Source organism: Taudactylus pleione, unplaced genomic scaffold (assembly GCF_031769625.1).
Source record: "Taudactylus pleione unplaced genomic scaffold, aTauple2 ptg000935l, whole genome shotgun sequence".
In the NCBI taxonomy this organism is placed as follows: Eukaryota; Metazoa; Chordata; class Amphibia; order Anura; family Myobatrachidae; genus Taudactylus; species Taudactylus pleione.
The window spans coordinates 902458-1046636 of NW_028285336.1; the positions used below are offsets into that span (position 1 = coordinate 902458).

Below are 144179 nucleotides of genomic sequence, written 5' to 3' on the forward strand. Positions count from 1 at the left end.
CTTTAGATGATACGTCCAGGAAAGCACTATGAGGCAGGTATGAATACCTAATGATCTATACACCCTAATTGTCACTATTTAGCATTGTAAGTCGCACAAGAAATAATTGCCAGACTTTGATTGTGGTTCCAAAGCACAAAAAGATATTATTCACCAAAAAGCATATAGTTACATGCTGTGATCTAAATACAATTAGCGCAAACAAATTATGCAATCACAAGGTACAGTCGATACATACGCATGCACTCTGGATCCAGATTTCCCGTCATCAACTATGAAACCTCCGTCAACAGAAAAGAAAGATGACTAACTACCAGATCCAAGGTGCTTGCTTATGTACCCTTGCAGAGATAGGCAATACAATAGAACGAGTTGGCATAATCCCATTGGTTCTTCCTCTTGCTTCTTCTGTAACGATGTAGTCCATAGGCCAGTTTGTACAGTATGGGTCCAGCCCTCCAATGGCTCTTTGTGTGTGTTTTCCCGCCGAAGAACAAGTCTAAACTGGCTAATAAACATTACATTACAGAGTACATTTCAATGCCTAACTCTCTATGATCCATAATTTGCAGACACATGTTGCGATCTCCCTGCCGATGGAACCAGAGATCTGCAAATAAACAGTGGTTTAGAATAGCGCCAAACACGGTTTGCTTATCATGTACTAAACCTTAGATCATAAATACAGTCGCTTCATTACATAATAATGAAGAAAACCTTGAATATTAACCTTAATGCTTTTCTATGTAAGTGTGCAATGTGTAACTATAAGGATATTAAGAAAAGATGCTAGGTAGTGTTGTACATATACGTGTTTGTGGAGTACACCGTGGTACGTGTTTTGCAGGGTTGTTCATATTATATGTTTTAGTAAATGTATGTATTTATATAATGAGGACTTTTAACATTGTTCCGTTGCATGGGAAACGCACGATGCTAAATCATAACATCGCTGTATGTACTGATATTGTGTGAGATTCGCTAAAATGGCATTCGGCGGCTATTCGCAAAATGGCGTCTTGTTGCCATTCTCAAAATGGCATCATGCAGATTTTAATTTTAACAGATTCTGTCTCAGCCAATTATCCAGCTTCAACAGTCCACCCTTTGATAGCAAACAACACGCTATCACACTCTGATTTTAAATTTAATTTAGGCTTACACTATGACATATTATTTAATGTTATATTATGGGATGGCACAAGGTGGTTCTTCATCAATAATGTGTCTCTAGGAGGGACATAAAACTACCCTTATTCGCACACCGCAGATCTTGGGAGATCATGGGAAAGATGCAGGGATGCATCTAACCTATAAAGAAGTCTTGAAGGGGATAGGGACTTACATTATTTAAGATGTTTAAAATAATATTTCATAATACATTTCATGTATGTCTAAATCTATACATCATCTGATGGTACATTCTAGTTCAGGGTTGTAATGCAGTCCTTCATTTACCTCAGTATTGATATCATATTGTTACTACTGACCACCATCATAATTTCATTCCTTCGATTTACCTTATCTTTACATTTTCCACATTTCAACACAGTAGGAACACATTTGACACATAAACCAATTACTATGTTGACAACCAATATGAGGATCAGGAGTTTATCTATGCTAGCAACTATTTCCTGGACCCACTCTCCTAGACCGGAGAACCATTTCACTGGGTTCAACCAAGAAACCCATTCCTCTACCTTCTCCTCTACTTCAGCCACTGAAGCATTATGGTTCTTCCAAAATTCCCATTTTAACTGCAGAATTTCGTCCATCTTCCGGTCTATCACCTCCTTGGGGTCACTAGTATTATTTGTGATGTATCTGCAACACTTTACACCAAATTGGGTGGCTAAAGTTACACAATACCCTCCAGTGACAGCTGTTAAATAATTTAACACTAGCCTAAGTTGCACCAGTTCTTTCTTGTAGGCCTGTAACTCCTTACCTGTGTACCTAAACATGTCATCATACATCTCGGTGATATTATCTATTCATTTAGCAAGATCTTGAATATTTCTGAAATTTAGACTACCCCGAGCGATCCTGGTGGGATCCAATGCGACTAAAACTTGAAAGCCAGTTGTTTCACTAATTAACTGTGTGGCTTTATGTACATCACCAGGTATCATATTTCTTTTGTCTCTATGTTCATACTGTGTGTGAAGATATGGTGATGGTGTGTTTTTATGAATACCAAGCATTTCACCATGTGTAAGGCTCATAACCTCTGGGAGTACTCTTCCCAGATAACACAAACCTTCGGAACTCGGAGAGAGAGCCACTTATACATTTTCCTTCCACATATAAAGTATACATCAATGGGGAGAACATAAGGAATAGAGAGCCTGATTCAGAGCCGCTCGCAAAAAGCATGCACTCGCTCTGAATCAGGCGTGTGCTTTTCTTTTTGTTGCGGCCTCTGGCCGCTCGCATCGCGACCATCGGGTTTGCGACGAGACCCTTGCGGTAGGGTCTCGTTGCCGCAAGCCCCAGTGGACTTCCTACACTATTAGAGCAGGAAGTCCACCTACTGACATCACTAGTGATGTCAGTAGGGCCGCCCACAAATGGCAGGCGTTCCTGCAGAAACGCTTCCGTTTGCTCAGCCAATCCCCTTCCCCACCTTCCAAACGGGGCAGCTGTCAATCAACATCAACAGCTGCCCCTATTGAATGTGAGTGCCGGAGTGAGTGCTTTTTGTGGTCACTCCGGGGCTCGCGCAAACGCAGTGTGCACACCGCACGTGCGCACTGGGCCACCATAGACCCGCTTGCGATCGCATAGCACTTGCGAGCGGGTCTGAATCAGGCCCAGAATGGATCATGATCATCCAACACATTTCCCTAACAAATGATCCTATCTCTGGCTAACACATCCTAATGATCCCTATCTGGCTAACACACGTTTCTGGTTGTATAACTTTGGCACAGTACCCTTCTGGTACTCTGCCAACCATTTCTTTGATGTTACTTATACCCCTTTTACACCGGAGCTAAAACCCGGGTTTTTGAAGGGTTAACCCGGGCAGCTCCCTGGTGTAAAAGGGGAGAGAGTTGGATCGCCGAGTCAAGTGACCCGGCAATCCAACCCAGGTAGCTAGCAGGGTTTAACATGGGCGTAGCCCGTGAAACCCTGCTGTGAGAACAGCGCACTCTGGGTCACGATGACCTGGAGTGTACTGCTAGCCGGCCGATTGGTCCGGCTTCAGTGGCGCTTGGAGATGACGTCATCTCCAAGCGACCACTTTCACTCCGCAAAAGCCGGGTCTATGCAGACCCGACTCCAGTGTGAGCGCGCGCTGACTCGGGAAATTCCGGGTCTGATCCGGATAGGAACTTTGTTCCAACTCCGGGTCAGACCCGGAATTTAGGTGGAAAAGCGGTATTAGTGTGTACCGATACCGGAAGTGTTTCCCACTTAACCTAATTGTGCGTAACAGTTCAAAATTTGTAGGCTCATAATCAGCTCTTAGTGAGAAGGTCATCGTCTGGTTATTCTAGGTCACCTCCCAACTTCCTGGTTTATTGAAGTTGGTGATGTTCAAACATAAAAGTGATTTATCCACTTGGTACTGGTGGAGTTTAAAATGAGGTGGTTTGGTGTTTAGAAATTTCCCATCCAGCGTCTTCCCTTGTTGTAATTCTAAGACCTCAGAGACATTTAATGGAAATGGCACTAACCCTACATTATGCTGTCCCTGAGGCACATGAGAACACACCCAACAGTCAGTGTGGTTTAAAACTTTGCCCACCATAGTACAGTATGATAATCCTCTAAAGGATACCCACCCCAATACTGGTTATAGTTAAGTTGGCACTGTTGGATGCAATTCTCATCAACTAAGGATCCACAAAAGTCACAAATACAATAATCCTCAGACGATAGACCTGCACACTGTCCCCGAGTTTCCAACATAGCAGATCTCTTAACAATTACTGTACTGGGTTTGGTCAGATACCACCCTTGTGACTGTATTGCTCCTTCTCCCAACTCCACTCCATTGATATCACCATCAGCTCCCCTCTCCGTCCTCTGTCCTCCGTCACAGAAACCAGAGATCCCGAAACAACCCAGGATAATGAGAACTCTGGGAGAAAACACAAAGATAACCACAGCAGACCACTCCATTGCTGAAAACAATGATCTACAAATTTCTTTAGCTCAGGTATCTCACTGTAACCTTTAACCCTCCCAGAACAAACTCGCAATTGACAGGTCTACATTATCTGCCTCGATTCCGCCTTGTCTCTCCACCGGTTGGTTGACCTTCTTACAGTGAGTGGAATGGATCCAGGTATCTCTCTCTGCCACTTTCAAGGAAGTTGTACTTGTCAGAAACACTTGATACGGACCTTCCCACCGATCTGTCAAACAACCTGAATGCAAGAAATTTCTGATCATAACAAATTCTCCAGGTTCAACATCATGACAGTTTGTTTCTGGCATTTCATGTGACAACAATTTCAGTTTCTGCTTTAACAGTTTACTCATTGTTATAAGATACCTTACAGTAACCTCATTGTTACTTTTCAAATCTTCCTGCGGACTTATAATCAAATAAGGTTGTCTACCAAACAGTATTTCAAAGGGGGACAGAGTTGCCCTGATACTGTGGAGGACAAGTGGTAGTGGTTCTGGCCACCCCAGTCCAGTTTCTGCCATGATCTTACTTAATTTATTTTTATAATAGTACCATTCATCCTCTCCACCTTGGCACTGCCTTGCGGTCGGTAGACCGTGTGAAGTCTACTATTAATACCCATCAACTTACACATGTTTTGGAAGACATCACCTGTGAAATGAGTACCCCTATCACTTTCAATAATTCTAGGGATACCGTATCTGCATACAAATTCTTGAACTATTTTCTTAGCAGTAAACGCAGCAGTATTAGGGGCAGCTGGGTATGCCTCAACCCAATTAGAAAACATCAGTGCACACTAATACATACTTGAGATTCCTGCAGGGTGGTAATTGGATTAAATCAATTTGTATTACCTGAAAAGGTCCGTCGGTCGGAGGAATGTGGGATGGCTCGCTAGGGATTGTTTTCCCAATGTTGTTCCTCATGCAGGTCAAACAGGACATTGCTCTCTTTTCCACTCTGGAAGAAAAACCTGGTGCATACCAGTATGCTCTCACCAATTTGCACATACCTTGCTTTCCCAAGTGAGTCAGAACATGCGCTGCCTCAGCCAGGCTTGGGTAGTATGCCTTCGGAGCCACTGGCTTACCTTGTCCATCTCTCCAGAGTCCAGAGGACTCTTGCCCACATCCCTTGGACCTCCAGACTGCCTTTTCCTGAATGGAACACAAATTTTGCATCTCAATTAATTTCTGCATATCAATCATTTGAAACATCATTTGGTTAATTGGCATGTTCACTTTTAACCCTGCTGCCCATTTGGCAGCTTCATCTGCCCTGTTGTTGCCCAGTGACACCGGATCGTCCTCACATGTATGGGCTTTACACTTAATTACGGCCACTGTCTTAGGCAATTGGATCGCTGTCAGTAGTCCTTTTATATGTTTTGAGTGTGTGACTGGTGTGCCTGCTGCTGTCATAAAATTTCTCAGACGCCATAGAGCACCAAAATCATGTACTACCCTGAAGGTGTACCTAGAGTCAGTGTAGATATTAGCAGGTTTTCCTTTTGCTAATTCACATGCTCTCCTTAGTGCCACCAGCTCCGCCACTTGGGCCCAGTGAGGTGGACCAAGAGCTTTGGCTTCTATGATGTCTTCGTCATTTACCACAGCATAACCTGTACATAACTCTCCAGTGTCAGTCTGTGTATGACAACTCCCATCCATGTAAAATGTCACATCTACATTTTGTAAAGGTGTATCCCTTATATCAGGTCTTGCAGTAAAGGTCTGATTCAGATATTCCATACAATCATGTGCATCAATATACCTGCAGAACTCACCTTCCGCCAGCGACTCACCTCTCTCCACCCTTTGTGCATCCTGAGGCATATATGGTAAATACGTTGCTGGATTTAACGTACTGCACTGCTTAATGGTTATATTTGCAGGTGCTATTAGGGTTAGTTCCCATTTCAAGAACTTAGCTGAGGAGACATGTCTGGTTTGAGCAGAATTTAGTAAAGCAGATACAGCATGGGGAGTATAAACAATCATATCATCGCCTATTACTACATCCTCACTCTTACTGACCAACAGAGCAGTTGCTGCTACACTTCTTAAATATGTTGGGAGTGATCTTGCCACAGTGTCCAATTGTGCACAGTAGTATGCTACGGGCCTACTGGCATCACCATGTTTTTGTGTGAGGATACCTGCTGTGCAACCATTAGCTTCCGTATAGTACAAATCAAAAGGTTTTTCATAATCAGGTATTCCCAATGAAGGTGCTCTTGTCAGACTATCCTTAAGGTTAAGGAATGCCTGCTCTGTTTCCTCTGTGTGTACGACACGATCAGGCTTTGAGGAAGAGACTAAGGACCTTATTCAGAGTCGGTTTCAAGCGCCGATGTGCTCGTAACCGACTCGATGTTTAGTCCTGTGTGCACTCAGTGGCTGCACTGCGCGTGCGCGAGCCCCGGAGCGACAGAGAAACTCTGTCACTCCGGAGCTTATTACCAAAGGGGCAGCTGTCAGTGTTGATCGACAGCTTGCCCGTTTGGACCATCAACCTGGTCACCATCGCGACCATCAACCTGGTTAGTTGTTAAGCTGTGGGTGGTAACCCACAGCTTAACGATCGACAAGGAGGTGGCCATTCAGGATGCAAGCATCCGCCCTGATTCAGTGCGACCGCTTGCATCTAATGACCGCCTCTGAATGAGGGCCAAAGTTTTGTAATGGTAAAGCCAAAATAGAAAAACCTGGGATCCACATTCTGCAGTATCCACACATTCCCAAGAAGGTACGGATTTGCTGTTGGTTCTGTGACATTGTCATGGTCTGTATGGCCTGGATTCTGTTAGTGGTCAGATGTCATAACCCCTGGATTAGGCAGTGTCCCAAGTATTTAACCCTGGACTGGCATGGCTGTAGTTTGTCCTTAGCAACCTTGTGTCCTGTTTGCGATTGATGAAGCAATAAAGTTTAGTATCAGTTAAACATGACATAAACGAATCAGAACACAAGAATAAATCATCCACATATTGTATTAGAATAGATCCATTGGCAGGTTGAAAAAATTGTAAACAGTCGTGTAAGGCCTGGGAGAAGATAATGGGGCTATCTATGAAGCCCTGGGGCAATTGTGTCCATGTGTATTGTACCCCCCTGTATGTAAATGCAAATAGGTACTGACAGTCAGGATGAAGAGGGACAGAGAAGAAAGCAGAACAGAGGTCAATGACAGTAAAATCGGTTGCATTTGGTGGGAACTGCATGAGGATGACAGCTGGATTCAGCACTACAGGGAATTGGCTTTCTACTACCTTATTAACTCCTCTAAGGTCTTGTACCAGCCTATAACCCCTCCCACCACTCTTCTTCACAGGAAAGATGGGACTGTTGGCTACACTCGCTGTATGGACTAAAACTCCCTGTTGCAATAACCACTCAATTATGGGATAAACCCCTATCTCTACCTCCTGTTTTAACAGGTACTGGGGAATTTTTGGAGTTTGCCTACCGCTTTTTAGATTTACCATTGCGGGAGCTATGTTTGCCATTAATCCAGTGTCCTGTCCATCTTTGGTCCAGAGGGACTCCGGTATCTGAGATAACATTTGTTCTACTTGAGATGGATTTTTATCTGAAACAGTAGAGTGAAACATTAACCTTTGGGGAGTGTCTAGTATATCCCTCACCTCGTGCGTAACTCTCTCTGGGATATCTAGAAATATACCATCAGGGGTACAATAAACGACACATCCCATTTTACATAACAAATCCCTTCCCAGTAGGTTAGTAGGGACCGCTGCTGCCAGGAGAAAGGCGTGTATGGTATGCAATGGACCGATAGTAACCTCTGCAGATTTGGTTAAAGGATAATGTTGCACTTTACCCGTTACACCCATTGCTGGTACTGTTTCGCTGGTCACCTGTAAATTAGGTGGAGATTTTATCACTGATCTGGTCGCCCCTGTGTTTACAAGAAAATAATGTTTAGTACCAGCTATATCAATTAACATTACAGGTTCTTCTCTAACATTCCCAGTTAACCTGACTGACTGTAGACTACAGGTGTGACCTGACCCCTAGAGCTGACTATCTTCTTCCAGCAAAGCATTCACTGCTGCGACGTGAGCAAGTGAAATCTGGAATTGTCCTTTCTGTTGTGGGTGCCCCTTCTGTAGGTATGTTGGTGTTCCTTGGTTTGGTGTTTCCCATTTTTTAGCCTTACAGAACTTACTTATATGGCCCTCCTGGTTACATCTATAACACCTTTGTGGTTGACGTGTTGTGAAAGGTTGTTGTTGTGTGGGTTGGGGAATGAGGAAAGATTGTGGTTGTGTATAGGGATAAGGGTTTGGAGGTTGTATGGGATGAGTATATTGTGGCTGAGTGTAGTAAGAATGCTGCGGTGTTATTTTTATTCCTTCCAGAGCTTGGATACTAACAGCCATTAGTTTCTTGCTCTGTATTTCTCTCTTCCTAAAGATGTTTTTATCTTGTTCAATTGTAGATTCCCTGAGTGTGTCTACTGTAACTCCCCTCCACCCAGGAAGTGAGGTCTGAACCCTGGCTCTTAGAGTGTCCTTAAGACCATCCATAAGCACTGTGATTGTCATTTCCCTGTGATGGGTATTGTCTTTTATAACCTGTGTATTCGGTAATAGTCTGCAGCGCTCTGGAAAAATAATCTGCTGCAGACTCACTCTCTTTCTGCTTAATCGTGAAGATTTTACTTCAGTTAACAATTAATGGGAAAAATTCAGCCAATTGGGTAACAATGTGGGTTATATTGTCCTGATTACCTGCATCAGTTATGGGACTATCTCCATCCAATACACAGGCCGTGATAAACTTTTTCACGTCGGTATTGTGTGGAAGACATGCCCGTAATACCACTCGCCAATCTTTATTGGTTGGCTCATGAGCATTACCTAAATCCTTTACAAATCTCTGGCACTTTGCTAGTTCTTTCCTTGGGTCAGGGAAATCTGTCAACGTAGTTCTGCTCTTGTCCATGGACAATGCATCGCTACATCCCTTGTGGCCACATACCATGTGTGTCTGGATTCCCATTGGGAACAGTTACTGTCCGGACGGGATGGATGCCTGCCACACTGCTACCTTTGGCCTGATTACCTAGTTGAGGGTTCAGCCTACTACTACTACGTATGGTATTAACAACCTCCGCTACAGTTAAAGCGGGTGTTAATACTTCCTGCACTGGTGGGGCTATCTCAATTTCTGGTACTAGCGGGGCAGCTACCTGTGCTTGCTGTGGTGGTATATTTAACATTTGTGTAACATGGGAAAGAGTGGACATCACAACAGGTTCATCATCTACATCATAAACATGTTCCTTATAGTTACTTAGAAGAGGGTACAAATTACTTGTTACATTTTTATGAGTTTTTAGATCGACTGTACCTTCACCCCCATCTGCATAGGGCGGTGGTGGTGCACGTGCAATGGTGGTGCAACGCTACCTTGCTGTGCGTGTGCGCTACTTTGTGGTGCACATGCAATGCTATTTGCGTGCGCGCTCCCTTGCATCGTGCACGAGACGCTAGTTTGCGTCGCGTGCACACCGCTAAGCCATAAATCCCCCTCGTGCTGCCACAACTTCAAGCAATCATTAAACTTTACCCTTTTCTTATTTGACTTCACTAAATATACACTGTCTCTGAGATTGTTCAGAACCTACGAATCAAAGCTATCAATCTTAGGAATAGGTGTCCTACATTTCTTGGTCATTTTGACCCATATGTCACAGTACGCTGTAGCATACGCACCATACTTTTTAAACATAACATACCTGGCCGATCCTAATGGCCCTTCCATCTGCAGCACATCATCGACCATTACTAGAGATTGCTTTGCACCCATCTGGGAATACGCTTAATAATTTCTAGAGAATTTCGATTGGTGAACGATTTTCAAAGAGCTACGTTCACGCACTACCTCCTGTTATAACCAGCTGACCTGCCTGGCGTTACAGTCAGCTTGCACAACGATGAGCAGACTAACCAACTATTGTAAATTATTCTACTTGCGGCCATATTAAACCAAGCTTCAGCCGCTCGCTCCTTCCCGCTATACCCCACTTCACCTCTACGTTATGATCTGTGTGTATACACGAGGAATAAAGTAACCGCCTAGCAAATTATTTTACTTGTGGTGAATTTAACCCAAGCTTCACCACTAGCTTCCTACTTTGAGTTTACTCCCACTTGTAGCATCTAGAAGTTCCAATAATCCCTAACCTTGCCAGCAGTTTCACTCCCACGACACCCACTTAACAATCACAATTTATATAAACATGTGGTCCGATCGCATTGCCCAAAGAACCTAACTGATCAATGGACTTTGCGATTAATGGACGCCGTACCAAGAAACCCCTTAGTTTCTCGATAACCTAAACCACAATGTACCTGCTTTGTACACTGGCCCAGTAGTTTGTGCTGCCCCATCGGGCACCTACCGAGTAGTAAGGTTTAACAGACAGTAACCTCCACTTACACTTAGGCTTAACAGACAGTAGCCTCCACTTTGCAATCACACGTTTCAATTATACACTCCTTTTCTGTACAGAAAATAAAAACCTTTTTCCCTTAATATAGCAGTATAATTTAGAGGTTTTAACAAGCAATCACGCTATACATACAATGACCGTTGAACACATGGCAGCAATACAGGAAATATGCGTACTCTATTGTGCGACTTCCCCTTTTTTTTAACATGAACCTTTATCAACGAAGAAAACAAACTTTTTCCTTCCTTGTCCCTTGATTCTAATCAGCGCTCCTTGAACTCACACAATAACGGATAGCGGTCTCTCAGCATCAAGAGGTAGCAGGTTACCGAAGGCACAATGTGTTCTTTCTTGCGTATGGCGCCTCCACCCTTTGATAAGGCACCGATAACTGTGTGTTACCGTGTAAATTAGCAGCGTGATATCACTCTACGAGCCCCCAACTATGAATACCTAATGATCTATACACCCTAATTGTCGCTATTTAGCATTGTAAGTCGCACAAGAAATAATTGCTTTCCAGACTTTGATTGTGGTTCCAAAGCACAAAAAGATATTATTCACCAAAGAGCATATAGTTACACGCTGTGATCTAAATACAATTAGCGCAAACAAATTATACAATCACAAGGTACAGTCGATACATACGCATGCGCTCTGTATCCAGATTTCCCGGCATCAACTATGAAACCTCCGTCAACAGAAAAGAAAGATGACTACCAGATCCAAGGTGCTTGCTTATGTACCCTTGCAGAGATAGGCAATACAATATAATGAGTTGGCATAATCCCATTGGTTCTTCCTCTTGCTTCTTCTGTAATGATGTAGTCCACAGGCCAGTTTGTACAGTCCAGCCCCCCAACGGCTCTTTGTGTGTGTTTTCCCGCCGAAGAACAAGTCTAATCTGGCTAATAAACATTACATTACAGAGTACATTTCAATGCCTAACTTTCTATGATCCATAATTTGCAGACACATGTTGCGATCTCCCTGCCGATGAAACCGGAGATCTGCAAGTACACAGTGGTTTAGAATAGCACCAAACACGGTTTGCTTAGCATGTACTAAACCTTAGATCATAAATACAGTCGCTTCATTACATAATTAATAATGAATAAAACCTTGAATATTAACCTTAATGCTAGGGAACCTTTTCTATGTAAGTGTGCAATGTGTAACTGTAAGGATATTAAGAAAAGACGCTAGTTAGCATTGTGCGTCTACGTGTTTGTGGAGTACACCGTGGTACGTGTTTTGCAGGGTTGTTCATATTATATGTTTTAGTAAATGTATGTATTTATATAATGAGGACTTTTAACATTGTTCTATTGTGTGGGAAACGCACGACACTAAATAATAACATCGCCGTATGTACTGATATTGTGTGAGATTCGCTAAAATGGCGTTGGGGGGCCATTCGCAAAATGGCATCTTGTTGCCATTCTCAAAATGGCGTTGTGCAGATTTGAATTTTAATTGATTCTGTCTCAGCCAATTATCCGGCTTTGACACAGGTATGCTGTATATCTGTGAGACCTAGGTGCAGCAGACAGCTGCTGAATTAGGCAAATATCCTAGGCTGCAGAATCACAAAAGGCCATGGGACTAAACAGGTTGGAGTATCTTGGACAAGCACCACATTGGAGAGCAGCACCACTGTGTAGGAGAGTGGTACTGCAATGGATCATAACAACAGTCTTGTGTATGTGTTCATTTCGCTAGGCTAGGAATAACCCCAGACATGTGTTTGACCTCATCCATATAACAAACTCCAGGAGATCTCCTACTGTCATGCTAACCCTAGTGCTAAAAAATTATTTGACAGGATTTCCTTGAGTTTCATGAGAGCGACCCTTAAAGCGTTTGGCTTCACTGGTGACTTCCTCAAAGGGGTCCTAGCATTTTTTCTGCTCCATTTGCTAAAGTTCTTCTCAGTGGTACCCCTCTTACCCATTCCTTATTAGCAATAGCACCCAGCAGGTATATAATTGCTTGCCTAATAGAGTCGATCCCACCCTGATATATGGAGAATGCAGATGGGGGTACTCACTCTTTTTGCAGATGATGTCTTGTTTTCCCAAACTCAACTGCTAACTTCCCTTCCTAACTTCTTTGATGTTCTGCAGTCCTACAACGGTGTCTCCAACTACACGATTTGTTGCTAGAAATTGGAGGCCATGCTGCTCCATGTTTCGCTAAGACCCTTAAAGCCAATGTCAATTTTAAATGGCAAACCAGATGACTTGGATACTTGGGGATCTATCTCACCTCCCGCTATGGTCTCCTCTTTCATGAGAACTTCCATCTCTTCCAAAATGTAAGCCGATCTGACCTCCTGGAGCTGTCTCATCATCTCTTGGATGGGCAGGATTATTTCGAAATGGCTCTACTCATTTCAGACCCTTCCAGTGGTTGTACCCACCACCTTCCTTCGTACTATCCAAAAAGCTCTGATTCCTTTTATCTGGAGACACAGACTCCCCTGCATTTCGGCTAATGTTCTGAAAAGACCTGTGACAGAGGGTGGTAGGGGTTTCCCAGACAGTAAACTTTATTACCTAGCCTCCCACTTCTCACAAATTGTTACCTCTTATTCTCCCTCAAGCTCTTCTTACTGGCTTGACTTAGAATTTGTCCTTATTAACGTTCCTGATCTGACCCTTTATGGGGCCTGCCCCTCTCAAAATGGCCTATCACCTCTAAACTGTTTCTTACGCTCCCTTTCCAATTTCCTACCTTCATCCCCCTTATAGCTGCCAGTATTTCAATTGTTGTTCTTATTTACACCAGAATTCAGTCACCTGTTCATGTCACATGATATTTATCTGTGTCCCCTTTACTTTCTGTTCTCACAGTGGACCGAATCACACTGTGATATTTGATCTATTAATCTATTAATCTATACTATCTACCTTCTGTCATGTTTGGGCTATGGAGATCCTCTACTGAGGGATTGAAAGTCAGGATTCCAGGTTGGGGAAGGGACCAGAGGTGAGAGGCCTGGATATATGCCTTTCTCATCCACAAGTGCCGGATGTTGGCTAGACCTGACCAAAGGCGTGGAGTCTAACTTACTGGGAGGTGTTCACCTGTGACTCCTCCAATTGGGATTTGATTTTAAGATGCACCCAGCAAGCAGGTTGTAGCCCTTTGGTCAGGTATCCGGCACAAGTAGGAAATGGAAGAACACAATCGCAGGGAAAGCACAGGAGAATGACACTGGGAGTTTGTACTTGGGTGAGGTACTGAGTACATGCACTGTATATCCAGATGCAGAGCTGGTACATGAGAATGGCACTTAGGAGATGGTACTCAGATGATGTACTGAGTACACACACTGTGGGTCCAGATGCAGAACTGGAACATGAGAATGACTCTTAGGAGATGGTACTTGGCTGACATACTGAGTGTCTGATTCTGTTAGGATCATAATTGCAAAACTGCACTCAGGCAGCTTTGCAATTGCGATCCTTTGAAGATATGGTAATGCACAGGAGGCATCACACCCCCTGTGCATTACTTAACCAAGCTGCATTGTTCAACGCAGCATCGGTTAATCTGCATACCGTTGGCCGGCTGCAGTGACCCATAGGGTCCCGCACCCGGTTGCTGCAGTTTACAGGAAGAGGCCAGGAAATCTCTGTCACCCGACGGAGATCCTGGCCTCTTCCCTCTCCCCCAACGGTGGCAACACGCCTCCGTTTCAGGTAACGGAGGATTCTGCCGCCCCCAAGAGGCAGCACGCTGTCAATCACTGCCAGTTTGCAAGCGTACTTGCAGACCCATTCTACACATGCACAGAATGGGTCTGGCGCCTGTGCAGATGCGTACACTGCTGAATCAGGCCCTGGATCCAGATGCTGAACTGACACCGGAGAATGACACTAGGAGATTGTACTTGGATGACATTCTGAACACACACACTGTGGTTCCAGACGCAGAACTGGCACTAGAGGATGATACTAGGAGTAAACACACCATGGATTAACACTAGGAATACATCACTAAGAGAAAGGAGCTTGGAACCTGGAACGGTGCAACAGCAAGTATACACTGGATGTAACAACGCTGTACAGGCAACTCCCTGTTGTCCAGAGCCTGGCTAAATACCCTAAGGTAGCAGTCCATTGGAGAATAGTGTCAGCTGACAGCAACCAATGCAACCAATGGGTAAAGGGCTAATCAAGTGATGTAGACTGTCATGGCTGCCTCCATGACCGTAACCACAGGAACCAAATCACGGAGCAGCACTTAGATATCCTAGCAGACCCCAGGCATAATCCTCAGCGCGTCACACGCAGCCGCACCTGGCATCTGACCACTCGAGAGGTCAGGGGAAGCCAGTGCTCAGATGAGTAACGGACGATCCTAGGCCACAACCTGACACCTTCCTCTGTAGGTACCAGGGTATAATTGTTTTTTTACTGTACTTTTGATTGACTGTTTAATTAAGCAATTATTTAAAAAAAAACACTTAAAAACCTACATGTATTCATAAACGGAACCAAGTAGAATAAATGGTGGTTATGTGAATAAAAATATATTTCATCAAAATATATATAAATATTTAGTATATTTATAGTGAGTGAAATAATAAATATGGCAATTGAAAATCAGTGGAATATACTGAATTTGGTACCACTTCAGATCTCAGATTGACTTATAGGGGTATATTTACTAAAATGCCGGCTTTTAGAAGAGGAGAAAATGCCCATAGCAACCAATCAGATTCTAGCTATTATCTTCTAGAGGGTGCTAAATAAATGTTAATTAGAATCTGATTGGTTGCTATGGGCAACATCTCCACTTAAGAGATCTCTTCTTTTTAAATGAATAAAGAATTAAAAGTTACATTTTGAATGTAGACATGACTATCTTGTTTCCTCTTTCAATCCTTTATCACCTATAGGGCTCTATTTACTACAATCCGCATATTGAATGCGGATTGTAGTGTGATATTACCGAGTGAATTCGCATTGCGAATTCAGGTAATATCACAGGGATTTACTATAAATCCCTTGCAGGGACAGAGCTTGCGATAAAGCTCTGTCCCTGCGGATCCCATCCGCACTCTAGTCGCTGTATTTTCGGAAAAAATACCGCGACTAAGAGCACGCGCATGCGCCGACCGACCACCGCTACTACCCCCCCACCGACGCTAAGCCCCGCCCCCCGGCGCTAAGCCCCGCCCCCCGCGATCGCGGACCCCCGCGACCCCCCCTCCCTTCATTACACTTACCTGCATCCTCCTGGCCTCCGGTGGTCTTCTCCGGGCTTCCCGATCAGGTGATCTCCCATACTGCACTGGGGCCCGATCACCTGATGACCGGGCCCCAGTGCACTGTGGGAGACCAGCTGACCGGAGAGGAGCCATCACCGGAGGCCCGATCACCGGTCCCTGGATTCAGGTAAGTGAAAAAAAAAATGTTTAATTTTTTTTTTCTTTTTTTTACAGCAATCAGCTTGCGGTCTCTTTAGACCACATAGCTGATTACTGGTACCGGCTCCCGCCTCTGCTCTCCCCGTTAGAGCAGAGTGGGAGCCCGGTAACCGGGGCAGACCCTGGATAACGCCACCTCCAGGTGGCGTTATTATCACAGGGCTTCCCCCGGTATTTTTTTACAATTTATTTTTAGTAACTTGCACACAGATCACATTTCCCATTACAATTATGGGAAATGCGATCTGCTTTACTAAAAATAAGTGATACTGGGGGTTGGAGTAGAATTTTACTAATTCTACTCCAATTGCCCTGTAATAAATACAGGTGAAACTAAAATAATGTGAAAAGGGTGTGAAAACACCCTTTTTCACTTTATTTTAGTAAAAATAATGTTAATAAATAGAGCCCATAGTGTGTGGCACCTCTTCAGTTACTATAACAATTATTCAAGTAATTAATAGAACAGTAAGAGATTGTCTATAACTGGTGCGGTTGATCTTATTCTGTATAACACTAAAGATGCCACAGTCTCAGGACAGTGCTGTTGTGTTTTGGATGTGATCCTCTCTTATAGAATCTATGTTTTTGCCATCTTCTGTTTACATGGTGGTTTCCTAGTGGTTGAAGGATCAGTTTCAATTGGAGGAGGACATCAAGCCGAGTGTGGTCATGATAATTACTATTTACATGGCATAAGAATGCAGCTTGTTTCAATCTTCATTTGTAATTTCCACCATCAGGTTGTGCCTTTGGCATAACATCCCTGACCCATGTCCATAATAACGGTCATTTGCAAATACGTGCCCACAGCACATATGCCATTTGTGATGTTACACAGCTATTACCAAATGTGTCTATTTTTACATTAAAATCTCACTTCATGGTTGCAGGAATTGTTGCATTTTTGGGGCCGGTGCAGAGTTTAGTACAAGTCAGTCCTCCTTAGTGTGCATGCTATGGACCAGAGCTTACGCAACTCAGCTGAAATGGAGTAGTAATGGGGAATAACACTTATGCAAAGTTTAGCGAGAATATTACAAGGTCAGGGCGATGGAATTGCTGGCTATGCAGATTTGCGCATACGCTTTATTAGGGGCTGGTGCAATTGCGCTCTGATAATGGTGATGTATACTGTATGAAACCCCGTCTGTTGGGAGGATCTGATTGGGGAGAGCCTAGTAATTTACAGACTTGGCACATGCCTTGAATTGCACCCACATGCAAAAATGATGTTTTGTATAATGAGATGTTACCTGCTCAGGAGGTGCCACCCTGTAATGTCACTTGTTATTCAAATGGATGTAATACAGCTACAGTAAGTGTACCAATAACCTCTAAATAAAAAAAATCTTTAAACTCAAAAGTGGCACATCATTAAAGACAGTCTTTATATTTAATAATATACAAATGGGAATTGGTATGTAATACCGCCGGCCGCATTCCGGCAGTTCGAATACCGGCAGCGTCAGGCCGACAGAGGAACAGAACCCGGCAGCGGCAGCCCGACAGCGCTGGAAATCCCGATCGGCCCCAGGTAAGTACTAACTAACCTTACCTACCGCCCTAACCCTAACCCTCCCTTAGGGGTGCCTAACCCTAACCTCCCCCCCCAAGTGCCTAATCCTCCTCTAAGTGCCTAAACCTAACCACCCCCTTCCCCGCTGCCTAAACCTAAGTCCCCTGGGGGGGTGCCTAACCCTAACCCCTCCCCGGGGGTGCCTAACCCTAACCTCCTGGGGGGTGCCTAACCCTAAGTCCCCCCCCCCCGGGAGCCCTAAACCTAACTCTCCCCCCCCGCGGCTGTCCGCTCGCAGCACCCGGCATCCCTTCGATCGGGATGCCGGCGCCGGTCTAACGGCGTCGGTGAAATGAGTGGCTTCTACATCTAGACGCCCGGCATTTCACCCTCGCCGGGATATGACAGTTGGGAAGCCGGCTGTCGGTATAATGTCAGCCGGCTTCCCGATTGCATCCCTACAAATGAGGTTGGAATGGGCTGTATTTTAGGCAGAAAAACAAAAAAAATTGGAATTAAATGAAGGGGGTGTTACTAAAATGGAAGAATACATTGAAGAGATGGTTTTTACTTTTGTAGTAGTTAGTATACGTGTCCTCATACACCTAGCGTCTTTTCACCATATGGCGTCTTGCTTGGTACAACTTGTCCACTCCACCATGTGTAGCAAAGTGTGCTATTCTCCAAATATTGCATCTTAGTCACATCATAGCCACATACAGAGCCTCTCACAGTGTACTAGAGACGGTAGGTTTTGTTGAAATAGAATTGGTGTAAAATAAGTATAAAGTCACAGATTAAGCATAATAAAATGTAGTGGGAGGAATGGCCAAGGCCACTTGTATTGAAAACTATTTTACACAGATTTGTGACTATGGGGGTCATTCAGACCCGTCCCCGACCAAAGGACGCTCGCAAACGGGTCGATGTTGCCCCACTGCGCATGTGCACGACGGAGGGAGCTCCGTCATGCGCATGTGCGAGACCCGGACTGGGACAGCCAAGCTGTCGCTCCGGGTCTCGCACCAAAGGGGGCGTGCTGTCGATGTTGATTGACAGCACGCCCCCTTTGGTGGGCGTGCCGGGGGCGTGGTGGCCAGACGTAGGCTTTCCCATGGGAACGCCTACCGTCTGAAGCCGGCCCCACTGACATCACTAGTGATGTCAGTGGGAGTGATTTTGGCTCTGATAGAGCCAAAATCACTCCAGGGCTTGCGGCAGCGAGACCCTACCGCAGGGTCTCCGGCGCAAGCCCGATGGTCACGATGGTCTTGACCATCGCGACCATCATCATGGACGCTCGCTATAGCTGTGGGTGGTCACCCACAGCTATACGAGCGTCCAGGAGGACGCTCCATTTTCATGGAGGAGGGCCCTGATTCAGGGCGAGCGCTCTGGTCAGAGCGTCCGGCTCTGAATCAGGCCCTTAGTCGCACACAAAAGTACAAGTACTGCCAGTCCCAGTGGTCAGGGGGCCTGATTCACCACGGATCGCAGCTGTGATTACGCACGCAGGCTCACTAGAATATGCTAATCCATTGTGATAGCTATGCCGTTGCAGCACAACATAAGAATGCCCACCTTACCTTACACACATCTGTAATACTTAGCAAGACTGCAAAACCATCGGTAACATTGAGTACAATCGGAGCCTCATGCACACTTGCACAAGATCAGACCTGAATAGAAAGTGCTAAACTTCCTGTAAACAGCTCTGGCTGCATATAGCATCGCAGTGGATAATTTATGCACGCCTCTGCAACGGCATTCAAATGCTCTGACACGTCTGCATTTCGCCGACCCACCCCCCGTCACACCACCCAAATGGTACTTCCTGTCAATCACTCTGCGATGGGTCTGCGTAGTCTCTGCAATCGCTGTCCCGATCACAGTGGCTGGTTCCTGCATGTGCTCTGCGATGCATGCGCAGAATGCAACAATCGGCCAACAGCGTGTGTAATCGCAGTTGCGGTCCAACCTGAATCAGGCCCATAGTACACTAACAATGTAGTTTTGTGGTGCAAATAAGATGAACATATTAAGTAAAAAGATGCTTGGAGCTAAGTCACAAAGTTTTTCACCAAACCAGGCTATTTGGCATGATTATAACAAAGGTGTATGAGGTCACATCTGTTGTTACCAATAGTGTAATGTAGACATGCAACTATGTATGCGCGAGACAGTTAGATAGGCCCGATTCTTCATCTAAATGTCAGTCTATTTTCCCACTTTTTATATTTTCTATTCGCCATTTAACGTTAATAATATAGATAGTCTCAGGAATAGCTGCCGGAAACTTGCTGAATGTGGGCTAAACTCTTGTGTGCATTGAATCGAAATCATGAAAGCACAATTCCTGACACAATTTTACCAAAGTAGTTAAACTTTTAAAAGTGTACCAATGACAAGTATTAATTATATAAATAACATAGTTTATGGTGTGTGTCAGGACCAAAAAAGGAAATATTATAATTAAGTGTGTGGTCCTCAAGTGCTTTAGTCACACTTAAAATCAATCTAAATCGATCTAACTTGATGTTGTGTTTCCGTGGCTAAATCACACATTTACTAACAGACAATTTTTGATTTGTTTTTTTAAGTGTCAGTAAATGTGATTTAGCTCCAGAAACACAACATCGATTTAGATTGATCTAAGATGTTTCTAAATCGATTAAAATTGACCTTTGGTAAATATACCTGTGATACCCAGCAACTGCGGTTGCTGCCAGGCTTAAGGACCCTGCGGACTCTGGCCCAGGGAAAAATGTGGGAGACAGATGGATCCAACAGAGACCCGGACAGCAGACCCCACCGGGCAGACTTGCAGGCTTTCACATTGTGTTGGTGGCGGAGCTACGAAGTGCCCCCGGAAGTGTATTCTGCCAGAAGGCTGAGAGGCAGGTGTGCTGTTGTCATGATAGCAGGCCAGGTGTGGAGACAGAGTGGCCCCTGAGAGCTGGGGACAGCTTAGTGGGCCAAGTGGAGCAGGACTGCTGAGAGAGAACAGTGTGTGTGGGTGCTACTGAGAGTAAGCTGGGATGCTGAGAGTCGGTGCTGTGGCTGCAGGGATACGGGGAGTCAGACGCTGTGAGAACAGAATTAAGCTGACTACAGTATCAAGTGACATGGAACAGGTCTGTCAAACATCTTCAGTGCTCATATGCTCCAAGCTGATGCATACAGTTGCCCACTGAGACTACACAAGTGCCTTGCCCTTGCACTAACTTTTTCCTTCTCACTAAGGGCTCTATTTATTAACATTATTTTTACTAAAATAAAGTGAAAAAGGGTGTTTTCACACCCTTTTCACATTATTTTAGTTTCACCTGTAGTTACTATAGGGCAATTGGAGTAGAATTAGTAAAATTCTACTCCAACCCCTAGTATCACTTATTTTTAGTAAAGCAGATCGCATTTCCCATAATTGTAAAGGAAAATGTGATCCGACCGAAGTTACTAAAAATAAATTGTACAAAAATATCGGGGAAAGCCCTGTGATAATAATGCCACCTGGAGGTGGCGTTATCCAGGGTCTCCCCCGGTTACTGGATTCCTGCCCTGCTCTAACAGGGAGAGCAGAGCCGGGAGTCAGCCCCAGTAATCAGCTGTGTGGTCTAAACAGACCGCAAGCTGATTACTGTAAAAAAAAGCAAAAAAAAATTGTCAAAAAAATGTTGTACTTACCTGACTCCAGGGACCGGTAATCGGGCCTCCGGTGATGTCTCCCCTCTGGTCAGCTGGTCTCCCATAGTGCACTGCGGCCCGGTCATCAGGTGATCGGGTCCCAGTGCAGTATGGGAGATCACCTGATCGGAGGCATGGAGAACATCACCGGAGGCCCGGAGCATGCAGGTAAGTGTAATTAAGGGAGAGGGGGGGTCACGGGGGGGTCAGCGATCATGGGGGGTGGGGCTTAGCACCGAGGGGGGGAGCAGCGACGGTCGATCGGCGCATGCGTGGGCACTTTGTCACGGTATTTTTTGCGAAAATACTGTGACTAGTGTGCGAGGGGATTCGCAGGGACAGAGCTTTATCGCAAGCTCTGTCCCTGCAAGGGATTTGTAGTAAATCCCTGTGATATTGCCTGAATTCGCAATCACACTACAATCTGCATTCAATATGCGGATTGTAGTAAATAGAGCCGTAAGGCAACCATATATCTACAAGAGGGATATTTTGCAACACTATAATATACAGTAGAGTATTTACAGTTTAGAGCCACCTTAATAACATGCTCATTTGATTGCTGATTGTGGACCAAGTACAAGCCATTTGCCCAGTTGTTTTATAGTGCCAAGTTCACCCTTGGTTGCAATGCTAAAAGCTCCAGCAGAAAGGGACAGTACTGTTACAACTATAGTTGATAAAGACTGTGCTTTCCCTAAAAGTGACTCACCCTGGTATTTAATGTAATTTCTACATTCTGTTGGGATAGTGCTTTCTGTGCTGAGGTGCACACAGAGCAAGTCAGTGAACTACTCCATTGTAACAGAGACTCTCAGTCAACTGTGCATCCTAAAATCCAATTGACTACTGTATCAGCTTTATGTGCACCAACAAAAGAGCTGGCCAGTGAAGACTAATAGTATCACCCATGGTAACGGACAAAATTTAGAGAATTTTAGTACTATGGTAATCGTGGCCTATACTGGTTATCACAATTGAAAGATTGTTTATGCTACATCTGTTGTTGACATCTTCATACTTGTATAGTTTACAGTGACGAAGCATGGCCGTCAAATAAATCTACACATCACCTAATTACCCTGGTGGCCACCAGGCAATTGTGATTTGCGGGTTCTCTGTTCCTCTGCTGTGCCATGATAAGAAGACAAAGAAGAGCTCTTCTGAGACCACACACCTACCATTAGGGGTGTAATATATCCCATGGAGTTTATGTAATATATTTGTTCTTTTAAAAGCAAGCTTCACCTATCAACCTCAGCACTTACTTTTTATTTTAGAGACAGTGACTAACTCACACTTTTCTTATGCAAGTCAGATTGGACAATCTTTAAGATTACTCTTTTAATGAATAAAAAAAAATCTAAAACATACTGAACTCACACTTGAGCATATAGTATATTGGATACACTTTAAAAGTCCCCCTGTGTAAGGGTACCGGATTACCATAACATCATGTGGTTTAGTAATGCAGCAGTAAAACAGTTTCCTTGATGGATGAAGGGTTTCATATGCTTCCAAGATGCTAAGATGCAATAAGCTGCTATTGGTCATTTTTCCCCACCAACTCCAGCTATGTGTCACGTCAGTGGCTTTCGCAAGGCATTTATTAAAATAAAAGTTATTCTGAAAGCACAACCCATTGGGAGTACTTGAGGACTGGAGTTGAAAATGCTATACACTATTATATATATTATACTTATTCACACAATGAAGTAATAATGAGATTTTTTTCACAGCAAAAAAAGATCATCTGGATCAGATTGACTGTGTTGTAAATTCTTATTTCCGTGTTTTTAGTTTTATGAAAGTGCCATTGTTTAATGTATTTTTCTTTAGTTCTGGACTGTGTGGGTGTGGTGAAACTTGTTCATGTAAAGGCAGTATTTTGATAAGCTCACATTAAGTTGTTTGAGCCAAGGCCTAGATGCTGGACAGGCACAACTGTTTAATGATTGTACTTAACACCAAGGGCCTATTCATCATGATAAAGATATCTGTGGGATAGTTTAATTTTGAACTCACCATGAGTTCTGTGTTTAGCCAAGTCCTATTCATCATCCTTGCAGGACTAAAGTATCACTTCCGAAAAGATGATATTTCTGCGAAGACATTTTTTCGGAAATGTGATACTTTTCCCTTTCATTTGCACTGTGTCCCTGCTCTGCCCAGTCCTCTCTGATGTGTTCCGTCCAGCCCCCCTCTGCCGGGTCCTCTATGCCGGCTCCCGGCCACCCGCTGCCGGGTCATATATGCTGCATCCAGCCACTCCCCCCTCCCACTGCCGTGTGCTCTATGCCGGTTCCCATCCACCCTCCGCTGCCGTGTCATACCTGCGCCATCCACCCCCCAGCTGTTGGGTCATACCTGCACTGTCCACCTCCCCCCAGTGCTGCCTCGGAGCTGGTTGTTCCATGCTCCAAGCTGCCGGGTCCTGTCTATCTCTACAGCTGATGGCTCCACTGTCACACTGCCTGCAGGAGCTGCGTTGGTAAGCAGTCCCTGACAGGCAGCCGAAGTTCCCTGCTGCTTCTCCCCTGGCTCTTCACTCCTTCCAGTCAGCAGGTGTGCCCTGGACTGACCGGAGGAGTCCATCCTTTCCGCCCCCTCCCCAACTCGCTCCGTCGCACCTCCTGTCCCCCAAACCCCGGACCCTCTTGCCACCTGCCGCCACATAGCTGCAGCCGTCATTGACTCCCCCTGAGACAGTGCAGCCCCACAGCACCAGTCCCCCGCCACCGCTGTTGTGTCCCCTCCCCGGCTCACTGGAGGAGAGCTCGGGGAGCCAGTAGGCAGTGTCAGAAGGTAAGAGGATACAGCAGGGAGGTCTGCTGTATCAGATGCTGTATGCAATCTCAGGCTGGCGTACAATTTCACTGTCAAGTTCTGAATTAAATGCTTTTTCGGAACTTGATGTATTTCATAATTTGTACATCCTCATATAGCGAGTGCTCAAGGGTTTATGCTTCAATGATAAATGGGGGCCTTCATTTCTACAAAAATAAGTGAAAATCTTAATTTCTGCAAAAGTAGGTGTGCGCATGTGAGGCGGTCCATCTGCGCATGTGAGGCGGTCCATCTGCGCATGTGAGGCGGTCCATCTGCGCATGTGAGGCGGTCCATCTGCGCATGTGCATGTGACGGGGACCCAGCAGTGCCTGGAAGGCTTTGCTGAAGCCGGAAATGGGGATCGCATTTCTCTCACCATCTAAACGATGGCAAGAGCGAAGCTTGACAAACAGAAAGGGTGGCATAACCAGAAAGGCTGGCATAAATCCAGAAAGGGTGGCATAACCAGAAAGGCTGGCATAAATCCAGAAAGGGTGGCATAATCCCTTTAGCGAGTGCTCAAGGGTTTATGCTTCAATGATAAATGGGGGCCTTCATTTCTGCAAAAATAGGTGAAAATCTTAATTTCTGCAAAAGTAGGTATAAAGTAAGTGATGATGAATAGACCCCCAAGAGAGCACTCACCTTGGGCCTGAATTTGAATTGTTTGTAACTCACAAAACACTGCTTTGTTTTACTGAGCAACACAGACATATTGTATTATTATTATTATTAGCAAAAAAAAAGATGACCATTACATTAAGGTTTTCTTCCTTGAACATTAAACTACGCTAGGGCTCGACAGAAGTTTCTGTTAATTGCATGTTTGTGTCCGTAGTTTGCAATAGCAAGTGTAATGCAAATTATATACTGTATACAGTACTCCAAAGGCTTAGGTGCATTTATACTGAGACAAAATAGCAATTAATCCATGTACACAAGCAGAGTCTTGTACAGTAGTCGAGATTCTGTTTTTTCAAGTTTCAAGTGGTATCTCCATCTCCACCTCTGTAAGACAGAAAATAAACTCAATTAGAGAAATACAGAAATATATAAGTTACATACATATTAAAAAGTATAGATCTATACATGTACAATACAAATTAAAAATTATTATTCATCATTACCAAATGAATAGTATTAACATATTTAGTAATTTTAATCTTGCTAAACCTTAATGTCAGGCACACAAGTCTGTATGCTTTGCTCTGCCATAATATACCGTACCCATGTGACTTAATAGTGTTAGATGGCAAAGTTCAGAGCCAGAAGTAGACACTTTGGTGCCCTGTGCCAGAAAGAGAATTGGTTGGTCCCCCCTTTCCCACGCTCAAAACAGGGACAGTACATGCCAAATGCGTGTGGCAAAAATATAGGGATGTGGCTTCATGGGGAAGGGGCGTGGTCACAGAATAATACCAATTCACATTACACCACACAATAGTGCCCCTTATACACGTTACACCCCACACTAGAGTCCCTTTTACACTTTACACCACACAATAGTGCCCCTTATACACGTAACACTACACAGTAGAGCCCTTTATACACATTACACCACACAATAGTGCACCTTATACACATTACACCACACAATAGTGCACCTTATACACGTTACACCACACAGTAGAGCCCCTTATACACGTTACACCACACAATAGTACCCCTTATACACGTTACACCACACAGTAGAGCCCTTTATACACGTTACACCACACAATAGTGCCCCTTATACACGTTACACCACACAGTAGAGCCCCTTATACACGTTACACCACACAGTAGAGCCCCTTATACACATTACACCACACAATAGTGCCCCTTATACACGTTACACCACACAGTAGAGCCCCTTATACACGTTACACCACACAGTAGAGCCCCTTATACACGTTACACCACACAGTAGAGCCCCTTATACACGTTACACCACACAATAGTGCCCCTTATACACGTTACACCACACAGTAGAGCCCCTTATACACGTTACACCACACAGTAGAGCCCCTTATACACTTTACACCACAGTAGAGCCCCTTCAACATGTTACACTACAGTACAGCTTCTTATACATGTTACGGCAAAGTAGAGCCCCTTATACACATTATGCCACAATAGAGCACCTTATAAAATTATGCCATGGTATAGCCCCTTATACACATATATCATGGTAGAGTGCCTCCACCCCATTCCTCCTTCTCATCACTCCTCCTCATTCCTTCATCTCATCATTTCTCCTCCTCATTATCATTCTTCCTTCTCCTTCTCATTTTTCCTTCTTCTCATTCCTCCTCATTGTTCCTTTCCCCTCCACCTCCCTCCTCCTGGGAGCAGCTATGCTGCTTGCCTTTGTTGTTGTGAGCCTGTGCCCAGCAGCAGCCATGGAAAGGATCCTAACTGTGTCCGACTGAAGTCCAGTCCCTGCAGACACTGGTAAAAAAACTGTATTTGCAGCCGCTGCAAACTTCTACATGCTGTTGCTGAATGATGAAAATGTCCAGCAATTGTTCTGGCCACAGACAGCATCTCCTGCACATCTGTCATTTAAAAAAAAAAAATGATGTTGTGTGCGCAAAACATGGGACATGTTATGAATTCACCCAGATGTAATGCTCTCACAATATTTGTAGCATTATCAAAAAAGACAAATCCTGAGGAGAGTCCCGGTGGGGTAAGCCAATTTGTTATGACATCCTTTAGCTTTTCTAACAGGTTGACACCGGTATGCCTCTTAGTGATGCAGATGATACAGACAGTAGCAGCCTGTGAATGAGCTGGCGTGTGTTACCTACTTCTGCTGCTAAAGGAGTTACAACCACCCACTGGACAGTTACAGTCATGTAATCATTAGTTTGACCACTACCACTTGTCCAGATATCTGTGGTTATGTGGATAGTGGGTACATCAGGATTTTGTAGGCCACTAATTAGTTGTTTTTTTAAAGTCCGGATAATTTATTTTTTGGCAAATGGAACCGAGATGGAATTTGGCAGCAGGGACACAGGACCTCAATTAACTGTCTAAAATCACATGCATTAATGGAAGATATTGGATGCAGATCTAATACTAGCATAGCCATCATGACTTCAGTAATCCGCTGTGCAACTAGGTGGCAGCTGTCATACTTGCTTCCTCTTGCAAAGGATTGTTTTACAGTCAATTGTTTTTAAAACTACTAGCAGTCTGCTTGATCCCATTCTGGAATGTAGCTTCACCCCCAGAAGCAGCAAGCCTAGTGCTTAAGGATTCTTCTGAGGAATCCTGGATAGGGGAGAAGTCAGTTAGCCTTAGCAAATTGGATGCTGGACTACCTCTAATCACTAATGAGGAGATTGATGATGAAGGTGTTGGTGTTGGAGATTGAAGGTGCTGGGATCTAGCTGAGAAAAGGATGCTAGCTGATACTGGACTAGTTGTTGTTATTACTTTAGCATATTTCTCAGATTTTGCCAAAAACTTTGCATGAACTTGCTACAAATGGAGTAACAGGCTGGATGTTCCTAGATGGTTAATGTCCCTACCTCTACTTACTTTGGCTTTACAAACACTACAGATGGCTTAACAATTTTAAGATTTGGGTAAAAATAATTCCACACAAAAAAGGTGGATTTTTTTGGTCTTATGTCCATGCATGACAATGGCCTTCTTCTTACCATGGGCAAGAACTGCTTCCACTAGTACCTGACTTACACAAACAACATCCTCATTATCAACATCCTCATTATATTGCTTGTGTTTGCCACACAAATATCTCCCTCATCCTGTTGCACTTCCTGAGTAGCATCCTCAATTTACATGTCACCATCTTTACTTGTGCTGTTCATCCCCACATTTGCAGAGGGTGTAGAAATAGTGGAAGGAGGCTTCTCTATGTGTCCTGTATCAGAAAGGTCAGGCTCACGGATAACACTCGTGGATGTCATGAATCGGGATCTTAGCATCAAATACTGGATTTAGTTACTTATTTATCTGTTTCCAAGACATCCCAGGGATGCCTCCCTGTGATTAACTAATGCAACTGTGTGTTCACATGGTCAGACAGACCAATGGATATTCACCACCTCCTATTTAAACCAGTTCCTGGGAGTAACCCATTGTCTGAACAATGTGTTCCTTCCCAGGATAGTTCTAGGTTCCAGGTTTACGCCTTGTATCCTGTGATCGTGTCCTCCATAACTATTTGCTACTTTGTGTAATTCTCGCTATTTATCATATGCCGCTGAGTATTGTCACCTGCCGGTGCTGCAGCTTCCACTCTGCATACAAACCTGCTTCTACCACTCCGGTCTGCCAGCGAGTTTACAGTTACCTGCCTTCCATCTGCCGCTGTGTATTGTCACCTATCAGCATGGGAGCTTCCATGCTGCATACAAACTTGCTACTCCTCAGTGCAGAGCCGGCAAGTGCAGCCATGGTCTTCATCCCATCATACCGCTGGAACAGTGCATGCTGTTTTACTCTGTGCTTGATGGTTGTCCAGGTTATACCATTATGCTGTCCTTTTATTGGTTTCCCTGCACTGTGTGCTATTGTCTTGGGCTGGTGCAGAGAATGGTGCTTGTTCCAGGGCTAGGGTTCAGTGTGTAGTATACGGTCTGTACACTGAGGTATCCAGTAAGCTGTATTAATTACAGATGAGCCCAGTTACATTGTTGCTGATCACAGCACAAATGTGCGTATGCATCGCCTGCATGCGCTATGGTACGGAGGCACGGGTGCAAATGCATTGTGCATATCCACTAGTGGGCGTGCATCTCATGCCAGTGGCAAGGATGTCACTGGGCATATCTGTATCTTGACTCTCAGTTTCTGAGTTCCTCACTGGGTCCAGTTCCAGGTCTTGCGTCAGAGCAGTATCAGAGTTACAGCTTCCTCAAGTTGTACTCTGACTACATAAGACTCCAATTCCTGGCTTGAGTTCTGAGTTCACCAGTACTATATTGTTCTGAGTTCCGGAGGTCATCCTGGTTCCTGGAGTATATCCCTGATCTTGCTGGCCTTCACAGGTCTCTAGGCATGGGGTTGACCAATGGATCTGGTCTGTTCACTCCATTTTCAGTTTAGTATCCATGCATTTCACAAGTCTGTGGTTCCTACACTGTCACTAGTGTACCTATACTCCTGTTCATAAGCCAAAGTATTATCAAGCCACTTCATACCTAAGGGTTCCATGCCAGAGCTACAGAATACTCATACCATGACAGTGGACACCTATAGACTCTCCTTAAGGATTTGTGACATTTCTGAACACAGTTTGTTCTTCTGCCATAGTGCTTTTTGCAGCACTGAATTTCCTGTTTAATTTTTTTGTGAGAAGGCCTTGCATTGTCATGTGAGTCAGAAGAAGATGCCTGACTGAAAGCAGTTGCAGAACCACCACTCACAAATAAAGACAAAGGCCTTTCCTCGCCACTGTGTGTGATGCATAGCTTGTTGGCAATTTAATATTTTTCAGCAGGAAACTTTGCCTTTATTATTGGAGGTGATGTTTTTTTCTGGAGGTGATGTTGAATGACTAGTATCATGAATGACAGCAGCTGCAGTGCTTGGTTGTTGCTCCTGTTCTTCTATCGACTGATCGTGTTCCATATTGGCTCAGTGCTGATATTAACGCAGTGGCATGACACCAACTGAGCGTTACTTTAACACAGTGCCACTGCCTGGCCGGAAACACACACAACTTTTATTAAAAAAAAAATATATATTATTTTTTACAACCACTTCACAATGCGAATCACACAGCGCTGATATTAATGGAGGACACCACCCACTATATGTTATCTTATAACGTTTACAACACACTGCCCAGTGAACACACAAGTTTTACAAAAAAATATTTTGTATGGTTTTTTAAAACTTTTGGAAGGAATTACAACCACTGTACACACCGCGCTGATACTAATGGTGGACTGCATATACTATACGTTATTTTATAACGTTTACAGCACAGCACACTGCCCAGTGAACACACACATTTTACAAAAAAATATTTTTTATTAACAGTGGACTGCATCCACTATATTTTATTTCGGTTGTAGTCAGCAACACGACAGTCAGGATGATGATGGTCACAATACCGACAGCAGCATTCTGATGATCAGAATCCCAGAAGATTGCAGAGGTAAGTTTTAGGTACAGGGGGAGACTTAGGGTTAGGGGTAGGGTTAGGCACTAGGGGGAGGGCTAGGGTTAGGCTGCAGGAGGGAAAGGTTAGGGTTAGGCTGTGGTACGGGAGGGTTACAGTTAGGCCGTGGGAGTGGTGGATTAGGATTATAATACTTATAGAAATCAGCTGGGATTCTGACTGACCATCTGCATCCTGACCGTCTGTATCTCGCACCCAACCCATTATTTTATAACCTTTACAGCGCATGGCTCAGTGAACACACACACATTTAACAAAAAAAAAATTTTTGTGGTGGTTTTTAAAAAACTTTTGGAAGAAATTACAGCTACGCACAGCGCTGATATTAACAGTGAACTGCACCTACTATACATTATTTTAGAACTTATACAGCGCACTGCCCAGAGAACACACACGTTTTTTCATTCTATTCTTTTAACAAATGACCACAAAACTGTGACTCGTAGTGCTGATATTAACGCGGTGGCACGGCACCTATTGACCGTTATTGTTGTTAAACACAGTAACGCTGCCTGAGCCTAGCCTGTCTAAAGGTGCCTACACACTAGGCGATGTGGTCCGATTTCCCCTTGAACTCCCCCCAGCAGCTCCCCGGCAGTCGTGGGCACGATTTGGTGTCAAAAACTGTCCAATGTGACAAATGATCTATCGTGCCTCCTAACTATTCCAGTGCAGACTGACTGGGATCAGCAAATCTGCCCTACAGCACGGCAGATTTGAAGATGCGATGTACGACCTGCGGAGACGCGCATCGGCATCGTGATCGTGAGTGTCTCACGATTTGGGCATATTTTACACGATTTGTCATCAGAATGGGTTGGAATCTGGCAAATCGTGTAAAATATCGCTAAGTGTGTAGGCACCTTAAAGTTCTGAACACACAAGTTTAAAAAAAAAAATAGTTTTTTAACACAATGCATGGCCCTGAACAAAGTCACAAAAACAAAAGTTTTTTTATTTAACAAATGATTAGTAGATCACTGCTCCTAAATGACAAAGAGTACACACAATGTACTCCTAATGGTGCTTTTTTTATTACACACAGACTCAGTGCCCACTGCCGCATGAACATAATAATCATAACATAAGTCCACAGAGTGACACAGTGCCCCTGCCTTTACATTTTTTTAGCTGCTTCTAAACACTTTATAACAGCCCTGCCTGCCTAGCTACAACCTATCCGTCGGATCTCCTGTGTGAAATTGATCCCGAACACGAGGGAGGGACTTTTATTTGCAATCCAAAACATGCAAAATCCGATGTCGGGAAGATGTTGTTTTGCCTCGTTTTGGGATCTGCCTGATGGAGATTCCGGATTCGGATCCCGTCGGATACCTGAAGTACGGATGGGTTCGGTTTCGAGGAAACCGAACCAGCTCAACTCTAGTTATAATAACACCCACAGCTCAAACTTTGACAATTTTTGTTCTTAAAAAAATTGGTTTATGCACCAATTGAAGCCCCCCTACACTTTTAGCTCCGTCCACAGCAACCACAGCTCCACCCACCTCTGCAGACAAACACACACCATTCTAGGACCATTTTGTTCAATCTTTTTATTAATTAACTTGTAGATGACCTAAAGTGAGATGTCCTTATCTATGTGTGACACGATGCAAGTTAAGTAACACAGAGCAGCAAGATAACTCACAACAGAAAGATTTAGACAATATGGCAAACTGGATAATGAAATGTTAGATATAATTAACATACACAAACACACACACATACAGTATATATTTATATACACAGTATATATATTAGCAGCTCCACCATTTTGTGAGTGACAGCAATCTCACTCTGTGAGAGTGCTCAATCAGCACTTATCCACAGGGTGTGATGGCATACCATATCTCTATTGCGCAAGGAACACATCCATTAAGGCGTCAGCCTTAATGATCAGAATTTTATTGCTTTTTTAAGTTTGAGTGTCACAAATTCGGTAGGTTTTGTGAAATTTCAGATCATGTCTAAAAAGCCTTAATGGAACTTGTGAAACCATGAGGTTTTTTGTCTATGGCATTTCATTGCTTTTTTAAAATGTATTAGCTATTAGGGATTGGAGGAGAAAACCGGTCCACCTGCAGAGGAGAAGGGCAACAAAATGGTACATTAGCACAGATGGGCTGTAGGAGTGAGGTGCAGCAGCAGCAGCTGGCATGTGGAGGAGTAGGGCAGTGCACAGGGGCATCAGTGGGTGACAGAGGGGCTCACTGGAGCAGGGCATGCATCTGAGAAAATAAAATCAATAAGACACAGATGCATGGCTGTACCAGTGAGATCTATCTATGCATCTATGTTAAAAATGTAATATGTGTAAAATCAAAAAATAAAAAAGGACATGGCCCCATCCCTCCAAAAGCACAACTAGCCCCAGGCTTTTTACTACCAGTCCTGGTTATGAAAATACAGGGGACAAAAAGCAAAGGGTCCCCTGCATTTAGCACAACCAACATCGGGCTGTTTAGAGCCAGTTCTAGTTGTCAAAATACAGGGTACAAAAGACATGGGGTCCCCTGTATTTAGCATAATCAGCACTGGGCTCAGCCAAGTCGTTCCTTGTTTTGGAAATACAGGGGACAAAAAGCATAGGGGATCTCCTGTATTATCCATAACCAGCCTGCCGAGGCATTAACCCTGACCGCTAGTCAGCCCAGGCCAGGGATCCCCAATAAATGGTTCCCCCATCTCCAGGGAACCCAGGCCTTGGCTGATAACCCGAGGCTATCCCTGGCACCCCTGGGCATTGGGTGCCAGGTTGATTGTATAAAGTGGCCTCCTCCCCCTAAAACACAACCAGTCCCGGGCTCTTCATTGCCGGTCCTGGTTGTGAAAATACAGGGGGAAAATGACATAGGGTCCCCTGTATTTAACACAACCAGCACCAGGCTAATCAGAACCAGTCCTGGTTTCCAAAATACAGGGGACAAACAACATAGGGGATTCTGCGCAACCAGCACTGGGCTCTGAGCTGATCCTGGTTCTGGAAATACAGGGGGGAAAATGCGCAGGGTCCCCCTGTATTGTCCAGAACCAGCACTGGACTTTTTCTAGCAGAGGGGCTAATGCCACAGCCAGGGGAGCCCTTTCACCGGGTCCCCTAGTCATAGAATTAACCATGAGCGCTAGTCAGCCCAGGTTGGGGATCCCTGGGGACCCCCCAATAAAGGGGTCCCCCTCTATAGGGCACCCCTGGCCTGCGCTGATAGCCCGGGGCTATCCCCGGCACTCCTGGGCAGTGGGTGCAGGGTTGATTGTGTAATGTGGCGCATTTTAAAGAATATTGTCTTTAGCAAGTAAACTATAGGTCCCAGCAAGCCTCCCTCACATGCTGGTACTTGTAGAACCACAAATACCAGCAAGCAGGGCATTTAGTGCCCACTGGTACCTGTAGTACACCTGTAAAAGAAATATTAAAATGAACAGACTACACCGATTTTTTTTTAAATCATTTATTTTGTCTGCACCTTCCCCTTGGGTGCGGTGGCCTGTAAGCTCTTTTTCGTGGCCACCGCCACCCCAGGACTTAATCATGTTCACCTGGTGGGCACCAACCCGCCAGGGCTCCTGTGTCTTCACCTGGTGGGCACCAGCCTGCCAGGGCTTCGGCATCTTCACCTAGTGGGCAGCAGCCTGTGTCAGCTCTTTTGCATGGCCTCTGCCCACTAGGACTTCCGGCGTCTTCGCCTGGCAGGCGCCAACCTGCCAGGGCTTCATTGTCTTCACCTGGTGGATGCCTACCCGCCAGGGCTTCGGCGTCTTCACCCAGTGGACGGCAGCCTGTGTCAGCTCTTTTGCCTAGCCACCACCCACTAGGACTTCCGGCGTCTTCATTCTTCGGGAGATCTTGACATCTCCCACTGCTTCGTTGGACTGCCATGCCGCTGCCTCATGCTGGTTTATATAAGTCAGCCAAGGGGTGGGGCGATGACGTCGCAAGCCGTGATTGGCTCACGGTGGCCATCTTTGAATTAAATTTTTGAAATGGGCTCGGCTCCCCTGCTGAACTCGGCAGAATGGCTGGCAGGGACTGGATCCTCTCAGATCTAGTCCCGCTGCCAACACCCTCACAGATGCCGGGTCCCGCAACACCATCACCGCCGCCGCTGTAGCCCACACCAATGCCGCCCGCTCCATCACCGTCGCTGATGCCTGCTCGACCGTTGCTGTGTCTCCGCTTCTGCCTGCTGCCATTGCCGGGTCACTCCACTGCTAACGCCTGCAAAGGCAGCCATCTTGGTGCACCCAACTGAAGCCACAGTGAGTACACCTGCTGGTGGCTCCTACTGAGGCTGCGCAATGAATTGAAGCTTCCTATCTCTATAATGGCACAATTGTGAGGTAATAGTTTAAAAACTGTAACTTTCTCAATTACCTGAACCTCAAAAGGCCCTACCCTGGAACAATAGCTGCCTAATTAAACAAACCCCAAGTCTAAATTTGCCCCCTACCCTGAGTTATGCCTTCCCCAAAATCCCTCATAGAGAACTGCAGAAAAGTGGACCTAACATAGTGTCAGAAAAAATTGACAGTTGGAACTTTAGATTACTCCCAAATCCTCAATTTTTATTTTTTTGCCCTGAAATTTGGCATGCAGCACTGACCGACAGTTCTACCCGTCCATGCCAATTTCAGCTCAGTACTCCCTATAGCTTTTGAGGTGTAGCCCCTTAAACACCATGCCCCCCCTCCCGGAATTCTCTATGGAGATTCAGCCTTAATATATATATATGTATACATATACACAGTATATATATATTAGAGATGTGCGCTGACCTTTGTGTTTTGATTTTGGTTTTGGATCTCCCCTGGTTTTGGATCTGAATCTGGTTTTGGATTTTTTTCCTTGGTGTTTTGTTTTCGTGTTTTGGTTTTGGATCTGGATTTTTTTCTTAAAAAATAAAAAAAAACAGCTAAAAATCACATAAAATGTGCCTTTTTTTGTTCCTACAGTATTAATAACCTCAATAACATTTATTTCCACTTGTTTCCAGTCAATTTTGGTTACCTCACAGCTGACAATATTGATTTTTTTTCATCTAGTTAAAGGGCCAAAAGGTTACATCCAGCTTGCTGGCTCAAAACTGATTGATATAATTATTAATATAGTTTTGTTGACTGTGCAAAGATGATGGTTGGGACATCCTTGAGGATTGAAGGCATGGGCCTTCATAGAGGACATGGAAGTTGACGGCCTTGCATCATCATGACGACCGCTGGCGGCAGCTACAACATGTGGCTCTTGGCCTTGCTCTCCTGTCATGTGGCAGCCCTCCATATTTTCTGCGGATTTGAAGCAGTGTCACAAGCACCAATAGTGTAGCCAAGGTGCGGTTACAAAATTCACATACGTGCAGTCGCACACACACAGAAAATAAATAGACAAAAGACACTATTTTTTGGGGGGGTTTCAGGTCCAGAACTTGAGCCCAGAGAACAGATTGATGATGACTGGAGTCGGGCAGCACTAGGTTGCGTTGCTGTATCTTGTGTGGCTAAGCCTACCACGCACACACACACAGAAAATAAATAGACAAAAGACACTATTTTTTGGGGGGTGGTTTGGGTCCAGAACTTGGGCCCAGAGCACAGATTGATGATGACTGGAGTTGGGCAGCACTAGGTTGCGTTGCCGACTTGCTAAATCTTGTGCAGCAAAGCCTAACACGCACAGACACACAGACAATAATTAGAAAATAAGACAATTGATTTTTTATTTTTTTTTCAGCTCCAGAACTTGGGCCCAGAGCACAGATTGATCATGACTGGAGTCGGGCAGCACTAGGTTGCAACTTGCATTGCTGGCTAGATCTTGTGCGGTACTGCGGTTAAGCCTAACATACACACACACATACACACACAAAAATATAAAAGACACTTTGATTGATTTTTTTTTTTTTACTATATATTTTTTTTTAGTCCAGAACTTGGGCCCAGATGGACACAGCACCAGCCCAGATGTATCTGCAGTTCTGCACCAGCCCAGATGGTCACAGCAGACATGAAAAACACCAGCCCAGAATGGATCAGCAGCACCAGCCCAGGACACAGCAGACACCACAGACAGCCCAGATGGATCAGCAACAGCCCAGATGGACACAGCAGACAGCACAGTGACACCACCAGCCCAGAATGGATCAGCAGTCACCAGCCCAGGACACAGCAGACAGCACCAGCACCTCTCCCAGCCCTACACTACCCACCCACCCTGTTCAGTCTCCACAGCCTGAGTGAAATGGCGTCCGTTGCATGGTTCCTTATATACTACATTGATCATAGAGACAAAAGCTCGCGAACCACGAGATTTCAGACTCTATCGTTTTGCCTCAGTTTCGATATACGAGTCAGGCGGGAAACTCCGAGCCTGCTTGGATCCAGCTTGGTTCTGCTAAATTCGGGTGGGTTCGGATCTCTGGAATCCGAACCCACTTATCTCTAATATATATGTGTATGTGTGTGTGTGGCCACAGTGCCCTCTGTAAATAAATTACAAAATCATCCTCTGTACAGTGACACTCCCTAATAAAAGACAGTCAGTGGAGTGCCATATATATATATAAGGGGTGTGCACCGGCCACTTTTCGTGTTTTGGTTTTGGATCTGGATCTTTCTTCGTGTTTTGGATCTGGATTGGTTTTGCCAAAACCACCCTTCCGTGTTTTGGGTTCTGGGTTTTGTGTTTTGGACCTGTAATTTTTTGGAAAAAAGCATAAAAACAACTAAAATCACAGAATTTGGGTTTTTTTTTGTTCCTACGCTATTATTAACCTCAATAACATTCATTTCCACTCATTCCAGTCTATTCTGAACAACTCACAATATTGTTTTTAGGCCAAAAGTTTGCACCGAGATAGCTGTTTGACTATACTAAGCGACACAAGAGGGCGGCACAAACTCGTGGCCCATCTAGGAGTGGCACTGCAGTGGCAGACAGGATGGCAGTTTGAAAAGCTAGGCCCCAAACAGTACATATTGCAAAGAAAAATAAGAGGTGCAAGATGGAATTGTCCTTGGGCCCTCCCACCTATCCTTATGTTGAATGCACACTTTAACAAACCAATCATTTCAGCGACAGGGTCAGCCACACGACTGTGGCTGAAATGATTGGTTCGTTTGGGCCCCCACAAAACAAGATGGTAATTAATCTGTCCCTGCACAAACTGGCTCTACAGAGGCAAGATGTTGTCCTCATCCTCCTCATCCTCTTCAGTGTTGTGTACATCCTCATCTTCACAGAGTATTAATTCGTCCCCGCTGGAATCCACCACCACACGTCCCTCTGTACGTTCTGGAGGCTGGTCTCCCTGGAAGAATTGATAATTCATTTTGATGAACATCATCTTCTCCACATTTTGTGGAAGTAACCTCCTACGCCTTTCGCTGACAAGGTTCCCGGCTGCACTAAACACTCTTTCGGAGTATACACTGGAGGGGGGGCAACTTAGGTAAAATAGAGCCAGTTTGTACAGGGGCCTCCAAATTGCCTCTTTTTCCTGCCAGTACAGGTATGGACTATCTGACCTACTTGGATGCTGTCACCGATATAATCCTCCACCATTCTGCACAAACTGGCGCTACAGAGGCAAGGTGTCATCCTCATCGAAGGTTGATGCACGTGCGGCTAACTCGCACACAAACACAGAAAAATAAACACTTTTTAAATGTTTTAATTGTTTTGGGCACTTTGGGGGTTACACCGCCCTTCAACAGACCAACCGGCCCTTCACTTATGACACAGGTGCACGCTTGGCGCTGCTACTTTGTTGATGCACGTGCGGCTAATGTGCACACAAACACAGAAAAATAAACACTTTTTAAATGTTTTAATTTTTTGGAGCACTTTGGGGGTTACACCACCCTTCAACAGACCAGCCGGCCATTGACTTATGACACAGGCGCACACTTGGCGCTGCTACATTGTTGATGCATGTGTGGCTAACGCGAACTCAAACACAGAAAAAAATATATAATTTTTTTTGCACTTGGTGGAGACCCCCCTGATGGACAGAGCACCCCATGGACAACACTACAGCACCCCTTTAGGACTACAGTGACACAGGAGCCACTGAAGCCCCACTCTTCTGTCTGCACACAGCTCCTTTGGACAACACAGCCTTTATGGGACAACAGCACTGCACAACACAGCCCAGCCAGCCCCTATGGACTTTGGACACAGCCCCTATGGACAACAGCAGCACCAGCACAGCAACCCCCACCCTCCCTCTTCACTGTACACAGCCGGAGCGAAAAATGGCGCCAATGCGGGGACCTTTTATAGAATCCAAAACCTGCGAGAATCCGACAGCACGACGTTTTGCCTTGTTCTGGGCACATCTGATCATAAGATCCGATTATAGGAGCTGCGGGAGCGTGCATCGGATCTTACTAAAGTTATACACGATTTTCACAAGATCCATCTTATGACTCATCGAAAATTGGACAATCGGCCCGAAATCGTGCAGGTGTATGGCCAGCATTAGGCAGTATTTTTTCTCTAATTTCTTTGGCAGTGAAAATTTTCCTTCCGGAAGGGAGCTGATTGTCGGCTAACAGCGGGGGGCGTGCCCGGCCATGACAGCACATTTGGGGGCGGAGCCAAATGATTGCATCATTGTGGCCCCGCCCCCTATTCACAATGCTGTTTTTTCAGCATTGTGAAGCAGGGGGCGGGACCACGATGACGCGATTCAGCAAATCACGTCACCGGGCCCCCCGCTGCGGGAGTTTTTTATTAACTCTTCGGGGGTAGGGAGGGATGCCGACTTCTGGGAGGCTTGCCTGCCTTTCCGGGGGCCGGGAGCGGCACCCGAAAATCGGGAGGCTCCCGGCCAAATCGGGAGGGTAGGCAAGCCTGATCTGGACTTGTTATATATGTAGCAAATACTAGAAGCCTAATATAGATTACCTCATATATACCATATGAGGTAATCTATATTAGGCTTCTGGTGAGACTGTTTGCTGTTTACAACTAACAAGTTTAGAAGGATCCTACTAACCAGCATGTTTATATGGTTATAAGAGTGACTGTTTGCTATTTACAACTTCAACAGGTCTTAAAAAAAAATTCTACTTACCGGCATGTTTATATGGCTTCAATATTCTTTATTTATCAAGTAACCTTGGAAGAGTGCTGCTATATGCTATACTAAAACTTTGAATTGATTGCTCATTTAAGCTGGACTTTGCAGTTCATTATTAACCTGCCTACCTGAATGGCCAACAGCTGCTATTAATGTATTTTTATGTGTTTCATAATAATTTTATGTGTTTTATTGAGCATATCATTTCAACATTTTGCATTAGTTAAGGCAAAATTGTGGTTTGTTGACTGCAGTTAACAATGCATAATGAGTTTTAAACAGCAGAAGGACTGAAAATTGTATTTGCTTTTCTGCAGAAAGCTTCAACTTTTGGCAGAATCTCTGAATTTGCAAAAGGTGAAATAACAACTGTGAGGCATATTTACAGATTCTAGAATAGATTTCGGTCTTTCACTGCAAGTACCTCCTTCCTGTTGTGAAATGAATGTTTGTGTTTTCATCATGTCAGCCTAATTATTATTTGAAGTACGAGTACAGTAGTAGGATCACTCTAGCTACAAACAAATATATGTTTTTAGCATTTAACTATTACAAATCAGCACAATAAAAAGTAAATAAAAAAAAATAATAACATTTGATAAAATATTCCATTAAGCAATTTATTTTATTATTTACATGAAACAGATCTCAGTTTTAAGTGGTTAAGTTAATGTTGAGATATATAGTATATTTTTATCCCCATAAACTGTTTAATATCCACAGTGACTCTAAGATTTGATGCAGAGAAATTTTTTATCCATTTTGAACATAAGTACAGATGTAGCCACGCTCATCTATGTCGCAATGCGAGTGCATCACGGCATGGATGGCGGAACTTGCATGTTCGCGTCTATGGTATGAACGCTCACGCCATAGACTTCAATGGGGAGAGCGCCGGTCGCGCCTAGTCACAGCCCAACGAGAGCTCCGCTATGCCGCAATGCGTAACTCTGTGCGTGCGTATTGCAACAACGATAATGTATATATACATGTGTGTTTGTCTTGTATAGTGTTGTGTTGTATACCGGTATTAGGTCACCTAGGGGGTCATTCAGACCCGCTCGCGAGCGGCAATACGCTCGCAAGCGGGTCGTTGTTCCCCACTGCGCATGCGCACGACAGAGGGAGCTCCGTCGTGCGCATGCGCGAGACCCGACGAGCGACGGGCTCACCATCGCTCTGGGTCTCGCACCAAAGGGGGCGTGCTGTCGATGTTGATTGACAGCACGCCCCCTTTGGTGGGCTTGCCTGCCAGACGGAGGCGTTCCCGTCTGAAGCCGGCCCCACTTTATACATACATATTTTACATACATATTTTTTTATTTATGTTTGTCATTGTGTCCAATACATCTGTTAATTTTTTGCTATTAAATATATTAATAAAACCTTGAAATTGACCAACCTTGCATGCTTATTTTTGCTTTTATCATACCTATATACTTTCTTGTCTGTCACAGTTTGGTGTATGCTGGTTTCTCTTTGTTTTGAAAAAAGAAAGAGTTAGGTAGGAAATAGCACAGAAAGACAAATCGTCCAGTTGCTAGCATGCTCAGCCGACACCCGCCTGAATCACCAGCTCTATTACTGGTGTTGCGGCCCGGCGGAGGTATAAGGAGTCGCAGTATATGCGTCTTAATTCAAATGCTCAGTACTGCCAACCCAAAAAACATAGAAAATAAAATAAAACATAAAAATGAAAGCTTAGGACTGCATGAGCAGTCCCCTGTTACAAAGGTGCGTCTGAATCTTGCTGCACCAAACGAACAACTGAAGGCCTGTGACTAGGGGTGGGGTATATATGGAGGGAGGAGGACCCGAGGCATCGTGGGAGCTGAAAGCTTTAACGGTTTGGTGCCTGGATCTCTCCAACCACATTATCCCCATGTATCCCTGTGGATCCCTATGGACCCTGAAGAAGAAAGAAAAAATTGGGTCAAGAGCCTGATTCAGCAAGGAACACAGGCCCTCATTCAGAGCCGTACGCTCTGAGCAGAGCGCACGCTCTGAATGAGGGCCGGCCTCCATAACTATGGAGCGTCCTCCTGGACGCTCGTATAGCTGTGGGTCACCACCCACAGCCTATACGAGCGTGCAGTTTGATGGCCGCGATGGTCTTGACCATCGAAACTGCGAGCCGGAGCCTGTGGTTGAGGTTTTCAACCGCAAGGCCCGGAGTGATTTTGGCTCTATCAGAGCCAAAATCACTCCCACTGACATCACTAGTGATGTCAGTGGGCCGGCTTCTGACGGGAGGCGTTCCCGTGGGAACGCCCCCGTCAGGGAGGCACGCCCACCAAAGGGGGTGTGCTGTCAATCAACATCGACAGCACGCCCCCTTTGATCAGACACAACGAGCGAAGGACTTTCCTTCGCTCGTCGTGTCTGGCGCATGCGCACGACGGAGCTCCCTCCGTCGTGCGCATGCTCAGTGCAGAACATCGACCCACTTGCGAGCGGACAGCCGCTCACGAGTGGGTCTGAATCAGGGCCACAGTTGCTTATCCGCACACAATCGGCTGATTGTTACGTACTGTGTGTGTGCGAACCAGTCATTGCGATCGGGACTGCGATCACAGCAGCGACACAGTCCCATTGCAGAGTGATTGACAGGAAGTGCCGTTTGTGAGTGGTGACGGGGGGTGGTCGGGCGAACTTAGGAGTGCCAGTGTGTTTCAACGGCGTTGCAGGGGCGTGCAGAAATTAGCCACTGCAATACCATATGCAGGCCTCATACCGTGCGCTGAAGTAAGCAATTCCTGAGTGAGGTCTGACCTGCCTTAACTGTGCGTATGGATGTGATGGCATCGATTGTAACGATGTTTTCACAGTCTTGCTAAACATTACGGATGTGCGTGTAGGTGAAGTGGGTGTCCTTATGAAGTGCTGCAGTCGCTATGGATTAGCATATATTCGTAGTGAAACTGTGTGCGTATGCTAAATTGGGATCCATAGTGAATCAGACCCCAAGACAGTTAAATAAATATATCAAAACATTTATTAACCCCATCTGTCCCTAACTAGAGGTTTTTGTGCTATCCGAACCTGTTATTTTTCTCTCCCTTTCTTCTTATATTCTCTTTCTCCCACCCTATCCTTGTGTTGATGCGCAGGTACAGTACTAGACTTTTGGGCCTGATTCAGCGTACGCTCTATGCAGCAGCTGACCTGGGTCATAGTGCAGGAGCCGGGAGACCAGCTGACCGAAGCCCCAGAGGACATCACCGCAGCTACTGTACAGTATACTGAGACTTCCAAGTGGGGGACTGTTTACAATATACACTACATGGGTGATAGATTAAGGTCTGAATTCACATACCCACGGTAAACACTGGGCTTACTGCTGCCAAATGTATTTGCGCTCTAGCTAGTTGCTCAGTTCAGTTCAGTTGCAAAAGGATTATCCCAGTGATCGTGTAGTAATTTTCTCTTTTAGATGCAGTAAGTATGGGAAAAGTTGGGAAATCAGCCTGTACCCAGCAAAAAAGTGCAAACTACCATTGGATGACAGTCTATTAGTGGCCAATAGCAAAGTATTTGGGGCTTTTAAAAGGTGTAAAATGGCTGATTTTTGCATTTACATTTTTTTTTTATAGAAAGTAAGTGTTTTTCAACAAATTAAATGCTCTAGATGAATGGGTCTGATTTGTTGTCTAGACTTCATTTGTCTATGGCTGAATTGGATACCCTAATAGTGTAGTAGTACTTCTGGAAGCACTGTTTTATGTCAGGGACATATTTGGAGTTGCATCACACACAGGACCTTATTCAGACCCGCTCGCAAGCGGGTTGATGTTTAGGCCCTGCACACGCGCAGCGGCCGCACTGCTCGTGCGCAAGCCCCCGGAGCAAGAGAGAAATTCTCTCGCTCCGGGGCTCGCTACCAACGTGGCGGCTGTCGATGTTGATCGACAGCTCGCCCCGTTTAGTAGGCTCGTAGGGGAGGTGGTTTCACAAACGGAGGCGTTCCTTAAGGAACGCATGCCGTCTTGTGGGCGGCCGCACTGACATCAGCAGTGATGTCAGTGGGGAGCTTCCTGCTCGATCAGAGCAGGAAGCTCCATGGGGCTTGCGGTTGCCGAGACCCAACCTTAGGGTCTCGTCGCAAGCCCTGATGGTCGCGATGGTCTTGACCATCGCGACCATCAACCTGGTCGATCGCTACAGCTATGGGTGGTAACCCACAGCTTAGCTAGCAACCAGGAGGCCGCACTTCAAAACACAAGTGGCCGCCCACATTCAGAGCGACCGCTCGCATTTTCTGAGCTCCTCTGAATGAGGGCCACAGTGCTTAAAGTTGTCCTAGAGAAGTAGTGAAACACCCCCCCCCCCCACTCGGCACTTCTTTAATAAAGAGGCACCAAAAAAGTGGCATGGTCTCTAAATAAATGGGCGTGGTCACACAATAGTATTCCCAGCTCAAATTACGCCAAACAGTAGCACAATCTTATTCACATGACACCGCACATATTGTCCCTGATTCACATTACACCACATAGTAGTGTCCCTTATTCATGTTATGACACACAGCAGTGCCCCTTATACACAATGCCCACAGTCGTAGTGCCCCTAATACACATACTGGCCACATTAGTAGTGTCCCTTATACAATGCCCACAGCAGTAGTGCCCCTTATGCAATGCACACTATAGTGGTGCCCCTATGCAGTGCCCCCAGTAGTGGTGCCCCTTATGCAGTGTCCATAGTGGTAGTGTCCCTTATGCAGTGCCCACAGTGATAGTGCCCCTTTGCATAGTGTCCCTTATGCAGAGCCAACAGTAGTGGTGCCCCTATGCAATGCCCCCAATAGAAAAGTCCCCTGCAGTAATGCTCCCTGTAGTAGTGCCCCTAGTAGTAATGTCCTCTGCAGTAATGCCAATAGTAATGCACCCTTTAGAAGTAATGCCCCCTGCAGTAATGCCTCCAATAGTAATGCCCCCTGTAGAAGTAATACCCCTGTAGTAATGCCCCCAATAGAAATTACCCATGCAGTAGTGCCCCCAGTGGCAATGCCCCAGTGGTAATTCTCCCTGCAGTAATGGCCTGTATAGAAGTAATGCCCCCTGTAGTAATACCCCCAATAGTAATGCCCCCTGTAAAAGTAATGCCCCTTTAGAAGTTATGCCCCCAATAGTAATGTCCCTGTAGTAATCTCCCCAAGTAGTAATGCCCCCTGTAGAAGTAATGTCCCTGTAGAAGTAATGCCCCCAATAGAAATGTCCCCTGCAGTAATGCTTCTTGTAGCATTGCCCCTAGTAGTAATGCCCCCTGCATTAATGCCCCAATAGTAATGCCTCCTTTAGAAGTAATGCCCCCTGTTGTAATGCCCCCTGTAGAAGTAATGCCCCCAATAGTAATTCTTTAGAATGTTAGCCTCTACCCTCTTGTGCTTCTCCTTACTTTATTTTCATCTACTTTTTACTCCCCACTAGGGCACCTAACAATTGGTTCCTTATGCTCTGTTGCTTATTTGGGTGTTATGGTCACATCATTCATGAGCCCTTAATTGACAGGAAAAAAATAATACTGCCACCTCTCCATATCAAATTGGGTTTAATGGAAAATTTGTAAAAGCATTGGACAAGTCAGGCGATTGTTTCACGTATATTTGTCAAACATTGCCATCTCTTAGTATTGAAAAATTAAAGGCAGGAATTTTTGACGGCCCACAGATATGGAAACTGGTGGAGGATCCAAATGTTACCACATCTATGACTGAAACCGAATCTGAAGCATGGATGAGTTATGTGTCTGTCATTCAAAAATTTTTAGGCAATCACAAGGCAGACAACTATCATGAATTAGTCCTCAACATGCTAAAATGTTTCGAGAAAGTAGTTGCCAACATGAGCATTAAAGTAAATTTTTTTGTACAGCCATTTAGATCACTTCCCGTCCAATCAAGGAGATTTAAGCGAAGAACAGGGTGAACGGTTCCAACCAAGATTTTCAGGCAACGGAAGAACGATATCAAGGAAGGTGGAATCGTCACATGATGGCCGATTACTGTTGGAGTCTGCAGAGGGACTGTCCGCAAAAAGAATACAAAAGAAAATCCTACAAAAACAAACGGTTCTCCCAGCTTCTTAACACTTATGTATGTAATTATCCTGTGTTTTTTTTATAACATTTTACAAATCAAATTTAATCAGAATAAAAAAAATATCTTTTTAACTATTTTTAACATTGTTTAATTAAATTTTTCAGAAATATTAAAGACATATGAATATCTTAAAAACTAGAGCCAATTGAAAAATAAGCATGGCATATTCATGATCAGCACAAAATTAATCGAAATCGACTCTTAAATCCCTGGCAATAGATTGACTGTTCCCCAGTGTAATAAAAAAAAAGATTAGGAGTAGTATTGCACAGGTGTTGTCTTCATGCTGAACCCTTGGAAGTAGAATATATGGTTTTATGATTTAACCATTGATGGTGGAATCCACCGTGGGAGGTATCTATAACCTATTAAAATATTAGCGGCATTGCTTAATAACTCCATAAGGTGGATTTAATATAGTAAGCCCATCAATGGAATATACACTTTTATTTAAATAGCTAGAGATAACAGCCTGATTCTGAGCCGGACACATTGCTTTTCATGGACACAAAGGGGTAAATTTACGAAGATTCATGTTGGTCCCGATTTGCATTCTCGGGTGAAAATATCACTTTTTTGCAAATCGGGAATTTACTATCATTAAACTCAGGTGATTTGCGTTAGTTTTGGTCTTGAAATCGGGTGGTTTAATGCCGAAAATTCGGCCGTCTTGAGCTTTAGAAATTATATCACCATTGGCTCAATTCAGAAGTACTTTTCACTTATTTCTGCCTAAATCAGGAATTTACCATTATTCGTTTTGCAAAAGTCGGGCGTTTTATACTCAAATTGAGGACTCAATAGAAGTTTTAAATGCACTACCAAGTGATTTGTGTATGTTTATTATTGGAAAGTGTGTTATAAGGGTTAATTTAAAAAAAAAATGACGTAGGGTCCCCACCCCAAAAGCATAACCAGCCCCGGACTTGTCAGCCTGTCCTGGTACTTAAAATTACAGGGAACAAAACGAGTAAGGTTCCACTATAATTTAGGTACCAGCACCTGGCTGCAGGGCCAGTCCTGGTTTTAATTATAGGGGGAAACATTTGCATAGGGGTCCCCCTATAATTAAAACCAGCACCAGACCATTTCTAGCGGGGGGCTGATGCCACAGCCAGGGGAGCCCTGGAGAGGGGGACTCCCCCCTGGATCTCCGGCCTGGGCTGACTTGCGATCAGGACTGATGCTGCGGCTGGGGGGCCCGGTGAAAGGGCTCCCTTGACTGTGGCATAAGCCCCCCGCTAGAAAGAGTCCTGTTCTAGTTTTAATTATAGGGGGACCCCTACACAATTTTTTGGCTTCTATAATTAAAACCAGGAGTGGCCCTGCAGCCAGGTGCTAGTTCTTAAATTACGGTGGAGCCCTACTCACTTTGTTCCCCGTAATTTAAAGAACCAAGACTGGCTGGCAAGTCCGGGGCTGGTTAGCCATTTGGCGGGGACCACGCATCAATTTTTCCAATAAAATTATCCCTTAAAATAAAGAAATAGAAACAGTCTGCACATATTTCACTGATATGTGCAGCCTGCTTGTTCGGGAGAGAAATTCGTCCGGTTAAATCGGCACTTCAAAATGGACAGGATCGACCAAATACACCATAAATCAAAATGATCCTGTCAAAACTGGGAGCATGGTAAACTCCACAATTTTTTAACTGAAAAAAATGGCCGTTTGTGATCGATCCTATCTGAGTTGAAAAACGGGACACATCGGGACCAAATCGAATCTTAGTAAATTAACCCTAAATAGTGAGTGTGCACATTTTTACGAGAGATTCAGACAGATATTTGCCGGATCTCGCTTTGCTTGAAATGGTGTGTCTATGCAAATGCTCTCAAGAAATCTTTTTTATATGGGTGTCGTGGGTGTATAGTTAGACTTCTGTGCCATTCTCAGTCCTGCATAGGGAGAAGGGAAGCCTGTTTCTGATGGTGCAAGTGTCAATTCTAATGATGACGATTGCAGCTGTGGATGGAAAAACAGTGGGCGGAGCGGCTTCCTGATTAAAGCCATAAGTAAAATTGCATTAGTATAAGGTAGTAAGGGGTCTATTTACTAAGCCTTGGATGGAGATAAAATGGACAGAGATAAAGTACCAGCCAACCAGCTCCTAACTGTAATTTTTCAAACACAGCCTGTGACATGGCAGTTAGGTGCTGATTGGCTGATCTGCGCCCACTTTATCTCTCCCCAAGGCTTAGTAAATAGAGCCCTAAATATGGCTACCACAGCACTTTGTATTAAATCCAAAAGGTTTACACCTGGTGTTCATTATTGTAGTCCTCTGTATCAAACTTTTAAATATGGAAGTAGAAAATGAGGGACGTGCAATAGTGTATCGTCCCTGAGAGATCGCTAGTGCAATAGAGGCTCATATGTAAGTACCTGGGAGACTCTAAATCAAGCTCAAGTCATGAGTTAACTGCACCACAAAGAAAGTTTGAGCTTTCAGTGGGCAAACAATGGCCGTTACAGAGTGGGTTAGGGCCATAACAGAGGGAAGCAGTCGGGAAGCCGATGGACGGAATCCCGACCATCGGCTTCCCGACAGTCTAATCCCGGGAAGGGGTTAAATGACAAGCGTCGATATCCCGATGCCTGTCATTTGACCTACCGATCGAAGGTAAGCCGGGCGCGGACAGCCGCGCGCGGGGGGGTTAGGTTTAGGATTCCCGGGGGGGACTAAGGGTTAGGTTTCGGCTAGGGGAAGGGGGGTTAGGCACCCCCAGGGGGACTTAGGTTTAGGCGGTGGGAAAGGGGGGGTTAGGTTTAGGAACAGAGGGGAGATTAGGGTTAGGCACCCCTATGGGAGGGTTAGGGTTAGGGGGTAGAATTAGGTTAGTTTATACTTACCTTTGACGATCGGAATTTTCCTCCTCTGCCGGGATGCCGCTGTCGGAATTAGAACCGCCGGCCGTAAGTAAATCGTATGTATTCCATAAATGACACTCATATACATATATACACGTTGCACATATAGTCATATAGATACACATATACAGGCTTACATAGACTCCTATACATAGATACACACACACGTCCACTCATATACATACATATTTCCTTTTATAGTGGAAATCATGCCGTTTCTTGTTTATTTATACTGTATAAGCTTTATATCATAGGAACACACATACTCTTATACATAGATAAACATACACAAACAGACCCTGATACATATTTCTACATATATCCATATATACCGATACATAGTTACATATACTCATAAACATAGAAATAGAAATACACACACACATACATGTGGCTGATAAGACCAGCAGCAGCCACCGATGTTGATGTAAAATTAGGATATCTATTTTATACACATTCTTCATTTTCTTGCTAATGGGACTATGCAGCACCATAAGCAGCTGCCTAATCGTAGTGACAGCCCTAGATGTGAGGTGATCATGTGACACCATATGGTTTGATGCCAGGGACTGCCAGAGGGTTTTCAACCCCTTAAAGACACCAAGGCATAAATTTGCAAAGTGACTGGTTTAGAAACCAATGGGCTTGACAGTGGGTTTTGTAGTTAAAAGTACAGGATTTACTACTGTAAGTATAGTTTTGCTGCGGTTTTGTAAATCACTGCAGATGCAGATGCCCATCAGGTTCTAAATTTCCATTCTGTTGCAAAGCTGCTGCAATCAAGCTGAAAACATGCTGCAAATCCAACAGGGTTAAGCGCTGCAGGAATTCATAGGCTTTCTTATGAATATGTGTAGATTTGCACACAAAGAAATGTTGCAAGGCCCCCCAAAAAATTGTTAACCAGCCGTACGCTTTTAAGCTTAAACTGCTCATCCCTATGAGGGAAGGGGGAGGGCGACATTAAGTTAGCAGACCCCATTCGCTAGGCTAAAAAATCTAAGGGTACATTTACTAAAGGTCAATTTTGATTTTTGAGTGATTTGGCATTCGATTTGCATTCGATTTAGCATTCGATTTAGCATTCGATTTAGCATTCGATTTTGCATTCGATTTTGCATTCGATTTTGCATTTGGGTATTTACTAAAGGCTAAATTCAATGTAAAATCGAATATAAAACCAAATTTTTCTCAAATCCCACTCAATATCGAACATCGGAAAAACATCTAGACTTTTACATAGACTAACACACAAATCCCTTATTTACTATGATTCGATTGAAATCGAACACAAAATCGAAATTCAAATCGAACTTTAATACCCCAAATGAATAGACCTGCTTCATGCTTTTGATTTCAGCATGAGCAGGTCGGATTGACACACATACATGCATACATCAATGAGATGCATGCATGTATCTTACTGTACCAAGCTTAGAAAGACTTAAATTAATACCAAAAAATTATGTGGGGTCCCCCCATAAAACAGAACAAGCCCCAGACTTTTCATAGCCAGTCCTGGTTGTCTAAGTAAAGGGGAAAAATTGCATAGGGTTCCCCCTGTACTTAGCACAACCAGGCTCTGATCCTGTCCTGGTTCTGAAATTACAGGGGAAAAAATGCATAGGTTTCCCCTGTAATCTCCAGAACCAGCACCGGAACCCTTTCTAACGGGGGGCTGATGCCACAGGCAAGGAAGCTCTTTCACAAGGCCCCACAGCCACAGCATCAGCCTTAACCGCTAGTCAGCCCAGGCCAGGGATCCCTGGGAAAGGGGTCCCCTCTCCAGGGCACCCCTGGCCTAGGCTGATAGCCCAGGGCTATCCTCGCCACACCTGGGCAGTGGGTGGCAGGTTGATAGTGTAGGTGTTGTGTAATAAAAGAAGAGTCTTTAAAAGAACATTGGACCTCATTCAGACCAGGTCGCAAGCGCTGAGCATTGACCATCGCGACCATCAACCTGGTTGGTCGCTAAAGCTGTGGATGGTAACCCACAGCTTAGCTAGTGACCAGGAGGCCGCAAAGTCAAGTGGCCGCCCTCATTCAGAGTGAGCACTCGCTTCTTGCGACCGCCTCTGAATGAGGGCCATTGCCTTTACAATAGAACTGCATGTCCCAGCAAGCCTCCCCCGCATGCTGGTACTTGGAGAACCACAAGTACCAGCATGCGGGGTATTAAGGGCCCGCTGGTACCTGTAATTCACCTGTAAAGAAATGTTTAAATAACCACAATACACACACACCGTCAAAGTAACGTTTTAATACATATATACATACTCACCTACATTACCTTCACTGGTCCGTTTCTCCCCGAAGGCATCCATGGTCTTGGTAAAACAACAAAATGAAGAAACACAAACCACGCACTAGGTAACAACCATGATGGTTGTTACCTCCCGAATGAAGAGCTCAGGCTCGACTCTAGCCTTTGTAGAGACGTACTGTATATGAGCATTCATTGGCTGAGAGAGGTCAGCCCCCACCTCTCTCAGCCATAAATGGCTCCCTCCATTGAATCAATGGAGAGACACAGGGTTATTAAAGTTTACTCTGCGGTTCCAACCATTGACTTCAATGAAGGGAGCCGTAAAATTGGCTGAGAGAGGTGGGAGCTGACCTCTCTGTAGAGCCGTATCTGAGCGTTCTTTGGCAGGTCAGCCCCTGCCTCTCTCAGCCAATGAACGGCTCCCTCCATTGAAGTCAATGGAGAGACGCAGTGTTATTAAAGTTTGCTCTGCGGTTCCCATCACTGACTTCAATGGAGGGAGCCGTTCATTGGCTGACCTCTCTCAGCCAATGAATGCTCAGATATGGCTCTACAAAGGCAGAAGCCTTGTCTGAGTGCTTCAGTCGGGAGATAACAACCATCGTGGTTGTTACATGTTGCGTGGATCGCGTTACTCGTTTTTTTATTTTGGCAAGTCCCGGGATTCCTACTTTGGACCAAAGAGGACCAATCTACGCATAGGAGAAGGTGAGTGTGTTTTTTTTTTCACAGGTACCGTATGGATATTCTACTTGAGAAGGGGACCAATGCTACAAGGATACATAGGTGAGTATGAGTACATGTGTGTGTACATGTGTGAGTGTATGTATGTTTAATAAACTTATACTGTGGATGGTGTGTAAGTCCTGTGTTTTTTTAATATTGCTTTTGCAGTGGAACTACAGGTACCAGCAGGCTTGTAATGCCCCAAATGCTGGTACTTGTGGTTCTCCAACTACCAGCATGCGGGGGAGGCTTGCCGGGATCTGCAGCTCCACAGCAAAAGGTAATATTTGAAACTATTTCAAATGCACTACACTTGCCCTATCAACCTGCCACCCACTGCCCAGGGGTGGTGGGAATAGCCCTGGGCTATCAGCCTAGGCCAGGGGTGTCCAGGAGAGGGGGACCCCTTTATTGGGGGGTCCCCAACTCCCCAGGTATCCGTGGTCAGGGCTGATGTTGTAGCGGGGGAGCCCGGCGAAAGGGCTCCCCATCTGTGGCATCAGCCCCCCACTAGAAAGGGTCCGGCGCTGGTTCTGGAGATTACAGGGGAACCCTATGCATTTTTCCCATGTAATTCCAGAACCAGGACAGGATCAGAGCCCAGTAAGAACAGAGGGTACCCTATGCAATTTTTCCCCTGTACTTAGACAACCAGGACTGGCTATGAAAAGTCTGGGGTTGGTTCTGTTTTATGGGGGGACCCCACATAATTTTTTGTTATTAATTTAACTCTTTCTAAGCTTGTTACAGTAAGATACATGCATGCATCTCACTGATGTATGCATGTGTCTGCGTGAAAACGAACTGCTCATGCTGAAAGTGAAAACATGAAGCAGTTCTATTCAGTCGGGGATTTGTATTTCATTTTGTACATGAACATGCAAAATCGAACAGCAAATCACTGTTCAAAACCGAACCGTAATCAAATTTGATTTACAAAATGCTTCTAAAATTGAATTTTAGTAAATGAGGGATTTGTACTTTCGATTTGATTCGGTTTGAGGTGAGCTAAATCGAACATCAAATCGAAAGTAAAAACGAACTTTGTTAAATATACCCCCTAGTGTTGGTTATCAAACTGCAATGTGGGGCACAGCATTTTTATTTAAAAAAAAAACATGCACAGGCCATTTTTGGGGGTGGGTTTGCTGGCAGTGTTACACTGGTTTCTAAAAGCGACACAAATTCTAAAAATCTAGATGGCGATGTGTACCAAGGCGATTTCTACTACTTGGTGGTTTCACAGCCGTTATAGCTTTAGTAAATAGCGTGACCGCTGAACTGCTGGGAAAACGCAGAAGGAGCAAAGCAGTCACTTAGTAAATGTACACCTAAAGGCATGATATACCATTAACATAAAATCCTTACCTGTTCTTGAGATTAAAAGACTCAGATTCTGGGAATTAAACAAATAAAATATTCTAGTTACAGGCAAATGGTGTATTGGAAAAGCTGATCGATATGTTGACAGTGGGCCTGATTCAGAGTTGTACACAATGTAGATGTTTATGGATTTGATTTATTAAAGCGTGCATGTAAACTGCGCATGCATGTAAGTCGCACTGCGTCACGGTATATTATCATATCTGTACGCAGCAACTTTTTTTTCGCACTGATTGACAGTCAGGGAGCGTTTTGGGGAGGTGAAGGGAAGTTGTGGCAAAGATAACAGATGTGATGCGACCATTTTGGGGGCATGTCACACCCTGTTTGCCATCCAGTTCGCAAGAAATATGACTCCGGTGTCTCAGTTCCCATGGCCATTCTGCAGGATTATAGTCTCACTCAGGACTGCGATAATTGAGTGATCTGTGGGCCTGATTCAGAGCCGGACGCTCTGACCAGAGTGCTCGCTCTGAATCAGGGCCCTCCTACCTAACATTGGAGCGGCCTCTTGGACGCTCGCATAGCTGTGGGTTACCACCCACAGCTTATGTGAGCGTCCATGATGATGGTCGCGATGGTCAAGACCATCGCGACCATCGGGCTTGCGACAAGACCCTGCGGTAGGGTCTCGGTGACCACAAGCCCTGGAGTGATTTTGGCTCTATCAGAGCCAAAATCACTCCCACTGACATCACTAGTGATGTCAGTGGGGCCGGACCCAGACGGTAGGCGTTCCCATGGGAACGCCTCCGTCTGGCAGCCACGCCCCCGGCACTCACCATCAACAGCACGCCCCCTTTGGTGCGAGACCCATAACGACGGCTACCCCATCGTTATTTGGGTCTCGCGCATGCGCACGACGTAGCTCCCTCCATCGTGCGCATTTGCACTAGGGCACCATCGACCCGCTTGCGAGCGCTCAGCGCTCGCGAGCGGGTCAGAATCAGGCCCTGTGAGCGATGCTGCGTCTTTGTACACAGATGCTTGGCTTTGCAAAGCTGCCAGTGGGACGCTCAATACATCTCTCGGCATTTGCGACATTTGCATATTTACTCATCTGAATACACATTTGCAGCGGCGGTGGCATTAGCGTACAACTTAGAATCAAGCCTAGTGTCAATTTCAACAGAGGACCAAAGTTTGGCTATTTGTAATATCACTCATATTCTACAGTGCCAATATGCATTAAACATTACAGCAAGTATGTGACCAAACAGAAAACTGATCACAATGAGAGTTTAATGAGGAGCCATCAGACGACAGTACATTCAGTTTTACCATGACTGCGGCCATCATCCAACCTTGCTAATGATGCCTTGTACATGTATGACCAAATGTGACAGGGCAACTGTGCAGCCAGTTCAGCCAGTGTATAACCACTTCATGTGCAGAGTATTATCAAGAAGGCTCACCTGAAAAATTATTATCCAACATGTGTTTCTTTATCATGTAAAGTTTTATAGCAATAAAAGCGACAGCAAAAACTGTGCCTAAACAGGCTCCGATGACAGCATACCGTATATCTAAGAAACAAAAAGGAAAACTTTACCTATTGTGTCAACATTTGTTAATACTGTATGAAATAATGCATAGTGCAGTGCTTAAGTGATTTAACTTAATTTGTGTTTACATTGTACCAGCTTAGTTAGTGAGCAACCATATTCTCAATGAAGGTCATTTACATATGCATAGCGGAATTGGTATGATTATGTGGCCAGCGGTTCTAATCCCGACAGCGGCAGCCCGGCAGAGGTGAAAATCCCGATCGTCCTTTTTGGTAAGTATCGCGAACCTAATTCCCCCTCCTAACCCTAACCCTCCCTTAGGGTTGCCTAACCGTAACACCCCCTTCCCCTAGCAGGGCCGAAACTAGGACTTTTGTCACCAGGGGCAAGACAGTAATTTGACGCCCCCCCTGGTAATTCCCTCTGCAGCAGTGCCCCTATAGTAATGCCCCTGTAGTAGTGCCCATATAGTAATGCCCCTGTAGTAGTGCCCATATGATAATGCCCCTGTAGTAGTGCCCATATTGTAATGCCCATATGTTAATACCCCCATAGTAATGCCCCTGCTCCCATATTAATGCCCTTGTGGTAATGCCCCTGTAGTGCCCATGCTTTCATAGTAATGCCACTGTAGTGTCCATGCTCTCATAGTAATGCCCCTGTAGTGCCCATGCCCCATAGTAATATCCCTGTAGTGCCCTTACAGTAATGCCCCTGTAGTGCTCATGCCCCCACAGTAATGCCCCTGTGGTAATGCCTCTGTAGTGCTCATGCCCCAATATTAATGCCCCTGTAGTGCTCATGCCCTATTAGTAATTCCCATTATTGCCCATGCCCCCATAGTAATGCCCCTGCCCCCATAATAATGCCCCTGTAGTGCAGCTTATTAAAAAACAAAAATACTTACCTTGAACCCTGCTCCTGCATCCAGAGTCACGTCCGGTCCGCCGGCTGCTCCTCGGAACTATGGGGGAAACGTCATGACGTCTCTCCCATAGTGCCTGTGGGGAGAGCCGGAAGCTGGAGTTCGGGAGAGAACTCCAGCTCCGGCTACACCGTGTCGCTGCAGAGAAGGAGCCGGGTGCCCGCTGGTAATAAATATTACCAACGGGCGCCTGGCTTGGAGCCTCTCTGCAGCTCCGTGGTGGAGGTCACTGGCACCGGGTACAGCGGCGCACCCGGTGCACGTGCACCTCCAGCCCCCCCCCTAGGTGTGGCCCTGCCCCTAGCCTAACCCTAATCCTCCAGGGGGGGTGCCTAACCCTAAATTCCCCCCGGGAACCCCTAACCTAACCATCCCCACCACGGCTGTCTGCGCCCGGTACCCAGGTTACTTTCGATCAGTATGCCGGGTGTCGGGCTCCTGGCGTAGGTCTAATGACAGGCGTCGGGATTTCGATGCCTGTCATTAGTACCTTGCCAAGATTAGACAGCCGGGAAGCCAGTGGTTGGGATTTCATCCGTCGGCTTCCCGACTACTTCCCATGCATAGCATGGTGCTAACAAGTGTGTGTGGGTGTGTGTGTATGTGTGTATGTGTGTGTGTGTTGGAACTGTGGGGCACAATATGGTTGTGCAACCAATTTTAATGCAATAATGGTATGCTAATGCTTAAGGTGCATACACACACAACGATTTTTTGAACGATTAGCAATAACGATATCGTTTATCATTCAATCGTTAAAAAAATCGTTCACTTTCATAGTTAAAACGATGAACGATTATCGTTCATGCGCGTTCACGTTTGTAGTTTGTAGTCCAATCAGATTGACCAACTCAACGATTTTCAGTAAGGGAATATGCAAAGATCGTTTGTAGTTCAAAAAAATTGTTCAATACATTTAGTAAATGAACGATTTTAGTAAACGATTTTCATAATTTTTTCCCTTGAAAAATTGAACGAAAATAGTTTACTAAATCGTTGTGTGTGTATGCAGATTTATTATTAAATTAAGAATAAAAGAGAGAAGGAAAACAAAGACAAAAAAGGTTAGCAATGTGCAAATTGTTGAACTCTGCATGATTGTTATCATTGAACTGGTTAAAAATGACCCAATGTTTATTGTATGCAGGATCAGATGAGAGGTGAATATACTGCACTGTCTCAGCCTGGTTCACTGGAAGCTATTTGAATTGCTTGGCAACTACAGTATGAGCACCCACTAATTTAAATTAGCTGCAAGAGGTGAAGAGCAAAATCAGAGACTTATACATTATGGATTTCACATTACCTAGTGGTGGATTTAGCCAGTTTCATTTGGGTGCATCTTGTACATTGTAGTGCATCAAAGTTAACTCAGGCACACAGTTGCTGTATGAAAGTAGGCCAGATGACATTTGTGTATCTTGTAGAATGCAGAAGGGGAGGTTTCCTGAGAAATAGTATTCCTATAGTAGTTTTCAAGAGACTGTATAAGAGTATTTCTGTGTCTGAAAACTTGTTTACAGTTGCCAAGTCCAATATCAAGATGTAGCACTGACAGGGTAATGCTGGGCATACACGGCCAGATAAAATGCCTGTCAGACCGACAGACATATTATCTGGCCGGCTGCCAGCCGCAGATGTCGCCGTCATACACTGTGAGATTTCTCTCACAGTGTATCAGCCCGACATCCGCGCTCCGCCCCCGGGGGAGGAGACATTTCCCTGTTCCTTCCGTAAGAAGGAACACAGAAAATGTCTGTCTGTCGGCCGCGGCTCGGCATACACTGCCCGATGCGGCCGACAGTTACTGGGAAATATCGCATCTTTCGGGCATGCTGGACATTGGGTTTTGAAAGAGATTAACATAAGATACATATACTTATTCCATAGTTTCTGACTAAATACACAACACAATTGAGATGATTGCATAGCAGGAATCTGCTTAGAGGCAATCCTGAATACCTACATTGCTATATGTATATGTATATATAAGAAACAACTGTGATTATCGACTGTTGTATATATTTCAATATATATAAAAAACAATTGTGATTGCCGATTACATCCAAATTGTATATCTTAATACCGAAAAGTCCTGCCTTGTGGTTTTTGAAAGATATAAACATGATATATTTTTTCCATAGGTATTGACCAAAATATACAACATAAACTGCAGTAATATTACAGTGTATCTCCTACGATTGGAGAATTGTTTGTTTGTTTGTTTGTTTGTTTGTTTGTTTGTTTGTTTGTTTGTATTGTCCAACCTGATAGGTATTTTGGGCCATTTTTTTCTCTTTTCATTTTTAATGAATTTCAATAAAAGGTATTTTTTATAGCTTGGTAATTCTATAGGAGTGTGCCCCACATACGGAGTCCTTTTTCTCTTCTCTCTGATATACTCAAGTTACTCCGAGGCTGCACCTTCTATCTTTATTACTTTATAACGATCTTTTTTACCCACCAATATTCCTGTGCAATCCATCCTTCCCTACCACCTCCTTCCCTTATCTCTATATCGTAGCTCTGAGTGACAGATAGTTCCGTTTGTGGGTGGTAACAGGGGAAGGCGTGCATAAATTACTGAGCGTGTCATCGCACACATCATACCGCAGCCTTTAAGATGCTACTTCTCGTAGTGAGCCCAGGGTCTACCTCAAGCACTGCGACTGCAGGCGATGGTTTCTGCCTCTGCCGATGTCTGGAGTCAATTATAAAAGTAACAGGTGTTTGTTATTGCAATGTATATTAGCAAAGTGGTTGCGTTAATTGGCTTTTTTTTCTTTTTAAAAGGACATTACATTTGGTTGGTCTCTGTATGTGATATTTATATTACATTTGTTTGCAAAACCATTTAAAATACATTTAATAATCATAATTCCCTTTTTTTGGTTCAAATGCTAAATACATGTTTTTGTAGATGTTTTTTTTATATTTTTTTAGGTTTGTGGTACTGCACATCCCAGCATTTGTTTTTTAAATAATAAAGCGCATAGCCAGATTTCTTAAACCAAACATCAAAAAACACATGCAAAATTTACATTAGAAGAATAGACAAAAAAAAACAAAGCAATGGCACGCTGCTTGCATCCGCATCGAAATAGGCAGAAGAACCATCGAAAGTGCAGATGTGGAAACTTGACTCTGCCAAAAAACCACGATGGTCACATAGCTTGGCGCCAGCGACCGACAAATTTCTGCGACTGTAGTCATCGCTCACCCCTTTACGAGACTCACGAGGTGTGTTTTCATTTTGATGGGAGTTTCCTCGCCTACGATGTGCGCTGCGACTTTGCGCTTGATTTGCATTTTCTCGCTCTTTTATGATACGATCGATCGTGCCATAGCGACCGCCTCTGAATGAGGGCCAATGTTCCCAAGTAGATGGAATGAGACACTGAAGAGGTTGAAAGAAAGTGTATGGATGGGAGTAGAGAAAGGTGCTAAGAGTAGGAAAGGAGAGGGTGAAGGGTGAGAAGGAGGTAAATCTATCATATATAATGGGAAATAAGACTAAAATAAGGAAGGAAAAGGAAATGTAAGTCCCTATTTTACTGTAAATATGTTAACTGCATAAAAATGAACGATATAAACGATCATTGAACGATATCGTTATCGTTCATAGATATCATACCGTGTGTATGCACCTTTAGTATGTGTGTATTTAAGGTTAATTTGAAGATGAGACTCATTCTCCTGGGCTAGCACTCCTCCCACCTGCCCCAGGTGATTGGTATGGGTCCTGTACATTGCAGTACACACATTTAAATGGGCTCTATTAAAAGTAAGTCCTAGATACATTTATTTAATGTATCAGCATTAGAGATGTTAGGGACCCACCTTATGATGTTCAACGTGATGTGGCAGGTGGACAAACATCTTTGGCCAAATATGTGCTAAGAACCTTACTTAAAAAATCATGTTAATTGTTGGAGTTTATTATAAATATTTTGATCATTAGAACGCTTAGTGCTTAGAGTGTGCATCTGCATTTTCCCAGAGTTTTGTCTGTAGTATAATAAAGATGAGTGGATAAGCTGTTGCAAGGTGTTGGGTTTATGGGTTTCCTAAGAAAGGTTTTATTATTCGAGGAAAATATTACTAATTCTTTCTGGTTGTAACTGTAAACTCACCTATCTCTTCCTCCAGTTTTCCACCAGCACGAGCACAACCTGCACAGACAGAGAAGATAGGTTATAGAGAAATGCTACAGGCTCTGCAGCTTCTCCATGGCACCAAGTACCAATAAAACAATTACCTTCAGTGTTCACAATTAATGCTGCATGAGTGTGCCACAAAAAGGTCCTTTCTAATAGGAATCGTTTTTACCCATGAAAATGCTGAATTATGGCCCTCATTCAGACCCACTTGCGAGCGGCTGTCCGCTCGCAAGTGGGTCGATGGTCCGCACTGCGCATGCGCGAGACCCGAAGAGCGAAGGACTTTCCTTCGCTCTGAGTGTCTCATCAAAGGGGGCGTGCTGTCGATGTTGACTGACAGCACGCCCCCTTTGGTGGGCGTGTCGGGGGCGTGCCTGCCAGATGGAGGCGTCCCCAAGGGAACGACCTACCGTCTGAAGCCGGCCCCACTGACATCACTAGTGATGTCAGTGGGAGTGATTTTGGCTCTGATAGAGCCAAAATCACTCCTGGCCTTACAGTTTTCCACCAGCACGAGCACAACCTGCACAGACAGAGAAGATAGGTTATAGAGAAATGCTACAGGCTCTGCAGCTTCTCCATGGCACCAAGTACCAATAAAACAATTACCTTCAGTGTTCACAATTAATGCTGCATGAGTGTGCCACAAAAAGGTCCTTTCTAATAGGAATCGTTTTTACCCATGAAAATGCTGAATTATGGCCCTCATTCAGACCCACTTGCGAGCGGCTGTCCGCTCGCAAGTGGGTCGATGGTCCGCACTGCGCATGCGCACGACGGAGGGAGCTCCGTCGTGCGCATGCGCGAGACCCGAAGAGCGAAGGACTTTCCTTCGCTCTGAGTGTCTCATCAAAGGGGGCGTGCTGTCGATGTTGACTGACAGCACGCCCCCTTTGGTGGGCGTGTCGGGGGCGTGCCTGCCAGATGGAGGCGTCCCCAAGGGAACGACCTACCGTCTGAAGCCGGCCCCACTGACATCACTAGTGATGTCAGTGGGAGTGATTTTGGCTCTGATAGAGCCAAAATCACTCCTGGCCTTACGGTTGAAAAACTCAACCGCAGGCTTTTGCTCGCAGTTTCGATGGTCGCGATGGTCAAGACCATCGCGACCATCATCCTGCACGCTCGTATATGCTGTGGGTGGTGACCCACAGCTATACGAGCGTCCAGGAGGACGCTCCATATTAATGGAGGTGGGCCCTGATTCAGAGCGAGCGCTCTGGTCAGAGCGTCCGGCTCTGAATCAGGGCCTATATCTTTAAGGTTACCTATTCAGTAGTACAGTAGCATGAATTTAGGAGGTAATCAAACTGTGGGGTAACATTAAGGTATAATTTACAATAAGGCTTTATTAACCGGTTATTAATCTATGTTGTTAATAATCTTCTTAGCTGCAATAGTTTAAACTAACAAATACAACTAGCTTCATATACTTAGAATTACAAGGCTTGCAAGTAGTAGCAAATAGTTCATGTGTCTGAGGGATCTATTCATCATTACTGAAAAATCTCTAGAGATAATTAGATTTAGAACTTGTATGTCCTAGTTCTATTTAATTTCCTCTGCTCCATAAGTATCGATTCCGAAAAGCTGTCATTTTTGTGATGACAGTTTTAGGAAGAGAGATACTTTTCCCTGCCTCCTCCTATCTTGCTGCAGCTGTAATCAGTTCTGCGTATGTGCCACTTCCGTTCACAGAAGCAGCGCATGCACAGTACTGATTACAGCTGCGGTAATTGAATATAATATATATTTATTTTCAAAGGATACTTATCTATGTTCTCCCCACCGCTGCATGCTGCTGCTGGCGGGAAGCGACTCCCCTCTGTCTGCTCCCCAGTGGCAATGTTTTATGAGCCGGAGTCAGTGGGACCTGAAGGAGGGAGCCAGAGGTCCCGGAGAAGACTGCTGCCAGGGTAAGATTTATTGTGCTACGGGAGTGCGGCCGCTGCCGGACACCACGAGGAGAGGGAGAATGAGCGCACAGAAGAGGGAAGAATATCTGCTACACAAGCTGCCGTGCCATCTAAACGGCAGCTTGTGAGCGCTTGCGGAGGCTGTACACCATCTAGCGATGGCGTACATTTACAACATTAATTTGAGTTTGATGAATAAAGGAATTTCAACATCCCCATATTAATATATGGGGAGTATGGAAATTAACGGAGACGGACTTAACCAGGAGATATCAGTCATATCTCCTGCATTAAGTGTTTTCATGAATACAAGTGAAAGATAAATATAGGAATAATTGGCTTAAAAACAAAACTTGACCTGCTGCTGCACCCTTCTTCTCAAAGTAGTTAAATGTAAAAGTGACATTGTGCTAATATATATATATATATATATATATATATATACCTATATATTGCCCCTGCATCAGGCAAACAGTAATGCTATCATGAGAAGACAGTTCTATGATTTAATAAACCAAACAGTAGTCCCTATTCCGTTCTCATGCACACTGTCATGAATTACACCAACACTTTTAGATGCCAGGTAATAGAGAAGCGAGCTGAAAAATGCTCTATCTCCCTCATACTGGCGTCTACTGACTCTGAGGAACCCTCATTTGAAAGAAGGGTGTCCCCCTGAGAATCATGTGTGGGCTCACGCATGAACACCCTTGCATTGCAGAAAATATTATGAAGCCCAGAGATGGGGAATATTTCAATAAACTCCCCAATTTCAAATGAAATGGCTCCTCATTGGTTATTGTCTGGTGATCACCATAAAATATCAACCTGCACTGCAGAAATACTAGTAGAGCCTGTGAATGGTGAAGGGCACTATATGGGCATGATGTCCCCCATTTTGGCACTTACACTGATTAGGCACCTCTTTAAAACAATGTGCTCTCTTAGTAGTCATTGTCTAGTGATCACCAGGAAATAATACCCTATACTACAGAAAGTGTTAAGAAGTCCAATGTTGGGGGTGTCCTCTCATTTTATACCAAAGGTTAATTATTATTCAAAATAGTATGCCTTGTACGACCACTATATTATTGTAAAGTTTCATTCAAACATTAAAAATATATAAAATAGCATTATCATTTTCAAGTGCAGATTTTAGTTCTGAAATCTACATTTAGAATCTGGATTGTTAGGATCTGCGGGTAGCAGATCATCTTGGTGGCAGTTCCCAGTCATAGTTACTACTGGGACACTGCATCATGTCTTGTCCTTGTTCCGGCTGTTGCAGGCAGCTGGAAATCCTGTCTAGTCTATTTTCAGCTAAGCTGTATCTTGCCTGTCTGTCTGTATGCAGACTTCAGCTGCACACTAATTAATTGTGCTGCACACTAGTCTGTCATTAGGGAGGCTTGCAGGGTTTTGCTCTGATTGGATCCTGCATCTGTTAAGTTACAGCCAGCCCTTCACTCCATGCCAGTTGTACTGCCTGACTTCCAGAGTATATAGTCGTGTTCTCAGTAATCTGAGTTCTAGCCGGCTTACCAAGTTTTGCTGTTCCAGTTCCCAGTGCCTGTTTGTCTGATCTGGATCTGCCTGTGTGTCATCGAGCCTGTATTCCTGTCGTGTTAGAGTGCACCTGTCTACCATCTGGTTCCTGCATCTCAGCCTGCATATCCATTGACTATCAAGCCATGTCCGTTTATGTTCACCAGTCAAGTTTGCAGTGTTCTCATCCGTGCTGCTTCCAGTCACTGTTCCTGCCTTCTCTAAAGTTCATCTGTTTACTGTCCTGTCTCATTCGCATCATCTAGTTCCAGTCACGTCACACGGCCCTTAAGGCCATTCCATCCTGTCTCAGCCACATCACCTTGTTCCAGTCACGCCACAGCCCCCAAGGCTGCTCCATTCTGTCTCAGACGCATCACCTCATTCCAGTCTCGCCACGGCCCTCAAGGCTGCTCCGTCCTGTCTCAGTCACAGCATCTAGTTCCAGTCATCACTGCCCTCAAAGCTGCTCTGTCCTTTTTCAAGTTGCACATCGGCCCTCAAAGCCGTATCACCAAGTACCAGTCACCACGGCCCTCACTGCCACTATTATCCACTTACAGGAGGATTACCACCACCAGTGCTCACGGCTGCTATCTTCGGCTACCTATTGCCGGCAGCCAGGTTCATTATTGTCCCTCAGGAATAGATCAGGACTTCCAATGCTGCACTCATTGACCAGTTCATCTTGACAGGCTTCCGTGCATCGGCCGGTTAGCTGGAGACACACGTGGCTTGACACACTGCCACACCTGGACTACACAGGCCACGCTGCTGGACACTGAATCACTCTGCATCTAGGTGAGAGCCTCTTTACATCCATCCAGCACTCACCTGTACTGATTTCCAGCCTAAAAATATCAGTGCCAGGTCCATTTGCACTCCATTGGGACAATTTCCGTCTTTAGGATAAGCAATATAGGAGACCTCCTGAGGAGAGCAGAATGTCTTAACACTCCAGCTTACCCGGATCATATCCATTGGAAACATTTTTATATTCTTTTATGCATGCTAGTTCAACTAGCTATTTCAGCACTGGCATTGGTTTAATTTTGTATGCTCATGCTTTTATCTGCATTGCATTTAATTTATAATGTGTATTTATGTTATACTTTATGCTAATTATTAACAGCATATTTTATTAATTGATTTGAGGGTACTGAGTTTCTGCGCTGTGAATACTATAAACCACGGCCCTCAGGGCCGCTCCGTCCTGTCTCAGTCACTGCACCTAGTTCCAGTCGTCACGGCCCTCAAGGCTGCTTTGTCCTGTTTCAAGTTGCACATCGGCCCTCAAGGCTGCATCGTCTAGTTTTTGTCTCACCACGGTCCTTCCGGCTGTTCCCTCTTGTCTCAAGTCACACCTCAGCCCTCTAGTCCTGTTTTGCCTGTCTTGTCCTTGTCAGTCCAGTCACGTCTGTTTTATCCTTGTCAGTCTTGTCTTGCCAGTCCAGTCTTGTCTGAAATCCTGCATATCATAGTCCTGGTCACTCCTGCCTTGCAGCTCATACCCTGTGTCTAGTCCAGGGCCGTAGCTAGGGTAGTGCGGATGGTGCCATCGCACAGGGCACCACAGGTCAGGGGGCACTGTTTGGGCCTGTCAAATTTCTGTTTCTTATCATTCTTGCTTGTAGCTTCCTCTTTTTTCATCCCCAGCATCTCCTGTTCTCTCCTATCTCTTCCCTGGTCCTTCCCAATGAAGCCATGGGCCCTTTCTTGGGTGCATCGTGTCCCTTTGAATAGAGGGGGGCGCCAATGCTCTTTCTGGCACAGGGCACCAAAAAGTCTAGTTACGGCTCTGGTCTAGTCAGTCCCTGTCTAGCATCCTAGCTGCATTATAGTCCCTAGACATTTCTCATACCATAGTGACCTGCCGCTGCTTGTGTTGTGTTATCTTTCTGCAGTCTCACTCCAGCTAGCTCCAGTTGTGGAAGGACTGCCACACCTCTACCCAGTCTTGCCCATTGTCAGCAGTCCTGCGATCTCATCATCGAGTGAGAATCGTAACAGATTATTGTTGTTTTGGAAAGGTGGATTAACATCAATGCAAGAGCCACAAAGTATATGTTGGTGGTTATAGAAAAAAATTCACCCATTTGCTTTTAGCACACTTTCTAATTTTAATACAAGAAATCATGTTTTTGGTCTCTTGGATTGTCTTTTCCATGTGAAAACTAACGTTCTTTTTGGAAACTATAAAATCTTCTTTAATAAAAGGTACAGTACATTTGCATTTTGTGTGGGTACTGTATGAGTAATTGCTGATATAGATGTTGGAGTGTGACCAGCCCAAAACGGTGACAATATAGATTTAGTAGCAGCAAAGTGCCTAACAATATTGTGGTAGTTATGAGTCTCTTCTCTTACAATACTACATTCACAAAAAACAACTGGTATTTAATAGTTGCAATTTGTGTGACATTGAAGTCACTAGTACCAACTTTGTAACAGAATGAGTATAGCTTGAGGACACTAACTTTGGTCCTTAATATCAGTACAGTACAGTAATGTCACGTTTACGGTTTTTTGATCCAAGTCAGGACCTGTGGACTGTGCTGTAGCAGAATAGTGGTGGTATAATAAGAGGTCTACTTATGGGTGAGACCCATGTGGTAAATTCCAGGTGGTCTTTTTAGAGTTCATTGACATGTACAAGGCTCCCAGTCTGTCCATGGAAACAATTGAGTGGAACCCTATCCCTTACTCTGGATATAAGGATAAGGGGCTGGAACCAGTGTTTGAGAACTCAGGAGACAGCACAAAGAGTAATTCAGGTGATCAGTAGCCTGCCTGGAATCTGCTAATGGATGCTGCAGGCCGATTATCAGAGCTGGGTCAATGGAGCCTAAATCCTCAAAAGGAACTTATTTCCAGCACCCAGTCGCCAACAACCAGAATGAACATTTGTAGCAGATACTTATCATGAACTGCAACACTCTAGGAGAGAGCCCACAGGGCAATAACCACCATCGATAGAGGTATCAATGGTATGGTGAGTAGTGAGTACCAGAGTAGGTCAGGAGCTGCAATGTTGAGTAAAAGCAATATGATGCAATGCAGCCAGGGTGAAACTGGAGGCTTGATGCAGACTGGAACTCGAGGTAATTGCAGAGTAGCCCGTGTGGAACCAGAAGCTTGAATCGACCTGGGACCAGAGGTACTGTAACTGCAGAGTAGCCATAGTGAAACTGGAGCCTTGAACCGGTTTGGTACCGGAGGTAGAGCAGCAGAGTAACCGGAATGGATCCAGAGACTTGAGCTGGATTGGGAACGGAGGTAGAGCAGCAGACTAACTGGAGTAGATCGGAGTCTTGAACCGGATTGGGACTGGAGGTAGAGCAGCAGAGAAAACAGAGTGGACCCAGAAAGAGAGAGAGAGCAACAGTCAGTTGGGGTGGTACTGCAGGCTTGTACCAAAGTGGGACTGGAGATAGCAGTAGTGGGACTGCAGGCTTGGACTGGAGTGAGACTATTGAGAGTGTTAGTAGTAGAACCAATATGGAACTGGTACTTGAACGCAGGCTTGGAAGCAGCATACAGCACAGGACTGCAGAATGAATGTAGTAACTCAGAGGCAGCAGCCTGCAGGAATCCAGCAGCGCAGGTTCAGGTAGTGGATCGGGGATAGCACTTACTGTAATCACTAGTCAGTGAAATCTGTCACGTCCAAAACGGATTGTGGACCTGACTGGGTGCAGGGAAGTCCTTGTAAGCAGTTTCTTGATATTGGAATGAAGCTGGACGAAGAGGATATTTATTCATGAATGTATCTGCCTTTGCAGGAGGAAGCGGAGGACAGAGACCAAGAAGAAGAAGGAAAATTAACCCCTCCGGGGTAATCTGAGCATGACTCCAGAAGTTGGAGTGCAGGAACCTTTTTTCTGGTGCTGGCTGGAAACGCTGGTGTTACAAAGGCTCTGTTACAAAGTGCAGGTGGCAGTATGAAGTGAAGCAGGAAACAATACTGCAAACTGGAACACTGGAAAGCGAATGTAGCTAAGGAGCACAGAAAACTAGACACAGACTAGCTGTGTAAGACGTTGCACTGGCAACCTAGGAGCTCCCAGACAACCCTTAAGTACCCAAGACTTGAGCTGGATTGGCTGTTTCAGCCGACTGTGAATTATGCAGAGTGGATTGGCTCACTCCTGACATGTGACCAGATCCAAGTTGACGGCGCCCAGCACCCGGCAGCAGCGTCTGCACAGACTCCCAGCTACCACATCTACACTTCACCAGAGACCCAGCGCTGCCTCTCAGGGACCTGCCCGCACAGCCCGCTAACCATCAGCAGCCTGTACCCCTGCCAGACGGGCCCCATCAGAGTGCACAGATAGGTAAGTCTCGGACCTTCCGCAGCACTCCAGAGTGGCCCATCAGTGGTGTAACTAGGGCAGGGCCGCTGGGGGCTTGTGCCCTGGGTGCTGTTGGAGCAGCAGTGAGGTGGCGCCACTGGCCACGGTACCGGCCCGTCCTAGAAAGCCAGTGTAGTGCCAACCGCAGTGAGTGTGGTCAGCACTACACATTTACTCAGGACCGGTGCTAGGCTTCCCTGCGCCCAGCGCCATCCTGTGCTGCACAGCCACACCATTTTCCTCCCCCTGAGCGGTTACTCAATAGCGCCAGGCAAAGGGTGGGAGGCGGGCTCAGGTTAGCCAGTGCATTTACATACATATAGCTGCTGACGCGGTGGCGATGTGTGTGTTTCAGCTGCCAATGAGAGTCAGACAGACTCATTGGCTGCTGCTGCACCCACTGCAAGAGCCAGGCTGGAGCCCACTCATGAGCTCCTCCTTCCGGCTCCTGCAGTGGGTTTATGGGAGAGACATCATGACGTCTCTCCCATAATACAGAGTGCCCCAGCCCGGGAGACTGAGGTGCGGACAGTGGCAGGAGCCGGGATTCAGGTGTTTATTTTTTACTTGTGTGTCTGCCCTACTAGGGGCACTGCATCGGGGGGACTACTACTAGGGGCACTGCATTGCGGGTGGCCTCTACTGGGGGAGACCACTACTGGGGGCACTGCATCGGGGGGGACCTCTACTCGGGACTACTACTGGGGGCACTGCATCGGGGGGGACCTCTACTGGGGACTACTACTGGGGGCACTGCATTGGGAGGGACCACTACTGGGGGCACTACTGGGGGGGACCTCTACTGGGGGAACTACTTGGGGGGACTACTACTGGGGGCACTGCATCGGGGGACCACTACTGGGGGCACTGCATCGGGGGACCACTACTGGGGGCACTGCATCGGTGGGGGGACTACTACTGGGGGCACTATATAAGGGGCACTGCATAGGGGCTCCACTCCTGGGGGCACTGAATAGGGAGGACCACTACAGTGGCACTGTATAAGGGCACTGGATAGGGGGGATCACTACTGGGGGCCTGCATAAGGGAGACCACTACTGGGTGCACTGTATAAGGGGTACTATTGGGGGCCTGCATAAGGGGGACCACTATTGGGGCCACTGTATAAGGGGCACTACTGGGGGCTTGTATAAGGGGGACCAATATTGGGGGCACTGTATAAGTGGAACTAATGGGGGACTGCATAAGGGGGGACCACTACTGGGCGTACTGTATAAGGGGCACTACTGGGGGCCTGCATAAGAGGGACCACTACTGGGGACATTGCATACTGGGGATAATGTATAAGGAGCACTACTGGGGGACCACTACTGGGGACACTGCATAAGGGGGACTGTATAAGGGTCACTGCATTAAGGTGCATATGAAATGGAAAGGAATGTTCAAAGTGACGAGAAAGGTGTGTGTGTCATGTTGACATGCCCCATTTTCAAGTGACCACGCCCATTATTTGGGCGCACACATAGGGAGATGGGGCTCCATTTTTCAATTTGCCCTGGGCTCCAAATACCCTAGTTACGCCACTGCGGCCCATAAAAAAATCCCTGGAAGGAAAAGAGCCACATTGTTCTGAGAAGGTGCTTGAGTCAGGTGCAGGCTTAAATAGGACACTCTTGACAGAAATAGACTAAAGTGGTCATGTGAGCGCAGGAGACAGGAAGAGACTGGATACTGGTGCTCACCTAATCAAAGACAACATGGCTGCTCCCATGAAACTCAGGAAGTGGATTGACAGTGCTCTGAGACAGGATAGTCCACCTTGGTAAAGCACTGCCGGACAGGGTAATAGTGACTGAGTCACGGTATTTGTGGCTAGAATATACTATAAACTGGTAAAATAATTACTTCTATATACAGCTAATTTATATTGCTGCAGATACAATCTATCCAGAATTTAAATATCTCCTGTTTGTTCCTGTGGACCACACTAACATCCCCACCATCAATATTGAGTGATGTGCTTGTACAATGCAGTACCAGCTATGGACAACAGTAGGCAATGGTAGATTAAAATTTTTGTCCCTCACTTCTCAACCATCTAAAACCTAGTATCTTCAGCTTTGTTTCTTTAAGACCAATCCCAAACTATGCAGCTTGACCAAACATAGGGGTCAATCCAATTAGGTGCGAATTGCGAGTAGCGAGTATGTTTCATGAAACTCGCAGACTTTGCACGAATGCGAGCACCTGAGAATTCTTCAATCCAAAAAAAAAAAGCCTATTCGTGGTACTCGCAGCGTAGGTTTGCGAATTGACTGCCAAATGCGATGTGAGAGAAGTGCATGAAACATCCTAAACCCCCCAAAATTGATAATTTTGTTAGCAGGACCGTATAGAAGGCTATTTGTGGGCATTTTCAATGGTGTCAAATGGCTGATTTGTGCTTTTTTTTTTAAAAAGTGCAAAACAATTATAAAAAGTAAACTTTTTTCATTTAATCTCAAACTAATTAAATGAAAAATGCAAAAAAAAAGTAAAAAAAAAAGTGATTTGGGGGTACTTTGAGGGCATTTGAAAAATTGTAAAAGAATTTTATATAAAAAAAATATTTTTCACTTAAAAAATATTGCAAATAAATTTGGGATGCCTAAACTAATGAAAAAGTTGATTTTGGGGAATTTTTTTTATTCCAAAAAATGTTTTAACCAATTAGTCTGAACAACCATTTTTGGCTATTTTCCAGAGTTGGTGAGCAAATGGACGACTGTCATTTGCTCCCATACGTTACCAGGTTTTCATTTCAACCAGCCAGATTGGACAGATATCTGACAGAAAATTGTATAGTGGATCCCCATCTTAAGGTTTCCATTTATCAAGGATCACTTTTGCAATGCGATCAGGGCATGCCAGTAACGCCCCATATCACATTGCAAAAAGCGATCTCTGCGGCCGGATGTATCATCAGGGACACGGGCTTCGAAAGGAACCCGTCCCTGCGATGTCTCCTGAGAGCTGCCGACCACTACAGGAGGTCCCCTGGATTGCACATGCACATACACCATAGCCGGGGAGGGTTCCGGCGAATCCCTCCACTGGCTAATAGTGCGCGGTGTAACTCATAGGCTACAGCGGCTAACGTCATCTTAAGATGGCATCAGCTGCGGGGGCCAATATCTGGAATGCATCGCATTCCGGATATTGGTAAATTTGGCAGCAATGCTTCCCCTATAGAAACCTAAGGGAGAGGTGGCTGCCAGCTGTAATGGAGGGATCACAGCAGGTATCGGAGAATCGAGTTTGGTCGAGATTGCCAGAGTAGAAACTCGATTTGCATCGCTGAAATTCTGGTGATTTTTGCCTGTTAAAACTCTCAAATTTACCAAGAATTGAGATTTGCTGAAGTCGTGTTTTCTGATGGTGTATGTGATCGTGTTTATCCCCGAGTTTCCAGTGTCTGACTGCAGCCAAATACTCCCGAACAAGCAGTACGCACATATCAGTGATACATGTGCAGACTGCTTGTTTGTGTTCAAAGTAATGAAAGGGTTAATGTTTTTAAAAAAAATTACGTAGGGTTCCCCCCAAAAAAGCATAAACACCACCGGGCTCCTGAGCCAGCCCTGGTTCTAAAAGTATGGGGGAAAAATGAGTAGGGTTCCCCCGTATTTTATGAACCAGCACTGCACTCTCAGAGCCAGTCCCCCCTCTCCTGAGCACCCCAGGCTTATGCTGAAGCCTGGGACTCTTCCCTGCACCTGGCTGGTGGGTGCAGGGGTGATAGTGGGGAATATAGACTGTTACTATTGTTTTTTACAGTGAAACTACAGGTGTCAGCATGCCTGCCCTTTGGCACTTGTGGAACTACAAGTGTCAGCAGGTGACCGGCACCCGTACCCCCCACTGTAAAAAAAAAAAAAAGTAAAGTAACGACAGTACACATACTGTACACCGTAGAGAGTAAAAGTTTATTACATACCTAACACACTCACACATACTTACCTTCTGCCAGATGTTCACATTCCCTTGTCCAGTAGGATTCCAACGATTTACCTGTGAAAAAAATCCAATACTCACCTACCACCTGGCGTCGGATCTGTCCCCTTGTCCAGTAGGCTCCACGTGTCTTCCCGCGGTGCATATCAGACATGTAGAGATGCATGTGTTAACATATGCATCTCTACCCCGGTGAATGACAGAGACCACATAGTTTTTGTCAGTAACCGGGCCCGCCAGCCAATTAGAGGCCGCGCTTGAGTAAGCGGCCGCTGATTGACAACCACTCATTTCACAACCAATCAACTGTCACGAGGGTCCCAGCCAATCAGCAGCCGCTAACTGTATCAAAATATTTTCTACTGTGGCTCCTCTCTGTCAAACCCTAAATTGTCTCCCTGTAATTGATCAAATCCAATATAAAATACTTTTATTAACATACAAAGCAATTAATAAAACTGCACCAACAAACAGTGGAGTTGATATGGTGGAAGTGAGTACTGGATACCTGGACCTGAGAGTGTAGGAATCCTGGGATCCATGCCCTCTACAATGTTGTAACCACATCCCCCAGCACAAAAGCTCTTTACTGAATGAGTAAGAGTAGCCATGCCCCTCATGTGGCTAGACTTTCTAGCAGCACCTGGGACTGCCGCAAGTCTTGGTGACCCTGTCAACATACATCTCTTTCCTTGCTTCAAATTATCTCCCAACTGTAACCTTCCACTCTGCTGAAGATCTGTGTATCTCATTGTAATTATTTTAAAGTACTTTCTAAACCAGGGGTGGGAACCTTTTTAATGCCGAGGGCCATTTTGATATATATAACATTATTTGCAGGCCTATTGCTGACCATGTGCCCTCTGTGTGACGTCACCTGGGGCAGGGCTACAATCGCCAGTGATTACAGCAATGCCCGAAGCATCATGAGGATGCTCCGGGCAGCTGTGTGACCGTGCTCCAGGCGGCACTGCTGCATAGATTCTGGCTGCAGGGTGCTATTCTAGGCACCCTGCTAGCCAGATAAGGGTGCATAAAAAAGCTCTGAGGGCCAGACCAAATGATTCCACGGGTCTTATACGGCCCTGGGCCTGAGGTTCCACATCCCTGTTCTGAACAGTACACTCAAAACTTAGTTATCTTTCTTCAATACTCATGAACCACCTGACCACAACACAAACAGTACTGTGCAGAGCCGGCCCTAGCCAAATTAGTGACCTAGGCAAGATTTTGGGTGGTGCCCCCCACTGGTTCCTCAAAAAGCATGTGGCCTTACAGAAGGGGCTTGATCTCACTGTGCTGTGGCCCCATTCCCCATTGTCCTGCGCTCCCAGCACCCCTCACCCAGCACAGATCATAGCACAGCAACCTTCTCCCAGCACCGATCACAGCACAGTACCCCTCACGCAGCAACCCTGTCCCAGCAGAGTACAGCACCCCTCTCCCAGCACAGAACCCTTCACCCCTGTCCCAGCACAGCACCCACGCTAACCACTAGCTGTCATCCTGATGTCCCGTCACCGCAAACTGTCGCTGGCTGTTCCGCCACTGCTTGCTCACTGTTTGCTGCTGCCAGGACCGATCGGAGCTGTCAGCTGAGTTCCAGTCATGGACGCTGCACAGTGACAGTAGCAGCTGCCATAGTCTCTGCCCAGGCAGCAGCAGGTGCCCCGGCCGTGCCTGCCCCAAACCTCTGCCAGCCCTAGGCTGCCTTAGGTGCCCCTAGGCATTTGCTTAGTTTGTCTATGCCTAGTGCAGTGTAACTATCGCGTAGCCCCACTTCTATCTGGCCAGACCAATATGGCAGGTACACAGAAGAACAGAGACAGAATTTATATACAGATGTGTCCTCACTCATCTTTGCTGCAGTTGTGCCAAAACAATCCCTCTTTGTGCTTGTGGACCCATGAGACTCTGCTAGCGCCGGACATCCTTACAATCTTTTTTTGCCAAAAGTGTGTCTAAGTCACAATTCGATGCGACTAGGATGCACCAGGAGACTATGCTGATTAATTTTATATGCGAAGATTGTATCTGCGTGCGACTGAGGGGTCTATTTACTAAGCAGTGTTAGGAGACAGAGTGAAAAGTGATAAGAAAGTGATAAGGTGCCAGCCAATCAGCTCCCAACTGTCATTTTTCAAACACAGCCTGTGAGATGACAGTTAGGAGCTGATTGGCTGGCACCTTATCACTTTTCACTCTGTCTCCTAACACTGCTTAGTAAATAGACCCCTGATTGAGTCTCTGAATCAGCATGTCAAGTGCTACAATGCAGCGGCCGCAGCTTTTTTCCACACCAAGTTCCATTTACATACTCAGGGGGAGATGTACTTAGCCTTGGAGAGTTATAAAGTATCAACCAATCAGCTCCTGTCACTTTACAGGCTGTGTTTGTAAAATGGCAATTGGGAGCTGATTGGTTGTTACTTTATCACTCTCCACTATCACTCTCCAAGGCTTAGTGCATCTCCCCCTCAGGCACACACAGATATACAAATGTCTCATATGAAATTAATCAGCACAGTCTCCTGGGAGTAAATTTACTAAGATCCGTGTTTGTCCCGATTTGCATTTTCGGGTGATATCACTTTTTTGCAAAGTGGGAATTTACTATCATTAAAGTCGGAAGATTTCTTCATTTTTCAGGTTGAAATCGAGTGGTTTAATGCCACAAATTCGGGAGTTTAAACAACATAAATTATATCACCATCGGCTCAAATCGGAAGTACTTTTCACTTTTTTAATAAAAATCGTGTATTTACCATTATTCTTTTTGCTAAAGTCGCCCGTTTTACATTTAAATCGGGGACTCAATAGCTGCGAGTTGCCATCGAACATACACAAATCAGTGTGCTTTTTGTATGTTTCTGAATGGCAAGTGTGTTCTAAGGGTTAATTAAAAAAAAAAGGACGTGCCAGCCTGTCCTGGTACCTAACAGTACGGGAAATGAGTAGGGTTCCACCGTAAATTAGGTACCAGCACCAGGCTGCAGGGCCAGTCCTGGTTTTAATTATAGGGGGAAAAAACACTAAGTGTATTACTATCTCATACACTTTCAACCAGCTACCCACCGCCCTAGGGTGGCGGGGATAGCCCTGGGCTATCAGCCTAAGCCAGGGGTGCCCTGGCGAGGGGGACCCCTTTATTGGGGGGGTCCCCAACTTCCCAGGGATCCCTGGCCTGGGCTGACTAGTGGTCAGGACTGATGCTGCGGCTGGGGGTCCCAGTGAAAGGGATCCCCAGGATGTGGCCTCAGCCCCCCGCTAGAAAGGGTCCGGTGCTGGTTTTAATTATAGGGGGACCCCTACACAATTTTTTCCCCCTATAATTAAAAACAGGACTGGCCTTGCAGCCTAGTGCTGGTACCTAATTTACGGTGGAACACTACTCATTTTGTTCCCCGTAATTTTCGGTACCAGGACAGTCTAGCAAGTCCGGGGCTGGTTAGCCTTTTGGGGGGGACCTCACATCATTTTTTTAACAAAAAGTCAACCCTAAAAATAAAAAAAAAACAACAGTCTGCACATATTTCACTGATATGTGCAGCCTGCTTGTTCGGAAGAGAAATTTGGGCGGTTAAATCAGGACTTCAAAACGGACAGGATCGGCCAAATACACCATCAATCAAAACGATCTTGTCAAAACCGGAAGCTTGGTAAATTCCCCCAGGACCAAATCGAATCTTAGTAAATGTACACGTTGGTGCGTCCTACTCACATCGCATTGCGACTTAGATGAATTTTCGACAACAAAAGACACCCAGCGCTAGCAGAGTAGCATGAGACCGGGCGGCTCCTCATGCCAGGCATATCTTATCGCATGGTGTACATGGTGCTGCATAAGCAAGGACACATTTGTATCTTGCACTGTCCCTGGAAATTAGAGATAGCTTGCATGTACTGCATACACACCTCCACTCTTCCTGTGCTTTCGGCAGGGCAAATGCACTGACCTCAGAATGATCCTAGTCAGCCAGTTGTGTTTACAATGATAAATATTTCTACCTATCACATGACCTACTGTGAGACGTGGTGCCAGGACTCCACCAGGAGCTCATCTAAGACAGGACAGAACGACATGGTGCTGCTGTTCCCAGCAGATTGTATGGATGAAACAGACAGCTACCATTGAAAAGAAGACCAGCTAGCATGCAACATCAGAATGCCCCGATTATACAAATATTTCCAGAAAGCTAATGGACAATGTACTAAAGGCAATATTCCACGCATTCTACTTCACATTACATTTCTTTCTCTGTATTTCAATTATGTTTCAAAGTGAACAGAACTACAAAGCAAGTTTACTGTAAGTCTGAAAAATCCATCTGTTTTTTAGTAAGTATAACATTACGTTACCAGTACCAGAATAAATGACACACTGCAAGTTATCTACAGTATAATTCCAAATTCACAGTTTTGGAAGAACAAAAACAGTTTTAACGTTTTTTTACAACATCACACAAATTATTTAAATGGCAAATTAGTCTGACAGAAAGAACAGAAGTGAAGATTCAAATGACTAAGTTAACGTCTAGTATCTGCAGGTCAGGCAGAAACATAGTATACTGTAGCTGCAAAGTGACATTAATAAGTGTCAAATCAGTACAAAGTATATATTAATGTCTGATTCACAACAATATTCACTCACTCAGAAACATCACGGTGATGGCCAGTGGTTTCCAGGAGTCATGTTTGCCCATGATAATGATGTTTGCATTGAGAGCAGAGCAGTATGGATGACAGAAAGTGGTGACAAAAAAACGATGACACCGCCTAAAGTACTGTTCTGCTTGTGACACGAAGACTCTTCCTTATGTTACCCACAACTTCCTTTTCATTGATATTTGTTGATAAAGCCTGCGAGGCCGATTGTATTCATATGTGTATCAGTGCTGTAGAAACACTGCGCTTGCTTTCTCTATAACTGACACACTCTGGCAAAAGGCCACGTCCTACCCGATATTAATTAACCGTATACTCACCTTTTACTATTAGAAGAGGCTTTTTCTCTTTGTGTTTTTTACAAACATTGGAGAATCAGAAAAAAGTAGATTGCTTAACAAAACATGAAGTGAATACAAACATCTGTAAATACTAAATACCATACACTTGTACAATAAAACACTGCGCACCATTTTTTCCTACACAGAATTCTTTAGCAGAGCAAAAATATGATCTACCCCATGAGAGAACTGTGTCATGCTTCTTTACTAAGCTACACAAGAAAACATACTAATGTGATTATTTTTTGGTTGGATTGTTTTGTTCCTGACAAATTCTTCTCTGCGTGTCCCCTGATAGAACCCATACTGTATGACTGTGTATTTTTACGATTATTATTATTATGCCTTGTTTCATATGTAGTGGATTGCAGCAGCTTAACCATACTTGCCGACCGGGAGGAGGGAGCCAGGTCTGCACTGCGGGGGAAGAGGGGCTCGGTGGAGGCGGACGGGTCTGGGGAATGGTGATGGGTGGGGCTCAGCGGAGGTGGGCGGGTCTGAGAGCGCGACTATGCAATCACATCATTGTAGCCCCACTCCCTGCTATGGAATGGCGAGATTACCAGCATTGAGGAGCGCAGAGCCACGATGATACACTTCAATGTGAATAGCGTCATCAGCCCTTTGTGCTGCCCACTTCACCTGAGTCGTTTGCATATTATCATAAGTCTGCTGGGTATGGGATTGCTATCGAGATGGCATTTGTGTCCATCTCTGAATTAGGCCCAGAATGTGCCACCTTCCCTGTCCCAGGTAAGTAGGCAACACAGGACACATATTTAGGGAAAATATTTATTAGGTGTAGTAAGGGGAAGCACGAGAAAAGGTGTGTCAGAAACAGGCCTGCTGAGAGCAGCGGCGGGCCCGGGTAATAGGGGGCGTGTCCTAATCGCAGGAGGCGTGGCCACGCCCCCTTCCCGAAAAAAAAAAAGATTTGCAGCACCGCCAAGCGGCGCTGCGCGCTGGGGAGGGGGGCGCTCTGGGCCCCCTCAGCCCTGCTCAAAGCCAGGGGGGGCGTGATCAGTGTGATCGCTCTCCCCCACAGGCATAGGAGACTGCTGTGGCTGCTGCTCAGAAGCCACGAGCAGTCTCCACTGCAGCTCAGCACACGCTGTGTGCTGGGCTGCTGTAAGGGAGGGAGGGGGAGCGGCGCTGGACCCAGGCCCCCGCCGGGCCCCTCAGGAAGCCCGGGCCCTGGTAATCTGTACCCACTCCCCCCCCCCATCTCGGCGCCCCTGGTCAGAAATATGCAGGATGTGAAATTTAATAACATTTTCTTTAAAACAGCATTAGTAGTACAAATTTCTTTAAACTTTATTGACTTATCTTCTTAGAATTGTAATCTTCATTTTATAATTTATTGGTTTATTGCTAATTATAAACAACCTTAACTTAATTCAAGTTAATCTTAACTAAATGAAATACAGATTTTATTTAATTAGTTCATTGACCTGAGAAAGGTGGTCAGGAAGTGCTGTGATCTCAGTTTAAGACTCTCCAGATGTTACCCTTTTAGGGGACTGCTGAAATGTCTCCACTACTTACACACTTACGAAGGCTCACCTCCCCTCACGGACACAGTCCGAACGCTTCTGCACTGGAAGTGCCCAGGTCCCCCCACAGTAAGTTGGACAAATTCGCAATATAAAACAGGATAAGTGGTCCACGGCTCCTTCTTGTGCCACAGAAGGCCACTGAGATGCAGTGCTCTCCCGCCACAGCCAGGTACCACATGCCATGGCCCGCCACCTGCACGAAAGCTCATCTAAAAAAGTGAACAAATCCTTAATGAAGAAACCCAGACCCAAAGAATTAAGGTGAACCCCATCAGGCCAAAATACTGCGCAAGCTCAGGACCCAAAAAATCCTGCTTAGTAACCTGGCCCCCAAAGGATAAAACAATATGAGACATTGTAACATTAACTTTTTTCCTAGCTCTATCCAAAGTCTTATGATTGTCGGCATCCACAGTCATAAGGCTTTGTCTAGTCTAGTAGTATTGTTTTATAATAGGATACAATTATTGTATTGTCTGTTATTATATATATATATATATATTGTCGTATGTATTGTGATTGGAATGTAAGCTGTCATTTATGTGAGTTTCTTGTGCGCAGTAAACCGGAGTTAAATATCTGGTATGCTGCTGTATACTTGGCCAATAAAGTAATTCTGATCCTGCCAGACCAAACGAGGAACCACCTCCAAACAGACTACAGTATGCGCACAACTGCCCATCGAGCTCCGACCTCAGCCACCACCTCCGCAAACAAACAATCAGCTCCAGTCCTTTCAAATGACCAATGTCATTACCTCCAACATGCAGGCCCAACCAGTCTGGCACAATCCCACCAAGCTGAAGAAGAGTCCATCAAATCCATCAAATCATCACAACATAGACCTCTTACACCTATCCAGTGTCCCGCCCCTCCCAGCAAAAACTCCGCACGCTGAGCCAGCCAATATTTCTTGGTCCAATAAATATCAGAATGGCCAACGAGCCAAACCTGCACAGCCAGATCCTCTTCAGATGTAAAGGAAACAATAACCTAACCATGAGCCACCACAGAACTATGATGCCCCAGAACGCTGTAGCGTTACAGGTGACTGTCATAAAGTGACTGTCGCATGGCCAATGGGACCCAGAAGAATACACTGGATCCGCCATTGCCACCGGGAGAGGGTAAGTGAGCATTGGGCCACCATGTTTGTCAACAGTTCATCATGTTGACATAGATCATCCATGTAGACATGATGAATGTTGACATGGTCATTGTTAAAAAATCATACCACACTCATTATAGCTGTGGGCCTATAAAACCAAGAAATGCTATGTTTTATAGTCATTAATCAAAACAAGAAGCTTTGGAACATAATAATCAAAAAAAATAATATCAATAATAAAAATTTCAAACATGGCAGAAAAAGTTCATAAATAAAGTCTGTCACTGAAAATACTAACAGACAATTTTTTATATCGATTCTTAAGTGTTAGTAAATTTGCTATTTAGCCCCTGAAACACAACATCGATGTTGAACGATTTAGATAGATTTTCATAGATTAAAATCAACCTTTAGTAAATTTACCCATACATATTACTTAAACCTAGTATCATGCATGGTTGCCAAAATGTAGTGATCCAATTTCAAGATGTTACAAACTCTTTGGTCCTGGTGAAGTGAATAAAGAACTTGGGGCCTGATTCAACTTGGACCGCAGTTGCTAATACACATGCAATTGGCCGATTGTTGTGTTCTGCACATGCATCGCAGTGCACATGCGCAAGTCGGCCACTGCGATCGGGACTGTGATCGCAGTGACTACACAGACCCATCGCAGAGTGATTGACAGGAAGTACCATTTGTGGGTGGTGACGGGGGGGGTCGGTAAAATACAGGCGTGCCAGTGCGTTTGAACGCCGTTGCATGGCGTGCATAACTTATCCACTGCAATGCCCTACGCAGTCTAAGGCCTGATAGCGTGCGCTGAAGTTAGCAATTTCTCCGTTTGGTCAGAACTTGTGCAAGTGTGCATGAGGCTGCAATGGTACTTGATTGTACCGATATTTTTGCAGTCTTGCCAAACATTACAGATGTGTGTAAGGTAAAGTGGCCATCCTTATGTAGTGCTGCAGTGGCATAGCAATCGCAATTAATTAGCATACTATAGCAGTTGAACTGCGTGCATAATCGCAGCTGCGATCTCAATAGCGATCCAAGTTGAATCAGGCCCTTGGTCTACAAGTCCAACACACTTAGCGCAATTGCTTTCATCTTCTCCTTCAGCTTCTCTAGCAGCTTTTCCAGTAGTTTAATTAAGAGAATCACATGACTCAGGCTGTCAGTGTCTGAATTCACTTTTCTGGTTACTATTTCAAATGGTTTCAGTAGATAGCATACAGTAAAATGGAAAGTATTCTCCACTGCGCTGGCCTAAGGTATATTCTCCATCCTTTCCCTAAATCATGGTTTGTTGTGTAAATTTGGATGGCTTGTTGCTCTGTCTCCAGTCACTGAAGCATATAAAGGGTGGAATTCCACCCCGAGCCGGATTAAGGGGGTGGCACATGGAGGCAAGTACTCCTGGGCCCCCTTCTCTCAGGGGGACACCTGGCTGGAACTGATCTGGCCCTGCTATCTGGGGCAGCTCTCCCAACAGCAATGTGGTAACAGTCTGCCCATGTGCAGGTCATGGCTCAGTTTCCTCAGCAGTTCAACAGCCACACTTTCTCAGTCAGCCAGCTTAGCCGGTTGTGACTTATTTCTAGCTCTGTCAGCCTGCCCTGCTTGTACACGACTGAGGGAACACTGAGGAACTTGTTCCTGCACAGGACGAGAACATACAGGTTGCATACTCACAGGCTCTGCAATCCATTGGGCACCTCCTCCAGGGAGTTGTTGCCTAGGTTCAGCATCTTCACAATCCTGAGATCCTCTGGATGAGCTTGTTCTGCCTGGAGTGCAGGGCTGTGTCCCTCCATAGCTTGGAGCTCCTCAAGTCACAGCTGGTGCTGCTGCCATCATCATCATGAGGAGAGGTCAGTGCTGGTGCAGCATCATGGCTGGGGCCAGGGTCAGTGCACCTTCTGCCAAGTGCAGGCAAATCAGCCTGGGTCAGGGAGGCACACACATAATGCCAGCAGTAGCAGATGCTATTACATAGTCCCGAATGAACATGCTTTACATAATATACGCAGTGTATATTATTGTTCTAACTGTGTGTGGTTGTATCCCCCAATATCAGCACCCCAAAACAATTCTCGCAAAGGAGACCTGGTCTGTCAATTGCCAGTGTTTTGTAAGGGAATTTAAAAAAAATTGCATAGTCTGTTTTACAGTGACAGATACTGTGTGTGATGGCCAGGCTTGGACTGGGCTTCGGGGGAATTGGGTGAGATCCCTGGTAGGCCCCACAGTTTTGTAGCCATGTCCTCTTTCATGGGAGGGTGGGCACTATGGTGATGGCACCATTCAATATAGATGGGCCCAGGGAGCTTGCCGAGCAGACATCAACCGCTTCAACTGACCCAGAAATGGCAGCAGGTGGTGACCAGGTCAATGTCTCTGCACCTCATACAGAAGTGACAAGCAATATATTGCAGATCTCCTTGAGAAAAAAAAGTGCAGGTTCTTTTTTTTTTTTTTCAAAAAATCTGTTTATTATGTTCAAAAATAATAAAACAATACAAAGTACAATAACATCAAAATGTGTCTTACATTGGAGCAACCAAATAAGTTTCAGAACAATGTATTTCCATATAAAATATATCAAAATACAATATATAAAATATAAATAGAAGTAGCAGTGTCAATATACACAACTCAGCAATATCAAATAAAATAAAAATATCAAGGAAAAATCATAAGAAAAAGGGGGAGGGGATGAGAAAGGGTCAAAAAGGGGGAAGAGAGAACTGGGTGAGTACATTGAAAAAAGAATTTCAAGCGGAAACAGATGGACCTGTATGCAGCTATAGTGTTATATGTTGAGCAGTAGCCAATCAACCAATAATAATTCTAGCTGCAGACATATCTGTCCATCGGCTGTGCAGCACAGACATATCGCGGGTACACACTGGCCAACGGGCAGCAGATGTATTGGCCGGTCAATTGATCGACCAATATATCTGTCAGTGTGTACCCAGCTTAATAGTTTCCAGGCCTCCAGCAATTTAGCCACCTGTGTCAACACTGGAGAAAAATTCAGATGATAAAGTGAAGACAGCATTACGAGGATAGTAATTCCAAGATACTTAAAATGTGAGGTTGGTAATACAGAAATGGCAGGATCTCTCAAATCCTCATTATTGTTGCCACCTAAAGGGAGCAACTCAGACTTATGTAAATTAACTAGAACCCGCAAAAGATCCAAAGGCAGGCAATAATGCTATGATGGCAGGTATAGAGCTGACTGGGTTCGAGACAAAAAGTAACATGTCATCTGCAATGAGCGAGATTTTAAGCTCTGACAGTCCAATAAAAACACCTGTATGTTCAAATGATGAGCGTAGGGCCACAAGCTAGCAGTTCTAGCGATACGGCAAACAATAGAGGAGACATAGGACACTCTTGACGTGTACCTCGGCAAACCTGAAATTGAGAGGATAAATAACTATTGCTGGAAACCTGGGTGGACGGAGAGAACTACAACGCCTGAAGGAGGGAGACAAAGCAGGGAGGGAAACCAAATTTGAACAGGGTCGTATATAGGTGATCCCAGGTGACCAGGTTGAACGCCTTCTCAGCATCCATAGAAATAATAACCTGTGGAGAAGGGACAGAAGATAAGGCAGATGACTGTATTACCGAGATCAACTTTCTTATATTAACAGTGGAGTGCCTACCCCAGATAAATCCAGTTTGGTCTGGTGCTATAATGGAAGGTAATATCAGCTTTAGACGTTCTGAGATTATTTTCATAAATAATTTGTAATCTACATTTAAGAGTGAAATGAGATGATATGAGGCCGGTAATTCTGCATCACAACCAGGTTTAGGTAACACCTTAATTACAGCAGAGTTAAATTATTGGGGGACAATACAAACAGATAAAATGGAATTAAAGAAAGAAGTCAATGGGGGGCAGATATCTTTGCTGAGAATTTTTAAAAATTCCCCAGAAAAACCATCTGGGCCCGGTGCCTTAAAAGGCTTACATATTTTAACAGCGTTATCAACCTCCTCAGGCATCAGGGCTGGATTAACAATGGGGCAGGTGGAGCTGCAGCTCCAAGCCCTCCCATGAAAATAGGCCCACACCTCACAGATCTGCTGGAGACAGTGTTGATAGGAAATTTTCCTCTCATTATCAGTACCAGCAGCGGCCCTTAGCTCTGCCCATTCACACACCAGCCCCACCCCCGGGAGAACTTTTCCATGTTTCGGCAGCGCAGTGGCAGGCTTCACAGAACCTCCCTGCTGCTGCTGCGCGGCACATTACGCCCCAGTTACACACGTGTGATGTTACGCAGTGTTGCATCACATAGGTGCCGTCGGGCGCAGGGTCTCACGTGGGTGCAACAGTAGTTCAGTCCACTGACCTAGGGTCCCCGCTCTGTTCCATTTCCTGGCAACGTGTGAGCAGAGAGAAGACCCGCGGTGCAGCTGTCTAAACGTACAATGAGACTGCAAGGATCTGAGAAGACAGAAGAACACAAGAAGAGTGAAGAAGGTAAGTCAACTAATGGGGCAGAGGGAGCAGAATACAAAACAAACAAGGGCGAGGAGAACACCATAAAGGACAAAGACGCAGGGGAGGGGAAGAGAGAACACAATAATGACAACAGAGGAGGGGGGGAGACAACACAATGATGGCTATATGTGTGTGACAAATAAAAATTAGATATGCTTGAGCCAGAATAAATATTTCATATATCATGTATAAAGTAGGTAAACACACATTTATAAAGATATATAAATAATAAAATGCAGGTACAGGGTTAAGGCTACTTAAATTATAATAACATATATTTTACATAATATAGGACCACAAAAGACTGCCAAATCAAAAAGACAAAACAATATAGAAATATGTTCAAAGTTCTACATTCCAGCAGATAATTTTACTTCACAATACAGTGTGCTTATAATTTATATACACAGTTTTTTGTTGGAACGCACGTATCAGGAGATAGTCTCTGCTGTTAAATAGGAATAAGCCACAAGGAGCTAAAGTAGCAATGTTAAATACAATGAGGCTCATTTATCAAAGTGTATTTGAGGTATAATCCCCTCGGGGGTTTACCTCAAATACTAAGTATCCCCCATATGTATTAAAGAGGGACCGAAGCTGGTATCTCCGATACCTGCTGTGATCCCTCCATTACCGCTGGCAGCCGCATCCCCCATAGGTTTCTATGGGGGATGCGATGCTGCCAGATTTACCAATATCCGGAATGCGATGCATTCTATATATTGTCCCCCGCAGCTAATGACATTTAAAGATGACGTTAGCCGCTGTAGCATAATTAGCTGGCGGAGGGATACATCGATACCCTCCCCGGGCTATAGCGGATGTGCACTTGCAATCCACGGGACTTCGCATGCGCAGCACTCCCTCCACTGGCCGGCAGCTCTCCTGGGGCATCGCAGAGACGAGTTCCTTTTGGAGCTTGTGTCCCTGCATGTCCCGTATGATACTGTACATCCAGCCGCTATGATCGCATTTTGCAATGCGACCATGGGCGTTACTGGCATGCCCTGATCACGTTGCAAAAGCGATCATTGATAAATGGGCCTGAATGCTTGTAGTTAGCTGCTGTATTACCAGTGATAATAAGTACTTGTTAAAAAGGCTAGCTAGATAGCTCTACCTTAGTCAGAGAGAAATAGGCAATACAGCAGTAGCCAAGGACCACTTGTAGTCTGCAGCCGGCTGTGAGGATATTCAGAGAACAGAGCTCCTGATGATAAGCACACTGTGAGTCTACAGCTACGGTCGGAGCGGTGTACGCTGGAAGAATATGAGCGAGGTTAATGTAGTAGCCGTCACTGAGGTCAGTCAGGGAGTCAGACTGGGGAGATATCAGCAGACCTCTGTCCGAATGTCACAATTTGTAACAATGGAGCTGTAAGGGTTTGTTAGTGGCCCATGATAAGACCCATCTTGGTGCTTTAGCTGCAGGAGCCGGCCCGGGCTTTAGTTGCAGATTAGAATGCAAGCATGGAGAACACAACACCTGCGGCGTTGACGTTGCAGGCAAGTGTAGAGCCAAATAAGGTGGCTTGTGAGAGTATTGTGTGTACTTATACAGCATTGATGGAAGGGCAAGGGGTATTTCAGTGAGTGGTGGGTGAAGCAGTGTAGTACAGGCAGTAGTACTTAAACCTGTGACTGTGTGATTTATGTTGCATTACCATAGGTGACTGCTATAGACCTACCAAAATGGTCTCTCATCCACAGGGTGTTAAAATATCTTGTTACAGCTTTGTACTACCCCACTGCTAACAAAGGGACAATGTCAGCAGTGAACAGAGGCTGTGTGAAGGCTGTCTCCTTGTGACTGTATTTATATATACAGTATGTGTGAATAAATGTAGGTATACACATACATATAAATATCCTCACCAGACCCCACGTTATAAAAATTATGCCCTCCATGGTGCTAGCCACACCCCCTGTGCAGACCACATCCACACATCACTGTGCACACCCCCTCGGCAGCACAAAATAGGCCTTTCATACTTTTCAGCTCCAGGCCTATGTGGACCCTAATCTGGCACTGTCAGACATTATAGATGTCATCAAAGAGGTAGCATTATCCAAGGACAGCAAGGGCAGACTAATTGTATTCCAAAAAGCGTCTTTCTGGCATATATCTATAGAAGGGCGAGAGTATACGTCTGCATAAAATGTTCTAAGTAAATTGGGGAGCTGAGGGCTGAAATAGAAGAGGGAACAGTATGACTCTGTAATAAGTTAGAAAAGAGCCTGCCAGCCTTATAAACTCCCCATCGCCTGATGAGTGGTCTCTCCTAACAGTGCAGGGTAAATCATCAACCATAGTCATAATGAAATAATGACACAGAGACTTATATAAGGGGAAAGGAAGGTCAGCTTTATTTAATTTTAAACTAATTAAACTATTTAATGTATAACTGAACTAACTAATAGAATAAGAAAGAAAGACAGACAAAGTATGGTGGCGCAGAAAGAACGGCCCCACAATGCAAGATCACCAACTGCATACTCACATCGATCGTCTAAATGGGAGGCGAGCAGCCAGCCCATTACCATGCCCAAGGTATCCACCTCCCACCCCAATGACACGACGTGAGGCCCACCTGGTTAGGTGGTTGCCGCTGACCCCAGTAGGGTAAAATCAGCCTAAGCCATGTATTGGAAGGGAGAGCACCTCAAGCTCCAAAGACAGATGGCGACTGCTACCGTTCTTTCCCGCCAACAGCGGTTCCCAGCTAAGAACCGCACCGCCACCATACCCTAATCTACAACACCTTGACTTCTTCTAACTAACTCCTCAATAACTCCATTCCAATGCACCATCCATCCTTAACGATGAAATCAGTGGACCTAATCAAAGCATGTAAAAGGACCACTCCTCCAAAAAACTGGACACTGCAACTCACAGCCAGGTTTATCCATCTTCTGACCACCTACAGGGTCCCAGGAGACAAAACCAGTTCTCCAATTCACAGCCAGGTTATCCATCTTCTGACCACCTACAGGGTCCCAGGAGACAAAACCAGTTCTCCAATTCACAGCCAGGTTATCCATCTTCTGACCACCTACAGAGTCCCAGGAGACAAAACCAGTTCTCCAGACCTGCTGTGGAATTATATAAAACCACAAAACTCTGCAATAGGGGGCACATGGCAATGATCGTCCCCAAATGAGCTGAAATGGAACACTCCAAAAACCCTAAACCATCTAACCCTCTCCAAAACTGGAATAAATTCTGTATATTAAATAAATACACAACAAAAACACAAATAGGAAAGAAAATAGCAAAGACAGAAGCCTAATACAGGGAGAGAGAGGGAGGGCGGGGAGTGGAGGGGTGATCCTAACTTGACCTGAGGCAAAACACAAAACATCCACCAGCCGGCATGCAGCCAAAGTTATAAACTAGTGGTAAAACAAAATTCCTCAGGACCCCCAAATATGACGAGTAGCTAGTCCTCAAGTTAGGATGTAAAGCAACATTTTTACCGAAGTCTAAGGTACGTTTTTAAGCACTAGACTTTCCTCAGCTCATGGCCTAACTGTGATCAACGGAAAAAAACCCGACGCAATAGTCAATGCAGCTGCATCTGGACTCTAAAACCGAAAAACTGCCGAAAAAACTTGTAATAACCATGCAGGAAGACGCAAATAGAGTGGGCGCTGACCAACAGGAGGAGCAGGGACCAACTTGTCCCACCCACTTCAAAGCTCTCTTGACCAAGAAACACTTTGAAAGGTCCTCCAGGCCCAAGACACAGAAAAATTTGGGACAGGCCTGCTAATATCATTACCACTATAGCACTGGACCTGTCCCAATGCAAAGAAGCTCTACGCAAAAGCAAGAATAAGCTTTCAACTGGTCTTACCTCGGCTCCCTCCATGGGCCAAAATGCAACGCCATGCCCACCAAGCAACCTGATAAATTGCATGGTCCTGGGAGCTAAGGATTGATATGCTAGCCCCTCCATGCTGGCTTGATAATATGCTGTACAGCAGAAGGGCAAAAATCGCTGATCTAATTAGGCTAGCAGGGCCAAATCGCAAAAATGCAACTAATCAAAATGCGACAAGGCATAGGCAAGCATGTTCTAACACCAGGGGTATGCCTGGCCCGAAATAGACTATTAGAACAATGTACGGCTACATCCAGGTCTTCCAATACGGAAAAACTATGGCTGCTAGGCTTATGCCTTCACCGTCGCTTTGACCAAGTACGCCACTGAATCTGCATAAAGTGCAAAAGTTGTCTCATCAGAGCTGACCATCTGTTCGCTATGTCCAGAAACTGCAGTTATATCTCCATCCCGAGCGGGAGCACCATTCTCTGGCACCGCAGCCTCTGAAAGAGAAACAGAAACCAAAAGAACAACAGGACCAGCCATTGTAGACCTTGCACTATCCTACAAAGGAGTGTAAGAATATTGCCCGCATTTGTAGCAGTATTAGGGCTCCCTTCATGGAATATCGTAAGGGGGGGCTGTGGTTACCGCTACTGCCAACGGGGTCAAAGTGTATTATACGGTGTGGTGTGACCAGTGCAATTCTCCGAGAAAAGTAGGTTCAGGAACTGTGAGTGGCGCTACTGGGGGAGGAGCTAAAGAAATTAATTATAAACACACACATAGCCCTGTGTGTGACCATTATCCGTGTATACTTAGTATTACCATACAGAGCGGTGTGCTCACCATCAGTTCTCACCTCAGTGTTATAACTACAAACCGTGCATACTGAGTATCATTATACGGAGTGCGCTGTGTAAAGAGTGTTGTGTTCATCATCAGTGTTATCACTATACACTGTGCATACTCAGTAATATCATACAGAGCAGTGTGTTCATCATCAGTGTTATCACTATACACTGTGCATACTCAGTAATATCATACAGAGCAGTGTGTTCATCATCAGTGTTATCACTATACACTGTGCATACTCAGTACTATTATACAGAGCAGTGTGTTCATCATCAGTGTTATCACTATACACTGTGCATACTCAGTACTATCATACAGAGCAGTGTGTTCATCATCAGTGTTATCACTATACACTGTGCATACTCAGTAATATCATACAGAGCAGTGTGTTCATCATCAGTGTTATCACTATACACTGTGCATACTCAGTACTATCATACAGAGCAGTGTGTTCATCATCAGTGTTATCACTATACCCTGTGCATACTCAGTACTATCATACAGAGCAGTGTGCTCATCATCAGTGTTATCACTATACACTGTGCATACTCAGTACTATCATACAGAGCAGTGTGCTCATCATCAGTGTTATCACTATACACTGTGCATACTCAGTAATATCATACAGAGCAGTGTGTTCATCATCAGTGTTATCACTATACACTGTGCATACTCAGTACTATCATACAGAGCAGTGTGCTCATCATCAGTGTTATCACTATACACTGTGCATACTCAGTACTATCATACAGAGCAGTGTGCTCATCATCAGTGTTATCACTATACACTGTGCATACTCAGTAATATCATACAGAGCAGTGTGCTCATCATCAGTGTTATCACTATACACTGTGCATACTCAGTACTATCATACAGAGCAGTGTGCTCATCATCAGTGTTATCACTATACACTGTGCATACTCAGTACTATCATACAGAGCAGTGTGTTCATCATCAGTGTTATCACTATACCCTGTGCATACTCAGTACTATCATACAGAGCAGTGTGTTCATCATCAGTGTTATCACTATACACTGTGCATACTCAGTAATATCATACAGAGCAGTGTGCTCATCATCAGTGTTATCACTATACACTGTGCATACTCAGTACTATTATACAGAGCAGTGTGCTCATCATCAGTGTTATCACTATACACTGTGCATACTCAGTACTATCATACAGAGCAGTGTGCTCATCATCAGTGTTATCACTATACACTGTGCATACTCAGTACTATTATACAGAGCAGTGTGCTCATCATCAGTGTTATCACTATACCCTGTGCATACTCAGTACTATCATACAGAGCAGTGTGCTCATCATCAGTGTTATCACTATACACTGTGCATACTCAGTACTATCATACAGAGCAGTGTGCTCATCATCAGTGTTATCACTATACACTGTGCATACTCAGTACTATCATACAGAGCAGTGTGCTCATCATCAGTGTTATCACTATACACTGTGCATACTCAGTACTATCATACAGAGCAGTGTGTTCATCATCAGTGTTATCACTATACACTGTGCATACTCAGTACTATCATACAGAGCAGTGTGCTCATCATCAGTGTTATCACTATACACTGTACATACTCAGTACTATCATACAGAGCAGTGTGCTCATCATCAGTGTTATCACTATACACTGTGCATACTCAGTACTATTATACAGAGCAGTGTGTTCATCATCAGTGTTATCACTATACCCTGTGCATACTCAGTACTATCATACAGAGCAGTGTGTTCATCATCAGTGTTATCACTATACACTGTGCATACTCAGTAATATCATACAGAGCAGTGTGCTCATCATCAGTGTTATCACTATACACTGTGCATACTCAGTACTATCATACAGAGCAGTGTGTTCATCATCAGTGTTATCACTATACACTGTGCATACTCAGTACTATCATACAGAGCAGTGTGTTCATCATCAGTGTTATCACTATACACTGTGCATACTCAGTACTATCATACAGAGCAGTGTGCTCATCATCAGTGTTATCACTATACACTGTGCATACTCAGTACTATCATACAGAGCAGTGTGCTCATCATCAGTGTTATCACTATACACTGTGCATACTCAGTAATATCATACAGAGCAGTGTGTTCATCATCAGTGTTATCACTATACACTGTGCATACTCAGTACTATCATACAGAGCAGTGTGCTCATCATCAGTGTTATCACTATACACTGTGCATACTCAGTACTATCATACAGAGCAGTGTGCTCATCATCAGTGTTATCACTATACACTGTGCATACTCAGTAATATCATACAGAGCAGTGTGCTCATCATCAGTGTTATCACTATACACTGTGCATACTCAGTACTATCATACAGAGCAGTGTGCTCATCATCAGTGTTATCACTATACACTGTGCATACTCAGTACTATTATACAGAGCAGTGTGTTCATCATCAGTGTTATCACTATACCCTGTGCATACTCAGTACTATCATACAGAGCAGTGTGTTCATCATCAGTGTTATCACTATACACTGTGCATACTCAGTACTATCATACAGAGCAGTGTGCTCATCATCAGTGTTATCACTATACACTGTGCATACTCAGTACTATCATACAGAGCAGTGTGTTCATCATCAGTGTTATCACTATACCCTGTGCATACTCAGTACTATCATACAGAGCAGTGTGTTCATCATCAGTGTTATCACTATACACTGTGCATACTCAGTAATATCATACAGAGCAGTGTGCTCATCATCAGTGTTATCACTATACACTGTGCATACTCAGTACTATTATACAGAGCAGTGTGCTCATCATCAGTGTTATCACTATACACTGTGCATACTCAGTACTATCATACAGAGCAGTGTGCTCATCATCAGTGTTATCACTATACACTGTGCATACTCAGTACTATTATACAGAGCAGTGTGCTCATCATCAGTGTTATCACTATACCCTGTGCATACTCAGTACTATCATACAGAGCAGTGTGCTCATCATCAGTGTTATCACTATACACTGTGCATACTCAGTACTATCATACAGAGCAGTGTGCTCATCATCAGTGTTATCACTATACACTGTGCATACTCAGTACTATCATACAGAGCAGTGTGCTCATCATCAGTGTTATCACTATACACTGTGCATACTCAGTACTATCATACAGAGCAGTGTGTTCATCATCAGTGTTATCACTATACACTGTGCATACTCAGTACTATCATACAGAGCAGTGTGCTCATCATCAGTGTTATCACTATACACTGTACATACTCAGTACTATCATACAGAGCAGTGTGCTCATCATCAGTGTTATCACTATACACTGTGCATACTCAGTACTATTATACAGAGCAGTGTGTTCATCATCAGTGTTATCACTATACCCTGTGCATACTCAGTACTATCATACAGAGCAGTGTGTTCATCATCAGTGTTATCACTATACACTGTGCATACTCAGTAATATCATACAGAGCAGTGTGCTCATCATCAGTGTTATCACTATACACTGTGCATACTCAGTACTATCATACAGAGCAGTGTGTTCATCATCAGTGTTATCACTATACACTGTGCATACTCAGTACTATCATACAGAGCAGTGTGTTCATCATCAGTGTTATCACTATACACTGTGCATACTCAGTACTATCATACAGAGCAGTGTGCTCATCATCAGTGTTATCACTATACACTGTGCATACTCAGTACTATCATACAGAGCAGTGTGCTCATCATCAGTGTTATCACTATACACTGTGCATACTCAGTAATATCATACAGAGCAGTGTGTTCATCATCAGTGTTATCACTATACACTGTGCATACTCAGTACTATCATACAGAGCAGTGTGCTCATCATCAGTGTTATCACTATACACTGTGCATACTCAGTACTATCATACAGAGCAGTGTGCTCATCATCAGTGTTATCACTATACACTGTGCATACTCAGTAATATCATACAGAGCAGTGTGCTCATCATCAGTGTTATCACTATACACTGTGCATACTCAGTACTATCATACAGAGCAGTGTGCTCATCATCAGTGTTATCACTATACACTGTGCATACTCAGTACTATTATACAGAGCAGTGTGTTCATCATCAGTGTTATCACTATACCCTGTGCATACTCAGTACTATCATACAGAGCAGTGTGTTCATCATCAGTGTTATCACTATACACTGTGCATACTCAGTACTATCATACAGAGCAGTGTGCTCATCATCAGTGTTATCACTATACACTGTACATACTCAGTACTATCATACAGAGCAGTGTGTTCATCATCAGTGTTATCACTATACACTGTGCATACTCAGTACTATCATACAGAGCAGTGTGCTCATCATCAGTGTTATCACTATACACTGTGCATACTCAGTACTATTATACAGAGCAGTGTGTTCATCATCAGTGTTATCACTATACCCTGTGCATACTCAGTACTATCATACAGAGCAGTGTGTTCATCATCAGTGTTATCACTATACACTGTGCATACTCAGTAATATCATACAGAGCAGTGTGCTCATCATCAGTGTTATCACTATACACTGTGCATACTCAGTACTATCATACAGAGCAGTGTGTTCATCATCAGTGTTATCACTATACCCTGTGCATACTCAGTACTATCATACAGAGCAGTGTGCTCATCATCAGTGTTATCACTATACACTGTGCATACTCAGTACTATCATACAGAGCAGTGTGTTCATCATCAGTGTTATCACTATACACTGTGCATACTCAGTACTATCATACAGAGCAGTGTGCTCATCATCAGTGTTATCACTATACACTGTGCATACTCAGTACTATCATACAGAGCAGTGTGCTCATCATCAGTGTTATCACTATACACTGTGCATACTCAGTACTATTATACAGAGCAGTGTGTTCATCATCAGTGTTATCACTATACCCTGTGCATACTCAGTACTATCATACAGAGCAGTGTGTTCATCATCAGTGTTATCACTATACACTGTGCATACTCAGTAATATCATACAGAGCAGTGTGCTCATCATCAGTGTTATCACTATACACTGTGCATACTCAGTACTATCATACAGAGCAGTGTGTTCATCATCAGTGTTATCACTATACACTGTGCATACTCAGTACTATCATACAGAGCAGTGTGTTCATCATCAGTGTTATCACTATACACTGTGCATACTCAGTACTATCATACAGAGCAGTGTGTTCATCATCAGTGTTATCACTATACACTGTGCATACTCAGTACTATCATACAGAGCAGTGTGCTCATCATCAGTGTTATCACTATACACTGTGCATACTCAGTACTATTATACAGAGCAGTGTGTTCATCATCAGTGTTATCACTATACCCTGTGCATACTCAGTACTATCATACAGAGCAGTGTGTTCATCATCAGTGTTATCACTATACACTGTGCATACTCAGTAATATCATACAGAGCAGTGTGCTCATCATCAGTGTTATCACTATACACTGTGCATACTCAGTACTATCATACAGAGCAGTGTGTTCATCATCAGTGTTATCACTATACACTGTGCATACTCAGTACTATCATACAGAGCAGTGTGTTCATCATCAGTGTTATCACTATACACTGTGCATACTCAGTACTATCATACAGAGCAGTGTGTTCATCATCAGTGTTATCACTATACACTGTGCATACTCAGTACTATCATACAGAGCAGTGTGCTCATCATCAGTGTTATCACTATACACTGTGCATACTCAGTACTATCATACAGAGCAGTGTGCTCATCATCAGTGTTATCACTATACACTGTGCATACTCAGTACTATTATACAGAGCAGTGTGTTCATCATCAGTGTTATCACTATACCCTGTGCATACTCAGTACTATCATACAGAGCAGTGTGTTCATCATCAGTGTTATCACTATACACTGTGCATACTCAGTAATATCATACAGAGCAGTGTGCTCATCATCAGTGTTATCACTATACACTGTGCATACTCAGTACTATCATACAGAGCAGTGTGTTCATCATCAGTGTTATCACTATACACTGTGCATACTCAGTACTATCATACAGAGCAGTGTGTTCATCATCAGTGTTATCACTATACACTGTGCATACTCAGTACTATCATACAGAGCAGTGTGTTCATCATCAGTGTTATCACTATACACTGTGCATACTCAGTACTATCATACAGAGCAGTGTGCTCATCATCAGTGTTATCACTATACACTGTGCATACTCAGTACTATCATACAGAGCAGTGTGCTCATCATCAGTGTTATCACTATACACTGTGCATACTCAGTACTATCATACAGAGCAGTGTGTTCATCATCAGTGTTATCACTATACACTGTGCATACTCAGTACTATCATACAGAGCAGTGTGCTCATCATCAGTGTTATCACTATACACTGTGCATACTCAGTAATATCATACAGAGCAGTGTGCTCATCATCAGTGTAATAACTATACCCTGTCTATACTCAGCACTATTATACAGAGCAGTGTATCTTACCTTAGTGGTGTAACTATACAATGTGCATTTTTATACTCAGTACCATCATACAGAGCAGTGTGCACACCTCAGTGTTACAACTATATACCATGTTAACGCAGTACTACTATACAGAGCAGTGTTATAACTATACACTGTGTATACTCAGTGCTCTTATACAGAGCGCTCACCTCAGTGTTATCAATATACCGATAGCTATATAAATAACTATATATAAAAAACTATATGCAATATGTTCTATAAGATCCCATTTATGAGACATTTTACCACAGTATTCGATATTCCGCTGTGGGTCCTGTAATGTATGTATTTCTTCTAGCAATCAAGCCATAAAAATGTAAGAAATCACATCTTATGCCACTACACAAATGTTTAAAAATGTAAGATTTTATTACGTGCCACAGTACCAATTGTATTATATAATTGAATGTTTGTGGCCTCCAATATATTTGAAAAACCACAAGGAGATCCGAGACAGATAGGCAGAACACCTGCGGAATATTAAAAAAGGTGTTGCCAACCATTCCCTCAAAAATTACAAAAGCATTATAGGGATTAAAAAGATTGAAGGCAATTGGCGTACAAAAGGTACTGATAAATTTTTAGCGAAGGCAGAAACGAAATCCATATACGAAATTAAAACACTACAGCCGTGGGGTTTAAATACAGATTTCGAACTAAAGTGGTTTTTATAGTTTTTAACATTTTTAAATGGTAAATGGTTTTGATTCATATAATAACATGATTTAAAATTATTTTTATATTGTGTTTTTATGCTGGTTATTTTATAGATCTTATTACTGCTTAACATACATATATGCACTTTTATTATAATTGATATGCAGTTTTATATTTATTGTTTAGAATACCAAAGCCGTTTGCTATATACTAATTATAGTAGAGAATTACCTATTTTGCATTTTTATCATGTTATACAATGATGTCCCCAGGGTAGTTATTTCCGGTGGATGGACAAGTGCTGGAACGCAGACGTACACCCTGACTTGTCCAGTACTTTGCCGTAATGTTAGACCTAGTGGTCATGTGGTTTGCGTCATGTGCTCCATGGCGTTGCACACACACCGAGTCCCCCGCCACCACTTCATGTCCGTGGGTCACGTGGCCGGCAGTATGCGTTCCATTACTAGGCACGCAGGAAGCGTCCTCGAGTTACAGGAAGTGATGATTATCACTAACAAAAGGGGACCTAATTAGCGGTGAGTTTATATATTAGTACTTTGGATGTGTAGAGGTTTATTTTTATTTATAGTTACCTATGTCTGCACACTAGACAGGAAATGGGTGGAGACTTGAATCCCTATAAAGACCTGATCCTGGTCTGATAAACAAACACACCTAGAAAAAGACCTATAGGTTGAAACGCATTGGTGGAGTATTTTTGTACAGCTCAGTAGGGGGAGCTAATGAAAAGTTCCCCTATATGTATTGATTTGTACCTTTTCAAAAAAGGACTTAAATGGTATGCAGCCATTTATCATGTGTATTTTATGTTGCAATAAATTATTTACTGCTTAACACTATGGATGTGTTCCCCTTATATTTTTTATGACGTCAATAGAATATTAAGGGACACATAGTGTTGAAAACTGCTTTTTGGAGGATTCAAGTTTGGATTACTTTATGACTTTCTGGATCATATTGAAGTATTGGTGACATCACTATCCGGAGGAAATTATCTTCCTATGAAAAACGTGACTATATATCAAAGATCTTATATTTGTATCTTTGAAACTATATGTATTAATCCTTACCCGTTAATTCTGGGTTGTGGTGTACCTTTTTAAGGTAGAACGCTTGGACCATTTTTATTTTTTAAGAATTTGTATCTTGTGATCTGGTGTATATCACTTAGGTATTAAGCAGCCTTCCTTCAGTGTGAGTGCACAAGTGTGTATTTATAATGTGTATACTCTACTATAATACACAGCAGTATGCAATGCATACCTCAATGTTATCACTACACACTGTGTATACTATATACCATTATACATAGTAGTGTGTACACCTCAATGTTATCACTACACACCGTGTATACTTTGCACCACTATACACAGCAGAATGCACACCTCAATGTTATCACTACACTGTGTATATACCGCACTATTATACATGGCAGTGTGTACAGCTCAATGTTATCACTACACACTGTGTATATTCTGCACTATACGCAGCAGTGTGTACACCTCAATGTTATTATCACTACAGATTGTGTATATATACTGTACTATTATACATGGCAGAGTGTACAGCTAAATGTTATTATCACTACGCACTGTGTATATACTGCACTACTATACATGGCAGTGTGTACAGCACAATGTTATCACTACACATTGTGTATATTCTGTACCAATATACACAGCAGTGTGTACACCTCAATGTTATTATCACTACACAATGTGTATATACTGCACTACTATACATGGCAGTGTGTACAGCTCAATGTTATTATCACTACACAATGTGTATATACTGTACTATTATACATGGCAGAGTGTTTACCACCAGTGATCACCTCAGTGAGGATAATTAAATATATTTATACAATGGGAAGAAGGAAGACAGGGCAGAAATGGAGGCAGATATATAAATAAATGGGAAAAGAAAAAGGCTGAATACAGGGTATAAGAACAGTGAAAACATGTAGAGGGGCAGAGAGAAGGAGATGATAAGACAGAGAGAAGAAATAGAAGTAGGTAGAGATAATAAATAGAAGTATATGTCACATAAAGTGAAGTTTTCCTGTCACTAGCACAGCACCTGCTCAAACAGCCGACCAGAGAAATTTCTATAAAATGGCTGCAAAGCAGCAACTCTGACATAGCACTGACCCACCCTCTGCCAATCCTATAGGCTAACCAAACCTAACCCAACCCCACAACACTACCCCACTAAACAACTAGCCACTTCTTGTCTAGAGGCCGACACCCACAGGCTCAGGTGTTTACTGTAACTCCCTGCATATGAAATGCACTCCGTCCTAATTACCATGTTTATAGAATTGATATGTTTACGAAAAGTGTGACGGGTAGTAAGGTGATCCAATATACCATCTAAGTGAGCTTTGGCTTACTGATACCTTTCATGAGTACAAGGGGAAGGGCGGGATTTAAAGACTTGGAAGAAAATTGTGAGATCTGTTTGAGCTTGTACATATAATTGAGCACATTCCTTCATATGTTTGGCGACATACGCAATGATTTCTCCCCTAAGGACGGATTTAGCTGTCTGTTAGTATAATGAGGGAGAGGTCACATGTGCTTCAATGTTATGGACTTTCTCATGCCACTTTGTCGCCAGCATATTTCTAAATTTAATAGAGTTCGCCCAATAAGATGGGAACCTCCAGGGCCTGTAAGAACCACTGTCAGTCACCGGGATAAGGGAAATCCAAATCAGGGCATGGTCGGATAAACTAATGGGTTCAATGTTAGAATCCTAGATAGCAATCTCCCCGACATCAAAATGTAATCAATGTGGGACAAAGTAGCGTGAGCTGTAGACAAACAGGTAAACTCCGGGTGGAAAGTTCTCCATACATCCACCAATTGGAGGTCAGAGTTCAGTTAGGGGATACCAATAGGAGGAGGTTTTTTGGGATGAGAAGGGGGGCATTGTCGGTCCATAAATAAAGAAGCAAAAATATTAAAGTCGCCTCCCACAATTAAAGATGAATCTATGAAAGGGCTAAGCTTAGCCAATATCAACTGGAAAAAACATCTGGAGTACACGTTAGGTGCATACAAGTTGCAAAATGTAAATTTATCACCCATAATAGTGACTTCAGAAATAACTTATCTTCCAAATGGATCAACCAGTGATGTATGTAATTGTGGGACTAATTGTTTTCTGACCAACGTGACCACCCCAAGCTTCTTATGCCGCGCATACACGGCCAGATAAAATGTCTGTCAGACCGACAGACATTTTATCTGCCAGCATACACTGTGAGATATCTCTCAGTGTATCAGCCCGACATCCGCGCTCTGCCCCCGGGGGAGGAGACATTTCCCTGTTCCTTCCGTAGGAAGGAACACAGGAAATGTCTGTCTGTCGGCCGCGGCTGGGCATACACTACCCGATGCGGCCGACAGTTTACCGGTAAATATCGCATCGGACAGGCATGCTGGACAACCCAGCATGCCCGACCGAGCAATATGTAACCCTCGGTCGCCTCCCCACACACTACAATTATCGGGGCGATCCGCCGATATCAGGCGGATTGCCCCGATAATTGTAGCGTGTATGGCCAGCTTTAGACGAATAGGTTGTATAAGACAACACAGAGTAACCCATAATATTTAGTTTTAAAACTTTAGCTTGCAATAAACAAGTCTCATGTAACATCACCGCATCTATCCCAAGTTTACATATGTAGGTAAAAATCTTTTTTCTTTTTATAGGGGAATTAATCCCACCCACTTTCTATGAGCAAATTTTTAATGGAGCCATGTCAGGGCAGAGCTATTCATATATTGAGGAAACATTTTTTTTTTCAAAACATAATATAACAGTGTATGCACCCTAGAGCAGGTATGAATCCCAACACCCATAATGACCGGCTCAAACAAACACGAATAGGCATTAAGCCACCTGAATCTAGAAAAGTTAAGCAACCACCAATAAATCTGTAGGAAAATAGCCCAGTGCCCTCTAGTATCAAGTATATAAAAAAAAAACAATAATAAAAAAATAAAAGAAAGATATGCAGAACGAAAAGGTTAATAACCAAAAAAGGGAAAAAACTGAATCCAGTAACCAGTAAATGTAAAGCAAGTACATAAGTCACCTGCATGCCCTTTGGCCATAAAGTAAACCTCCAGGCATACATAGGGCCCTATTCATCAAACCAAAAGTTTTGTTTTTAAGCTATTATATATCAGTAATATTCATGAAAAGACTTACCGCAGGATATATGACTAATATCTCCTCGTTAAGTCTGACTCCGTTAGTTAACAAACTCCCATTAATATAGGGATGTTGAAATTACTGTATTTGATTATGTAAATGTACGCCATCCCTAGAAGGTGTATAGCTCACCCGAATACACTAATAAGCTGCCATTTACACGGCATGGCAGCTTGTATGTAGCAGATCTACCAGCAGCTGCTACTGTGCACTCCAGTTCCCTCGTGTCCTGCAGCGGCCACCCCCTCCTCTGCTCATCACCCCCTCGCTGCCTGCTGGTATTGTGTCCTCTTGCCCAGTGGTACCCGCTCCCTCCTCCAGTGTCTCCGTCAGCACAGTCCGGTCCCGCGGCTCCATGTCCAGTCTGGTCCCTCCTCCTGAAGCTCCATGTCCAGTCTGGTCCCTCCTCCTGAAGCTCCATGTTCAGTCAGGTCCCTCTTCCTGAGGCTCCATGTTCAGACGGCTCCCTCCTCCGTCCCTAGGCTCCAGCTGCACTGTGTTCTCCCCGACGCTGCCGGGATGCATCTCCCCTCTATTCCCGGTGGCACTTGTAAGTAAGCTTACTAATTAACTGTTTATTTACTATAAACAGTTACTTTATGAAGCACTTACAAGTGCCACTGGGGACAGACAGAGGGGAGACGCTGCAAGGCAGCAGCAGCATGCAGCGCCAGAGAGAACATACTGTAGATAAGTTTCTTTATAAAAATAAATATATGTTAAATTCAATTACCGCAGCTGTAATCAATGCTGCACACGCAGTGCTTCTGTGAATGGAAGCGGTGCATGCGCAGAACTGATTACAGCTGCGGTAAGGTAGGAACAGGCAGGGAGAAGTATCTATTTTCCTAAAAGCTGTCATTGCAAAAATGACAGCTTTTCGGAATAGATAGTTATGGAGAGGAGGAATGATGAATTCCTCCAGTAATTAGGTATGCAAGTTCTAAACCTAATTACCTCCATACATTTTTAAGTAAAAATGAACAGGCCCCATAGTTACAACGGAGAGATGGGCTCCAAGGAGCCGCAACATACAACGATCATCTCCCGCAACAAAACAATATAACATTATGGGGCCTATTCATGATGTTAGTTATCGGACCCTGATAATTAACATTTGGACTCGCCGCAGCTCACCGAGCAATTCATCATACAGTAGCTCCGGCGCGGTGACAGCTGATGTATATCAGCTGTCCCTGTGAGCCACTTCACTGCTCCTTTTACGGGGCAGTGAATCTTTTCACTGCTCCATTCGGAGCAGTGACGGGACTGCGCATACGTGACCTACACGTCACGCATGCGCATAAGCCCCTGACGTCCGGTGGAAGGAGCCGGACAGGGGCAGAGGGATCCTAAAGATTCCCTCATTGCAACCCGGACCTCTTTCCTATAGGGAAGGAGCAGGTTGCGATGCCAGAGCAGGAGCATTCGCCTTCGAAGATGGCGTATGCTCCCGCAGTCAAGCACCGAAAATATAATATTTTTGGAGCTTGACGAATTTTGTCCCCATACTAGTGTATGGGGACATCGGACCATTCTGAAAGAGGAAGGTAAGTAGGAGATATCTGTGATACTAGTGTATGGGGACATCGGGCCATTCCGCAAGCGGAAGGTAAGTAGGAGATATCTGTGATACTAGTGTATGGGGACAGCGGGCCATTCCGCAAGCGGAAGGTAAGTAGGAGATATCTGTGATACTAGTGTATGGGGACAGCGGGCCATTCCGCAAGCGGAAGGTAAGTAGGAGATATCTGTGATACTAATGTATGAGGACATCGGGCCATTCTGCAAGAGGAAGGTAAGTAGGAGATATCTGTGATACTAGTGTATGGGGACATCGGGCCATTCCGCAAGTGGAAGGTAAGTAGGAGATATCTGTGATACTAGTGTATGGGGACAGCGGGCCATTCCGCAAGCGGAAGGTAAGTAGGAGATATCTGTGATACTAGTGTATGGGGACAGCAGGCCATTCTGCAAGAGGAAGGTAAGAAGGAGATATCTGTGATACTAGTGTATGGGGACAGCGGGCCATTCCGCAAGCGGAAGGTAAGTAGGAGATATCTGTGATACTATTGTATGGGGACAGCGGGCCATTCCGCCAGAGGAAGGTAAGTAGGAGATATCTGTGATACTAGTGTATGGGGACAGCGGGCCATTCTGCAAGAGGAAGGTAAGTAGGAGATATCTGTGATACTTGTGTATGGGGACATCGGGCCATTCCGCAAGCGGAAGGTAAGTAGGAGATATCTGTGATACTAGTGTATGGGGACAGCGGGCCATTCTGCAAGAGGAAGGTAAGTAGGAGATATCTGTGATACTAGTGTATGGGGACATCGGGCCATTCCGCAAGCGGAAGGTAAGTAGGAGATATCTGTGATACTAGTGTATGGGGACAGCGGGCCATTCCGCAAGCGGAAGGTAAGTTGGAGATATCTGTGATACTAGTGTATGGGGACAGCGGGCCATTCTGCAAGAGGAAGGTAAGTAGGAGATATCTGTGATACTAGTGTATGGGGACAGCGGGCCATTCCGCAAGCAGAAGGTAAGTAGGAGATATCTGTGATACTAGTGTATGGGGACAGCGGGCCATTCTGCAAGAGGAAGGTAAGTAGGAGATATCTGTGATACTAGTGTATGGGGACATCGGGCCATTCCGCAAGCGGAAGGTAAGTAGGAGATATCTGTGATACTAGTGTATGGGGACAGCGGGACATTCCGCAAGCGGAAGGTAAGTAGGAGATATCTGTGATACTAGTGTATGGGGACAGCAGGCCATTCTGCAAGAGGAAGGTAAGTAGGAGATATCTGTGATACTAGTGTATGGGGACAGCGGGCCATTCCGCAAGCGGAAGGTAAGTAGGAGATATCTGTGATACTAGTGTATGGGGACAGCGGGCCATTCCGCCAGAGGAAGGTAAGTAGGAGATATCTGTGATACTAGTGTATGGGGACAGCGGGCCATTCTGCAAGAGGAAGGTAAGTAGGAGATATCTGTGATACTAGTGTATGGGGACAGCGGGCCATTCCGCAAGCGGAAGGTAAGTAGGAGATATCTGTGATACTAATGTATGAGGACATCGGGCCATTCTGCAAGAGGAAGGTAAGTAGGAGATATCTGTGATACTAGTGTATGGGGACATCGGGTCATTCCGCAAGCGGAAGGTAAGTAGGAGATATCTGTGATACTAGTGTATGGGGACAGCGGGCCATTCCGCAAGCGGAAGGTAAGTAGGAGATATCTGTGATACTAGTGTATGGGGACAGCAGGCCATTCTGCAAGAGGAAGGTAAGTAGGAGATATCTGTGATACTAGTGTATGGGGACAGCGGGCCATTCCGCAAGCGGAAGGTAAGTAGGAGATATCTGTGATACTAGTTTATGGGGACAGCGGGCCATTCTGCAAGAGGAAGGTAAGTAGGAGATATCTGTGATACTAGTGTATGGGGACATCGGGCCATTCCGCAAGCGGAAGGTAAGTAGGAGATATCTGTGATACTAGTGTATGGGGACAGCGGGCCATTCCGCAAGCGGAAGGTAAGTAGGAGATATCTGTGATACTAGTGTATGGGGACAGCGGGCCATTCTGCAAGAGGAAGGTAAATAGGAGATATCTGTGATACTAGTGTATGGGGACAGCGGGCCATTACGCAAGCGGAAGGTAAGTAGGAGATATCTGTGATACTAATGTATGAGGACATCGGGCCATTCTGCAAGAGGAAGGTAAGTAGGAGATATCTGTGATACTAGTGTATGGGGACATCGGGCCATTTCGTAAGCGGAAGGTAAGTAGGAGATATCTGTGATACTAGTGTATGGGGACAGCGGGCCATTCCGCAAGCGGAAGGTAAGTAGGAGATATCTGTGATACTAGTGTATGGGGACAGCGGGCCATTCTGCAAGAGGAAGGTAAGTAGGAGATAACTGTGATACTAGTGTATGGGGACAGCGGGCCATTCCGCAAGCAGAAGGTAAGTAGGAGATATCTGTGATACTAGTGTATGGGGACAGCGGGCCATTCTGCAAGAGGAAGGTAAGTAGGAGATATCTGTGATACTAGTGTATGGGGACATCGGGCCATTCCGCAAGCGGAAGGTAAGTAGGAGATATCTGTGATACTAGTGTATGGGGACAGCGGGCCATTCCGCAAGCGGAAGGTAAGTAGGAGATATCTGTGATACTAGTGTATGGGGACAGCGGGCCATTCTGCAAGAGGAAGGTAAGTAGGAGATATCTGTGATACTAGTGTATGGGGACAGCGGGCCATTCCGCAAGCGGAAGGTAAGTAGGAGATATCTGTGATACTAGTGTATGGGGACAGCGGGCCATTCCGCCAGAGGAAGGTAAGTAGGAGATATCTGTGATACTAGTGTATGGGGACAGCGGGCCATTCCGCAAGCGGAAGGTAAGTAGGAGATATCTGTGATACTAATGTATGAGGACAGCGGGCCATTCTGCAAGAGGAAGGTAAGTAGGAGATATCTGTGATACTAGTGTATGGGGACATCGGGTCATTCCGCAAGCGGAAGGTAAGTAGGAGATATCTGTGATACTAGTGTATGGGGACAGCGGGCCATTCCGCAAGCGGAAGGTAAGTAGGAGATATCTGTGATACTAGTGTATGGGGACAGCAGGCCATTCTGCAAGAGGAAGGTAAGTAGGAGATATCTGTGATACTAGTGTATGGGGACAGCGGGCCATTCCGCAAGCGGAAGGTAAGTAGGAGATATCTGTGATACTAATGTATGAGGACATCGGGCCATTCCGCAAGCGGAAGGTAAGTAGGAGATATCTGTGATACTAATGTATGAGGACATCGGGCCATTCTGCAAGAGGAAGGTAAGTAGGAGATATCTGTGATACTAGTGTATGGGGACATCGGGCCATTCCGCAAGTGGAAGGTAAGTAGGAGATATCTGTGATACTAGTGTATGGGGACAGCGGGCCATTCCGCAAGCGGAAGGTAAGTAGGAGATATCTGTGATACTAGTGTATGGGGACAGCGGGCCATTTTGCAAGAGGAAGGTAAGAAGGAGATATCTGTGATACTAGTGTATGGGGACAGCGGGCCATTCCGCAAGCGGAAGGTAAGTAGGAGATATCTGTGATACTATTGTATGGGGACAGCGGGCCATTCCGCCAGAGGAAGGTAAGTAGGAGATATCTGTGATACTAGTGTATGGGGACAGCGGGCCATTCTGCAAGAGGAAGGTAAGTAGGAGATATCTGTGATACTTGTGTATGGGGACAGCGGGCCATTCCGTAAGTGGAAGGTAAGTAGGAGATATCTGTGATACTAGTGTATGGGGACAGCGGGCCATTCTGCAAGAGGAAGGTAAGTAGGAGATATCTGTGATACTAGTGTATGGGGACATCGGGCCATTCCGCAAGCGGAAGGTAAGTAGGAGATATCTGTGATACTAGTGTATGGGGACAGCGGGCCATTCCGCAAGCAGAAGGTAAGTAGGAGATATCTGTGATACTAGTGTACGGGGACAGCGGGCCATTCCGCAAGCGGAAGGTAAGTAGGAGATATCTGTGATACTAGTGTATGGGGACAGCGGGCCATTCTGCAAGAGGAAGGTAAGTAGGAGATATCTGTGATACTAGTGTATGGGGACAGCGGGCCATTCCGCAAGCAGAAGGTAAGTAGGAGATATCTGTGATACTAGTGTATGGGGACATCGGGCCATTCCGCAAGCGGAAGGTAAGTAGGAGATATCTGTGATACTAGTGTATGGGGACAGCGGGCCATTCCGCAAGCGGAAGGTAAGTAGGAGATATCTGTGATACTAGTGTATGGGGACAGCGGGCCATTCTGCAAGAGGAAGGTAAGTAGGAGATATCTGTGATACTAGTGTATGGGGATAGCGGGCCATTCCGCAAGCGGAAGGTAAGTAGGAGATATCTGTGATACTAATGTATGAGGACATCGGGCCATTCTGCAAGAGGAAGGTAAGTAGGAGATATCTGTGATACTAGTGTATGGGGACATCGGGTCATTCCGCAAGCGGAAGGTAAGTAGGAGATATCTGTGATACTAGTGTATGGGGACAGCGGGCCATTCCGCAAGCGGAAGGTAAGTAGGAGATATCTGTGATACTAGTGTATGGGGACAGCAGGCCATTCTGCAAGAGGAAGGTAAGTAGGAGATATCTGTGATACTAGTGTATGGGGACAGCGGGCCATTCCGCAAGCGGAAGGTAAGTAGGAGATATCTGTGATACTAGTTTATGGGGACAGCGGGCCATTCTGCAAGAGGAAGGTAAGTAGGAGATATCTGTGATACTAGTGTACGGGGACAGCGGGCCATTCCGCAAGCGGAAGGTAAGTAGGAGATATCTGTGATACTAGTGTATGGGGACAGCGGGCCATTCCGCAAGCGGAAGGTAAGTAGGAGATATCTGTGATACTAGTGTATGGGGACAGCGGGCCATTCTGCAAGAGGAAGGTAAGTAGGAGATATCTGTGATACTAGTGTATGGGGACAGCGAGCCATTCCGCAAGCGGAAGGTAAGTAGGAGATATCTGTGATACTAATGTATGAGGACATCGGGCCATTCTGCAAGAGGAAGGTAAGTAGGAGATATCTGTGATACTAGTGTATGGGGACATCGGGCCATTTCATAAGCGGAAGGTAAGTAGGAGATATCTGTGATACTAGTGTATGGGGACAGCGGGCCATTCCGCAAGCGGAAGGTAAGTAGGAGATATCTGTGATACTAGTGTATGGGGACAGCGGGCCATTCTGCAAGAGGAAGGTAAGTAGGAGATATCTGTGATACTAGTGTATGGGGACAGCGGGCCATTCCGCAAGCGGAAGGTAAGTAGGAGATATCTGTGATACTAGTGTATGGGGACAGCGGGCCATTCCGCCAGAGGAAGGTAAGTAGGAGATATCTGTGATACTAGTGTATGGGGACAGCGGGCCATTCTGCAACAGGAAGGTAAGTAGGAGATATCTGTGATACTAGTGTATGGGGACAGCGGGCCATTCCGGAAGCGGAAGGTAAGTAGGAGATATCTGTGATACTAATGTATGAGGACATCGGGCCATTCTGCAAGAGGAAGGTAAGTAGGAGATATCTGTGATACTAGTGTATGGGGACATCGGGTCATTCCGCAAGCGGAAGGTAAGTAGGAGATATCTGTGATACTAGTGCATGGGGACAGCGGGCCATTCCGCAAGCGGAAGGTAAGTAGGAGATATCTGTGATACTAGTGTATGGGGACAGCAGGCCATTCTGCAAGAGGAAGGTAAGTAGGAGATATCTGTGATACTAGTGTATGGGGACAGCGGGCCATTCCGCAAGCGGAAGGTAAGTAGGAGATATCTGTGATACTAGTGTATGGGGACAGCGGGCCATTCCGCCAGAGGAAGGTAAGTAGGAGATATCTGTGATACTAGTGTATGGGGATAGCGGGTCATTCCGCCAGAGGAAGGTAAGTAGGAGAAATCTGTGATACTAGTGTATGGGGACAGCGGGCCATTCCGCAAGCGGAAGGTAAGTAGGAGATATCTGCGATACTAATGTATGAGGACATCGGGCCATTCTGCAAGAGGAAGGTAAGTAGGAGATATCTGTGATACTAGTGAATGGGGACATCGGGTCAGAAGGTAAGTAGGAGATATCTGTGATACTAGTGTATTGGGACAGCGGGCCATTCCGCAAGCGGAAGGTAAGTAGGAGATATCTGTGATACTAGTGTATGGGGACAGCGGGCCATTCTGCAAGAGGAAGGTAAGTAGGAGATATCTGTGATACTAGTGTATGGGGACATTGGGCCATTTCGTAAGCGGAAGGTAAGTAGGAGATATCTGTGATACTAGTGTATGGGGACAGCGGGCCATTCCGCAAGCGGAAGGTAAGTAGGAGATATCTGTGATACTAGTGTATGGGGACAGCGGGCCATTCTGCAAGAGGAAGGTAAGTAGGAGATATCTGTGATACTAGTGTATGGGGACAGCGGGCCATTCCGCAAGCGGAAGGTAAGTAGGAGATATCTGTGATACTAGTGTATGGGGACAGCGGGCCATTCCGCCAGAGGAAGGTAAGTAGGAGATATCTGTGATACTAGTGTATGGGGACAGCGGGCCATTCTGCAAGAGGAAGGTAAGTAGGAGATATCTGTGATACTAGTGTATGCGGACAGCGGGCCATTCCGCAAGCAGAAGGTAAGTAGGAGATATCTGTGATACTAGTGTATGGGGACAGCGGGCCATTCTGCAAGAGGAAGGTAAGCAGGAGATATCTGTGATACTAGTGTATGGGGACAGCGGGCCATTCCGCAAGCGGAAGGTAAGTAGGAGATATCTGTGATACTAATGTATGAGGACATCGGGCCATTCTGCAAGAGGAAGGTAAGTAGGAGATATCTGTGATACTAGTGTATGGGGACATCGGGTCATTCCGCAAGCGGAAGGTAAGTAGGAGATATCTGTGATACTAGTGTATGGGGACAGCGGGCCATTCCGCAAGCGGAAGGTAAGTAGGAGATATCTGTGATACTAGTGTATGGGGACAGCAGGCCATTCTGCAAGAGGAAGGTAAGTAGGAGATATCTGTGATACTAGTGTATGGGGACAGCGGGCCATTCCGCAAGCGGAAGGTAAGTAGGAGATATCTGTGATACTAGTGTATGGGGACAGCGGGCCATTCCGCCAGAGGAAGGTAAGTAGGAGATATCTGTGATACTAGTGTATGGGGATAGCGGGTCATTCCGCCAGAGGAAGGTAAGTAGGAGATATCTGTGATACTAGTGTATGGGGACAGCGGGCCATTCCGCAAGCGGAAGGTAAGTAGGAGATATCTGCGATACTAATGTATGAGGACATCGGGCCATTCTGCAAGAGGAAGGTAAGTAGGAGATATCTGTGATACTAGTGAATGGGGACATCGGGTCAGAAGGTAAGTAGGAGATATCTGTGATACTAGTGTATGGGGACAGCGGGCCATTCCGCAAGCGGAAGGTAAGTAGGAGATATCTGTGATACTAGTGTATGGGGACAGCGGGCCATTCCGCAAGAGGAAGGTAAGTAGGAGATATCTGTGATACTAGTGTATGGGGACATCGGGCCATTCCGCAAGCGGAAGGTAAGTAGGAGATATCTGTGATACTAGTGTATGGGGACAGCGGGCCATTCCGCAAGCGGAAGGTAAGTAGGAGATATCTGTGATACTAGTGTATTGGGACAGCGGGCCATTCTGCAAGAGGAATGTAAGTAGGAGATATCTGTGATACTAGTGTATGGGGACAGCGGGCCATTCCGCAAGCGGAAGGTAAGTAGGAGATATCTGTGATACTAATGTATGAGGACATCGGGCCATTCTGCAAGAGGAAGGTAAGTAGGAGATATCTGTGATACTAGTGTATGGGGACAGCGGGCCATTCCGCAAGCGGAAGGTAAGTAGGAGATATCTGTGATACTAGTGTATGGGGACAGCGGGCCATTCTGCAAGAGGAAGGTAAGTAGGAGATATCTGTGATACTAGTGCATGGGGACAGCGGGCCATTCCGCAAGCGGAAGGTAAGTAGGAGATATCTGTGATACTAATGTATGAGGACATCGGGCCATTCTGCAAGAGGAAGGTAAGTAGGAGATATCTGTGATACTAGTGTATGGGGACATCGGGTCATTCCGCAAGCGGAAGGTAAGTAGGAGATATCTGTGATACTAGTGTATGGGGACAGCAGGCCATTCTGCAAGAGGAAGGTAAGTAGGAGATATCTGTGATACTAGTGTATGGGGACAGCGTTCCATTCCGCAAGCGGAAGGTAAGTAGGAGATATCTGTGATACTAGTGTATGGGGACAGCGGCCATTCCGCCAGAGGAAGGTAAGTAGGAGATATCTGTGATACTAGTGTATGGGGACAGCGGGCCATTCCGCCAGAGGAAGGTAAGTAGGAGATATCTGTGATATCTCCTGCTTTACCTTCTTGATGAATGGCCTTCATATTTACAATTGCTTTTGTGAAAATTAAGTGATGATGGATAGGCTCCTATATGGCTAGAAATGAGTGAGATGAGTATGATATGTAATGTAACCGAACCTACACTACCACCAATAATGTAACAGAAATACTTGCAATTTAAAAACAATGCAAATAAAACAGTATAGCACAGTATTTAAATATACAATAGTGTATGGGGACAGCGGGCCATTCTGCAAGAGGAAGGTAAGTAGGAGATATCTGTGATACTAGTGCATGGGGACAGCGGGCCATTCCGCAAGCGGAAGGTAAGTAGGAGATATCTGTGATACTAATGTATGAGGACATCGGGCAATTCTGCAAGAGGAAGGTAAGTAGGAGATATCTGTGATACTAGTGTATGGGGACATCGGGTCATTCCGCAAGCGGAAGGTAAGTAGGAGATATCTGTGATACTAGTGTATGGGGACATCGGGTCATTCCGCAAGCGGAAGGTAAGTAGGAGATATCTGTGATACTAGTGTATGGGGACAGCAGGCCATTCTGCAAGAGGAAGGTAAGTAGGAGATATCTGTGATACTAGTGTATGGGGACAGCGTTCCATTCCGCAAGCGGAAGGTAAGTAGGAGATATCTGTGATACTAGTGTATGGGGACAGCGGGCCATTCCGCCAGAGGAAGGTAAGTAGGAGATATCTGTGATATCTCCTGCTTCACCTTCTTGATGAATGGCCTTCATATTTACAATTGCTTTTGTGAAAATTAAGTGATGATGGATAGGCTCCTATATGGCTAGAAATTAGTGAGATGAGTATGATATGTAATGTAACCGAACCTACACTACCACCAATAATGTAACAGAAATACTTGCAATTTAAAAACAATGCAAATAAAACAGTATAGCACAGTATTTAAATATACAATATCAGCTCCCAAAGATAGGGAGCACTATGCCCCTAACCCTAAGAGATTCAGGAGGAGAGGCAACATATGCCTAAACGGAAATCAATCCCGACAGTCCAAGGGCTCTATTTATTAACATTATTTTGACTAAAATAAAGTGAAAAAGGGTGTTTTCACACCCTTTTCACATTATTTTAGTATCTCCTATAGTTATTACAGGGCAATTGGAGTAGAATGCGTAAAATTCTACTCCAACCCCTAAGTATCACTTATTTTTAGTAATCAGATCGCATTTCCCTTAACTGTAATGGAAAATGTGATCCGACCAGAGTTACTAAAAATAAAATGTGAAAAAATATCGGGGAAAGCCCTGTGATAATAACGCCACCTGGAGGTGGCGTTATCCAGGGTCTCCCCCAGTTACCGGACTCCTGGCCTGCTCTAACGGGGAGAGCAGAGCCGGGAGTCAGTCCCTGCAATCAGCTGTGTGGTCTATACAGACCGCAAGCTGATTACTGTAAAAAAAAGAAAAAAAAAAATAGTAAAAAAAAAAAAATTTACTTACCTGACTCCAGGGACCGGTGATCGGGCCTCCGGAGATGACTCCCCTCCGGTCAGCTGGTCTCCCATAGTGCACTGCTGCCCGGTCATCAGGTGATCAGGCCCCAGTGCAGTATGGGAGATCACCTGACCGGAGGAATGGAGAACATCACCGGAGTCCCAGAGCATGCAGGAAAGTGTAATTAAGGGAGAGAGGGGGAGGGGGGGTTGCGGGGGGGTCCGCGATCGCAGGGGGCGTGGCTTAGCACTGTGGGCGGAGCTTTGCACCTTTAAGCAGCGGCGACCGGTCGGCACATGCGCGGGAACTTAATCACAGTATTTTTTCCGATAATACTGTGATAAGGCTGCGGAGGGGATTCGCAGGGACAGAGCTTTATCGCAAGCTCTGTCCCTGCACGGGATTTGTAGTAAATCCCTGTAATATTGCCTGAATTCGCAATGCGAATTCAGTCGTTAATATCACACTACAATCTGCATTCAATATGCGGATTGTAGTAAATAGAGCCCCATATGAGAAAGAGAAACGGGGATCAACTTGGCCAGGGCCTCATATGCGTCAGCATCTTCCTGTGTTGAAAAGTCCACAAAGTCTGTGAATATGCAGAGATGGGCAGGAAACAGTAAAGTAAAACGACGATCGTCTTTAACCAGTCCCGCACACACCACGTAGAAAGCACGCCTGGCTCTGGTCACCTCTGCAGGGTAATCCTGAAAAACAAACATTTTGTGTCCATCCCAAGTGATGGAACAGGTAAGTCTGAACGCTTGCCAAAGAGATTCACGATGAAGGAAATTAAGACAGCGGAAAATGGTCACTCTGGGGCGTGCATCAACATCAGTGTGGGAGGGACAAATCCGATGCGCTCTTTCCACTATCATATCATCGCAGGAGTCTTGTACCTTTAACTATTCTGGTAATGAAATGGTGATGAAACGGATCAATGCGTCTCCTTTCACGGATTCCGGGAGGCCCACGATTTGTAAGTTATTCCTTCGCGAGCGGTTCTCAAGGTCGTCCACCTTGTTTAAAAACTTGCATATTTTGTTTATAAAGCATATCATACTGTTGCTTTAAATTAGAAACATCATGAAATGTCTCACCCAGCCTGTTCTCAGTAATCTGTACTCGCTGGCTGTGTGAGGCCTCAGTGGAGAGTTGGTGCTGCTGGGAAGCAGGTGAGGGTGCGGTCGCGGGAGCCGTGGCCTCCATCTTGGATCGCGCCCGTATTTTTCAGGGCACTGGGACTTTCCGGGCATTAGAGGGGGGAACTACCTCTATATACACGGAAGAGGTGTTCCCCTAAGTGGTGGTGGTTCCGGTCCGGCTGCTCGAGTCCGCAGAGGGCTGTAAACAGGGATGATGCTGCAGCTATGAAGGAGCTAGCTCAGCCTGCAACCATCTCCTTTGGGGGCGGAGCTGGAAGTCTCATGCAGGTTAATTTTAACAAACAAGCAAGAGCCTATTTTTTTTTACGGGACCACACAGTACAGTAGCCTGTTTGTGTGTGAGTGTGCATGTGCAGTGTTTGTTACAAACAAAACAAACACAATGACAATGATGCCTGCAGACACCCTTTTCAGGCACCTACTCCATCTACCTACTACTACTACTACTACTATTATAAGAAAATCTTGTCCTCTTAAATGCCTCCTAATGGTCCCCGGATGGCGTGCCAATGACGTATTTATATTACAGTACTCCAGCACACAGTCCCACATCCTCTCCCTCCGTTCTCCTGCGTGAAAAGGCACCAGATCACGAAGGAGGAACTTTTCTATGCAATCTAAAACATTCCAGATCTTACTATGGGATAATGAAGTTTTGCCTCGTTCTGGGATCAGAACTTGGCGGGAAGACCAGAGTCGGGACTCTGATCCACTTGGAAACCCTACGTTCGGGTGTGTTCGGTTTCTGTGAAAACCGAACTGCTAATCTCTAATATAAAAGTAAAAACCCACCCACAAAGCTCCTACCATTTAGCATCTTATAACTAGGGGTGAGCGGGTTCGGATTTCTGAAATCCGAACCCCCCCGAGCCCCCCCGATCCGAGGCTGATCCGAGTCAGGCTCGACTTTTCCCGCCTGACTCGGATCTGAAATCGAGGCAAAACGTCATCATCCCGCCTTCCGGGTCTCGCGGGTTTTGGATCCTATATAAGGTACCCGCGTCGGCGCCATTTTCTCACTCGGCTGTGGACAGTGAAGAGGGAGGGTGGGAGTTAGGGCTGGCTGGGCTAGTGTAGTGTTGTAGTGTAGTGTAGTGTAGTGCAGTGTAGTGTTGTGCTGTGCTGCGCTGTGCTGCTGTTGTCCATAGGGGCTGTGTCCACTACTTCAAAGTCCATAGGGGCTGGCTGGACTGTGTTGTGCAGTCAGTTGTCCATAGGGGCTGTGTACACTCCAAAGTCCTGTGCAGTGTCCCAGTCCTAAAGGGATGCTGTAGTGTTGTCCAGGGGGTGTTCTGTCCGTCAGGGGTGCTCCCCCCAAGTGCTAAAAAAAAAAATATTTTTTCTGTGTTTGTGAATTGTGTGCACTGTGGCTGCACGTGCATCAACAAAGGAGCAGCGCCAAGCGTGCGCCTGTGTCCCATAAGTAAAAGGCCGGCTGGCTTGTCCGTTAAAGGGTGCTGTAACCCCCAAAGGGCACTCCAAACAAAATATAAAAATATATTTTTTTGTGTTTGTGAATTGTGTGCGCAGTAGCCGCACGTGCATCAACAAAGTAGTGCCAAGCGTGCGCCTGTGTCATAAGTAAAGGGCCGGCTGGCTTGACCGTTAAAGGGTGCTGTAACCCCCAAAGTACACTCCAAACAAAATAAAAAATATTTTCTGTGTTTGTGAATTGTGTGCGCAGTAGCCACACGTGCATCAACAAAGTAGTGCCAAGCGTGCGCCTGTGTCCCATAAATAAAGGGCCGGCTGGATTAACCGCTAAAGGGTGCTGTAACCCCCAAAGGGCACTCCAAACAAAGTAAAACATTTTTTTCTGTGTTTGTGAATTGTGTGCACTGTGGCTGCACGTGCATCAACGAAGGAGCAGCGCCAAGCGCAGGTAGCCCGGCGTGTAGAGGAACAGGGGCTGCCCCTGTCCCTGTGACCTGCCTGGGGGAAACTGCTGATTGGACGCGCGGCCGCGCGCCCAGGTCCCCGCCCGACACACCGCTGGAGGAGGAGGCCCCGGACAGGTGAGCCAGCGCTGCGGGATAAGAGCTGACCAGGGGAGATGGGCAGGGGGAGCCGGGCGCCAGGAGCATACCTGCCGGAGGGGCATGAGGGCTTTGCGCGGGAGGCGTCGTGGCAGGTGAGAGACCAGGGGGAGAAGTGGCCGCCCAACCCATGACCATGCCCGCCGCAGCCACGACGGGCACAGATCCCCCCGCCGCAGTCGATGTAGCAGCAGAGCGGGTAGAGCGGGCCGGAGAACCCAGTGCAGCACGGATGGAAGGAGACCTGGGGGAGCCTCAGTTTGGACGCCAACACGGGGGGAAAGGGCCTGGGTTTCTGCAGGTAGCACTAAAAGGGATGTGGATGGGATGGCGGATAAAGGCCTGGAGGGAGCCACTAAAAGGGGGCATGCAAAATCGGCCTGCCGGCTTTGATGGGGGCAGAGCGTCTGGGACGGGGCATTTTGCTAGGAAATGAGCAAAATGTGGATGAAAAAAGGGGATGAAAGAAGAGTGAACACACAATAGATACAGCAAGTACAGTTGAAAGATATCACAGAATACTCAGCTATTTGTGAAGATCCAACAAAAGAGGCTGGATAGAAACGAGCAGGCCAATATATACCATATTCATACTCCTCCTTCCCTCAATGACATTGGCTTATCACACCAGCTGACCACAGAAACTTCCCCAGCAACAAGGCTGTCATAAGTACAACATTCAGCAAAAAAACATCAGTTTTATTTATCCTCAACTCTATTCAGAATTTCGTCTACATTACTCTGCCTCTTCCCCTCTGAGATCTACCTCTGACTTGCACCTAATCTCTGGTAACCAGCTCTCACTGCCATCTACAAGATTTATCCAATGCTGTTACCCAGATAAGACTTTTCCTCAACCTTCAAGTCTTTAAGCAATCTCTGAAAACCCATCTCTTAATTAGAACTTATCTTAAGGTACCTACACACATAGCGATATTTTATCCGATCTGGCCGATTTCGGCGTATCGGAACGACAGATCGTGTAGAATTAGAGATGAGCGGGTTCGGATCTCAGAGATCCGAACCCACACAAATTTAGAGATCCGAATTCGAGAACCGAACGTGCGTCCGGTTCTCTCGCCAGCCCCGGATCTCAAACCAAAGCAAAACCTCTCAGAGACTAAATCTCGTGGTTCGTGAGCTTTCATCTCTGCTTTATAAGGAGTCCCCGCATCGGCGCCATTTCACTCCGTCTGTGGAGAGTGAACAGAGAGGGCGGGTAGTGTAGGGCTGCTGCTGTCTGCTGTGTCCATCTGGGCTGCTGTGCTGTGTCCATCTGGGCTGGTAGCGTGCTGCCTGTGTCGTCAATTGCTGCTGCCTAGGTCAGGAGTGCTACGGGCCCTAAGTTCTGGACAAAAAAAATAAAAATATATAACAAAAAGTGTATTTTTTTTCTGTGTGTGCGTTAGCCGCACTAATTATCATCAGGCAGCAGCAACCTAGTGCTGCCTGTGTTGTTAATCGCTGCTGCCTCGGTCAGCGGTGCTCCGTGCCCTAAGTTCTGGACAAAAAAATATATATATATAAAACAAGAAGTGTATTTTTTTTTCTGTGTGTGCGTGTGCGTTAGCCGCACTTATTATCAGACAGCAACCTAGTGCTGCCTGTGTCGTCAATCGCTGTTGCCTCGGTCCGGGCTCCGGGCCCAAAGTTCTGTACAAAAAAATAAAAAGTGTATTTTTTTTCTGTGTGTGTGTGCGCATTAGGGCCCTGATTCAGAGCCGGACGCTCTGACCAGAGCGCTCACTCTGAATCAGGGCCCACCTCCATTAATATGGAGCGTCCTCCTGGACGCTCGTATAGCTGTGGGTCACCACCCACAGCATATACGAGCGTGCAAAATGATGGTCGCGATGGTCTTGACCATCGCGACCATCGGAACTGCGAGAGAAAGCCTGCGATTGGGTTTCTCAACCGCAAGGCCAGGAGTGATTTTGGCTCTATCAGAGCCAAAATCACTCCCACTGACATCACTAGTGATGTCAGTGGGGCCGGCTTCAGACGGTAGGCGTTCCCTTGGGAACGCCTCCGTCTGGCAGGCATGCCCCCAGCACGCCCACCAAAGGGGGAGTGCTGTCAGTCACCATCGACAGCACGCCCCCTTTGATGAGACACTCCGAGCGAAGGAAAGTCCTTCGCTCGTCGGGTCTTGCGCATGCGCACGATGGAGCTCCCTCCGTCGTGCGCATGCGCAGTGGGGAACATCGACCCACTTGCGAGCGTACTACCGCTCGCGAGTGGGTCTGAATGACCCCCTATGTGCTGTTTGGGGCATTGCTGCCTGACATTTTGAATTTGTTTGTTTATGAATGTCCAGAAATTGTAATGGCCACAAAATTGACTGCAAATGGCTGGGAATAAATGTTATTAAGGTTAATAGTACTGTAGGAACAAAAACAGGCCCAAATTATGTGGTTTTACCTGTTTTTATAATTTTTAAAAAAAATCAAAAACACAAGGGTGGTTTTGCAAAACCAGATCCAAATCCAAAACACGAAGGAGATACAGATCCAAAACCGAAAACAAAACACGGGGGTCGGCGCACATCCCTATGTAAAATATGCCTAAATCGTGAGTAAATCGTGCATCCACGCAGGTCACACATCGCATCTTCAGATCTGCCGTGCTGTAGGGCAGATCTGAAAATTTAAGTCACGATGCACTGTATAGTTTAGGAGGCACGATAGATTGTGTGCCAAATTGGCAGAATTTCAGATCAAATCGTGCCCACGACTGCCGGGGAGCTCCCGGAGAGAGTTCAGGGGGAAATCGTACACATCGTGGGAAGGTGAGCACATCGCTATGTGTGTAGGCACCTTCTTACCTATACAGCCCACACTAATGCACACTCACAATTGTCCCAGTCTTCACTTTGAGCCACACTCACTCTTTTGGTTTAAGCTGTGATCTCTCCCAATTAGAGGGTAAGCTCTAACATGACCTTACTAATACTCCTGTTTTTGCTTTTATTACGCTTTTATTTTTTTCTCTTATCCTTTCGTTTACCTCTGTTAAATTCCTCTTCAACTCTTTTGCTATCTCTAAGCACTTTCTAGCACCGCTTATATCTCCAATCTTGCTTTATACACTCTCAAATGCCACCTATTGCTTGTTTCTTTACCCATTGTTTTCCTCATACTGTATGCTACTTCTAGTGCTGTTATTCCATAGACTCCTCCTGCTATGTCTTTCTTTAGTGTATTTTACTTCTCCGCTCCTCTACTTCACATCAGCTTTTGTCTTTGTCACCATATCCTGACAGCACTAACGGGCCATGAGCAGCTTTTCCGTATTCATCACCACCAGAGAGCTCAAACTCCATGTCATACGATGACCCTTCTCTTTGCAGGAGGCGGCTCAGTGGGTGGCTCCCCAGGGCCACTTCAGAATTCTGGTTCTCTGCCGAATCAGTCATGTAGCCTCTTTTTAACCCCCTACGTGCCACCAGTGATTGTTATCATAAAGTTAGTACATAATGTAGCTCTTTGTAATGTTTTCTGTAATCAGTCTCGTACTATACAATGTTTTACACTACGTATGTATGAGTTTCACACAATTTAGGGCAACCTCGTTTCTGCTTGCTTATTTACAACATAAAAATGCAGGATACATAATTATTACTGTTAATTTACTATTATTATTATTAATAATAATAATAATAACAATAATATTAATAATAATAATATAAACTTTAAGTTTATTTATATATCAACAGCATATTGCACAGTACATTGTTCTGTGCACAAGATCTTTTTAGAAATGACCTCAGTCCCTGGCTGACGCAGTAGAGTTTACAATATAATTTCTCTAAATGATGTAACTGATTAAAGGCAATCCCTAAGGCAAATACATAACTTTCTTACAGAAACAAATTCTGAGGCTATCACCAAACTTACACAAAATCCTTTTAAACTAATGAAGTTCTGGATATCACGGTCTGCTTTTACTTTCACATCTACAGAAACTTTTTCAGTTCAATTCAATCATTAATATTATTAATACTCATAAAAGCAAATTTGTCTTTTTTTTTCCTAGTTACAACTTGTTTTCTTCATCTTCAGAATTTCTAGTCATATACTGCGCCATAGGTGCCAGTTTTGTGGGTGATTGCACTCCCCAATGATTTGTTCTGCCACCAGTCTTATTTATGCATGGAATTTTCCAGGCGTAAGTGAGTCCCCCCCCCCAATCATTTTTAAACAGTTAGCTCCCATTTACTATACATATTTGTAAAGCAGTCCTTGATAAACATTACAAGTAAAAACATGGGAAACCAACAGAAACATCAGGACACCATAAAATATTTGTGTCCCTCAAGCTCCTGACCATGAAACTTCATGAATCGTCTTGAGCACAAATTTTATTTTGTTCATGTATCTTCAGCATGTCCATATGTCTCAAACAGGATTATAGAAACATTATTATTTTCCAAAAAGTCTTCTGTATGGATACATTGCTTACCTTTTCTAGCACTGTCCTTGACAGTCCTACTATTGTAACTGCATACATATGAAATAAGTCTGCAAAATACCTATCAGTTTCAGACATGTCTCTCATATACCTAATCCTTCCCAGGGGTGCTGAGTGTGTGCGGGGGATGGGGAGGTGAGTACAAAGAACCCGAGTTGTTCCGTTCTTTGGTGACCCAGCTGTGCAGGGGAGGCTGCCTCTATGGGCACGATTCTATTCAACGCGATGTAAATAGAGCCGAGAGTGAGCTCCCGGAGCTATTCAATACACCGCGCTGCCAAGTCCGACTAATGATTTCTTCTCTCATCCCTCCGGGGAAGAGAGAAGAATCTGACAAAAGTCCCGGAGCGAGGCTGTTTTCTGCCCTTCGCGCCTGGAAAACAGCCTCGCGCCGGGAAGTTAGGTCGGGGAATGCCCGCTATCACGCCTAAACACCCTGTTTAAGGCGCGAGAACGAGCCTTCCCCGACATAACATCGCGATGAATTGAATGGCTCCGGGAGCTATCTCCTGGCGCTATTTACATCGCGTTGAATAGAATCGTGCCCTATGTAGTGCTCCCAATGGTGTATAGCCATGCCTCCAAGGGTGGCCACTGCCTTTAGCACCAGGGCATGGATCAACTCTTAGTGTCCCTGATCTTAACTTCAAAAAGAAATATAAAATACATAGTTGAAAGAATTATAAATCCTAAATAACAGCTTCCAAACCAGTCTTTGGTAACTAAGTAAAATTTTGTCCCACAATTAATACAATACCCCTAACATATGCTTATTCCCTGCATTTATATATACAGAATCTTGTTTTAAAACATAACATTTAGATTAGCCCTTCAGAAACCAAGGGCCAAATGTATTATCCCGCGATTTGCAGGACCCGGCATATTTCCAATGAGATAGTCACTAGATTTAAAGCAGCAATTAGGTTAAAGCCAACACCAACCTGGATTTGCCTTTAAACAACTTGGCGCTTTAAATCTAATGACTACAGTACTTGCCGGATTTGCGACAGCTCCTGAAAATCATGGGGTATTACATTTGGCCCTGTATGTTGACCATTTGCCACTAGGCAGAGGGCCGGATTATAGGCAGGGTGACAGGGCGTTCGTCCCGGTGCCCCCATTCACAAGCCCGGCGACAGGGGGGTACAAAGGGTACACCAAACTGAGCGAGCCACCGGCTGCCTGGTGCCTGCCTTTTATGCACAACACAAATGGTTTAACAAGGCCCTCCCTCCGCTAACCCTTGTCCAGTCACCACCTCCACTAACCCCGTCCAGTAACCACCTCCACTAACCCCCGTCTAGTAACCACCTCCACTAACCCCCGTTCAGTGGCGCACATATGAATGACGTCATTGCGTAACAATGTCATTGCACGATGCACGCGATGGCGCTATTGCCCCCTGTGTCCTGACTCATGACATCGCACTTGAGGTGCAGGAAGGGTCCAGGAGGAACAGTCGTCGCAGCGCTTATCGAAGCTGACTGCCGCCGGGTACGGACAGTGACAGCCGGCAGCAGCTAGCTTCACCAATGTAGCTTCACCAAGCTCCACTGTGTGGGTAAGTGATTGACAGTTTTTATTTTTATTTTATATAATTTTGCATTGTGTCTGGATATAAGGGAGTCTGTCTGGGACTACACTAAATATATATATATATATATATATATATACATACACATCAGGCAGGTAGCCTGATGTCTGTGTATATATATTATATTCAACCTATATTGATAGGGGCCCCCACACGTTTGTTGCCCAGGGGCTTCCACGACCTTAGTCCAGCCCTAACTAGGCAAGTTTAAAGTTCTGTTAAATTATTTAGCTCTAGTCTATGGATATTTTCCTGCACACCGGTTATTTCTCCCATTTTGTTGTGAACTGTCGATTCACTTACCCTTGAAGTATAATGGCAGTAGTTTGGTGTGCCTCCCTCAGGATTGTAATATTTCATATGTGCTAAGTCTAGTTTTTCTGTTGATGGCAGATCTCTTGCTCAAGATTCCAAATTGGAGTCCATCAAGCCATTAACCAGTTTCTGCACACATTTGAGGAACCTTGTTTTTCAATAAACCATTATGTGTCTCTGTCTGACTTGATGCCTATGGATAAAATGGATAAATTGATTTCTGTTATATTTCTTATAATTTACAAACTTCTTGTTACCTGGCAAGTAAATTAGGTGCCTCGACCTGAGTCATGAACAGAGGTATGCCAAACATTTTGCTGAAAGTAACTGTATGCACATGAATAAACTTCAACAAAGCAGAGACCATGCAAACTATTACAAATACATATTAAAATTGCAATATTTCTTAATTTGAATAAAATGATCTTGTCCACAAGGTGGCGTTGTGCTGCTTTCTGTGTCTTCTCAACCACGTCCACATAGCCTAATTTAGACATATATTTGCAGCATGTAAAAATACCCTTTGCTGCACTGTGTACGTGCAAAAAAATGCGGAATTGTTCAAACACTAGCATAGTTTGCATATGCGAACCCTTGGGCCTGCAGTTGCAAATCGGTGATGCATCTTAATGAGATTTGGATGCTTTACTATTTATTTTTATGGCACCACAAGGGTTCCACAGTGCCTTACAAATGAGCAAAATGAGAAAATAGTGACTTACAATACAAAACAATGTAGGACAAGGACATGGCTTATAAACATTGCTGCATCCGCAATAATAACCCTCAAATAAGCAGCAGGTTGGCAGCAACCAAAAGTTTGGTGCCATTGTAGGGACCATAAGACAGTGTAAGTAGTGAAAGGAGAAGCACATGAGGGAAAAGGGACCTACTTGCGAGAGCATACAGTCTAAAGTGGAAGTGCAGACAGACAGGGGTGACACAGATTGGGTAGACAATAAGGAAGGTGCAAGGAGCAGTGGGTTAGGATGGAAGTTGGATAGCTTGTGTTTTGAGAGCCCTTTTGGAGTTTAGCAGCTTGTTGGAGAGTCTAATGAGAGAGGGTGAGAATTTCAGAGGTAAGGAGCAGCACGGGCAATATCTTGAAGGCTGGAGTGGGAAGAAGCATTCAGTTTGCAAAAAAGATGGCATGAATATGTGGAGTGAAATGGGCGAGCGGGAGTGTGAAGGGAGATAATATGTAAATGGAAAAGGATTGGGTGAGGGCTTTGTAAGTGAGAGTGAGAATCTTGAATTGGATTCTGAAAGGTAAGTAGAGCCAGTGAAGGGCTTGCAGGAGAGGGGAGTCAGATGTAGTAGGTTTGGAGAGGAAGATGAGGCGGGCATCAGTATTGAGAACTGATTTGAGTGGAGAGAGGGGAAGTGAGAGCGGCCAGATAAGAGGAGGTTACAGTAATCCAATCTCAAGATGACTAGTGAATGGATGTAGCTCTTAGTTGCCTCCAGGGTGAGAAACAGCCTATCCTAGAAATATTTATGGTGTAAATGGTGGACTACGAAAGGTACTGAATGTATGGTTTGAAGGAAAGGCAGGAGTCAAAGATAACTCCAAAACAGCATTCTTGAAGAGATGGTGGTGCTGCTAAAAGATAATGCAATTGTGGGAGGTGAGAAGATGAGGAGGAAGATGGGAAGATGATCAGCTCAGTCTTAGATATGTAAAGTTTAAGAAAGCGCTGGGACATCCATTAAGAAATAGCAGAGAGACATTTGGAGAATACCAGTGAGGAAAGAGAGGAAGAGATCAGGAGAGAAGAGGTAAATCTAAGAGTCATCAGCATAGATATGATATTGAAAACCAAAAGAGCTGATGTCCTCCCCTAGAGAGGACATATAGAGTGAGAATTGGGGAGGTCCCAGAACAGAACCTTAGGGGACACCTAAGGGTAAATTTAATAAGAATTGAGATTGTCCTGATTTACAATTAGATTAATCTCGCAGTACCTCGCCAGAACTCGGGTGATTTTTTCACTTTTTAACTCTCAAATTTACAAACAGGCGATTTGTTCCAAATCGAGTTGGCCGATGGTGAACTAGATAGAGTTTCTCAGGTGATTTTAAAGCAAGCTCGAGTGAATTCTCTCTCCGGGCGAGTGATTTTTTTTTATCCAACACGTCTGTGTGAGCTTTCTGCCACCTGGCCATGCTAAACAGTGAATTACTTGCACAACAGCACCATTTTCCTTGATTGGCTAAACAGATGTCATGTCTTTGAGTGTTCACTAAGCATATAAATAGCCCTGGAAACGCTGAAACCTCGTGGGTTGGTGTTTGGAGTTTGGAGAGTGAGGGACAGTGAGGTGGTTTATGGTCGGTGAGCTTGGTAATGGTATTTCGATTGTTGAGTGAATATAGTCTTGTGCCTATTTGTTGTTTTGTTAATTTTTGGTTTGTTCTTTTTCCTGTCTGTTGTCTATTTAATTTGGTCCTGTCAGTGTGTGTGTGTGTGTGTGTGTGTGTGTGTGTGTGTGTGTGTGTGTGTGTGTGTGTGTGTGTGTTGCTAGTGTTAGGAGAGGAGGTTTTTGTTTGTTTGTCTTTTTTTCTGTGTTTTTTTAATTTGGAGTTGGTGGATGATGTCTGGGGACCAGGAGAGAAAGTGCCACATTGAGGCAGAGTTGGTGGCTGCAAATGAGCCACATGTGAGCTCCAGTGAGGAGAGTGAGGTGGCTGCCCCCCAGAGGGGAAAGACCAAAACTGGACGTTATGTCCGGTTTACTTTGACCAGAACCTGGCACTTGTCACAGAGGTGATGAAGCACCAGCACCTGTTTGGTCAGAAAGCTGCCAGCACCCCTGCTCCCCGCAAAACTGCCATTTGGGCTGGTGTTGTTGCAGCCATGAATGCGGTTGGCCCTACCAAGAGGGACGAGGGTCATTGTAAAAAACGGTTTTCCGACATCAAACGTCATGTCAGGTCTAAAATGGTGGATGAAATTAAGTCTGCCGAAGCTACTGGTGGTGGGTCTCCTTATGTCGCCACATATGCAGAGAATGAGGGAAGCAGTCAAGAAGCAGACGGTCAAAATGCCGACCACCGGCTTCCCGACTGTCAAATCCCGCCAAGGTACTAATGACAGGCGTCGAAATCCCGGCACCTGTCATTAGACCTTCGCCGGGAGCCCGATGCCCGGCATACCGAACGAAGGTAAGCTGGGTGCCGGGCGCGGACAGCCGTGGGGGGGAGGGTTAGGTTTTAGGGCTCCCGGGGGGACTTAGGGTTAGGCACCCCCCTGGGATTGTTAGGTTTAGGCTAGGGGAAGGGGGGGTTAGGGTTCGGCACCCCTGGGGGAAGGTTAGGGTTAGGCACCCCCTTGCAGACTTAGGTTTAAGCTGCGGAAAAGGGGGGGTTAGGTTTAGGCACTTAAAGGGGGGTTAGGGTTAGGCACTAGGGGGGAGGTTAGGCACCCTTAAAGGAGGTCTAGGGTAGGGGGTAGGGTTACTTAATTAGCTATCAGGATCTTCACCCCTGCCGGGATTCCGCTGTAGGGATTAGAACCACCGGCCATGTAGCCGGTGGTATTACATACAGATTCCGAGTATGAGAAGCCACTGAAACCTCTCATTCCGCCAGAAGTGGTGCGGTGAAGCTATGTGCAGGACACAGATGCTCCTGCGAAAACTAGTAAGTTATTTTAAAAAATTTTCTTTAAACTTCACTTTTCCTTTTGTGTTTAATGTATTTGAAAATAGTGTTTAAAATGATGGTGTTTTTTTTTTAAAATGGGGCGTATTGAAATACAGGCGAAAAGTCATCAAAGTTTTGCTTGTTCGACTTTACGCCTACATCATGTATTTCCGAGGTGATAAGTTTTCCCACATGTCCCCGAGTTTTCCCCTATTCAATCACTAAACTGTATTAAAGGGAATACGCCGAATGTGGACCAGGTGGAAAGTATTGTACATATTGTGCCAATATGCCTGTACCCCCAATAAGATGCATTAACATTGTGCCTGAATGTTTTTTGTTTTTTTTTCATTTTAGTGTTTTGTTCAAACTTTGAGTTTTTAAAGGGTCTCTGGAATAGTGTTGATGGATGGCCTTATTTGGATATTTGTTACTAAATAAGTAGTCCTGTAAAATTGTGTATACTCCAAAATGTGCGTTAGCATACTGGGTCTGATTCAGAGCCGGACGCTATTTGCGCTCGCTCGTTCAGAAAAAGGGGCTGGCTATTTAAATTGACCGTTCGCTCTTTGCGGTCTGTTGACGCCTCTATGTCTGAACGAGCTAACAAAACATGCGGTCGTTATTTTGAAAAAAACGCCCCCTGGCCGCTCGCATCATACGTCATCTCCACTATTTATTAGAGTAATCAAGTACATCGAAAGGCGTATGAACTGCTCTCTATTCTTGTGGTTGCATTTTCCTACCGCAATCATGCGAGCAGTTCAGGCTAAAAGACAACCAAGTGACGTGGTCGATGACGCTGCTTTGTTAATTATGCACACCCTTAAAACGGCCGATTTGACCGTTTGGCACGCCTGCGTTCGGATCTCCACTCCCCGTTTTCAAGCACCTTCCCCTGTTACCACCCACAAACGCCTCACTCTGTCACTCAAATTAGCAGGCATTCGCTATTTTGCGAGCACACGATTTTCGACCGCACTGACTGGTTCGCACATGCGTATTACAACCCATACGCATGTGCAGATGTGCGAACATCGCTCGGAACGAACGAGCGGCCGCTTACGAGCGGCTCTGAATGAGGTCCACTGTCAAGTATACGTAGTGTTTGGTTTTAATCATCACCAAAGCAGCTCTTGCACGCAGGGTTGCCATCAGAAATGGTGGGGCCCTAACTGACAAATTAGGCAGGGCCCCCCTCGTCCCGGGGTATGGGGCAGAAGTGGGCGGAGCTGTGGATGTGGGTGGAGCTACTTTGGATGTGAGAGACTGGGAGGACTGGACCTATTGGGGGCATATATTAATCGCTCGTAAGTGCTGTTATATTACTTGCTGTGCTGACATTTTTATTTGCATGTTTTTAATTTAATATATCCAAGCACAAGATGTTGTGTGTGTGTGTGTGTGTGTGTGTGTGTGTGTGTGTGTGTGTGTGTGTGTGTGTGTGTGTGTGTGTATATATATATATATATATATATATATATATTCCAAAAAATGTCTGCACTCACATCCACATTGTTGTCAACTTTATGGGTTGCTCACCTTGAATCAAAAAAATATATATTTCTTTGGTCCAGAATAATACAATCCAACAATGAAAGGGGCACTCACCAGAGCAATTCCAATAGAAAAAAAGGCTTTTTATTTCTTACATATATTGGTCGACGTTTCGGTCATTCCTGACCTTTATCAAGACCAGCAGCATAGTCACAACAGTGCAAAAGACGGCATATGTCACCAACAGCATCACCGATCACCTTACCTGTATCCCCTTAAATAGCCAGCTTTTCCCGCGTATCGTCATGCTGAGCATCGCCGAACCGGAAGTGCCAAGCGTTCCACCCTGTGGAACGCAAAACACGTCTCCGGAAATGACCAAACATCCGGTCATAGGTAAATCTTAACCGGCTTATATAATAATTACATTAATCTGTACACTGATGATATACTATAATGAGCAACTTGGGGCCAATAGGATATCCTTTTAATTTTCATCGTTTGTTTATGGATTACATGGTGTGTTGCCCTGACAACCTTGTTGCTAGCGTCTGTGACGCTGATATGGCCTCAGTTTGTAGTTACCATGACAACAAGCTCCGCCTTTGAGATACACATGTGACCGGGTGTTTTGGTCACTTCAGGATCTGTGCCTGCGTTCCACTGGGTGGAACGCATGACACTTCCGGTTAGGTGCTCTAGTATGTTTATACTTTGCACTATAGGATGCACGTGGTGAACTGGTGCCTTGTTGAACTAACTGGTAGCGTCAGTCGCACCAGTTACTGATCACCACGCCAACGGGCCTCGCCGGTTGAGATTTACCTATGACCGGATATTTGGTCATTTCCGGAGATGTGTTAAACTCCCTATCGGCAGATAATGCGTGCAACCACAAAGTTATTAAACCAAGCTTAAATATAATAAAGAGACAGACCAAGTATATATGCGATCAAAAATATATGGTCAGCTTTATTTATTTTACAATCAGAGTATGGTGGCATAAGAAAGAACGGCCAGTAACCTGACGCCCCACACTTGACTTATGCACGGATGTAAAAACACTCACTGAACGGGCCAATATCCCAATTCAAGTGTAATAGTGATATAAAACTTGCAAGGGCCGATATCCCTCTCTGGCAAGTGAGACGGTATCCAGCCCCATCCCAATGCACTATTTTAGGCCTCTCCGACAAGAGGTGCCGCTGACCCCAGTAGGGTAAAATCAGCCTAACCAGTGCATTGAAGGAGGCGCACCGCTCATACTGCAGCAAGGTGGACGCTTTATAGATACTGCCGTTCTTTCCCGCCCTTGAAATAAAGCCGACACAAGACACAAGAGGAAAAAAGTGGGAGGGAGGGTGGGAGATCAGATTCCCAAGAGGCAGAGTAACAGTGCTGACCTAGCCAAACTCCTAATAACCACACCCCTTACATAACACTCCACCAATCCTAACCTAATGTCAATCTGACCATAAAAACTAACACTCCCCTACCTAACTTTATTAACCCCACGCATCCCTGCCTAGGGGTTTATGTGCCCTCTGTTCTACCCGAACCTCGGTTATCTTAAACTCCCTATCGGCAGATAATGCGTGCAACCACAAAGTTATTAAACCAAGCTTAAATATAATAAAGAGACAGACCAAGTATATATGCGATCAAAAATATATGGTCAGCTTTATTTATTTTACAATCAGAGTATGGTGGCATAAGAAAGAACGGCCAGTAACCTGACGCCCCACACTTGACTTATGCAAGGATGTAAAAACACTCACTGAACGGGCCAATATCCCAATTCAAGTGTAATAGTGATATAAAACTTGCAAGGGCCGATATCCCTCTCTTGCAAGTGAGACGGTATCCAGCCCCATCCCAATGCACTATTTTAGGCCTCTCCGACGAGAGGTGCCGCTGACCCCAGTAGGGTAAAATCAGCCTAACCAGTGCATTGAAGGAGGCGCACCGCTCATACTGCAGCAAGGTGGACGCTTTATAGATACTGCCGTTCTTTCCCGCCACGCATGTTCCCAATGATGGAACGTGCCCGCCACCATTACAACCTACTCTCTAAAAACCTCCCCACAACGAACAAAAAACACTCTATAAATGAAATTTGTCCCTGCTAGGCATCTTGTACCCCATTAAAGGGTGACGCTCCACAAATCTACCCACCCCCAACCATGCACCTACATCACCAGGAAAAAGCTAGCACAATATCGGACAAAATATCACGACATCTGGCCAAAGCCAAGCAACCCACCCAAATCATGATAAATAGCGTGCTGCAAGTAAAGCGACAATTACTGGCACAAATCATTCTCACCCAGGTGAATTGCTAAGACCAAAGGAGAAACCAAAGTCCTCCCCTGACATCCATTTACAGGGCACTAATGACTCCCAACCCAAACTAGCAAAGCGGGATGACCTGCCCAAAATATAAACAAGTGTCCGATAAACAAATGAGCAATAATCCTGTAAACCACCTGCAATACATGAAATACACAAGAGTACTGTGACTATGGCATATTGCAGAGGGAGGTGATGGGGGGGAGGGAAAGGGGGGGAAGGAGGACTTGACCCGAGGTAAAAACCTACAAAAAACCTGCTGGATCTTTTTATTTTCGTTAGTAATGTCATTCTCATATTCATGTTGTTATTTGTCATTCAGTTTAACTATTGGTATTAGCCAAACGTTGTCCTGCGCAGGGCAAAAAATAGGGCAAAATCCCTCGAGACCCCCACCGGAAAGGTGGCAAGTTGGCCGGAGCACTCAAGTCCACAAACAAACATTACACATCATTAGTCCACATGAACAGAGGCATAGGACTTCCATCATCATAGAGCCTGTATCTCCTGCCGAGCTGAGACTGCCAGAAAGACTCTCAATGCTGCCACAAAGTCTGATAGGCAATCAAAGGACTGAGGACCCAAGGACCAGCATGCGAAAACTCTCCATGGCGGCTTGAGAATTGAACAGGGTATCATCTGCGCTGATGACTCCATTCCTGGCAACAACAGAAGCGACAATATCGATCCCTGGGGTGGCGGTAGGAGGGTATCCGGCCACATCGATGCCTGAAACAAAAGAAAACAGGGGCAGTATCGAAATTCAGGGTCCTTTGCATTAGGCAATGAAGCGTATGCGCAGGCGCAGCAGTGTAAAGAGCAAACGAGACACAAGGAACAACAGCCTCAAATCATACCTAGCTGCTTAATTAGTGGACTCAGCACGCCGACATATCGGATGCTGGGGGAGCAAACAATGCCAACCCTTGTTGTAAACAGAGCCCCCGACTGTTATAACAGCAGGGGCCTCAAAAACACCCCCACTGACACAGCAACACAGCGATGGCTCCTGAATCCAGGGATGTAGTATTCCCCGATATATGCAACCCCACATAAACACTGACCGAGCTTCTACAAGCCATTAGGAGACCACAACCCACGGCCCGGGGAAACCCAAGCCAGGGGCGTGTCCCGTTATTACTAGGGGTGTGCACCGGCCACTTTTCGTGTTTTGTGTTTTGGTTTTGGATCTGGATCTTTCTTCGTGTTTTGGATCTGGATTGGTTTTGCCAAAACCACCCTTCCGTGTTTTGGGTTCTGGGTTTTGTGTTTTGGATCTGTATTTTTTTAAAAAAAAGCATAAAAACAGCTAAAATCACAGAATTTGTTGGTTTCTCTGCTCCTATGCTATTTTACCTCAATAACCTTAATTTCCACTCATTTCCAGTCTATTCTGAACACCTCACACCTCACAATAGTGTTTTCATGTCCAAAAGGTTGCACCGAGGTAGCTGGATGACTATGCTAAGCGACACGAGTGGGCGGCACAAACACGTGACCCATCTAGGAGTGACACTGCAGTGGCAGACAGGATGGCAGTTAGAAAAACTAGGCCCCAAACTGTACATAATGCAAAGAAAAAAAAGAAGTGCAAGATGGAATTGTCCTTGGGCCCTCCCACCCACCCTTATGTTGTATAAACAGGACATGCACACTTTAACAAATCAATCATTTCAGTGCCAGGGTCTGCCACACAACTGTGGCTGAAATGATTGGTTCGTTTGGGCCCCCACAAAACAAGCTGGCAATTAATGTGTCCCTGCACAAACTGGCTCTACGGAGGCAAGATGTCATCCTCATCCTCCTCATCCACCGATTCCTCACCCTCTTCAGTGTGTACATCCTCATCCTCACAAAGTATTAACTCGTCCCCACTTGAATCCACCACCACAGGTCCCTCTGTACCTTCTGGAGGCTGGTCTCCCTGTAAGAGCTGATAATTCATTTTGATGAACATCATCTTCTCCACATTCTGTGGAAGCAACCTCCTACGCCTTTCGCTGACAAGGTTCCCGGCTGCACTAAACACTCTTTCGGAGTACACACTGGAGGGGGGGCAACTCAGGTAAAATAGAGCCAGCTTGTACAGGGGCCTCCAAATTGCCTCTTTTTCCTGCCAGTACAGGTATGGACTGTCTGACATGCCTACTTGGATGCTGTCACCGATGTAATCCTCCACCATTCTGTCAATGGTGACAGTATCATATGCAGTGACAGTAGACATGTCAGAAATTGTTGTCAGGTCCTTCAGTCCGGACCAGATGTCCAAACTTGGTCCAGCCTGCCCTGCATCACCGCCAGCGGGTTGCTTAGGATACCTAAGTTTTTTCCTGGCAGCCCCAGTTGCGGGAGAAAATGAAGAAGGAGCCGTTGACGTGTCACGTTCCGCTTCAGCTGACAGTGTGTTCACCAGCAGGTCTTTGCACCTCTGCAGGCTTGTGTCGGCCGGAAAGAGAGACACCACATAGGCTTTAAACCTAGGATCAAGCACGGTGGCCAAAATGTAGTGGTCTGATTTCAACAGATTGACCACCCTGGAATCCTGGCAAAGCGAATGAAGGGCTTCATCCACAAGTCCCACATGCCGAGCGGAATCGCTCCGTCTTAGATCCTCCTTCACTTTCTCCAGCTGCTTCTGCAAAAGCCTGATGAGGGGAATGACCTGACTCAAGCTGGCTGTGTCTGAACTGACTTCACGTGTGGCAAGTTCGAAGGGCTGGAGAACCTTGCACAACACGGAAATCATTCTCCACTGCGCTTGAGTCAGGTGCATACCCCCTCCTTTGCCTATGTCATAGGTGGATGTATAGGCTTGTATGGCCTTTTGCTGCTCCTCCATCCTCTGAAGCATATAGAGGGTTGAGTTCCACCGTGTCACAACCTCTTGCTTCAGGTGATGGCGGGGCAGGTTCAAGAGTGTTTGCTGGCGCTCCAGTCTTCGGCACGCAGTCGCTGAATGGCGAAAGTGGCCAGAAATTTTTCGGGCCACCCAAAGCGTCTCCTGCACGCCCCTGTCGCTTTTCAGAAAATTCTGCACCACCAAGTTTATTGTGTGAGCAAAACATGGGACGTGCTGGAATTTGCCCAGATGTAATGCCCGCACAATATTGGTGGCGTTGTCAGATATCACAAATCCCCAGGAGAGTCTAAGTGGGGTAAGCCACTGGGCGATGATTTCCCTCAGTTTCTCTAAGAGGTTGTCGGCGGTGTGCCTCTTACTGAAACCGGTGATACACAGCGTAGCCTGCCTTGTAACGAGCTGGCGTTTCTGAGATGCTGCTACTGGTGACGCTGCTGCTGTTGCTGCGTAAGGTGATACATCTACCCAGTGGGCTGTCACAGTCATATAGTCCTTAGTCTGCCCTGTTCCACTTGTCCACATGTCCGTGGTTAAGTGGACATTGTGTACAACTGCATTTTTCAGGACACTGAGGACACTTTTTCTGACGTTTCTGTACAGTCTCGGTATCGCCTGCCTAGTGAAGTGGAATCTAGACGGGATTTGGAACCGGGGACACACTACCTCCATCAATTGTCTAAATCCCACTGCACTAATGGCGGATACCGGACGCACGTCTAACACCAACATAGCAGTCAAGGCCTCAGTTATACGTTTTGCTTCAGGATGACTGCTGTCGTACTTCATTCTTCTCGCTAAGGACTGTTGGAGGGTCAATTGTTTAGTAAAAGTAGTGGTGTTCCTACTTCCTCTCTGGGATGATGAATGACTCCCAGCAGCAGCAACAGCAGCAGCGGCAGCAGTAGGCGTAGCAATGCAGGATCCTCCAGAGGAATCCCGGATAGGAGAGTCAGTCATGCCAGTGACATGGCCTGCAGGACTACTTCCGATCCTGACTAAGGAGGAAATTGACGAGGAGGGAGTTGACGGTGTGGTTTGCAGGCGCTTGGATACAACAGGACAACGGGATTTAGGTGTCCCTGGACTGCTTACGGTCTTAGCCAAAGTTTCTGAACTTGACAGTAACTTTTTATGAACGCGCTGCAGGTGCCGTATAAGGGAGGATGTTCCTAGGTGGTTGACGTCCCTACCCCTACTTATTTCACCTTTACATATGGTACATATGGCAAGACAGTTGTTGTCCGGATTTGGATAGAAATATTGCCAGACCAAAGAGGTGGAATGTTTGGTCTTCTGCCCAGGCATGACCGTGATGGGCTTTTTCATCCCACGGACAACAACTGTCTCCCCCGGAGCCTGATTTAAACAAACCACATCACCATCAGAATCCTCCTCGCCAACTTCCTCCTCAGCGCCAGCTACACCAGTATCCTCATCCTGTTGTACTTCAACAGTGACATCTTCAATTTGCATATCAGCAAGTGGACTGTGGGTGCTCCTTTCAGCACTTGCAGGGGGCGTGCAAATGGTGGAAAGAGCCACCTCTTCCCGTCCAGTGCTGGGAAGGTCAGGCATCACAACCACCACCACACTTGGACTCTCCTTGGGGATTTGTGATATCTTCTTAGAAAGCACAGTTCTTCGCTGTGCTTTTGCCAGCTTAACTCTTTTGATTTTTTTAGTGGGAGGAGGGCTTCCATCGTCATGTGAAGCTGAACCACTAGTCATGAACATACTAGGGATCGACCTTAGCCGTTCCTTGCCACTCCGTGTCGTAAATGGCATATTGGCAAGTTTACGTTTCTCTTCAGCTGATTTAAATGTCTTTTTCAAGGTCATTTTCCTGAACTTTGCCATTTGGGATTGTATGTGCCCTCTACTATGACATTGGGCATCGGCCTTGGCAGACGACGTTGATGGCATGTTATCGTCTATGTCATGACTAGTGGCAGCAGCTTCAGCACTAGGAGGAAGTGGTTCTTGATCTTTCTCTATTTTATTTTTATCGGAGAAAGTTTGGTCCTCCATTTATGTTATATCGATTTGATATATACGTGCGGCTAAACACAGAAAATAATTTTTTTTTTGGTTTGGACTGGAGTGTACTTTCAGGGGTTACAGCACCCTTTAACGGTCAAGCCAGCCGGCCCTTTACTTATGACACAGGCGCACGCTTGGCACTACTTTGTTGATGCACGTGCGGCTACTGCGCACACAATTCACAAACACAGAAAATAATTTTTTTTTTGGTTTGGACTGGAGTGTACTTTGGGGGTTACAGCACCCTTTAACGGTCAAGCCAGCCGGCCCTTTATTTATGACACAGGCGCACTCTTGGCACTACTTTGTTGATGCACGTGCGGCTACTGCGCACACAATTCACAAACACAGAAAATAATTTTTTTTTTGGTTTGGACTGGAGTGTACTTTCGGGGGTTACAGCACCCTTTAACGGTCAAGCCAGCCGGCCCTTTACTTATGACACAGGCGCACGCTTGGCACTACTTTATTGATGCACGTGCGGCTACTGCGCACACAATTCACAAACACAGAAAATAATTTTTTTTTTGGTTTGGACTGGAGTGTACTTTCGGGGGTTACAGCACCCTTAACGGTCAAGCCAGCCGGCCCTTTACTTATGACACAGGCGCACGCTTGGCACTACTTTGTTAATGCACGTGCGGCTACTGCGCACACAATTCACAAACACAGAAAATTATTTTTTTTTTGGTTTGGACTGGAGTGTACTTTCGGGGGTTACAGCACCCTTAACGGTCAAGCCAGCCGGCCCTTTACTTATGACACAGGCGCACGCTTGGCACTACTTTGTTAATGCACGTGCGGCTACTGCGCACACAATTCACAAACACAGAAAATTATTTTTTTTTTGGTTTGGACTGGAGTGTACTTTCGGGGGTTACAGCACCCTTAACGGTCAAGCCAGCTGGCCCTTTACTTATGATACAGGCGCACGCTTGGCACTACTTTGTTGATGCACGTGCGGCTACTGCGCACACAATTCACAAACACAGAAAATAATTTTTTTTTTGGTTTGGACTGGAGTGTACTTTCGGGGGTTACAGCACCCTTAACGGTCAAGCCAGCCGGCCCTTTACTTATGACACAGGCGCACGCTTGGCACTACTTTGTTGATGCACGTGCGGCTACTGCGCACACAATTCACAAACACAGAAAATAATTTTTTTTTTGGTTTGGACTGGAGTGTACTTTCGGGGGTTACAGCACCCTTAACGGTCAAGCCAGCCGGCCCTTTACTTATGACACAGGTGCACGCTTGGCACTACTTTGTTGATGCACGTGCGGCTACTGCGCACACAATTCACAAACACAGAAAATAATTTTTTTTTTGGTTTGGACTGGAGTGTACTCTCGGGGGTTACAGCACCCTTAACGGTCAAGCCAGCCGGCCCTTTACTTATGACACAGGCGCACGCTTGGCACTACTTTGTTGATGCACGTGCGGCTACTGCGCACACAATTCACAAACACAGAAAATAATTTTGTTTTTGGTTTGGACTGGAGTGTACTTTGGGGGTTACAGCACCCTTTAACGGTCAAGCCAGCCGGCCCTTTACTTATGACACAGGCGCACGCTTGGCACTACTTTGTTGATGCACGTGCGGCTACTGCGCACACAATTCACAAACACAGAAAATAATTTTTTTTTTGGTTTGGACTGGAGTGTACTTTCGGGGGTTACAGCACCCTTAACGGTCAAGCCAGCCGGCCCTTTACTTATGACACAGGCGCACGCTTGGCACTACTTTGTTGATGCACGTGCGGCTACTGCGCACACAATTCACAAACACAGAAAATAATTTTTTTTTTGGTTTGGACTGGAGTGTACTTTCGGGGGTTACAGCACCCTTAACGGTCAAGCCAGCCGGCCCTTTACTTATGACACAGGCGCACGCTTGGCACTACTTTGTTGATGCACGTGCGGCTACTGCGCACACAATTCACAAACACAGAAAATAATTTTTTTTGGGTTTGGACTGGAGTGTACTTTCGGGGGTTACAGCACCCTTTAACGGTCAAGCCAGCCGGCCCTTTACTTATGACACAGGTGCACGCTTGGCACTACTTTGTTGATGCACGTGCGGCTACTGCGCACACAATTCACAAACACAGAAAATAATTTTTTTTTGGGTTTGGACTGGAGTGTACTTTCGGGGGTTACAGCACCCTTTAACGGTCAAGCCAGCCGGCTCTTTACTTATGACACAGGCGCACGCTTGGCACTACTTTGTTGATGCACGTGCGGCTACTGCGCACACAATTCACAAACACAGAAAATATATTATTTTTTTAGCACTTGGGGGGAGCACCCCTGATGGACAGAGCACCCCCTGGACAACACTACAGCACTCCTTTAGGACTGGGACACTGCACAGGACTTTGGAGTGGACACAGCCCCTATGGAGAACTGACTGCACAACACAGTCCAGCCAGCCCCTATGGACTTTGAAGTAGTGGACACAGCCCCTATTAACAACAGCAGCACAGCACAACACAGCCAGCCCCTATGGACTTTGAAGTAGTGGACAACAGCAGCACTACACTACACTACACTACACAGCCCTAACTCCCACCCTCCCTCTTCACTGTCCACAGCCGAGTGAGAAAATGGCGCCGACGCGGGTACCTTATATAGGATCCAAAACCCGCGAGACTCGGAAGGCGGGATGATGACGTTTTGCCTCGATTTCAGATCCGAGTCAGGCGGGAAAAGTCGAGCCTGACTCGGATCAGACTCGGATCGGGCGGGCTCGGGGGGGTTCGGATTTCAGAAATCCGAACCCGCTCACCCCTAGTTATTACATAGGGCTGTGTATAAGATATGGGGCCAAATGTAACAGGGCGAGAGCCCAGAGAAGCGAGAGCTTCTGACACTTTTTTGTCAATGTAATAAGAGTCCAAAAACAAAGTAACAGAGTGAACTTGCATGTTTTTTTTAGACTTAGAAAAACTCTCACGATTTAAAATCTCATTCAGGTGTTTTCCCATTTTGAAGATAAAACTCAACCAATGTGAGAGCTCACTGCTAAACTCTCACACTTTCCAAACTCTCACCCTATCACACTCGGCCCCTGGTGTGCTTAGAAGAACGTTGTATGTGGGTGTGGTGGACTCGGGTCAAACCTGTTTCCCTATATAAGATTATATATAAATATATGATTGGGTATATATGAATGGGGATCAGATGCAATGTAAGCTGTGTAGCTCACCTAAATCCTATGAACATGTATTTGTAAAATAAAAAGGGGGGTGTGCGTGTATAAGATATGGTGTACTTTGAAGAGCGTTGCATGTGGGGGTGGACTCGGGTCGAACCTGTATCTGTATATAAAATAAATATATATGATTAGGTCTCAATTGGAATAGGGATGAGACTACCATGCAAAAATGTGTAGCTCGCCTAAATCCTAGGAACCATATCTGGCATAAAAAACATTTTCAACACCAAAATGTAAAGTATAAAACATATATTCCCACAGCCCAGATACTGAGTCTGAGGAGTAACTGGACCACCGAGGGGATAATTTAAATCACACCAGCAGTTATCGCATAAATGTACCTTATGTATGACCTCACAATGTATTAGACAAAGCGCTCAAATTAAAACGGTATGGAAAAGCACCCACTCATGGGTAAGAAAAACCAACCGCAGGCGCCGGCTATAGGGAAAGGGCCAGAAAACCCTATGTGAATAAAATGCAATCAACTACCGAAAGTATAAGGGAAAATTATACGGACAAAAGAAAAATTACCCCAGAACGAAGTGGTCCTATGCATGCACGAGCACCAGCTACAGGTAAAGAGCATAAATTACTGTACAGGGATTAATACAATTCAGCTACAGAAAGTATAAGGGTAAATCATATGGGCAAAAGAAAAATAACGCACCGACACGTGGTGTTCCTATGCATGCACATTTATGACCAAAAGGGGTGGTCTAAACAGTTTACAACAGAGAAAGAGTAAACAAGTGAAGAATAACAGAATAGGAGATGATAGGCTCCTAATACTTGATTTTAGACTATGAGCCAGTGATACCATTCACAAGCTGACTCCAACTTGAGTGCATGGTGGGAGGGGGAGCGGCACACGCTTCAAGTCCCTACATGGTCATAGGGTCCCAAGACCCTCCCAAACTCTATGAAACTTAGGGATACCCATGTAATGTAATTTAGTACATTTATGAAATAAAAAGTATGTAATAGCGTGATATTAGTAATAGTGTGCAAGAACACATTTGTGATCGATTAGCTGATGAATAGTCCATGATACATATTTTCCTTATCCACACTTCTCTGCCGCACTTATTTTCTTATCTCTGTGCATGACTAAACATGAATGTTTTGCTGTAATAAATGAGTTTAATGGACGATACGGTCTTATTAAGATTGAGGTAATGAATTGCTTGTATTAATATTAAATCAATATAACTTCATTGTGCGTACTGACTTATAATTTTCGAAAGTCAACCATGTGCATGACTATAACATGAATGTTTGCTGTAATAAATGAAGGTCATATGACAAAATCTTAACGAAATAATCTAATAAGGAACCGTGCAGAAGAACCGCAGAACAAAGGGCCAAAGGCACCGTGGTTTCTGACATGCTGGCTTACGGCCCTACATGTGTGGACTGAGTCCGTACAATCTCCCTGTGCCCGCGTGGGCTTACTCCGGGCACTCTGGTTTCTTCCCACACTCCAAAAATATACTGGTAGGTTAATTGGCTCCAAACATAAATTAACCCTAGTGTGTATGTGTGTGAGCATGTGGTAGGGATCATAGAGTGTAAGCTCCACTGGCTGTAAAGCGCTGCGGAATATGTGTGCGCTATATAAATAACTGGTAATAATAATAACTGGTAATAATGATAACGTGCTGTAACGCATTTAACATGTATAAAAAATGCACAGCATTTATTTATGAAATAAGTGCTCTACCAATATATTGATTAATAAAACTGTTTTGTATGACTAGATGAAGAAAAACTGGTTTGTTGACAATGACCAGCCGCTGTGAATAGACCAAATAAAAAGATGTGCGGAGGTGGGCTGGTAAGCTTCTGAGGAAACGGCATATGGCCGAGAAACGAGATACGCCACGGCCTTGTAGTCGAGGGTTATGTATGAAATGAGCCCTCACAATAACACAAACAACAAGCGAGCATAAGACCGCCGTATCCTGACACAGAGCAGCGAGGGAACCTCCCAGTCCTGTACATTACATATTCCCACAGCCTAGCCCAGGAGCTGCGGCTGACATGAGCGCTGGAGAACTGCTTTTTGCCTGCAACCAGATATGAATACAGCTGCCTCCATACAGTCATTTTTTAATATATCAAACTGTTGGCTTATCAATACATAACATACCACAATCGTAACCATATACCTAATGTCCGAAAGGACCAACTTAATAGTGCCCTTACACTGTGCGCATCATTCAGCCTGTTATTACTGAATATGCATGCACTGCTAATAGTTTTTGCTTTGTATAAAAGAAAAGGAGTAGTGAGAGGCCGCACACATCTTTTAACTGCTGAGCCCATGTGACGTATGCCGCAGGTGCAGCCAAGGTGCTAAATCTTACCCCCACACCCTCAGACTGCAAAGACCGTAGGGGTGTCAGAGCACCCCCACTGCCACCAGCTGTCCGGCAATAGACCCAGAATCCAGTGCGGCAGCACCAGCGCGACCAGATGGAACTATATTACAATTGAAGGCAATGGGAAACCCATGGCAGCACTCATGCCTTGCTGTACTGTTGTGCTGTGAGGGGTACAGGGCTGTAATAGCTCACATAAACATAGCTCACACAGAGATAGATCAAGCTGAGACAGCCCATGCAGTAATAGCTCATCTAAAGATATATCAAGCAGTTATAGCTCACACAGTGAGGAGGGAAGGGGGGGGGGGGGACTATGAAACCCATATCTGCAGCATCATCCAGGGAGAAAAAACGGGCGTGCCAGGGACAAGGTATACTGTAGAGAGGAATGATAGGATATAGAAACAGCAAAGCAGGAAAGAACAGATCAGAATAAGAAGAATAAGAGATAAGGATGAAAGCAAGACAGACATGTATGAGAAGAAAAAGGGGGAAAAATACCAAAAACAAAGACCAGAGTATTACAACCTTGTGACTGTACAGCTTGCAGATCAGATTCCCAAGAGGCAGAGTAACATTGCTGACCTAGCCACACTCCTAATAACCACACCCCTTACATAACACTCCACCAATCCTAACCTAATGTCAATCTGACCATAAAAACTAACACTCCCCTACCTCCTGTAACTTTATTAACCCCACGCATCCCTGCCTAGGGGTTTATGTGCCCTCTGTTCTATCCGAACCTCGGTTATCTTTTGCGTTCCACAGGGTGGAACGCTTGGCACTTCCGGTTCGGCGATGCTCAGCATGACGATATGCGGGAAAAGCTGGCTATTTAAGGGGATACAGGTAAGGTGATCGGTGATGCTGTTGGTGACATATGCCGTCTTTTGCACTGTTGTGACTATGCTGCTGGTCTTGATAAAGGTCAGGAATGACCGAAACGTCGACCAATATATGTAAGAAATAAAAAGCCTTTTTTCTATTGGAATTGCTCTGGTGAGTGCCCCTTTCATTATATATATAACATACATACACAAACAAAAGCCTCCGGTGCTTAGCTATATTAAATTAAAAGCATGCAAATGTAAGTGTCAGCACAAGAAGCAATATAACAGCACTTACCCACATGTAAGTGTATGATTTTATATATATATATATATATATATATATGTATACACACTATATATATATATTATATATACACATATATACACTGTATGTAAAACATAAATTAGGCACTCCCTCCCTAAAGCAGAGCCCAAACTTACCTTGACACTCGCCCATCTCCGTGACTCTGGGAGCTCAGAGGACAGCCAGCGCAGAGTGATGTGAGGTACCGCTTGTCACTGGTGGAATGCATCGGCAGCTGCCAGGGAAGAGGAGAAGAAGAGTCTCGGTGTCATTTAATACATGGAGCCGTTCGCAAGCCAATCACAGCTTGCGGAACGGTAGCCAGCCAATCAGCAGCGGCCGCTGCTGATTGGCTTGCTGCTGTTCCGTGAATGCTGTGATTGGCTTGCGGCCAGCTCCATGTATTAAATGCCATGAAGTCTCTTTACTTCTTTGGCTGCCCCCGGTGCATTCCAGCAGTGATGTGCGGTACCGCACATCACTGCATTTCACACCTCCGCTACCCGGGCCCCCTCTTTCTCAGGGCCCGGGACTGGAGTCCCTGCAGTCCCCCCCCCGATGGCGGCCCTGCTTGCATGCACCTTCAATTTTCAAATCACCTTACCCATCCTTGCAGATCCCTTTTTATTGGCCTTGTTTTCATGCTTGTACGCCCACTATGGGCGGTATTCAATTAGTTTCACACCTGCAGAAATTTTTCGCAGGCTGTACTTTCCCCCAACATTGCGTGTTTTGTGCACGAAAACTTTTCATGCACGCCCCCACTATTCGCCGTATTAAATTCCAAAAGTCACGAAAAAGTGACCCAGCAAATGTGAAACAGGTGGAAAGTGCTGTCAGAATTGGGGAAAACAGCCGGACACCCCCAAAAAGATGCACTTACATTGGGTATCAATCTAGATGTGCCCGAATAGCTCGATTAAAGCCATTTGGAGTACTTAAGTTGTGTCAATAGCTTCTAAATGGTGAAGGATAACATTAAACAGTTTTTTTTGTGCAAATAAGTAGTCCTGTCAAATTTGGGGTATTTGAAAATGGGTACAAGCATGTTTTAAAGTCGCTAAAGTGAAGTTTTTAAATTAAAGAAAAAACGCACCTGTAGCAAGCACCTGCAATCAAACAACACCTCAGCCATACTTGTGGACCCCCAAAAAGTGTATTTCATTAGTTTTTAAGTTTGTACCCCCACTTTGTATTTTTTCGCTCCCATATTCAAAGTACTTTTTTGGGGTGTTACTTTTTAAAGGGATTTTTAGATTAAGTTATCCTTTGGGGGGCTGTCGCCAGGGTTCTGGGTGGTTTCCCCACCTTTGCAACCCCAAATAAATAAAAAACACTTCGTTTCTCCTGCTATTCAGAGGCGATTCTTTTTCCCCTATTACATTACATTGGCTTTCCGCGTACGCAAAAAGTATTTGGAATTGAATAAGTTTCCGACTGGCGAAGAGTCGCAATCGGCGAAACATTTTCACTGTTTACTGCTTTTCGACTGTAATTCAAACAAAATACAAACGGCTTGTAAGCATTTGCGAAAATGTACAGTATGTAGGCCAGTAGATGGTTGGATATTTACCCCAGAAATGTTACTTTAAGTGTTATTTATACATACTTTAAATTAATAAAGTCTAAAATAAAAGAATTTACATTTCAAAGCTTCATGGGACATAATGTTGGAATAAATGGGTGTATAATTCGTCGTCAAAAATGTGTTAAAGTTTGTATGGTTTCAGACTGAAATGTGTTGGATTGTGTCAAAACTATGTTTAGATTGAAATGTAAACAAATAAATTAAAGCCTCAAATTTTTAAGGGTTACCATTTGTAATGCTGGGCATACACAGCCAGATAAAATGTCTGTCAGACCGACAGACATTTTATCTGGCCGGCTGCCAGCCGCAGATGTCCGCGGCATACACTGTGAGATTTCTCTCACAGTGTATAGCCCGACATCCGCGCTCTGCCCCCGGGGGAGGAGACATTTCCCTGTTCCTTCCGTAGGAAGGAACACAGGAAATGTCTGTCTGTCGGCTGCGCTGGGCATACACTGCCCGATGCGGCCGACAGTTTACTGGGTAATATCGCACCGAGCAATATTTAACCCTCGGTCGCCCCCTACACGCTACAATTATCGCGGCGATCCGCCGATATCGGGCGGATCGTCCCGATAATTGTGGCTTGTATGGCCAGCATAAGGTGTGTAATTGTTAGTTTCAATATGTCAAGCACATCAATGTAGTCCCCCAAACAACAAAAATAACTCTCTAAAATCCAGGCAGATACAACACAAAAATCTTTACTGTTTAGTTTTTTTAATCAATAATAGCCTTTTTTGTGTTGTAAATGTACAAATTAATAATCAATATCCAATGTAACATATATTTGGCATTTTAATTTTAAAAATTATATTTACAAACACACAGCTAAACCCACTGCTGCAGCAAAAAAGAAAACCAGACACCACCAGGATCCAGACTCAGAGGAGGCCAGTAACTTAGTGTTTTGTTTTAAGATGAAGCAAAACAATATTGTCACTTTGCTAATTTTTAAATGCACTATGGGTTATAGGTCAATCACACCTTCCGCCCAAAAAAAGGGCATATCGTGTTTTGCCCATGGAGACACAGACACGCCATCACCAGTTGAAGGCACAAGAATGGACACTCATTCAACTACAGCTACTCCATCGTCACCCCATCTAGATGGTGAGTCTGTGATTTCAGGGAATCCATAAACATTATCTAGAAATTAAAATCAAAAGTCCCATTTTTAAAATGACACACGCACATCACCATACTTTAGTAATATTTGTATTTAATTGGAGGCTGAGTTTCCCTTTGTTAGTAGTAGGGATGTAAGTAATTTAGTGCCTATTGTCATGTCCTTATCAATGGTGGAGAAATATTTAATTGACGCATGGTTGATATTCCTAAAATTGCTTATGTGTACTCTCAAGTTGAATGTGTTTAATGTTGAATTTGGTTTGTGTTTTTTTTAGGCTTAACTATGCTCCCTAGTAAATTCAATGCATAGCGACCTTTTCACATGTTTAACTTTCAAACTCAGGGTCTGAATCAGACCTGGTCGCAAGCGCTGAGTGCTTGCAACCGGGTCGATGGTGGCCCAGAGTGCTTGCGCTCGTACCAAAGGGGGCATGTTGTCGATGTTGAGTGACAGCACGCCCCCTTTGGTGGGCGGGCCGGGGGAGTGGCTGCCCAAACGGAGGCGTTCCCATGTGAACGCCTCCAATTTGGGGCGGCCCCACTGACATCACGAGTGATGTCAGTGGGAGAGATTTCGGCTCTGTTAGAGCCGAAATCTCTCTGGGGCTTGCGGCAACGAGACCCTACCACAAGGGTCTCATCGCAAGCCCGATGGTCGCGATGGTCTTGACCATCGCGACCATATTCCTGGCCGCTCGCTATAGCTGTGGGTGGTCACCCACAGCTATGCGAGCGGCCAGGAGGCCGATCTAAAAAAAATATAGCCTGGCCCTGATTCAGAGCGAGCGCTCTGTCAGAGCGTCCGGCTCTGAATCAGGGCCTCAGTTGCTTGTTTCTGATGCAAAATAATTACGTGTGCATTCAGGCATTTGGCTAAATTCAATCTCAAAACATTGTCAAAAATGGCAACATGTGGATCAGCCCAAAACATCGCAAATTAATGTTGAAAACTCTTAACCCCAGTAAAATATGCAGTAAAATAGGTAATCATTAAAGATGTGTGGTTGTGTTCTAATTGTCGTTTAAAAATTCATTTTTCCCCTTAAGTTGTGTCAATTGTTTGCTATTAGTGTCCCTGAATGGCGAAAACCAGTATTGTAAAACCTAAAAAAGAAGGCCCCCCCATTTTTTTTAAAGTTGATTTATTACTAAACTATTAAATAACAAATTTGTGATACACTTTTAAAAATAAAAACGGACACCATGATTTAATCAAAAAAACATTTTAAACTAAATTTGATTAATACTAAAAATGTAATACTTACACAATTCTCTCTTGTAGATTCCTCGGATATGGCAGGGATTCCAGCGCCATTCTGCTCGAGACGAGAGCCTAGAAGAAGAAATGATAACACTCACCGAAATTCCATACACACCAAACATGCCAAACACACCCCTAGGACCATCTTCTCCACCACTATTGGCACCTAGCCTCCCGCCACCACAGCCACATGATAGATATTGGCTAGAAATGGCCTCATTACAGCAAAAACAAATAGATTTGCTCACAACCCACGTGACTCAAAACAGTACAATAAATAAAATAGGACACAGGCATAACAAAAATATTAAAAGTATCAGGCTTGAGCTTACACGCCAAGCAAATACAATGGAACACATTCAAGAGTCCCTGTTGCGATTGGAACAATCACATCTTCGCCAGCAGGAATGCCAAAATAGATTCAACTAACAGTTTTTACAAGTAAAAGAGCAGTAAAACTCTGCATTTAGAGATTTTGCAGGTATACTACAAAATCTCGGGACACAAATTGTTAACAGATTACCCGAGGCAGCTCCCAGCCTAACTTCCAGCACCAACTGCCTCATACCAACACCGGTTACAACACCACCACGAAGAACCCTCCGTACCAGAGATGGTACCCTAGCTGCCCATGGTGGCAGAGGTAAAACTAAATAGGATCTGAGAATAAAAACAATAACATTTGCAAAAGTTTAAAAATTTGCAAACA

At 45.0% G+C, this 144179-nt stretch overlaps 2 protein-coding genes across 2 annotated transcripts in view; both read right to left on the reverse strand.

Moving 5' to 3' along the window:
- Positions 1-23959: 23959 nt before the first annotated feature.
- TMEM273 (transmembrane protein 273) lies at positions 23960-75928 on the reverse strand. The gene is made up of 5 exons (XM_088459795.1): positions 75691-75928; positions 59243-59281; positions 54092-54202; positions 52662-52689; positions 23960-25113 (listed from the first exon to the last, which is right to left on the reverse strand). Exons 1-5 carry the CDS (start codon positions 75740-75742, stop codon positions 25089-25091), a joined length of 255 nt encoding a protein of 84 aa, XP_088315921.1. The 5' UTR covers positions 75743-75928; the 3' UTR covers positions 23960-25088.
- Positions 75929-126378: 50450 nt separating this feature from the next.
- The window catches only part of LOC148473318 (uncharacterized), a 19468-nt gene continuing 1667 nt past the window's right edge, over positions 126379-144179 (reverse strand). Inside the window, exons 3-4 of the mRNA XM_088459792.1 lie at positions 143475-143542; positions 126379-128577 (exon numbers count right to left, since the gene is read on the reverse strand). Of these exons, the coding sequence (XP_088315918.1) occupies positions 128414-128577; positions 143475-143542 (232 nt within the window). The 3' untranslated portion in view covers positions 126379-128413. The remainder of the gene's footprint in view (positions 128578-143474; positions 143543-144179) is intronic.

What these genes read in the sequence shown, in the direction of transcription:
- TMEM273 (XM_088459795.1), bottom strand. Translation starts at nt 75,742, where the DNA reads ATGGGCAAACATGACTCCTGGAAACCACTGGCCATCACCGTGATGTTT. An exon ending in CATCACCGTGATGTTTCTGA is followed by an intron (nt 59,282 to 75,690) that starts GTGAGTGAATAT and finishes CTGTCTGTGCAG; the next exon opens with GTTGTGCTCGTGCTGGTGGA. An exon ending in AAAACTGGAGGAAGAGATAG is followed by an intron (nt 54,203 to 59,242) that starts GTGAGTTTACAG and finishes TTTGTTTCTTAG; the next exon opens with ATATACGGTATGCTGTCATC.